General features: G+C 48.3%; 2 protein-coding genes across 5 annotated transcripts; one reads left to right on the top strand and one right to left on the bottom strand.

The window, feature by feature from the left end:
* Nucleotides 1-2,331: 2,331 nt before the first annotated feature.
* On the top strand, nucleotides 2,332-53,580 carry LOC141161279 (uncharacterized). 4 transcript variants are annotated; one of them, XM_073646081.1, is made up of 12 exons: nucleotides 2,332-2,631; nucleotides 42,695-42,962; nucleotides 43,708-43,899; nucleotides 44,093-44,115; nucleotides 44,899-44,931; nucleotides 50,365-50,418; nucleotides 50,898-50,978; nucleotides 51,458-51,535; nucleotides 51,615-51,698; nucleotides 51,806-51,868; nucleotides 53,066-53,152; nucleotides 53,304-53,580. In XM_073646081.1, the coding sequence occupies exons 2-12, from the start codon at nucleotides 42,704-42,706 to the stop codon at nucleotides 53,367-53,369; spliced, it is 1,020 nt and encodes a 339-aa protein (XP_073502182.1). In that variant the 5' UTR covers nucleotides 2,332-2,631; nucleotides 42,695-42,703; the 3' UTR covers nucleotides 53,370-53,580. The 4 variants fall into 4 exon arrangements, with proteins under 4 accessions (XP_073502182.1, XP_073502180.1, XP_073502178.1 ...); XM_073646079.1 differs by lacking the exon at nucleotides 2,332-2,631 and adding an exon at nucleotides 22,138-22,489; XM_073646077.1 differs by lacking the exon at nucleotides 2,332-2,631 and adding an exon at nucleotides 26,272-26,419.
* A 2,887-nt stretch (nucleotides 53,581-56,467) lies between these two features.
* On the bottom strand, nucleotides 56,468-71,638 carry LOC141161278 (uncharacterized). The gene is made up of 4 exons (XM_073646076.1): nucleotides 71,008-71,638; nucleotides 63,142-63,268; nucleotides 57,753-57,826; nucleotides 56,468-57,617 (listed from the first exon to the last, which is right to left on the bottom strand). Exons 1-4 carry the CDS (start codon nucleotides 71,330-71,332, stop codon nucleotides 57,292-57,294), a joined length of 852 nt encoding a protein of 283 aa, XP_073502177.1. The 5' UTR covers nucleotides 71,333-71,638; the 3' UTR covers nucleotides 56,468-57,291.
* Nucleotides 71,639-109,566: the final 37,928 nt, after the last annotated feature.

Genomic DNA, 109,566 nt, shown 5'->3' with positions numbered 1-109,566 from the left:
ACGGCGAGTGCGGGATGCCACCCGTGCGCCCGAGTTCACGCTGACCGTAGAGGGATCAAAGCCGCAGTAAGGGACCAGCCCCAGACTAGTGGAGGACTGCAAGACTCAGCTAGAAAACCGGAGGTGCGGTATCTTCATGTGCCCTAGCTACAATCCACACATAATCGCTGAAAAGGTGGCCATATAGGACCAAAGGGACAGACAGGACGTCGCCCAACAAGGCCCACGGCCACTGGCTCGGGACACTGTGTGTGAGGCGCAGGGCAGGAGGGCAAGAGACGACCTGGAGAGGTGCACAAAAGGGGTCCCGTTCAAGTGCACACAAATTATCTGAGAGTTGGCTGGATCACTTCCCCGGAGGACACAGGACGACGTGGGCTGTTATAATCCGGAAAGTGTAACCTGGAGCAGCTTGACAACTGAGTAAATATTTGAAGACTGCACCCCACTGTGTCCTTGCCTAATTGCTGCGCCACCTGCCTTGCACAACCCCAGCAACATCTACAACATCCATAAAATATCCTGCCCTGGGGCCTAGCTATGCCCGTTGAGAGCTGCACTATCTCAGCTGCGTCACCGTCAGCCCCAGAGGATCTGCACCGCAGCGGCGGCCCCCTATAGCAGCATACCACCGGTGGCATCAAGAACATTATCCCCAAATCTTTATTTCCCCAATTCTCTGTTCTTTATTTCACGGACCGGGTCACTGCCACCGTGACTACCCCAATACAGGACTGACCTGGCTACCGAGTACCCCACGGCCCAGGGGGCTCGTCATTTACCTCATGTACTGCTGTAGGGTCATCTTCCTCACATTCAGAGGGAAGTTTTACCGCAAACACTGGGATCCTCCATTATCTACCTCATGTAAAAGCTTCACTCACCGCCCCTGTATTCACACTGCAGACATTGCTGTGCGTAATAGGAGGAACAGAATGAGGACAGCCATGTAATTCTACTCAATATGGCGGAGCAGAGAGGACACATTTGAAACATACACTAAAGGGAGAGGAGCAACCAGATGATGACCCGTTGTTCCAGAAGGACGAGCCATACTCTGTTTTACTTTACTCTGGATCTAGAGTGGTACAGACCTAGCCAAAGAAACTGGAACACTGATGCCCAATCTCTCATCCTGGTGGGAGCTGCCTCTGCCTCACAGATGATGAATTGACGGGGACTGAAGACCCCGATGTTATGCTGTTAGAGTACTAAATCTAAATGGTAAAACAACAGACAAGCAGGTAGAGCTTGTAAGATGTTTCCTTTAATGGCCCTGTCTTCATGTAGTGAGATGGGATGACTGTACCAGCAGAGATCATTTAGCCCTTTTGAAAGGAGTGGTGTATTGGCTACCAGCCAAGCTAGACCTCCCTGCTCAGACCATGACACCAAACCCCTTAAATAACCAAAATGCCAACCTCAAAATAATAAGATGCTCCTGTAAGGTATCTGAACTCATGACTCTGCAGTCATGGACACCTTCCCTATTTGGCTTGGGGTCCTCAGAACTTTGCTACTGGTCATTGACCAAATGTATGTAAAAAAAGAAGGAGACAACGAAGACCATTGGGACAACGAAGACCATTGGGACAACGAAGGCCATTGGGACAACGAAGACCATTGGGACACTGAGAATCATTGTCTGGCTACAGCGGCTCTGTCATCATAGTTACCATTGGTAAGGAGCGTTAAAAGTAAATGGTAGAGTCTCTTCAAAGCTTCATCTTACCCAATGCTTCCCTGGCCCTACTGTATTCACAAAGCCAGGCCCTCACTCAACACTCATGGTGCCTACATATCCCCACTGCCATGCCACATGTAGGGTGCCTTAGGAAAATCCCGATCTGTAGGAGGCACTGTCTTACAGGTGTAACGAGGTGGCACGGGGTGGTTGTTGTGGGCGAGTCTACTGAGCAACCTTCAGCGAGCACCCCGGCACCTCGCACATGGACCCTTGATGTCTTGTGTACTGGCCTCTTCTCTGAGTGCATTTACACCATCACTGGTCCTTACTCATGGGCTTACAGCCCCACGGCTTCGACCTGTCCTCAGTCCCGACCAGGTCCTCACTCGTGGGCTTAGGGCCCCCACTGCCTCGACTCCTTCTTTGAGGGGACACCCCCCCGTCTTCACACAAGCTCCCTTCCTCTGGAGCTCTTCTCTGACACCTTGTCCTGGGCATGGCCGCCCGGACACTGCTCCTTGACTTCCTGTCTCCTGTCTCTAAGCTCAGGGAACAGGGATAATAGGTGTGATGCAGCGCCTTACTGCATTGCTAAAATGTCCAGGGGGTGTGTTCTGGCTGCCCATGTACCTCCCCTCAGGTGACTGATCACGTGACTGTGACATCATCACAGGTCCTATGTGCACAGACTGATATATAAACCTTGGTAGTTTTGAAACAGGGGTGAAAGGCGTGAGACCTGACCCCTTTGTGTGGGACACCATTAGCCTGGAGGGGCTGGAAGAGAGAGGCCTGGAGAGGCCTGGTGAGGCAAGAGGCTAAATCCTTGTGTTTGGGACGCAGTAGCCCTGGAAGGCACGTGGCCTGGAGACCACGACTGGGAAGCCTTAAAGCCACAGCTGTGGCAGAACAGAGCTGAGAGAAGCAGCTAAGACCCAGCAAAGGTAAAAATGGTTCTTTATATGGACATTGATGTTGTACCTTGCTGAAGTCTGTATCTAAAGCCAAGCGGGCATGTCTGCCATTGGAAAGGTCTCCTGGATGTTATGTGTATAACCGTGCCGGTGAGCCACTGAGATGGACTGTGTTATGTGCAGTTATGAAGTGTAATAAACTGCTGGATGTCGTGTTATCAGAAAACGTGGCTGGTGTGCTTTAATTAACCCCATGAAGCGAGTGTCCCCCAGCGTGATGAATAGCGCTACCTTACATGTGGTTCGAGAATGCGGGCAACTGCAGCCGGTTGCTAGGGGTAACGGCTAGGGGTAACAGGACAACGAGTGTGGATACAAGCATCTTGCTGTGACTCGGTGGGGTCACAAAGATTAAAGCATCTTGCAGTAACTCGGTGGGGTTACGAAAATTGTCGTCGCACTCAAACCTGGTTCGCTGTGACTCGGTGGGGCCACGAAAATTTTCCGGGGAGAGCGTGTGTGAGAATAGTGTACTGCGATGGCTGTGAACGGAGCAACAAAAGAAAATGAAGCTTTTGAGTGATTAAAGTGCCGGTTTAAACCGCAGCAGGAATGTCAGAAATGTCTACAGGACATGGTGGAGGAACCGCAGGAGCTGTGGGCACCGTATAGAATGGCGGCAGTGGACCATTCTGTGGACTCTCCGGGGGCACCAGTATTGTCCCAGAGTGCCCGGGGAGGTGGTAATGACGCGCCCCTGGGCCTGTGTCGCGCTGCGGTGCGCACGCGGGAGCTTACCCGGAGCCGGATCCGTGGAGGGTTGTAATCTCGTGGCGGTGACCCGGTCCGTGCCCAGGGAGTCAAACTAGACGGCAGTCTATTAGTAGTAAATAGTTGATGACTACGCCACCCGTTGGAGTGCAGCCAGGAAGCTGCTGCTGCAGGGCAGACCGCTGAGGCCGGTGGTAGGATTGTGCAGTGTGATAGTATAACCCCCAACGGGAGGGGTATGGCCTCAGGGCAGCCGACGTAGATGATGGGGGTAGCAGGAACCACTCAGAGACGGTACGGTGTAGTTCAGGGTCTTTACTGGTAACAACGACAGACCCTCCCGGAGTACTTGCTAGCAAACGGGGCCTGGTCAGTCTTTGAGCAGATGGGATCTCCCCTGGCCAGGCGGAGTTGTAGGCCTCCCAAACTGACTGTACTCTTCTGGCTACCTTGCTAGAAGCTGATGTAAGTAGCCCACGTCCCTGAGTGTACCGTGTGGTGCTCACCCGTATGGCCGGTGACTCGGGGCCTTCTAATGGCTTCCGCTCCACGATGGCGGTGCTGGTCCCACGCGTGTGACCGTGCCTTCGGGCTTCTGGGCCAGAGGACCTGAAATCCCCTGCCCGACGGATTCTGCTGCTGGGTAGGAGTTAGTCCCCACAGCCTCGGACTCCGGGTCCGGTAAAGAATCTTCTTAGTCAGGGCGAGCTCTGTAGCTGCCAGCCCCTGACTCCTTGTAACTCTGCTGTTTCCTATGCTGCTTCTCTTCTCCACTCTCCTTGTCTGACTCACCCTGCCTCAGCCCCGGGTTTATACAGGGGAAGTTCTTCCCCTCCCAAGACTGGGCAGGAGGTGTGGCATGCACAGGATCCCTGACCAAAGGACCTCCCACCTGCTCTCAGACATAAAATCTCTATCACTGTGGCAACCAGACCCCTGGGGTGTCACATTCCCCCCTAGTGAAATTTAGTACTCCGGGACTAAACACATTTAGAAAAACATAACAAAGTATAACAATAACAATACTATAAGAAAAACACATAAGATGGTTACGGCGTGTCCGCAACCGGATGCAGTCTTTGAAGAAAAGCAAAGGTGTCCATTTCACCAACACAGGGAGACGTAACCAGGTAGGGGTCTGTCCTACCCCGAGTCCTTAACAGTCTCTAGTCCATCCTGGGTTACGCTCCAACTATATACAAGGATTCCCGGTAAATCCACCAAGGTTTCCTAAAAATAACTAGAAACACAAAATTATACACAAGCAACAAGACACAGAAAAACATAAATAAAACAATTTATACACTTTAAATTCTCCAGCGTGCGGGTAACTGGCCTCTAGTGGCCCGAGTGGACCTACGGAGCTGACTGTCTGGCCCTGAACTACAGGGTGTAGGAGCTGTCAAGGGTAAACTGGGCAGCTGTCTACCGGCTCTTTGTCTCACTAGGGGTACGGCAGGCTCACTATAAGCAGAGGGTTGATTCTCCTGTTCTGCTTGTGTGGAGTCTTCTGCCTCCTGGACCGGCTGTTCTTCCAGCTCTACCCGTTGCTCCGTAGGTTCTTGGGATGATGGTTGGAGGAAGGTGAGTACGGGTACCACAACTGCACCATTGACTTGAGTCCAAGACTGAGGAAAGTCCCCGAGCACGGTACTAACCATATCTTCCCTTTCTTCCACGGGTCGATGGTCTTCTTGTTCCTCTTCAGGGTTCCTCAGTTGTTCGGGACACTTCTTCAGGTAGTCCCGGGATACAATGGCTGTGGTTTCCCCTCCGTCTTTACTGATGGTACAGACCTTCGGGTTCTCGTGGCTTGAGGGCAGTACGGTGTACGGGTCCTTCTCCCACTGGTCGTCCAACTTGTGGAGCCGTCTCTTCCTCTTCAAGACCTGCTCTCCGGGTACCAGGGGAACAGCGGGAGCATACTGGTTGTAAGTTTTCTCTTGTCTTTCCCTAGCCTGACAGAGACTTCGCTCCACGCTCTCCTGTACTCTCCGGTACTGCTGCTGCCTCTCTGTGTCCCAGTCTGTTTCTGGTGAAGTGTCCTCGGGGGTCAGGACTCCCATTTCCAGGTCAACAGGTAACTTACCAGGTCTTGCCCTCATTAGGTAAGCCGGGGTACAGTTGGTGGAACCTACCGGGATGTGGTTGTATAGGTCCACCAGATCGGGCAACTTTTCAGGCCACAGACTGCGTTCTTCCAGGGGCAACGTTTTTAGAAGATCCATTACCACCTGGTTCATTTTTTCACAAAGTCCATTAGTCTGCGGATGGTAGGGTGTCGTCCTTATCTTCCGGCAGCCATACAGATTGCAGAATTCCTGAAAGACCTCCGCTTCAAAGGCAGGTCCCTGGTCCGTCAGCACTTGGTCCGGGTACCCGTGTGGACGGCAGAAGTGCTGCTGGAAGGCTCTAGCTGCTGTTTGAGCCGTTAAGTCCTTGACGGGGACGACAACCAAGAACCGGGAGTAATGATCCACGATGGTTAACGCGTAGACGTAGCCACTTCTGCTTGGGGTCAGTTTTACATGATCCAAGGCTACCAGTTCCAACGGTTGCCGGGTGACGATGGACTGCAGGGGAGTCTTCTGGCTGGCTCGGTCCTTCCTTCTCAGGTTGCACGGGCCACAATCTCTGCACCACTTCTCGATGGTTCCCCTCATGCCTACCCAGTGGAACCGCTCGCGCAGCAGGAACTCCAGCTTTTTCCACCCAAAGTGTCCAGCTCCGTCGTGGTATGCCTCCATCACCATGGCTGCGTCTCTTCGTGGCACCACTACTTGCCAGAGTAATTCATGCGTCCGGGAGTTAACCATTCTGCGGCACAACTTCCCTTTGTAAAGGAACAGTCGACTCTTCTCTGCCCATAGTTGTTTGGCTTCCTCCGGAGCGTCTGGTTCAAGGCAAGCCTCCGGCCGAGTCAGTATCTCCTTCACCAGTCGGACGGCAGGGTCGCTGTCTTGCGTTTCCGCCCAGTTGTAGTGGGGTAAGGGGTTCAACGTAGCAGCCTGCTTACTCCTTACCCGGTGGGAATACTGAATAGTCCCATGACGGTGGAACGCAGGGAGTTCAACTTCTTCCAGTCCCTCCGGATCTTCTCCTCCGTCCGGCAGGTTGGGCATCCTGGACAGGGCGTCCGCGTTGGTATTGGAGCGTCCTGCCCGGTATTTAATTGTGAACTCGTAGTTGGACAGACGGGCCATCCACCTCTGCTCCAGGGCACCGAGTCTTGCCGTGTCCAGGTGTGTCAGCGGGTTGTTATCCGTGTACACGGTGAACCGGGAAGAAGCGAGGTAATGCTTAAAGCGCTCAGTGATTGCCCATACTACGGCCAGGAACTCTAACTTAAATGAGCTGTAATTCTCGGGGTTCCTTTCGGTGGGTCGCAGTTTTCGGCTGGCGTAGGCGATTACTCGTTCCTTCCCCTGCTGGATCTGGGACAGTACGGCTCCTAGCCCGATGTTACTGGCGTCGGTGTAGAGGATAAAGGGCTGGCTATAATCCGGGTACGCCAGGATTTCGTCCCCCGTGAGGGCCATCTTCAGCTGGCGGAAGGACTCTTCTTCCAGCTCTTCCCATTTGAAGGGCGGCTTCTGGTTCTTGGCCTTCCGGGACTGGCCTATCAGGAGGTCCTGCATAGGTGCTGCCTTTTTGGTGAAACCGGGAATAAACCTTCGGTAGTAGCCTACCAACCCGAGGAACTGCCGCACTTCTTTTACGCTGGAGGGGCTTGGCCATCCCTTAATTGCGGTGATCTTATCGGGGTCGGGAGCCACTCCGTCAGCGCTCACCACGTGTCCCAGGTACTGCACCTTTGGTTTCAGGAGGTGACACTTGGAGGGTTTCACCTTTAGGCCGTAACTCGCCAGAGCCTCGAACACTTCCGCCAGGTGTTTCAGGTGGTCCTCATACGTCTTGGAATATACGATGACATCGTCCAGGTACAACAGGACCGTCTCGAAGTTTCTGTGGCCCAGACAACACTCCATTAGGCGTTGGAAGGTTCCTGGTGCGTTGCAGAGTCCGAACGGCATGCAGGTGAACTCGCTAAGTCCCATCGGGGTGGTGAATGCGGTCTTCTCCCGGTCCGTCTCTGCTACAGGAACCTGCCAGTACCCGCTAGTGAGATCCAAGGTAGAGAAGAAGTTAGCAGATCTTAAAGCAGCCAATGACTCCTCTATCCTTGGTAAGGGGTACGCATCCTTGTGTGTGATACGGTTGATTTTCCGGTAATCTACACACATCCTCATGGTGTTGTCTTTCTTTTTGACTAAAACTAATGGGGCTGCCCAGGGGCTACAACTATCCCGGATTACCCCAGCCTCCTTCATATCTCTAAGCATCCCCTTGGCGTGTTGGTAATGTGCAGGGGGTACGGGTCGATACCTCTCTTTTATGGGAGGATGATCTCCCGTGGGGATGCGATGTTCTACCCCCTTGACTCGCCCGAAGTCTAACGGGTGTTTACTAAACACTCTCTCATACTCTTGAACCACCCGATAGACTCCTTGTTTCTGATGTGAGGGAGTGGAGTCAGTACCCAAATGTAGTTGCTGACACCAGTCCTCCATGTCTTTCTTAGAGCCGTTACCTTCCTCCGGGTGAGATGGAGGCAAGGGTTCCACAGATTGTATAGAACTTTGATTAGTGGTATATAATTTGGCTAGCGTGGCATACCGGGGCAGGTACACTTCCCTCTCCCCGATATTTATTATGCGAATGGGCACCCTCCCATGGCGTACATTGACCACCCCCCGTGCTGTCAAAATGGTGGGCCTACTGTCTGAGTAAACTGGTTCTACCATTGCCTGGTAATCTCTACCTCTCAGACCAATAGCTGCCCGGCACCAAATCATCATTTCACTTTTTGGGGGCATGGCAATAGGAAAAGGGTCACACATTCTTACGCTACCAATCTCACCGCCGGAGAGTTCCACTTGTTGCCGTTGCATCAGTGCCCGGATCTCTTTCTGGAGCACCCGCTGCTCGCCGGAGCTAGCATTCTTGGCAACCTGCTGTAAAAGGAAAATCACCTCTGCAAGACAATTTTCAATTACATTAGTTCCTAGAGTTATTTTTGGGTGACTCTCATGTTTATCAATATCTACAATGATCAGTCCCTGTGCGGCCAGTTCGACTCTACCAATTTTGATGGTCACCTCTTTAAATCCGATCTGTGGCACGGGCTGACCATTGCTGGCGATGATACTCAAGTCGTCGTCGGGGTAGCGGGTAATATCCGAGTCATTCCAGTACTGCTTGAAGAGCACGTACGGGATGGTGGTGACCTGTGACCCGGTGTCCAGTAGGGCACTCATGGGAATGCCATCCAGTACCACAGGCAAGACTGGACGTCCTCCCACATATCTGTCGCGCCAGTTCGATGGGCCTGGTGATCTTTTTCCTGGGGGTTGGCCCTCTACCCCAGGTTGTGCCCGTTTAAAGAGCAGTACCTTGCCATATGTCCGGGTTGATTGCAGCGGCGGCAGATGGGTCGTCCGTCCTCACTGTATCGGTCACTGGGTCTTCCTCTGGCCGGTGGGGTCCTCCTTGGTCGACGCCACGGGATGTCCTCCGGTCCGGATGCCAGCTGGATCTTCCCTGGGGTGGAAACCTGTAAAGACTGCACAGTTCGGGTTAGCGCAGCAACGCTCTTAGCTAGCTCTTGGACCTGATGGTGTAGGTCTGGAGCCGGGTCATTGTCCAAAGCCTGCGCATCAGCTCCCACAGGCCCTGCTGACAAGGGCGCCGCCTCCTGGTAGTAAGTGGTAGTGGGGCATCTGTGGGTCACAACGCCACCTGGTGCCGGTTCTCGGAGCACCCGGATGGCTCTGTCCTTGAACTGTGCAAAGTCCAGATGGGGATCCTGTAAGGCCATTGCCCGCAACTGGGTTCGGTGGGCATTGCAATATAAACCCTCTATAAATTGTTCAGTCAACAGCCTGTCCTCGTTTCCCACCCCATCAGGGTCGGTCTGCTTTATGGCCCTCAGGGCCTCTTGTAGGTTTAGTGCATAGTCCCTTATACTCTCATGCGCTCGCTGCTTGCACCCGTAGAATCTAAGCTTAATCTCGGCTGAGGTGCGGGTATCAAAGGTGTCCTTCAGCCGGGTTAATATCCCTGCGACAGTCTTCCTCCCAGGTGGCCAGGATTTTACTTCCCTTTTGGCTGCCCCTGTTAGTTGGGCCACCAGGATGCTCACTTTTTGCTCTTCTGTGAGGGGGTACACCTGGAAGAGGCTATCCAGCTTTTCTCTAAAGTCATGCAGGGTATGTGACTCCCCTGAGTACTGGGGTAGCCAAGCTGCTCCCGGGATATAGGGCATGGTGAAGGGCATAACTGCAGCAGCGGTAGCGCTGGCGGGGGTTGAGGCAGTGAAGCTCTCCTCCGTACCCGACATCTTCCTCCCCCCTAGTGGACCGTGGCCTACCTTGCGATGATCCTCTTCCGTAGGCCGCGGCTCCGCAGTGGATCGTCAGGGTTGAGGACCTTCCGTCGCGCTCCTGTGACGTCGGCGTCTGCTGGGCTCCTTCCAGGACCTTACGCAACGTCCGGACGTGAGGCGGGGCTTCAGTTCTCGCGCGCTTTCGGAGTCCACGCCCCTCTTCTTCCCGCGCGGCGTCATCAAGATGGCGTCCAATGGCGGGAAAACTCCATGGATGGCGGGAAGAAGGTCGAAGATGGCGCCGGATGGCGGGAAACTTCGCGGATGGCGGGAAGAAGGTAGAAGATGGCGCCGGATGGCGGGAAACCTCCACGGATAGCGGGAATCTTCACCACTGGTAAGTTTGAACAGTCTTTGCTTTTCAGGCACGCAGTACCCGGTGGTTGCGGGCACGAAATCCTGCCGACTACGCCAAAGTTGACGCGCCCCTGGGCCTGTGTCGCGCTGCGGTGCGCACGCGGGAGCTTACCCGGAGCCGGATCCGTGGAGGGTTGTAATCTCGTGGCGGTGACCCGGTCCGTGCCCAGGGAGTCAAACTAGACGGCAGTCTATTAGTAGTAAATAGTTGATGACTACGCCACCCGTTGGAGTGCAGCCAGGAAGCTGCTGCTGCAGGGCAGACCGCTGAGGCCGGTGGTAGGATTGTGCAGCGTGATAGTATAACCCCCAACGGGAGGGGTATGGCCTCAGGGCAGCCGACGTAGATGATGGGGGTAGCAGGAACCACTCAGAGACGGTACGGTGTAGTTCAGGGTCTTTACTGGTAACAACGACAGACCCTCCCGGAGTACTTGCTAGCAAACGGGGCCTGGTCAGTCTTTGAGCAGATGGGATCTCCCCTGGCCAGGCGGAGTTGTAGGCCTCCCAAACTGACTGTACTCTTCTGGCTACCTTGCTAGAAGCTGATGTAAGTAGCCCACGTCCCTGAGTGTACCGTGTGGTGCTCACCCGTATGGCCGGTGACTCGGGGCCTTCTAATGGCTTCCGCTCCACGATGGCGGTGCTGGTCCCACGCGTGTGACCGTGCCTTCGGGCTTCTGGGCCAGAGGACCTGAAATCCCCTGCCCGACGGATTCTGCTGCTGGGTAGGAGTTAGTCCCCACAGCCTCGGACTCCGGGTCCGGTAAAGAATCTTCTTAGTCAGGGCGAGCTCTGTAGCTGCCAGCCCCTGACTCCTTGTAACTCTGCTGTTTCCTATGCTGCTTCTCTTCTCCACTCTCCTTGTCTGACTCACCCTGCCTCAGCCCCGGGTTTATACAGGGGAAGTTCTTCCCCTCCCAAGACTGGGCAGGAGGTGTGGCATGCACAGGATCCCTGACCAAAGGACCTCCCACCTGCTCTCAGACATAATATCTCTATCACTGTGGCAACCAGACCCCTGGGGTGTCACAGTAAGAGATGTTGTGAACTGAGTCCCAAGTCTATTGTTGATTTTTTTTGTAAAAATTCTCCTACAGGTGTGGGTGTCCAAAAGGGGGCGGATTCTAAAAAGGGGGCGGATTTCCAAAAGAGCGTGGAGTATAGAAAACCAAAATTTGTTACTGGTTGTGGGTTGGTGCCGCCTAAAAATGACAATTTGACCGTTGATAACGGGGTAGCTCCAGTAGAAGGGGTTGACATCAAAGTGGGAGGTGACTTATTGGTCCACGACACCATGGGGAGTGACACAGACCCTGTAGCTGACGGTGACACTTTGAAAGTAGAAGGAGAGTTCAGTCAGGAGGAGCTAAACGAGGAGAGAAAGTCCCCCTCTCGTAGTCAACGGAGCAAGGGCCACAAAAAGGTTGCTCCTATAGTCTTTGCTGCAAGTGAAAATAAAGAAAATGTAGTACTGTGTGCCTTTGCTTCAAGTGTGGATCTTCCTTTAGAGGCAGAAGAGGAAGTGACATTGCCAGTAGCAACCTCCGATACAGTACTGAGACAGAAGAATCTGACAGCTATGAAAGAGGAGGCAGCCAGTCATGGCCAACAGCTGGAGCCTATCAGGCAGCAGTGTCAGAGTGACAAGTAGCAACTATGGGAAAACCTGGAGTCTGAACGGCAGAAAATATACCAGGTTGTGAGGAACTTACAGCAAGAACTGGAGGAAAGCAATGAGGAAGTTAACCAATGGAAGGAAATGTTCCAGGGAATTAAGGAGGACCGCCGCAAAACCAAGGAGGAGGTTTTGCAGTTGAAACTTGAGAAGGAGGCGCTGCAAGATGAAGTTTCTGGGCGTGAACAAAACCTAGAACGACTGTGCGAACAGTTCAACCGGGAGCTGTGTGACTCCAAGCAGGAATGTAGTGAACGCAGTGGGGAACTGCAACAAATTAAGAAAGACTATGAGGATCTCCTCAGGGTTAAAGGGAAACTAGAGGAGGATAAGGCGGATGCAGAGCACATGCGCCAAGTGGTTGAGACCACTCTGCAGGACACCCGTGATGAAAATGATGATCTCCGCAGAAAGACCCTAGGTCTGGAAACTCAGGTGAAGGAGATGCAGACATTCTGTGATGATCTCCAGAGGGCAGAGACGTGCCTTAAGGAAAGAATCAGCAAGATGGAAGCTGAGTGGAAAAAGATGGAAGAGTCTATCGGAGAAGCCACAGACCAGGGCCAGAAGTTGGCCACTGGAGATGGGAGGTATGAAACAAATACCTACTCGAATAATGCGAGCTCGGATGATTCAGTGGATGTAAGAACCGAGATCAAGGAGCTCAACGAGACGCTACAAGCCCATTTGAAGCAAGAGAAGCTTGAGAGACTGGCTGTCGAGAGCCAAGTGGGCGCATTGGAGACAGACAGGTCTGAGAGAACTCTACTGGTAAAGGAGCAGTTGAAGCAGGAAGAGCTTCAGAGATGGGCTGCTGAGAGGCGAGTAGCTGAGCTAGAGGAAGAAGTTGTTAAGCTCAAAGGTTGCCTGGCAAAGCACCACTCAGTGAACGAGGCCTCCTTGGAGAAGGAAAAGGGCAAACAAGTGGCACTTACTCCTTTATACCATGAGAAGGTGGACCTCAGGAGAGCTGAGAAAGTGTTAAAAGAAGATAAGTATGAAATAGAAGTAGTCAAGACGAGAATTCTTGAGGTCGTAGCTGTGAGTCAGCTCAGGGGAAGCATACAGGGTGAAGAAGCTGAGAGTCAGTTGTCCCTGCAACCTGAGCCGGATGACTGCTTGGAAACCTCTGGTGAGACAGAAATGTCTCGGTACAAGTGCCTCGTAGATGTACCCAAAGATTTGAGAGAAGAGTGCACCAGAGAGTCAGTGCATGAAGAGTTTAAGAAGGCCGTGGGAGCCTGTAAGGTGTACTCGACCTCAGAAGCTAAACAGCTGGTGGTCCTGTCCACAACCGAAGTCACAGTGAAGAGGGTGGCAATCCTAAGTGACATGCACTGGCGATGTATTCGCACAAAGCGGTTTGTCCGGTTGAAGACGGAACAAGCCGTTAGACAACTGGAGCTGATGAGGAAGGCTCTCAGTATGCGTGAAAAGGTCGTCCGGGTGCCTCATGTTCTGGTGAGAAAGCTCATTGGGAGAAATGGCCGAACCATGCAGATGATGGTAAAGAAGTCTGGTGTGACGAGAGTAAGTGACGCGCCCCTGGGCCTACTTAGTGTAGCGTTGCGCACGCGGGAGCCTACCCGGAGCCGGATCTGATAGGGGTAGTAGTCTCGTGGCGGTGACCCGGTCCGTGCCCAGGGAGTCAGACTAAGTGGCGGTATATTAGCAGTAGATGTAGGACGACTACGCCACCCGTTGAATGCAGCTATGGAGCTGCCGCTGCAGGGCAGACCTCTGAGGCCGGTGGTAGGATAGTGCAACGTAGATGGTATAACCCCCAACGGGAGGGGTATGGCCTCAGGGCAGCCGACGTGGATGATGGGGGTAGCAGGAACCACTCAGAGACGATGCGGTGAAGTTCAGGGTCTTTACTGGTGATAAAGATAGACCCTCCCGGAGTACTGGCTAGCGATCGGGGCCTGGTCAGTCTTTGAGCAGATGGGATCTCCCCTGGCCAGGCGGAGTTGTAGGCCTCCCCAACTAATTGTACTCTTCTGGCTACCTTGCTAGAGGCGGGTAAAAGTAGCCCACATCCCTGAGTGTACCGTGTGGTGCTCACCCGTATGGCCGGTGACTCGGGGCCTTCTAGTGGCTTCCGCTCCACGACGGCGGTGCTGGTCCCACGCGTGTGACCGTGCCTTCGGGTTTCTTGGCCAGAGGACCTGAAATCCCCTGCCGGGCGGTTTCTGCTGCTGGGTCTGGGTTAATCCCCACAGCCTCGGACTTCGGGTCCGGTGGTAACTCTTCAATCAGGGCGAGCTCTTCAGCTGCCAGCCCCTGATTCCTTTTAGCACGACTTCCCCAGAGCTCCTGATCTCTCTTTCCTATAGCTGCTTCTCTTCTTCTCTCTACTCTACTCTTCTCACTAACCCTGCCTCAGCCCCAGCTTTATATAGGGGAAGTTCTTCCCCTCCCAGGACTGGGCAGGAGGTGTGGCATGCATAGGATTCCTGACCAAGAGACCTCCCACCTGCTCTCAGACATAACATTGCTATTACTGTGGAGACCAGACCCCTGGGGTGCCACATTCCCCCCTAGTGAAAGTTAGTACTCCGGGACTAAACATATTTTTGTAACATAACAAATTACAAACAGAAACAACGCAATAAAGAAAAACATTAGGATGGTCACGGCGTGTCCGCAACCGGGTGTAACTTTTGAGGAAAACAAGGGTGTCCATTTCACCAACACAGGGAGACGTAACCAGGTAGGGGTCTGTCCTGCCCCGAGTCCTTAACAGTCTTTCAGTCCGTCCTGGATTACGCTCCATCTATATACACAAAGGATTCCCGGTAAATCCACCAAAGACTCCTATAAATAACTAGAAACACATAATTATACACAACCAACAATAAACAGGTAAACATTAATAAAATAGCTTGAACATTTTAGATCCTCCACCGTATGGGCAGCTGGCCTCTAGTGACCCTAGTGGACCTACGGAGCTGGTTGATTGGTCCTGAGCTACAGGGTATAGGAGCTGTCAAGGGTAAACTGGGCAGCCGTCTACGGACTCTTTGGCTCACTAGGGGTATGGCAGGCTCACTATAAGCAGAGGGTTGATTTTCCTGGTCTGCTTGTGTGGGGCCTTCTGCCTCCTGGACCGGCTGTTCTTCCAGTTCTACCTGTGTCTCCGTAGGCACTTGGGATGCTGGTTGGAGGAACGTGAGGACGGGTACCACAACAGCACCATTGACTTGAGTCCAACACCGAGGGAAGTCTCCGAGCACAGTACTAACCATATCTTCCCTTTCCTCTACGGGTCGAGGGTCCTCTTGTTCCTCTTCAGGGTTCCGTAGCTGTTCGGGACACTTCTTTAGGTGATCCCGGGATACAATGGCTGTGGTTTCCCCTCCGTCTTTACTGATTGTACAGATCTTCGGGTTGTCGTGGCTTGAGGGCAGTACGGTGTACGGGTCCTTCTCCCATTGGTCGTCCAACTTGTGGAGCCGTCTTTTCCTCTTCAAGACCTGCTCTCCGGGCACCAGGGGAACAGCGGGAGCATACTGGTTGTAAGTTTTCTCTTGTCTTTCCCTAGCTTGACAGAGACTACGCTCCACGCTCTCCTGTACTTTTCGGTATTGCTGCTGCCTCTCTGTGTCCCAGTTGGCTTCTGGTGAAGTGTCCTCGGGTGTCAGGACTCCCATCTCCAGATCAACAGGAAGCTTACCAGGTCTTGCCCTCATTAGGTAAGCCGGGGTACAGTTGGTGGAACCTACAGGGATGTGGTTGTATAGGTCCACCAGGTCGGGCAGCTTCTCAGGCCACAGACTGCGTTCCTCCAGGGGCAATGTTTTCAGGAGATCTATCACCACCTGGTTCATTTTCTCACAAAGTCCATTAGTTTGCGGGTGATAGGGTGTTGTTCTAATCTTCCGGCAGCCATACAGGGTGCAGAACTCCTGGAAGACCTCCGCTTCAAAGGCAGGCCCCTGGTCCGTCAGCACCTGCTCCGGGTATCCATGCGGACGGCAGAAGTGCTGCTGGAAGGCTCTAGCTGCTGTGTGAGCCGTTAAGTCCTTGACGGGGACGACAACCAAAAACCGGGAGTAGTGATCCACGATGGTTAACGCGTAGACGTAGCCACTTCTGCTGGGGGTCAGTTTTACATGATCCAAGGCTACCAGTTCCAACGACTGTCTGGTGATGATGGACCGCAGGGGAGTCTTCTGGCTGGCACGGTCCCTCCTTCTTAAGTTGCATGGGCCACAATCTCTGCACCACCTCTCGATGGTTCCTCTCATGCCTACCCAATGGAACCGCCCGCGCAGCAGAAACTCCAGCTTCTTCCATCCGAAATGCCCAGCTCCGTCGTGGTATGCCTCCATCACCATAGCTGCGTCTCTTCTTGGCACCACTACTTGCCAGATTAGTTCATGCGTCCGGGAGTTAACCATTCTGCGGCACAACTTTCCCTTGTAAAGGAACAGTCGACTCTTCTCAGCCCACAGTTGCTTGGCTTCCTCCGGAGTGTCTGGGTCAAGGCGTGCATCTGGCCGAGTCAGCATCTCCTTTACCAGACGGACGACAGGGTCACTGTCTTGCGTCTCCACCCAGTTGAAATGAGGTAAGGGGTTGAACGTAGCGGTTTGCTTACTTCTTACACGGTGGGAATACTGGATAGTCCCATGACGGTGGAACGCGGGGAGCTCAACTTCTTCCAGTTCCTCTGAATCTTCCCCTACGTCCGGTAGGTTTGGCATCCTGGACAGGGCGTCTGCGTTGGTATTGGAGCGTCCTGCCCGGTATTTGATTGTAAACTCATAGTTGGACAAGCGGGCCATCCATCTCTGCTCTAGGGCACCGAGTCTTGCAGTGTCCAGGTGTGTCAACGGGTTGTTATCCGTGTACACGGTGAACCGGGAAGAAGCGAGGTAGTGCTTAAAGCGTTCGGTGACTGCCCACACCACTGCCAGGAACTCTAGCTTAAATGAGCTGTAATTCTCAGGGTTTCTTTCGGTGGGTCGCAGTTTTCGGCTGGCGTAAGCAATTACCCGTTCTTTCCCCTGCTGGATCTGGGACAGTACGGCTCCTAGCCCGATGTTACTGGCGTCGGTGTAGAGGATAAAGGGCTGGCTATAATCAGGGTACGCCAGGATTTCATCCCCCGTGAGGGCCATCTTCAGCTGGCGGAAGGACTCTTCTTCCAGCTTCTCCCATCTGAAGGGTGGCTTCTGGTTCTTGGCCTTCCTGGACTGGCCTATCAGGAGGTCCTGCATAGGAGCTGCCTTTTTGGTGAAACCGGGAATGAACCTTCGGTACTAGCCTACCAACCCGAGGAACTGCCTCACTTCCTTTACGCTGGAGGGGCTTGGCCATTCCTTAATTGCGGTGATCTTATCAGGGTCGGGAGCCACTCCGTCAGCACTCACCACGTGTCCCAGGTACTGCACCTTTGGCTTCAGGAGGTGACACTTGGAAGGTTTCACCTTTAGGCCGTAACTTGCCAGAGCTTCAAACACTTCCGCCAGGTGCTTCAGGTGGTCCTCGTAGGTCTTGGAATAGACGATGACATCGTCCAGGTATAACAGGACCGTCTCAAAGTTTCGGTGTCCCAGACAGCATTCCATCAATCGCTGGAAGGTTCCTGGTGCATTGCAGAGTACGAACGGCATGCAGGTAAACTCGCTAAGTCCCATCGGGGTGGTGAATGCGGTCTTCTCCCGGTCCGCCTCTGCTACAGGAACCTGCCAGTACCCGCTAGTGAGATCCAAGGTGGAGAAGAAGTTAGCAGATTTTAAAGCAGCCAAAGACTCCTCTATTCTTGGTAAGGGGTACGCATCTTTGTGTGTGATACGGTTAATTTTCCGGTAATCTACACACATTCTCATGGTGTTGTCTTTCTTTTTGACCAAGACTAGTGGAGCTGCCCAGGGGCTACAGCTATCCCTGATTACCCCAGCCTCCTTCATGTCTCTAAGCATCCCCTTGGCATGTTGGTAGTGTGCAGGGGGTACGGGCCGATACCTCTCTTTTATGGGAGGATGGTCTCCCGTGGGGATGTGGTGTTCTACCCCCTTGACTCGCCCGAAGTCTAACGGGTGTTTACTAAACACTCTCTCGTACTCTTGAACCACCCGGTAGACTCCCTGTTTCTGGTGGGAGGGAGTGGAGTCAGTACCCAAATGTAGTTGCTGACACCAATCCTCCATTATTTTCTTAGAGCCGTTACCTTCCTCCGGATGAGATGGAGGCAAGGGTTCCACAGACTGTATAGAATTTTGGTTGATAGTATATAATTTGGCTAGCGTAGCATACCGGGGCAGGTATACTTCCCTTTTCCCGATATTTATTATGCGAACGGGTACCCTCCCATGGCGTACATCAACTACCCCCCGGGCTGTCAAAATGGTGGGCCTACTGTCTGAGTAGACTGGCTCTACCATGGCCTGGTAATCTCTACCTCTCAGACCAATAGCTGCCCGGCACCAAATCATCATTTCACTTTTCGGGGGTATGGCAATAGGGAAAGGGTCACACATTCTTACGCTACCAATCTCACCGCCGGAGAGTTCCACTTGTTGCCGTCGCATCAGTGCCCGGATCTCTTTCTGGAGCACTCGCTGCTGGCCGGAGCTGGCGTTCTTGGCAACCTGCTGTAAAATGAAAATCACCTCTGCAAGACAATTTTCAATCACATTAGTTCCTAGAGTTATCTTTGGGTGACTCTCGCGCTTGTCAATGTCCACAATGATCAGTCCCTGTGCTGCCAGTTCGACTCTACCGATTTTAATGGTCATTTCTTTAAATCCGATCTGCGGCACGGGTTGACCATTGCTGGCAATGATACTCAAGTCGTCGTCAGGGTAGCGGGTTATATCCGAGTCATTCCACTACTGCTTGAAGAGCACGTACGGGATGGTGGTGACCTGTGACCCGGTGTCCAGTAGGGCACTCATAGGAATGCCATCCAGTACCACAGGCAAGACTGGACGTCCTCCCACATATTTGTCGCGCCAGCTCGATGGGCCTGGTGATCTTTTTCCTGGGGGTTGGCCCTCTACCCCAGGTTGTGCCAGTTTAAAGGACAGTACCTTGCCATATGTCCGGGTTGATTGCAGCGGCGGCAGATGGGTTGTCCGTCCTCGTTGTATCGGTCGCTGGGTCTTCCTCTGGCCGGTGGGGTCCTCCTTGGTCGACGCCACGGGATGTCCTCCGGTCCGGATGCCAGCTGGATCTTCCCTGGAGTGGAAACCTGTAAAGACTGCACAGTTCGGGTTAGCGCAGCAACGCTTTTAGCTAGCTCTTGGACCTGATGGTGCAGGTCTGGAGCCGGGTCATTGTTCAAAGCCTGCGCATCAGCCCCCACAGGCCCTGCCGACAAGGGCGCCGCCTCCTGGTGGTAAGTGATAGCTGGGCGCCTGTGGGTCACAACGCCACCCGGTGCCGGTTCTCGGAGCACCCGGATGGCTCTGTCCTTGAACTGTGCAAAGTCCAGATGAGGATCCTGTAAGGCTATGGCCCGCAACTGGGTTCGGTGGACATTGCAATATAGTCCCTCTATAAATTGTTCGGTCAACAGCCTGTCCTCGTTTCCCACGCTGTCGGGGTCGGTCTGCTTAATGGCTCTCAGGGCCTCTTGTAGGTTTAGTGCATAGTCCCTTATACTCTCATGTGCTCGCTGCTTGCACCCATAGAATTTAAGCTTAATCTCGGCTGAGGTGCGGGTATCAAAGGTGTCCCTCAGCCGGGTTAGTATCCCCGCGACAGTCCTCCTCCCAGGTGGCCAGGACTTTACCTCCCTTTGGGCTGCCCCGGTTAGTTGGGCCACCAGGATGCTCACTTTTTGCTCTTCTGTGAGGGGGTACACCTGGAAGAGGCTATCCAGCTTTTCTCTAAAGTCATTCAGGGTATGTGACTCCCCTGAGTATTGGGGTAGCCAGGCTGCTCCCGGGATATAGGGCATGGTAAAAGGCATGACTGCAGCAGCGCTGGCGCTGGCGGGGGTTGAGGCAGTGAAGCTCTCCTCCGTATCCGACATCTTCCTCCCCCCTAGTGGACCGTGGCCTACCTTGCGATGATCCTCTTCCGTAGGCCGCGGCTCCGCAGTGGATCGTCAGGGTTGAGGACCTTCCGTCGCGCTCCTGTGACGTCGGCGTCTGCTGGGCTCCTTCCAGGACCTTACGCAACGTCCGGACGTGAGGCGGAGCTTCAGTTCTCGCGCGCTTTCGGAGTCCACGCCCCTCTTCTTCCCGCGCGGCGTCTTCAAGATGGCGTCCAACGGCGGGAAAACTCCACGGAAGGCGGGAAGAAGGCAGAAGATGGCGCCGGATGGCGGGAAAACTTCGCGGATGGCGGGAAGAAGGTTGAAGATGGCGCCGGATGGCGGGAATCTTCGCGGATGGCGGGAAGAAGGCTGAAGATGGCGCCGGATGGCGGGAATCTTCACCACAGGTTAGTTTAAAAGTCTCTTTTTCAGGCACGCAGTACCCGGTGGTTGCGGGCACGGTATCCTGCCGACTACGCCAAAAGCTGACGCGCCCCTGGGCCTACTTAGTGTAGCGTTGCGCACGCGGGAGCCTACCCGGAGCCGGATCTGATAGGGGTAGTAGTCTCGTGGCGGTGACCCGGTCCGTGCCCAGGGAGTCAGACTAAGTGGCGGTATATTAGCAGTAGATGTAGGACGACTATGCCACCCGTTGAATGCAGCTATGGAGCTGCCGCTGCAGGGCAGACCGCTGAGGCCGGTGGTAGGATAGTGCAGCGTAGATGGTATAACCCCCAACGGGAGGGGTATGGCCTCAGGGCAGCCGACGTGGATGATGGGGGTAGCAGGAACCACTCAGAGACGATGCGGTGTAGTTCAGGGTCTTTACTGGTGATAAAGATAGACCCTCCCGGAGTACTGGCTAGCGATCGGGGCCTGGTCAGTCTTTGAGCAGATGGGATCTCCCCTGGCCAGGCGGAGTTGTAGGCCTCCCCAACTAATTGTACTCTTCTGGCTACCTTGCTAGAGGCGGGTAAAAGTAGCCCACGTCCCTGAGTGTACCGTGTGGTGCTCACCCGTATGGCCGGTGACTCGGGGCCTTCTAGTGGCTTCCGCTCCACGACGGCGGTGCTGGTCCCACGCGTGTGACCGTGCCTTCGGGTTTCTTGGCCAGAGGACCTGAAATCCCCTGCCGGACGGTTTCTGCTGCTGGGTCTGGGTTAATCCCCACAGCCTCGGATTCCGGGTCCGGTGGTAACTCTTCAATCAGGGCGAGCTCTTCAGCTGCCAGCCCCTGATTCCTTTTAGCACGACTTCCCCAGAGCTCCTGATCTCTCTTTCCTATAGCTGCTTCTCTTCTTCTCTCTACTCTACTCTTCTCACTAACCCTGCCTCAGCCCCAGCTTTATATAGGGGAAGTTCTTCCCCTCCCAGGACTGGGCAGGAGGTGTGGCATGCATAGGATTCCTGACCAAGAGACCTCCCTCCTGCTCTCAGACATAACATTGCTATTACTGTGGAGACCAGACCCCTGGGGTGCCACATAAGCAGTCCACGTGATCGTCAGGACTGGATACCAGATGAAGACTGCATGGTGTCATTCTCCGCTGTAGGAACGGAAGAAAGTCTTGCATATATATGCATGCTGATGGAGTACCGAGTGACCTACCTGCGAGAGGTAGGACAGTTGAATCTCGCCAGACTGCGAGTGGAAAGACAGCATCATCTGAGTAGCAGAAGGTGGCAGCCGTGTAGAAATTGTGAGACCAGACAGAGAAAGGGCACTTCAAATAATAGGACGGCTACAGTAGAAGGTAGAAACCTTTCAAGATGTCCTGAGGATAGTGGGCATGGGTTTAGAGGTAGTGAGACCTCCAGTAACTCAGGTTTGAGAGGCCCATACAAACGACCCAATAGAGTACAGGACAGTACGGAGTCGAACCGGACCTTAGATACAAGGGCATGTGAGTCACACTGCTGTATTGACCGCTGGGACCAGGGAAGGTCTGACAAGGTGACGACTGACCGCTGGGAGCGGGGGAGGTCTGACAAGGTTACGACTGACCGCTGGGAGCGGGGGAGGTCTGACAAGATTACGACTGACCGCTGGGAGCGGGGGAGGTCTGACAGGGTTACGACCCAGAAATGTGACTTGACGAAGTCAGTGACAATGACAGATGGTAGGTCCCTAAGGAATGGGGTAATGCCGTTGACTAATGTTCCAGGGGCTGAGCAGTGCAATTGTCAAGTACATAGTCTCTGTGTGAACTGTGGGTTATAATGTGTATATTATGTGTTCAACCCCACAAGTTTGAACAGAGGGTGGAGGGGGGATATGTAATGCAGCGCCTAACTGCATTGCTAAAATGTCCAGGGGGTGTGTTCTGGCTGACCATGTACCTCCCCTCAGGTGACTGATCACATGACTGTGACATCATCACAGGTCCTATGTGCACAGACTGATATATAAACCTTGGTAGTTTAGAAACAGGGGTGAAAGGCGTGAGGCCTGATCCCTGTGTGTGTGACACCATTAGCCTGGAGGGGCTGGAAGAGAGAGGCCTGGAGAGGCAAGAGGCTAAATCCCTGTGTTTGGGACGCAGTAGCCCTGGAAGGCACGTGGCCTGGAGACCACGGCTGGGAAGCCTTAAAGCCACAGCTGTGGCAGAACAGAGCTGAGAGAAGCAGCTATGACCCGGCAGAGGTAAAAATGGTTCTTTATATGGACACTGATGTTGTTACCTTGCTGAAGTCTGTATCTAAAGCCAAGCGGGCATGTCTGCCATTGGAAAGGTCTCCTGGATGTTATGTTTATAACCGTGCCGGTGAGCCACTGAGATGGACTGTGTTATGTGCAGTTATGAAGTGTAATAAACTGCTGGATGTCGTGTTATCAAAAAATGTGGCTGGTGTGCTTTAATTAACCCCGTGAAGCGAGTGTCCCCCAGCGTAATGAATAGCGCTACCTTACACAGGGAAAAGTCCTTCTTAAAGGGGTGGTAGCACATGCCCAGATGGCTCCCAATCAGACCGACCACCTCTGCTGTTTAATGTTCTGCAGAAAGTCATGTGACTGGAAGGTCCAACTGAGTGTGCTGCAGCACGATTCATCATACAGATTTGCAACACTATGTGGAAAGGCTCTGCGAGGATTAGGGGTACACTAAGTGGCTGGAATCTGTGAAAGGCAGGGGACACACTAGGTGACAGGGTTCTGTGAGGGGCAGGAGGACACACTAGGTGGCAAGGCTCTGCCAGGATTAGGGATCCACTAGCTGGAAGGAATCTGTGAAAGGCAGGGGACACACTAGGCGGCAGGGCTCTGTGAGGGGCAGGAGGACACACTAGGTGGCAGGGCTCTGTGAGGGGCAGGAGGACACAATAGGTGGCAGGGCTCTGTGAGGGGCAGGAGGACACACTAGGTGGCAGGGCTCTGTGAGGGGCAGGAGGACACAATAGGTGGCAGGGCTCTGTGAGGAGCAGGAGGAAACACTAGGTGACAGGGCTCTGTGAGGGGCAGGAAGACACACTAGGTGACAGGGCTCTGTGAGGGGCAGGAGGACACACTAGGTGACAGGGCTCTGTGAGGGGCAGGAGGACACACTAGGTGACAGGGCTCTGTGAGGGGCAGGAGGACACACTAGGTGACAGGGCTCTGTGAGGGGCAGGAGGACACAATAGGTGGCAGGGCTCTGTGAGGGGCAGGAGGACACACTAGGTGACAGGGCTCTGTGAGGGGCAGGAAGACACACTAGGTGACAGGGCTCTGTGAGGGGCAGGAGGACACACTAGATGACAGGGCTCTGTGAGGGGCAGGATGACACTAGGTGGCATGGCTCTGTGAGGGGCAGGATGACACACTAGGTGGCAGGGCTCTGTGAGGGGCAGGGGGACGCACTAGGTGGCAGGGCTCTGTGAGGGGCAGGAGGACAATAGATGGCAGGGCTCTGTGAGAGGCAGGAGGACACACTATATGGCAGGGCTCTGTGTGGAGCAGAATGACACACTAGGTGGCAGGGCTCTGTGAGGGGCAGGGGGACACACTAGGTGGCAGGGCTCTGTGAAGAGCAGGATGACACACTAGGTGGCAGGGCTCTGTGAAGAGCAGGATGACACACTAGGTGGCAGGGCTCTGTGAAGAGCAGGATGACACACTAGGTGGTAGGGCTCTGTGAAGAGCAGGATGACACACTAGGTGGCAGGGCTCTGTGAAGAGCAGGATGACACACTAGGTGGCAGGGCTCTGTGAGGGGCAGGGGGACACACTAGGTGGCAGGGATCTGTGAGGCGCAGGAAGACATACTAGGTGGCAAGGCTCTGTGAAGGGCAGGGGGACACACTAGGTGGCAGGACTCTGTAATTGGCAGGGGGAGACACTAGGCGGCATGGCTTTGTGAGGGGCAGGGTGACACACTAGGTAGCTGGACTCTGTGAGGAGAAGAGAGCACACTAGGCTGCAGAGGTCTACAAGGGGCAGGGGACACACTAGATGGACGTGGTCTGTGAGGGGCAGGGGGAGACCTAGGCGGCAGGGATCTGTGAGGAACAGGAGAACACACTATGTGGAAGGGATCTGTGAGGAGCAGGAGGACACACTAGGTGACAGGGCTCTGTGAGGGGCAGGAGGACACACTAGGTGACAGGGTTCTGTGAGGAGCAGGAGGAAACACTAGGTGACAGGGTTCTGTGAGGGGCAGGAGGACACACTAGGTGACAGGGCTCTGTGAAGGGCAGGAGGACACACTAGGTGACAGGGCTCTGTGAGGGGCAGGAGGACACACTAGGTGGCAAGGCTCTGTGAGGGGCAGGAAGACACTAGGTGACAGGGCTCTGTGAGGGGCAGGAGGACACACTAGATGACAGGGCTCTGTGAGGGGCAGGAGGACACACTAGATGACAGGGCTCTGTGAGGGGCAGGATGACACACTAGGTGACAGGGCTCTGTGAGGGGCAGGATGACACACTAGGTGGCAGGGCTCTGTGAGGGGCAGGGGGACGCACTAGGTGGCAGGTCTCTGAGGGGCAGGAGGACAATAGATGGCAGGGCTCTGTGAGAGGCAGGAGGACACACTATATGGCAGGGCTCTGTGTGGAGCAGAATGACACACTAGGTGGCAGGGCTCTGTGAGGGGCAGGGGGACACACTAGGTGGCAGGGCTCTGTGAAGAGCAGGATGACACACTAGGTGGCAGGGCTCTGTGAAGAGCAGGATGACACACTAGGTGGCAGGGCTCTGTGACGAACAGGAGGACACACTATGTGGCAGGGATCTGTGAGGAGCAGGAAGACATACTAGGTGGCAAGGCTCTGTGAAGGGCAGGGGGATACACTAGGTGGCAGGACTCTGTGATTGGCAGGGGGAGACACTAGGCGGCATGGCTTTGTGAGGGGCAGGGTGACACACTAGGTAGCTGGACTCTGTGAGGAGAAGAGAGCACACTAGGCTGCAGAGGTCTACAAGGGGCAGGGGACACACTAGATGGACGTGGTCTGTGAGGGGCAGGGGGAGACCTAGGCGGCAGGGATCTGTGAGGAACAGGAGAACACACTATGTGGAAGGGATCTGTGAGGGTCAGGGGGACACACTAGATGGCAGGGCTGTTTGAGGGGCAGGGGGACACACTAGGCGACGGCTCTGTGAGGGGCAGGGGGACACGCTAGGCGACGGCTCTGTGAGGGGCAGGGGGACACGCTAGGCGACGGCTCTGTGAGGGGCACGGGGACACGCTAGGCGACGACTCTGTGAGGGGCAGGGGGACACGCTAGGCGACGACTCTGTGAGGGGCACGGGGACACGCTAGGCGACGACTCTGTGAGGGGCAGGGGGACACGCTAGGCGACGACTCTGTGAGGGGCAGGGGGACACGCTAGGCGACGACTCTGTGAGGGGCAGGGGGACACGCTAGGCGACGACTCTGTGAGGGGCAGGGGGACACGCTAGGCGACGGCTCTGTGAGGGGCAGGGGGACACGCTAGGCGACGACTCTGTGAGGGGCAGGGGGACACGCTAGGCGACGACTCTGTGAGGGGCAGGGGGACACGCTAGGCGACGGCTCTGTGAGGGGCAGGGGGACACACTAGGCGACGACTCTGTGAGGGGCAGGGGGACACGCTAGGCGACGGCTCTGTGAGGGGCAGGGGGACACGCTAGGCGACGGCTCTGTGAGGGGCAGGGGGACACACTAGGCGACGACTCTGTGAGGGGCAGGGGGACACGCTAGGCGACGGCTCTGTGAGGGGCAGGGGGACACGCTAGGCGACGGCTCTGTGAGGGGCAGGTGGACACACTAGGCAGCTGGGGTCTGTTATGGGCAGGAGGACACTAGAGGGAAGAATTCTGTGAGGAGCAGGGTGGAGAGTATGTGGAAGGATCTCATGGGTACTGAAGGCAGGAGGGGAAACATTAAAGAGAAAAATCTGTAGCATTTGATCAGTTTATTCCCCCTTTGTGCCTTGCTATCCTCTCCTCTGTGCCCCCTCCTCACTTTCCTGACATAACAAGGACAGTGAAAGTGAAAGTATGTGCCCCCCCCTCCCCCGCCCTGCAGCTGCAGGCTCCTGCTTTCACTTTCATCATGAGATGTTACATTCAGTTCCAGGAAGGACGAGGAGCAGAAAGGACGGCGAGAAACAGGTAACGGGGAAATAATAATAATAATAGTTTTTATTTTTATAGCGCCAACATATTCCGCAGCACTTTACAGATTTTAGGGGGGACTTATACAAACAATACAGAATAAGCAGATCTCATATCGAAAGGAGTGAGGGTCCGGCTGCTCGCAGGCTTACAGTCTATGAGGAAATGGGGGAGACACAAAAGGTAAAAAGTACATATATTGTATAATGCAGCCGTGATATACTATATAGGATAAATAATAATACATGGACTGGTCGCCTGCCAGTATGGGGGTTGTCAGGGGGTCGTGTGGGCTGTGTGTGATTTGTACAGTTTGAGCTGTATTATATATCCTGTGTGATGTCTGATCCGTACTATGTTATATGTGTTCTGGTTTATGTGCAGTGTTCACTGTGAGGTGAGTAATACAGCTGCATCTCACAAAATTAGAATATCATCAAAAAGTGAATTTATTTCAGTTCTTCAATACAAAAAGTGAAGCTCCTATATTATATAGAGTCATTACACACAGAGCGATCTATTATATAGAGTCATTACACACAGAGGGATCTATTATATAGAGTCATTACACACAGAGCGATCTATTATATAGAGTCATTACACACAGAGGGATCTATTATATAGAGTCATTACACACAGAGGGATCTATTACATAGAGTCATTACACACAGAGGGATCTATTACATAGAGTCATTACACACAGAGCGATCTATTATATAGAGTCATTACACACAGAGGGATCTATTATATAGAGTCATTACACACAGAGGGATCTATTATATAGAGTCATTACACATAGAAGGATCTATTATATAGAGACATTACACACAGAGGGATCTATTATATAGAGTCATTACACACAGAGGGATCTATTATATAGAGTCATTACGCACAGAGCGATCTATTATATAGAGTCATTACACACAGAGGGATCTATTATATAGAGTCATTACACACAGAGGGATCTATTATATAGAGTCATTACACACAGAGGGATCTATTATATAGAGACATTACACACAGAGGGATCTATTATATAGAGTCATTACACACAGAAGGATCTATTATATAGAGTCACTACACACAGAGGGATCTATTATATAGAGTCACTACACACAGAGGGATCTATTATATAGAGTCATTACACACAGAGGGATCTATAATATAGAGTCATTACACATAGAGCGATCTATTACATAGAGTCATTACACGCAGAGGGATCTATTATATAGAGTCATTACACACAGAGGGATCTATTATATAGAGTCATTACACGCAGAGGGATCTATTATACAGAGTCATTACACACAGAGGGATCTATTATATAGAGTCATTACACACAGAGCGATCTATTATATAGAGTCATTACACACAGAGGGATCTATTATATAGAGTCATTACACACAGAGGGATCTATTACATAGAGTCATTACACACAGAGGGATCTATTACATAGAGTCATTACACACAGAGCGATCTATTATATAGAGTCATTACACACAGAGGGATCTATTATATAGAGTCATTACACACAGAGGGATCTATTATATAGAGTCATTACACATAGAAGGATCTATTATATAGAGACATTACACACAGAGGGATCTATTATATAGAGTCATTACGCACAGAGGGATCTATTATATAGAGTCATTACGCACAGAGCGATCTATTATATAGAGTCATTACACACAGAGGGATCTATTATATAGAGTCATTACACACAGAGGGATCTATTATATAGAGTCATTACACACAGAGGGATCTATTATATAGAGACATTACACACAGAGGGATCTATTATATAGAGTCATTACACACAGAAGGATCTATTATATAGAGTCACTACACACAGAGGGATCTATTATATAGAGTCACTACACACAGAGGGATCTATTATATAGAGTCATTACACACAGAGGGATCTATAATATAGAGTCATTACACATAGAGCGATCTATTACATAGAGTCATTACACGCAGAGGGATCTATTATATAGAGTCATTACACACAGAGGGATCTATTATATAGAGTCATTACACGCAGAGGGATCTATTATACAGAGTCATTACACACAGAGGGATCTATTATATAGAGTCATTACACACAGAGCGATCTATTATATAGAGTCATTACACACAGAGGGATCTATTATATAGAGTCATTACACACAGAGGGATCTATTATATAGAGTCATTACACACAGAGGGATCTATTATATAGAGTCATTACACACAGAGGGATCTATTATATAGAGTCATTACACACAGAGGGATCTATTATATAGAGTCATTACACACAGAGCGATCTATTATATAGAGTCATTACACACAGAGGGATCTATTATATAGAGTCATTACACACAGAGGGATCTATTATATAGAGTCATTACACACAGAGGGATCTATTATATAGAGTCATTACACACAGAGGGATCTATTATATAGAGTCATTACACACAGATGGATCTATTATACAGAGTCATTACACACAGATGGATCTATTATATAGAGTCATTACACACAGAGGGATCTATTATATAGAGTCATTACACACAGAGGGATCTATTATATAGAGTCATTACACACAGAGGGATCTATTATATAAAGTCATTACACGCAGAGGGATCTATTATATAGAGTCATTACACGCAGAGGGATCTATTATATAGAGTCATTACACGCAGAGGGATCTATTATATAGAGTCATTACACGCAGAGGGATCTATTATATAGAGTCATTACACGCAGAGGGATCTATTATATAGAGTCATTACACGCAGAGGGATCTATTATATAGAGTCATTACACACAGAGGGATCTATTATATAGAGTCATTACACACAGAGGGATCTATTATATAGAGTCATTACACACAGAGGGATCTATTATATAGAGTCATTACACACAGATGGATCTATTATACAGAGTCATTACACACAGATGGATCTATTATATAGTCATTACACGCAGAGGGATCTATTATATAGAGTCATTACACGCAGAGGGATCTATTATATAGAGTCATTACACGCAGAGGGATCTATTATATAGAGTCATTACACGCAGAGGGATCTATTATATAGAGTCATTACACGCAGAGGGATCTATTATATAGAGTCATTACACGCAGAGGGATCTATTATATAGAGTCATTACACGCAGAGGGATCTATTATATAGAGTCATTACACGCAGAGGGATCTATTATATAGAGTCATTACACGCAGAGGGATCTATTATATAGAGTCATTACACGCAGAGGGATCTGTTATATAGAGTCATTACACGCAGAGGGATCTGTTATATAGAGTCATTACACGCAGAGGGATCTGTTATATAGAGTCATTACACGCAGAGGGATCTGTTATATAGTCATTACACGCAGAGGGATCTGTTATATAGAGTCATTACACGCAGAGGGATCTGTTATATAGAGTCATTACACGCAGAGCGATCTGTTATATAGACTCATTACACGCAGAGGGATCTGTTATATAGAGTCATTACACGCAGAGGGATCTGTTATATAGAGTCATTACACGCAGAGGGATCTGTTATATAGAGTCATTACACGCAGAGGGATCTGTTATATAGAGTCATTACACGCAGAGGGATCTATTATATAGAGTCATTACACGCAGAGGGATCTATTATATAGAGTCATTACACGCAGAGGGATCTATTATATAGAGTCATTACACGCAGAGGGATCTATTATATAGAGTCATTACACGCAGAGGGATCTATTATATAGAGTCATTACACGCAGAGGGATCTATTATATAGAGTCATTACACGCAGAGGGATCTATTATATAGAGTCATTACACGCAGAGGGATCTATTATATAGAGTCATTACACGCAGAGGGATCTATTATATAGAGTCATTACACGCAGAGGGATCTATTATATAGAGACATTACACGCAGAGGGATCTATTATATAGAGTCATTACACACAGAGGGATCTATTATATAGAGTCATTACACACAGAGGGATCTATTATATAGAGTCATTACACGCAGAGGTGACTCGCCCCCTCGGCCGTGGGGTACCCGGAACTGGGCTTCTGTACGAAGATGGGGGTAGTAGTGGCAACCCAATCCCGTGGCTCAGGTTGGTCAGACCAAATTGTGGCAGTCTATTTGTAGAGTTATGAATGTCCGACTACGCCACCCGTGGATTGCGGTCAGGGATGACCGCCGCTGCAGGGCAGACCGCTGAGGCTGGTGTTGGTGTGCAGCACAGGGGTAGGATAACTCCCCACGGGAAGAGTGTAGCCTCAGGGCAGTGTAAGTGGATGCTGGGGGTGATGGTGCCGGCGCAGCAGAAATCACACAGAGTCCAATAATGCAGTCCAGGGTCTTTTACTCACAGTTGTTATCCGAGTCAGTTCTGCAGGGAATGACTGCCCGAGCCGTGCTGCGTCCACCAGGTGAGGAGCTCGGTCAACCCCCAGGCAATTCAGGAGTATGGCACAGGACCCCCTTCTGTCCTTTCTCTGGCCTCTTATGCCCTACCAGTGTCCTGACTTCTGTCCGGCTACCGTGGACCGTGTCGGGTAAGCGTTGGCCTCCGCTTCCTGCTATCCTATATGGCGCCTTCCTAGCAGGTTTAGCGGGGGTTCGCACCAATAAATGGTCACAACCTCCGGTTCTTGGCTGAGGGTAGATTTTAGCCTCCACCAACTTAGAGATCCGGTACCTTTCCACAGCCTGACCCTTTCACCCGGTATAATGGGGTATGCAACTGTTACTGACCGTTCTGCACTCTTAAGGTCCCTTCTGCCTTCTTGTTTCTGGAGCCCTTCCACTCCTCTGTCTCTTCTCCTTCCTTCCTTCTCCTTCTTCTCTTCTCCTCTCTGGCCCCGGCCTTTTCTCTAGGCCTGCCTCATGGAGCTGAGCCTATCAGCGCTCTCTCCCTTCCGCTCTGACTCAACTTCTCTGAACTCTCTGACTTAAGATGGCTCCCACCTTTTATCTGCTTATCTGTGTCTGAGCTCAGGTGACCTGCACCCAATGAGCTCCTTCCTGTGCTCCAGAAACCGTCCCCTTCTGCTCCTACATCACTGGGTTCTCTTTCCCCTCCCCACTCCAGCCAGGGACATGGTCAGTTGTGCCTGCATAAATGGGAGCACCGTCAAGCTGTCCCCCGGAAATGGGGTGTGCAGCTAACTGAGCCCTGGTCCACACTCCATCCTTACCTGGGAGTGGAATATCACACCTGCGCTACAGAGGGATCTATTATATAGAGTTATTACACACAGAGGGATCTATTATATAGAGTTATTACACACAGAGGGATCTATTATATAGAGTCATTACACGCAGAGGGATCTATTATATAGAGTCATTACACACAGAGGGATCTATTATATAGAGTCATTACACGCAGAGGGATCTATTATATAGAGTCATTACACACAGAGGGATCTATTATATAGAGTCATTACACACAGAGGGATCTATTATATAGAGTCATTACACACAAAGCGATCTATTATATAGAGTCATTACACACAGAGGGATCTATTATATAGAGTCATTACACACAGAGGGATCTATTCTATAGAGTCATTACACACAAAGCGATCTATTATATAGAGTCATTACACACAGGGATCTATTATATAGAGTCATTACACACAGAGGGATCTATTATATAGAGTCATTACACACAGAGGGATCTATTATATAGAGTCATTACACACAGAGCGATCTATTATATAGAGTCATTACACACAGAGGGATCTATTATATAGAGTCATTACACACAGAGGGATCTATTATATAGAGTCATTACAGACAGAGGGATCTATTATATAGAGTCATTACAGACAGAGGGATCTATTATATAGAGTCATTACAGACAGAGGGATCTATTATATAGAGTCATTACACACAGAGGGATCTATTATATAGAGTCATTACACACAGAGGGATCTATTATATAGAGTCATTACACACAGAGGGATCTATTATATAGAGTCATTACACACAGAGGGATCTATTATATAGAGTCATTACACACAAAGCGATCTATTATATAGAGTCATTACGCACAGAGTGATCTATTATATAGTCATTACGCACAGAGTGATCTATTATATAGAGTCATTACGCACAGAGGGATCTGTTATATAGAGTCATTACGCACAGAGGGATCTATTATATAGAGTCATTACACACAGAGGGATCTATTATATAGAGTCATTACACACAGAGGGATCTATTATATAGAGTCATTACACGCAGAGGGATCTATTATATAGAGTCATTACACGCAGAGGGATCTATTTCACGTGTTTATTTCAGTTAATGTTGATGATTATGGCTTACAGCCAATGAAAACACAAAAGTCATTGTCTCAGTAAATTAGAATAATTAACAAAAAACACCTATAAAGGCTTCCTAAGCGTTTAAAAAGGTCCCTTAGTCTGTTTCAGTAGGCTCCACAATCAAGGGGAATACTGGTGACTTGACAGATGTCCAGAAGGCAGTCACTGACACGCTCCACAAGGTCCCAGAGTCTGGAGGAAGAGTGGAGAGGCCACAATCCAAGCTGCTGGGGGTCTAGTGTGAAGTCTCCACAATCAGTGATGGTTTGGGGGCCATGTCATCTGCTGGTGTAGGTCCACTGTGTTTTATCAAGACCAAAGTCAGCGCAGCCGTCTACCAGGACATTTTACAGCCCTTCATGCTTCCCTCTGCTGACAAGCTTTATGGAGATGGAAATGTCCTTCTCCAGCAGGACTTGGCCCCTGTCCACACGGCCAAAAGTACCAATACCTGATTTACACACAACAGTATCACTGTGCTCGATTGTCAGCAAACTCGCCTGACCTTAACCCCATAGAGAATCTATTATAGAGAATCTATGGCAGGGGTCCTCAAACTTTTTAAACAGGGGGCCAGTTCACGGTCCCTCAGACCATTGGAGGGCCGGAATATAGTTTTTAAAAAAAAACTATGAACAAATTCCTCTGCACACTGCACATATCTTATTTTGTAGTAAAAAAAAACAATACAGGAACAAATACAATATTTAAAATGAAGAACAAGTAAATTTAAATCAACCGGTATTTCAATAGGCAGGTAAATGTCCCCAATAGGCAGGTAAATGTCCCCAATAGGCAGGTAAATGTCCCCAATAGGCAGGTAAATGTCCCCAATAGGCAGGCTGTTTCCCCCTTATAATGCCCCGTGCAAGATATCACTCCCCTGTCTTTATAATGCCCCATTCAGGATGTCACCTCTCCCCCCCCCCCCATATAATGCCCCATTCAGGAGGTCACCCCCCCCCCCCCCCATATAATGACACATGCAGGATATCGCTCCCCTGTCTTTATAATGCCCCATTCAGGATGTCACCCCCCCCCCCCCATATAATGACACATGCAGGATATCGCTCCCCTGTCTTTATAATGCCCCATTCAGGATGTCACCCCCCCATATAATGCCCTGTGCAGCATGTCACCCCCCCATATAATGCCCCATTCAGGATGTCACCCCCCCATATAATGCCCCATTCAGGATGTCACCCCCCCATATAATGCCCCATTCAGGATGTCACCCCCCCATATAATGTCCCATGTAGGATGTCACCCCTAATATTATGTCCCATGCCTCCATACATTAAAAAAAAAAAATCCAATACTCACCTCCCTCCTCACCTGCTGCCACTGCTCAGGTCCGGACTCCAGCGTCTCCGGCGTTTTCCCGCCCTGCGCTCCCTGTGACGGCACTCGGGAGGGCGCGGTGTAAAGACGTCACCGCGCCCTCTGACCTGAGAAGTCACAGGGAGCGCAGACCAGGAAGACAGAGGATCTGCAGAGGCACGGGGAGAGGTAAGTATCCGCCTGCCGGGGCTCTGAGAAAGCGGGGGAGAAGTGCGGGCGCTGACACCGCTCTCATCTGCTCACAGCCCGGCGGGCCGGATCGAAGTCCTCCGCCGGCCACATGTGGCCCACGGGCCATAGTTTGAGGACCCCTGATCTATGGGGTATTGTCAAGAGGAAGATGATAGACCCCAGACCCAACAATGCGGACGAGCTGAAGGCTGCTATCAAAGCCACCTGGGCTTCCATAACCCCTCAGCAGCCACAGGCTGATCCCTCCATGCCACAGGCTGATGCCTCCATGCCACAGGCTGATCCCTCCATGCCACAGGATGATCGCCTCCATGCCACAGGCTGATCCCTCCATGCCACAGGCTGATCGCCTCCATGCCACAGGCTGATCGCCTCCATGCCACAGGCTGATCGCCACCATGCCACAGGCTGATCCCTCCATGCCACAGGCTTATCCCTCCATGCCACAGGCTGATCGCCTCCATGCCACAGGCTGATCGCCTCCATGCCACAGGCTGATCGCCTCCATGCCACAGGCTGATCGCCTCCATGCCACAGGCTGATCGCCACCATGCCACAGGCTGATCCCTCCATGCCACAGGCTGATCGCCTCCATGCCACAGGCTGATCGCCTCCATGCCACAGGCTGATCGCCTCCATGCCACAGGCTGATCCCTCCATGCCACAGGCTGATCGCCTCCATGCCACAGGCTGATCCCTCCATGCCACAGGCTGATCCCTCCATGCCACATTGCCGCATTGATGAAGTAATTGATGCACAAGGAGCCGCGACCAAGTATTGAGGCATTTACTGAACAGACATTTCATGAGGACATTTCTGATTTTAAAAAACATATTCAAGCTGTTATTATAAAGTATTCTAATTTACTGAGATAATGACTTCTGTGTTCTCATTGGCTGTAAGCCATAATCATCAACATTAACAGAAATAATCACATGAAATATATCCTTCTGTGTGTAATGACTCTATATAATAGATCCCTCTGTGTATAATGACTCTATATAATAGATCCCTCTGTGTGTAATGTCTCTATATAATAGATCACTCTGTGTGTAATGTCTCTATATAATAGATCCCTCTGCGTGTAATGACTCTATATAATAGATCCCTCTGTGTGTAATGACTCTATACAATAGATCCCTCTGTGTGTAATGTCTCTATATAATAGATCGCTCTGTGTGTAATGACTATATAATAGATCCCTCTGTGTGTAGTGACTCTATATAATACATCCCTCTGCGTGTCATGACTCTATAATAGATCCCTCTGCGTGTAATGACTCTATATAATAGATCCCTCTGTGTGGAATGACTCTATATAATAGATCACTCTGTGTGTAATGACTCTATATAATAGATCGCTCTGTGTGTAATGACTCTATATAATAGATCCCTCTGTGTATAATGACTCTATATAATAGATCCCTCTGTGTGTAATGTCTCTATATAATAGATCGCTCTGTGTGTAATGTCTCTATATAATAGATCCCTCTGTGTGTAATGACTCTATATAATAGATCCCTCTGTGTGTAATGACTCTATATAATAGATCCCTCTGTGTGTAATGTCTCTATATAATAGATCGCTCTGTGTGTAATGACTATATAATAGATCCCTCTGTGTGTAGTGACTCTATATAATACATCCCTCTGCGTGTCATGACTCTATAATAGATCCCTCTGCGTGTAATGACTCTATATAATAGATCCCTCTGTGTGGAATGACTCTATATAATAGATCACTCTGTGTGTAATGACTCTATATAATAGATCGCTCTGTGTGTAATGACTCTATATAATAGATCCCTCTGTGTGTAATGACTCTATATAATAGATCCCTCTGTGTGTAATGACTCTATATAATAGATCCCTCTGTGTGCAATGACTCTATATAATAGATCCCTCTGTGTGTAATGACTCTATATAATAGATCCCTCTGTGTGTAATGACTCTATATAATAGATCCCTCTGTGTGTAATGACTCTATATAATAGATCCCTCTGTGTGTAATGACTCTATATAATAGATCCCTCTGTGTGTAATGACTCTATATAATAGATCCCTCTGTGTGTAATGTCTCTATATAATAGATCCCTCTGTGTGTAATGACTCTATATAATGGATCCCTCTGCGTGTAATGACTCTATATAATAGATCCCTCTGTGTGTAATGACTCTATATTATAGATCCCTCTGTGTGTAATGTCTCTATAAAATAGATCCCTCTGTGTGTAATGACTCTATATAATAGATCCCTCTGCGTGTAATGACTCTATATAATAGATCCCTCTGTGTGTAATGACTCTATATAATAGATCCCTCTGTGTGTAATGACTCTATATAATAGATCCCTCTGTGTGTAATGTCTCTATATAATAGATCCCTCTGTGTGTAATGACTATATAATAGATCCCTTTGCGTGTAATGACTCTATATAATAGATCCCTCTGTGTGTAATGACTCTATATAATAGATCACTCTGTGTGTAATGACTCTATATAATAGATCACTCTGTGTGTAATGACTCTATATAATAGATCCCTCTGCGTGTAATGACTCTATATAATAGATCCCTCTGTGTGGAATGACTCTATGTAATAGATCCCTCTGTGTGGAATGACTCTATATAATAGATCCCTCTGTGTGTAATGACTCTATATAATAGATCACTCTGTGTGTAATGACTCTATATAATAGATCACTCTGTGTGTAATGACTCTATATAATAGATCACTCTGTGTGTAATGACTCTATATAATAGATCACTCTGTGTGTAATGACTCTATATAATAGATCACTCTGTGTGTAATGACTCTATATAATAGATCCCTCTGCGTGTAATGACTCTATATAATAGATCCCTCTGTGTGGAATGACTCTATATAATAGATCCCTCTGTGTGGAATGACTCTATATAATAGATCCCTCTGTGTGTAATGACTCTATATAATAGATCACTCTGTGTGTAATGACTATATAATAGATCACTCTGTGTGTAATGACTCTATATAATAGATCACTCTGTGTGTAATGACTCTATATAATAGATCCCTCTGTGTGTAATGACTCTATATAATAGATCCCCCTGTGTGGAATGACTATATAATAGATCCCTCTGTGTGTAATGACTCTATATAATAGATCCCTCTGTGTGTAATGACTCTATATAATAGATCACTCTGTGTGTAATGACTCTATATAATAGATCACTCTGTGTGTAATGACTCTATATAATAGATCCCTCTGCGTGTAATGACTCTATATAATAGATCCCTCTGTGTGGAATGACTCTATGTAATAGATCCCTCTGTGTGGAATGACTCTATATAATAGATCCCTCTGTGTGTAATGACTCTATATAATAGATCACTCTGTGTGTAATGACTCTATATAATAGATCACTCTGTGTGTAATGACTCTATATAATAGATCACTCTGTGTGTAATGACTCTATATAATAGATCACTCTGTGTGTAATGACTCTATATAATAGATCACTCTGTGTGTAATGACTCTATATAATAGATCCCTCTGCGTGTAATGACTCTATATAATAGATCCCTCTGTGTGGAATGACTCTATATAATAGATCCCTCTGTGTGGAATGACTCTATATAATAGATCCCTCTGTGTGTAATGACTCTATATAATAGATCACTCTGTGTGTAATGACTATATAATAGATCACTCTGTGTGTAATGACTCTATATAATAGATCACTCTGTGTGTAATGACTCTATATAATAGATCCCTCTGTGTGTAATGACTCTATATAAAGAAGAATTGAAATAAATTAACTTTTTGATGATATTCTAATTTACTGAGATGCACCTGTATGTCTTCCACTTGCTATGTGTTATGTGTCAGGTATAATGTATAATGTGTGACGTATGATGTGTGATCCTCGGGCCGATTACTGCTGATTATTTTGGCGCCCTGCTCTGCGCTGATTCGATTATTTCTTATCAGGATCAGATTGAGAATTGCACTTTGTAACATTGTTGTAGACATTGCCGGACAACTGAAAATTTGTATCAGCCTCATGTAACATGAATAGTGACAGCACCATCCGGAAGGGGCCTCTAGCTCTGCAGCGCTCCTCTATCTGGGAGGGGCCTCTAGCTCTGCAGCGCTCCTCTATCTGGGAGGGGCCTCTAGCTCTGCAGCGCTCCTCTGTCTGGGAGGGGCCTCTAGCTCTGCAGCGCTCCTCTATCTGGGAGGGGCCTCTAGCTCTGCAGCGCTCCTCTATGTGGGAGGGGCCTCTAGCTCTGCAGCGCTCCTCTGTCTGGGAGGGGCCTCTAGCTCTGCAGCGCTCCTCTATCTGGGAGGGGCCTCTAGCTCTGCAGCGCTCCTCTATCTGGGAAGGGTCTCTAGCACTGCAGCGCTCCTCTATCTGGGAAGGGTCTCTAGCTCTGCAGCGCTCCTCTGTCTGGGAGGGACCTCTAGCTCTGCAGCGCTCCTCTATCTGGGAAGGGTCTCTAGCACTGCAGCGCTCCTCTATCTGGGAGGGGCCTCTAGCTCTGCAGCGCTCCTCTATCTGGGAAGGGTCTCTAGCACTGCAGCGCTCCTCTATCTGGGAGGGGCCTCTAGCTCTGCAGCGCTCCTCTATCTGGGAAGGGTCTCTAGCTCTGCAGCGCTCCTCTATCTGGGAAGGGTCTCTAGCACTGCAGCGCTCCTCTATCTGGGAAGGGTCTCTAGCTCTGCAGCGCTCCTCTGTCTGGGAGGGACCTCTAGCTCTGCAGCGCTCCTCTATCTGGGAAGGGTCTCTAGCTCTGCAGCGCTCCTCTATCTGGGAGGGGCCTCTAGCTCTGCAGCGCTCCTCTATCTGGGAAGGGTCTCTAGCACTGCAGCGCTCCTCTATCTGGGAGGGGCCTCTAGCTCTGCAGCGCTCCTCTATCTGGGAGGGGCCTCTAGCTCTGCAGCGCTCCTCTATCTAGGAGGGGCTTCTAGCTCTGCAGCGCTCCTCTGTCTGTGAGGGGCCTCTAGCTCTGCAGCCCTCCTCTATCTGGGGGGGCCTCTAGCTCTGCAGCTCTCCTCTGTCTGGGAGGGGCCTCTAGCTCTGCAGTTCTCCTCTATCTGGGGGGGGCCTCTAGCTCTGCAGCGCTCCTCTGTCTGGGAGGGGCCTCTAGCTCTGCAGCGCTCCTCTGTCTGGGAGGGGCCTCTAGCTCTGCAGCGCTCCTCTGTCTGGGAGGGGCCTCTAGCTCTGCAGCGCTCCTCTGTCTGGGAGGGGCCTCTAGCTCTGCAGTTCTCCTCTGTCTGGGAGGGGCCACTAGCTCTGCAGCGCTCTTCTATCTGGGAGGGGCCTCTAGCTCTGCAGCTCTCCTCTGTCTGGGAGGGGCCTCTAGCTCTGCAGCGCTCCTCTGTCTGGGAGGGGCCTCTAGCTCTGCAGTGCTCCTCTGTCTGGGAGGGGCCTCTAGCTCTGCAGCGCTCCTCTGTCTGGGAGGGGCCTCTAGCTCTGCAGCGCTCCTGTCTGGGAGGAGCCTCTAGCTCTGTAGTGCTCTTCTATCTGGGAGAGGCCTCTAGCTCTGCAGCGCTCCTCTGTCTGGGAGGGGCCTCTAGCTCTGCAGCGCTCCTCTGTCTGGGAGGGGCCTCTAGCTCTGCAGTGCTCCTCTGTCTGGGAGGGGCCTCTAGCTCTGCAGCGCTCCTCTGTCTGGGAGGGGCCTCTAGCTCTGCAGCGCTCCTGTCTGGGAGGAGCCTCTAGCTCTGTAGTGCTCTTCTATCTGGGAGAGGCCTCTAGCTCTGCAGCGCTCCTTTGTCTGGGAGGGGCCTCTAGCTCTGCAGCGCTCCTCTGTCTGGGAGGGGCCTCTAGCTCTGCAGCGCTCCTCTGTCTGGGAGGGGCCTCTAGCTCTGCAGCGCTCCTCTGTCTGGGAGGGGCCTCTAGCTCTGCAGCGCTCCTCTGTCTGGGAGGGGCCTCTAGCTCTGCAGCGCTCCTCTGTCTGGGAGGGGCCTCTAGCTCTGCAGCGCTCCTCTGTCTGGGAGGGGCCTCTAGCTCTGCAGCGCTCCTCTGTCTGGGAGGGGCCTCTAGCTCTGCAGCTCTCCTCTGTCTGGGAGGGGCCTCTAGCTCTGCAGCGCTCCTCTGTCTGGGAGGGGCCTCTAGCTCTGCAGCGCTCCTCTATCTGGGAGGGGCCTCTAGCTCTGCAGCGCTCCTCTGTCTGGGAGGGGCCTCTAGCTCTGCAGTTCTCCTCTGTCTGGGAGGGGCCTCTAGCTCTGCAGCGCTCCTCTGTCTGGGAGGGGCCTCTAGCTCTGCAGCGCTCCTCTGTCTGGGAGGGGCCTCTAGCTCTGCAGCGCTCCTCTGTCTGGGAGGGGCCTCTAGCTCTGCAGCGCTCCTCTGTCTGGGAGGGGCCTCTAGCTCTGCAGCGCTCCTCTGTCTGGGAGGGGCCTCTAGCTCTGCAGCGCTCCTCTGTCTGGGAGGGGCCTCTAACTCTGCAGCTCTCCTCTGTCTGGGAGGGGCCTCTAGCTCTGCAGCGCTCCTCTGTCTGGGAGGGGCCTCTAGCTCTGCAGCTCTCCTCTGTCTGGGAGGGGCCTCTAGCTCTGCAGCGCTCCTCTGTCTGGGAGGGGCCTCTAGCTCTGCAGCGCTCCTCTGTCTGGGAGGGGCCTCTAGCTCTGCAGCGCTCCTCTGTCTGGGAGGGGCCTCTAGCTCTGCAGCTCTCCTCTGTCTGGGAGGGGCCTCTAGCTCTGCAGCGCTCCTCTGTCTGGGAGGGGCCTCTAGCTCTGCAGCGCTCCTCTATCTGGGAGGGGCCTCTAGCTCTGCAGCGCTCCTCTGTCTGGGAGGGGCCTCTAGCTCTGCAGTTCTCCTCTGTCTGGGAGGGGCCTCTAGCTCTGCAGCGCTCCTCTGTCTGGGAGGGGCCTCTAGCTCTGCAGCGCTCCTCTGTCTGGGAGGGGCCTCTAGCTCTGCAGCGCTCCTCTGTCTGGGAGGGGCCTCTAGCTCTGTAGTGCTCTTCTATCTGGGAGAGGCCTCTAGCTCTGCAGCGCTCCTTTGTCTGGGAGGGGCCTCTAGCTCTGCAGCGCTCCTCTGTCTGGGAGGGGCCTCTAGCTCTGCAGCGCTCCTCTGTCTGGGAGGGGCCTCTAGCTCTGCAGCGCTCCTCTGTCTGGGAGGGGCCTCTAGCTCTGCAGCGCTCCTCTGTCTGGGAGGGGCCTCTAGCTCTGCAGCGCTCCTCTGTCTGGGAGGGGCCTCTAGCTCTGCAGCGCTCCTCTGTCTGGGAGGGGCCTCTAGCTCTGCAGCGCTCCTCTGTCTGGGAGGGGCCTCTAGCTCTGCAGCTCTCCTCTGTCTGGGAGGGGCCTCTAGCTCTGCAGCGCTCCTCTGTCTGGGAGGGGCCTCTAGCTCTGCAGCGCTCCTCTATCTGGGAGGGGCCTCTAGCTCTGCAGCGCTCCTCTGTCTGGGAGGGGCCTCTAGCTCTGCAGTTCTCCTCTGTCTGGGAGGGGCCTCTAGCTCTGCAGCGCTCCTCTGTCTGGGAGGGGCCTCTAGCTCTGCAGCGCTCCTCTGTCTGGGAGGGGCCTCTAGCTCTGCAGCGCTCCTCTGTCTGGGAGGGGCCTCTAGCTCTGCAGCGCTCCTCTGTCTGGGAGGGGCCTCTAGCTCTGCAGCGCTCCTCTGTCTGGGAGGGGCCTCTAGCTCTGCAGCGCTCCTCTGTCTGGGAGGGGCCTCTAACTCTGCAGCTCTCCTCTGTCTGGGAGGGGCCTCTAGCTCTGCAGCGCTCCTCTGTCTGGGAGGGGCCTCTAGCTCTGCAGCTCTCCTCTGTCTGGGAGGGGCCTCTAGCTCTGCAGCGCTCCTCTGTCTGGGAGGGGCCTCTAGCTCTGCAGCGCTCCTCTGTCTGGGAGGGGCCTCTAGCTCTGCAGCGCTCCTCTGTCTGGGAGGGGCCTCTAGCTCTGCAGCTCTCCTCTGTCTGGGAGGGGCCTCTAGCTCTGCAGCGCTCCTCTGTCTGGGAGGGGCCTCTAGCTCTGCAGCGCTCCTCTATCTGGGAGGGGCCTCTAGCTCTGCAGCGCTCCTCTGTCTGGGAGGGGCCTCTAGCTCTGCAGTTCTCCTCTGTCTGGGAGGGGCCTCTAGCTCTGCAGCGCTCCTCTGTCTGGGAGGGGCCTCTAGCTCTGCAGCGCTCCTCTGTCTGGGAGGGGCCTCTAGCTCTGCAGCGCTCCTCTGTCTGGGAGGGGCCTCTAGCTCTGCAGCGCTCCTCTGTCTGGGAGGGGCCTCTAGCTCTGCAGCGCTCCTCTGTCTGGGAGGGGCCTCTAGCTCTGCAGCTCTCCTCTGTCTGGGAGGGGCCTCTAGCTCTGCAGCGCTCCTCTGTCTGGGAGGGGCCTCTAGCTCTGCAGCTCTCCTCTATCTGGGAGTTGCCTGTACCTGTGAATAAAATGCTAAATTTGCAGTAAAGACTGACACTTTCCTTGTATTTTTTTTTTGTTTTGATATTCAGCAAAACATCATGGTAGGCCGGCAGACTGTGCAGATATTTTCTCGATCTGGAGAGGTTGAATATAGATGGTTGCTGGACGGCCTGAGAGAAGAGTGGACGGTGTCTGCATTCACCATCACCAACAGTAACTCTGGCGCCTTCTGTGATCAGATCTACAGATGTTTTTTCGCAATCCTCTACCACTCCCGAAACCGCGGGAGAGTCAACATCACCGACGTCACTGACTCCTTGTATGATGATGAAGTGAAGTCCATATTCGAGGTGCTGGGTAAGAGCATGGCGACTTCCAGGGTAATGTCCAGTGTGCACAGAGGGGGGGGCTTCTTACCAGGTCACCCCTATGGTGGAGGAAGTCCAGAAATAATATTCTTCTGTGCTCCGGGGTCAGGATGAGTTTCAGAAAACTCCTCAACGGTTCTTGTTATAAGAGGAGAATAACATGGCTGCTTTCACCCTTACACAGTGCCTCAACTGTCTGCAGGCTGTGTGTGGTACTGCAGCACAGTCCTCTGCACTAACTGTCATACCAGAAATTAGATATAGACAGGAGACCACCCATCCACTCCCCCCACTGTACATGACGGACATCCCGAGCATCTATTATTGGGTCCAATATTGGGTCCATTTCTGGGTCCATTTCTGGGTCCATTATTGGGTCCATTTCTGGGTCCATTATTGGGTCCATTATTGGGTCCATTTCTGGGTCCAATATTGGGTCCATTTCTGGGTCCATTATTGGGTCCATTATTGGGTCCATTACTGGGTCCATTACTGGGTCTATTATTGGGTCCAATATTGGGTCCATTATAAGGTCCATTTCTGGGTCCATTATTGGGTCCATTATTAGGTCCATTATTGGGTCCATTATTAGGTCCATTACTGGGTCCATTATTGGGTCCATTATTGGGTCCATTATTGGGTCCATTATTGGGACCATTACTGGGTCCATTATTGGGACCATTACTGGGTCTATTCTGAAGCTGACTCCGACCCTCTGCCCCTGTATATTATAGGTAAAGAGCGGCTGATCGTCGTTATTGATGACCTGGATGACAGCAGCGACGTGGCGAAGGATCGGATCCTGACGCATCAGCACAGTCTGAGGATCCGGACCCAAGAGATCTTCCTGTTCACCACCGAAGAGAAGACGAATCATAGACTGCTCCGACGCAAAATGGGAAATATTAAAAGCGTCATCGCTAACAGTAGGTTACTGATCTAGCGGAAGGCGGGACTGACAACCTCTTACACATTATATATCAGTAAAGATAATGACCTGGTAATATACTATAGGTGCTTGTTATGGACCATGTACCCGGTGGTATCAGTGAGATGTGTGGGTGGTCTAATAGAGGGTTATCATGATACATGTATTGATCACGTCCTCTCTTATTACAGGTGTGAGGCCGTCGCCCATAGAGGTGAGTACTAATCACACATCACCCCTGTTATATTAGTATAAAGCTGTTTCTAGAACTAAACAGTGAATATAAGACATTGGGGAGGGAGGGGGGATGAAGCTGCAGCTTCTCTTTCTCAATCAGACTCCTGTACAGTGAGACACATTCTGTGGTGGGCGGGGCAGTACGAGGAGACATCATTGGCTCAGTGCAAACAGCACAGCTCTGACATCATGATGACCACGCCCACTCAGCAGGCACAGGAAGAGAGAGAGACTGTGCAGGAACAGGAAGAGAGAGAGACTGTGCAGGAACAGGAAGAGAGAGAGTCTGTGCAGGAACAGGAAGAGAGAGTCTGTGCAGGAACAGGAAGAGAGAGACTGTGCAGGAACAGGAAGAGAGAGACTGTGCAGGAACAGGAAGAGAGAGAGACTGTGCAGGAACAGGAAGAGAGAGAGACTGTGCAGGAACAGGAAGAGAGAGAGACTGTGCAGGAACAGGAAGAGAGAGGCTGTGCAGGAACAGGAAGAGAGAGAGAGACTGTGCAGGAACAGGAAGAGAGAGAGACTGTGCAGGAACAGGAAGAGAGAGGCTGTGCAGGAACAGGAAGAGAGAGACTGTGCAGGAACAGGAAGAGAGAGAGACTGTGCAGGAACAGGAAGAGAGAGAAACTGTGCAGGAACAGGAAGTGAAGGCCAGATCTGTAGGAGAAATGTCTGACCCAGATCTGCAGGAGCAGGAAGGAGATATTTCTTCTGTTATTATTGATGAGCTTTAAATCTTAATATTTTCTCCTATTTTCAGGATGATGCCTCCCCTGTCACTATCTCCTTGCCAGTGAGTGGTCTCTTATAAAATCTACACTTTCAACCATTCATTAAATTTGAAATATTGTAATATTGTGTGTAATGAATAAAGATGCGACAAAAGGATCATTGCACAAAGATAATGTTGAGAATTTGGAGGGGTCAATAGTTCTGCAGCGCTCCTCTATCTGGGAGGGGCCTCTAGCTCTGCAGCGCTCCTCTATCTGGGAGGGGCCTCTAGCTCTGCAGCGCTCCTCTATCTGGGAGGGGCCTCTAGCTCTGCAGCGCTCCTCTGTCTGGGAGGGGCCTCTAGCTCTGCAGCGCTCCTCTGTCTGGGAGGGGCCTCTAGCTCTGCAGCGCTCCTCTATCTGGGAGGGGCCTCTAGCTCTGCAGCGCTCCTCTATCTGGGAGGGGCCTCTAGCTCTGCAGCGCTCCTCTGTCTGGGAGGGGCCTCTAGCTCTGCAGCGCTCCTCTGTCTGGGAGGGGCCTCTAGCTCTGCAGCACTCCTCTATCTGGGAGGGGCCTCTAGCTCTGCAGCGCTCCTCTATCTGGGAGGGGCCTCTAGCTCTGCAGCTCTCCTCTGTCTGGGAGGGGCCTCTAGCTCTGCAGTTCTCCTCTATCTGGGAGGGGCCTCTAGCTCTGCAGTTCTCCTCTATCTGGGAGGGGCCTCTAGCTCTGCAGCGCTCCTCTATCTGGGAGGGGCCTCTAGGTCTGCAGCGCTCCTCTATCTGGGAGGGGCCTCTAGCTCTGCAGCGCTCCTCTGTCTGGGAGGGGCCTCTAGCTCTGCAGTTCTCCTCTATCTGGGAGGGGCCTCTAGCTCTGCAGTTCTCCTCTATCTGGGAGGGGCCTCTAGCTCTGCAGTTCTCCTCTGTCTGGGAGGGGCCTCTAGCTCTGCAGCGCTCCTCTATCTGGGAGGGGCCTCTAGCTCTGCAGCTCTCCTCTATCTGGGAGGTGCCTCTAGCTCTGCAGTTCTCCTCTATCTGGGAGGGGCCTCTAGCTCTGCAGTTCTCCTCTATCTGGGAGGTGCCTCTAGCTCTGCAGCGCTCCTCTATCTGGGAGGGGCCTCTAGCTCTGCAGCGCTCCTCTATCTGGGAGGGGCCTCTAGCTCTGCAGCTCTCCTCTATCTGGGAGGGGCCTCTAGCTCTGCAGCGCTCCTCTGTCTGGGAGGGGCCTCTAGCTCTGCAGCGCTCCTCTATCTGGGAGGGGCCTCTAGCTCTGCAGCGCTCCTCTATCTGGGAGGGGCCTCTAGCTCTGCAGCGCTCCTCTGTCTGGGAGGGGCCTCTAGCTCTGCAGCGCTCCTCTATGTGGAAGGAGCCTCTAGTTCTGCAGCGCTCCTCTGTCTGGGAGGGGCCACTAGCTCTGCAGCGCTCCTCTATCTGGGAGGGGCCTCTAGCTCTGCAGCGCTCCTCTATCTGGGAGAGGCCTCTAGCTCTGCAGCGCTCCTCTGTCTGGGAGGGGCCTCTAGCTCTGCAGCGCTCCTCTGTCTGGGAGGGGCCTCTAGCTCTGCAGCGCTCCTCTATCTGGGAGGGGCCTCTAGCTCTGCAGCTCTCCTCTATCTGGGAGGGGCCTCTAGCTCTGCAGCTCTCCTCTATCTGGGAGGTGCCTCTAGCTCTGCAGTTCTCCTCTATCTGGCAGGGGCCTCTAGCTCTGCAGTTCTCCTCTATCTGGGAGGTGCCTCTAGCTCTGCAGTGCTCCTCTATCTGGGAGGGGCCTCTAGCTCTGCAGCGCTCCTCTATCTGGGAGGGGCCTCTAGCTCTGCAGCTCTCCTCTATCTGGGAGGGGCCTCTAGCTCTGCAGCGCTCCTCTGTCTGGGAGGGGCCTCTAGCTCTGCAGCGCTCCTCTGTCTGGGAGGGGCCTCTAGCTCTGCAGCGCTCCTCTGTCTGGGAGGGGCCTCTAGCTCTGCAGTTCTCCTCTATCTGGGAGGGGCCTCTAGCTCTGCAGCGCTCCTCTATCTGGGAGGGGCCTCTAGCTCTGCAGCTCTCCTCTATCTGGGAGGTGCCTCTAGCTCTGCAGTTCTCCTCTATCTGGGAGGGGCCTCTAGCTCTGCAGTTCTCCTCTATCTGGGAGGTGCCTCTAGCTCTGCAGCGCTCCTCTATCTGGGAGGGGCCTCTAGCTCTGCAGCGCTCCTCTATCTGGGAGGGGCCTCTAGCTCTGCAGCGCTCCTCTATCTGGGAGGGGCCTCTAGCTCTGCAGCGCTCCTCTGTCTGGGAGGGGCCTCTAGCTCTGCAGCGCTCCTCTATCTGGGAGGGGCCTCTAGCTCTGCAGCGCTCCTCTATCTGGGAGGGGCCTCTAGCTCTGCAGCGCTCCTCTGTCTGGGAGGGGCCTCTAGCTCTGCAGCGCTCCTCTATGTGGAAGGAGCCTCTAGTTCTGCAGCGCTCCTCTGTCTGGGAGGGGCCACTAGCTCTGCAGCGCTCCTCTATCTGGGAGGGGCCTCTAGCTCTGCAGCGCTCCTCTATCTGGGAGAGGCCTCTAGCTCTGCAGCGCTCCTCTGTCTGGGAGGGGCCTCTAGCTCTGCAGCGCTCCTCTGTCTGGGAGGGGCCTCTAGCTCTGCAGCGCTCCTCTATCTGGGAGGGGCCTCTAGCTCTGCAGCTCTCCTCTATCTGGGAGGGGCCTCTAGCTCTGCAGCTCTCCTCTATCTGGGAGGTGCCTCTAGCTCTGCAGTTCTCCTCTATCTGGGAGGGGCCTCTAGCTCTGCAGTTCTCCTCTATCTGGGAGGTGCCTCTAGCTCTGCAGCGCTCCTCTATCTGGGAGGGGCCTCTAGCTCTGCAGCGCTCCTCTATCTGGGAGGGGCCTCTAGCTCTGCAGCTCTCCTCTATCTGGGAGGGGCCTCTAGCTCTGCAGCGCTCCTCTGTCTGGGAGGGGCCTCTAGCTCTGCAGCGCTCCTCTGTCTGGGAGGGGCCTCTAGCTCTGCAGCGCTCCTCTATCTGGGAGGGGCCTCTAGCTCTGCAGCGCTCCTCTGTCTGGGAGGGGCCACTAGCTCTGCAGCGCTCCTCTATCTGGAAGGAACCTCTAGCTCTGCAGCACTCCTCTGTCTGTGAGGGGCCTCTAGCTCTGCAGCGCTCCTCTGTCTGGGAGGGGCCTCTAGCTCTGCAGCGCTCCTCTATGTGGAAGGAGCCTCTAGTTCTGCAGCGCTCCTCTGTCTGGGAGGGGCCACTAGCTCTGCAGCGCTCCTCTATGTGGAAGGAGCCTCTAGTTCTGCAGCGCTCCTCTGTCTGGGAGGGGCCACTAGCTCTGCAGCGCTCCTCTATGTGGAAGGAGCCTCTAGTTCTGCAGCGCTCCTCTGTCTGGGAGGGGCCACTAGCTCTGCAGCGCTCCTCTATCTGGAAGGAGCCTCTAGTTCTGCAGCGCTCCTCTGTCTGGGAGGGGCCACTAGCTGTGCAGTGGTCCTGATGATGATGGTGATGAATGATGTTGCTTACATTATTATAGTCTCTGCTAATGACTCTACATTGACCCCAACTGATGATTTTCTCTCCTCGTTTGGTGGACCCCTGGGACCAGATGTTGGTCCTCTGAACTCTTTGTCCCGTTTACCTTCAGAATGAGAGATCATTAGAGTAGAAGCTTATATCTGGACCATATAGTTACAGCCACATTCTGCTGTGGTGGTCCTCCGTCACTTCTGCCCCGCAGTGTGCACAGACCCTTCCCCCGCACTTTCTTTCCCTTTCTGCTCTCCTTGTCTGCCTGCTCGTGTCTCATATATATATATATATATATATATATATATATATATATATATATACAGTACAGACCAAAAGTTTGGACACACCTTCTCATTTAAAGATTTTTCTGTATTTTCATGACTATGAAAATTGTACATTCACACTGAAGGCATCAAAACTATGAATTACCACATGTGGAATTATATACTTAACAAAAAAGTGTGAAACAACTGAAAATATGTCTTATATTCTAGGGTCTTCAAAGTAGCCACCTTTTGCTTTGATGACTGCTTTGCGCACTCTTGGCATTCTCTTGATGAGCTTCAAGAGGTAGTCACCGGAAATGGTTTTCACTTCACAGGTGTGCCCTGTCAGGTTTAATAAGTGGGATTTCTTGCCTTATAAATGGGGTTGGGACCATCAGTTGTGTTGTGCAGAAGTCTGGTGGATACACAGCTGATAGTCCTACTGAATAGACTGTTAGAATTTGTATTATGGCAAGAAAAAAGCAGCTAAGTAAAGAAAAACGAGTGCCCATCATTACTTTAAGAAATGACGGCCAGTCAGTGCAAAATTGGGAAAACTTTGCAAGTTTCCCCAAGTGCAGTTGCAAAAACCATCAAGCGCTACAAAGAAACTGGCTCACATGAGGACCGCCCCAGGAAAGGAAGACCAAGAGTCACCTCTGCTTCTGAGGACAAGTTTATCTGAGTCACCAGCCTCAGAAATCGCAGGTTAACAGCAGCTCAGATTAGAGACCAGGTCAATGCCACACAGAGTTCTAGCAGCAGACACATCTCTTTAGCAACTGTTAAGAGGAGACTTTGTGCAGCAGGCCTTCATGGTAAAATAGCTGCTAGGAAACCACTGCTAAGGACAGGCAACAAGCAGAAGAGACTTGTTTGGGCTATAGAACACAAGGAATGGACATTAGACCAGTGGAAATCTGTGCTTTGGTCTGATGAGTCCAAATTTGAGATCTTTGGTTCCAACCACCGTGTCTTTGTGCGACGCAGAAAAGGTGAACGGATGGACTCTACATGCCTGGTTCCCACCGTGAAGCATGGAGGAGGAGGTGTGATGGTGTGGGGGTGCTTTGCTGGTGACACTGTTGGGGATTTATTCAAAATTGAAGGCATACTGAACCAGCATGGCTACCACAGCATCTTGCAGCGGCATGCTATACCATCCGTTTTGCGTTTAGTTGGACCATCATTTATTTTTCAACAGGGCAATGACCCCAAACACACCTCCAGGCTGTGTAAGGGCTATTTGACCAAGACGGAGAGTGATGGGGTGCTACGCCAGATGACCTGGCCTCCACAGTCACCAGACCTGAACCCAATCGAGATGGTTTGGGGTGAGCTGGACCGCAGAGTGAAGGCAAAAGGGCCAACAAGTGCTAAGCATCTCTGGGAACTCCTTCAAGATTGTTGGAAGACCATTTCCGGTGACTACCTCTTGAAGCTCATCAAGAGAATGCCAAGTGTGCAAAGCAGTCATCAAAGCAAAAGGTGGCTACTGTGAAGAACCTAGAATATAAGACATATTTTCAGTTGTTTCACACTTTTTTGTTAAGTATATCATTCCACATGTGTTAATTCATAGTTTTGATGCCTTCAGTGTGAATGTACAATTTTCATAGTCATGAAAATACAGAAAAATCTTTAAATGAGAAGGTGTGTCCAAACTTTTGGTCTGTACTGTATATATATATATATATATATATATATATATATATATATATATATATATATATTCTTAGTACTAAATCTCCTTCTTCTTTTGATAACATGCAGGGTCCAGAAGAAGAAGGTCGTCCTAGGAATACGGGCCCGTTCGGTACTCATGAGGTCACTGCTTATTGCTTATTGGGATCCCTTTTCCTTAATCCTGAATATTAGATCTGACTGAGTCTCAGAGTTATGACAGTATGTAAGGTTTGATGCGGAGGCGCAGGGGTGGTGGTTCTTCCATGGTGTTGTGGATGATCCATGTCCATGCACCTCTCTGGCCAGTGACCTAGCACACCATCTTCCCTCATTTCTCACATGTATTAATGGTCCCCAATAAATGACACATCCATCAGGCCTCCTTATAACGAGGAGACCCCATGAAATGACGGAAAGTCATGGTGACATTGGACCCTCAATATCTGCACCAAGGGTCTAATATTGGCTGATCTCCTGGCTGTGGGGTTGGGGGTTAACTGTGTTCTCCCTCTAGGACACACATCTCCAGGATGGAGCAGAATTGGGGCTGTAACCTGAGCGCTCAGTCTACACACCACCCCTAGTATATACTGTATGTAACGTGACTGCTCTGTTTTCAGGGGCCAGCGAGGATGTTTGTGATATCGGCACTATCCTTCCTCACTCTCTATAACACATACCACGACCTGAACCCCAGAAATGTAAGTTATCATAAGAAGAAGCTGAAATTATGTTTAATTCAGGAAATGTGGAGAAATTAGGGGGAAAAGTGAGAATTTTCAGTGGGTGTCACATGTCTCCTCCTCCTCGCTCTCAATCATCAGCAGAACGGAAATACATAAATCATGGTCCCTCCATCACTGTGCGGACACCACAGGAAGGAGGCTGCCCCTCATATATGATGGGGATGGTAGCCCACCCAGGACCATGATAGCTCCTCCACTGGTCCCCATGGTGGATCTGTAGGTGCATGAACCCCGAATCTATCGAGCCCCCGCAATCACCAGGGCCACGTGTTACTGAAACCTCACCATCCCCTATATCTACGTCCCAGGGTCCCGGGCACCAAATATAGTAAGTTCCTGCAGCATCTTATGGGGTACAAGCCAGGGAGGGACATTATTATGACTGGCTGTAATTCTCTGCCTTCCACCATCACACTGGGTTGTTCTTCTGGCAGGGTCTTCTCCTGGTGCTCTGGACGGCAGTGACATTGAGGGTGCTCAGTATCCCCGTATCTAAGCCCGTGATACCACTGGTGAGTACTGGTGACCGTCCTGCAGTAACAATGGTGATAATATGATATCACGTGCTGGTAATGACTTGTTCTGCTGCAGGGCTCCCGAGCATGCTTCCTCCTGTCCTCCGCCATGGCTGGGATCTCCATCTATGACACGTGCCGCCGACCCAGCGCTCCCAATGTGAGTGACGCCATTATACTGTGCACACGTCAGCGTCGTCCTCTGTCACTATCTGCTGCAGTGTTTCTCTGTATCTGACATGACGGGGACCTTACATTGACTCCTAGGTGACCGGCAGCGTGCTGTGGATTATATCCTGCTACAGATATTTCCTGCCCAGGAGACAGTCAGTAAGTAGACTTCTATATATCTATCTATACATCATGTCCACCATTGTGCCCGGGGTCATGTCTACCATTGTGCCAGGGCTGTTTCCACCATCGTACCCGGGCCATGTCCACCATTGTGCCAGGGCAGTGTCTACCATTGTGCCAGGGCTGTTTCCACCATCGTACCCGGGCCATGTCCACCATTGTGCCAGGGGTCGTGTCTACCATTGTGCCAGGGCTATTTCCACCATCGTTCCCGGGCCATGTCCACCATTGTGCCAGGGCAGTGTCTACCATTGTGCCCGGGGTCGTGTCTACCATTGTGCCAGGGCTGTTTCCACCATCTTAGCCGGGCTAGGTCCACCATTGTGCCTGTGCCATGTCCAGCCTCGTTGAGCATTCCCTCCTCTTTGCTGTAAACGTTGGGGAGGTGAGGAGACAATCGCTGGAGTTTTGGGAGAGGCATATTGTCCCCTTCTTTTCGTATGTTGGATTCTCGTTGATCCACAGTCCGGAGTCTTTGCCAAATCTTTCATAATGCACCAAATGTCTCTATTGGTGGAAGGTCTGGACTGCCGTTTGCCGGTTCATCACCCGAACTCTTCTCCTGTGGAACCTGGAGATCACAAGTATCCAATATCGACCTTGTGCTCATGGATTTCTCTGAATCTTTCAATGATTTTATTTTCTGTGGATATTCAAAGCCTTTGCAATTTTTACGGAACATTTTTTTGCACAATTTTTAGATTGCCTGAGTGGTGACCTCTGACCATCTTTGCTTCTGGGAGACTCTGCCTTTCTCACATGCTCTTTTTTATACACAGTCGTGCGATTTAATAGAAAACTGACCTTCCAGCTGTTATTCAGTAGAACCTCTTACCTTTCCAGCCTTTTTGCTATCCTTGTCCCAACATTTTTTGAGACTCGTCGCTGCTTTCAATTTCTAAATGTATTAAGTTGATCAGATGATAAGGAGAAATGTCCAACGTCTGATCTGTGTGATAAAAGATGGTGAGAAGAGATTTCCAGATCACCACATTCTGGTTTTCTTTACTTTCTACACACCTAATTGTGGTTTTATAACATTTTGGGGGTTCTATAACATTTAGGTAGTTTTGTAGATGGGGAGTAACCATTGAAGAGTCTCTATTGCATATCCTTGTGGTCACGTAGTCATCTCTGTGTCTGCTCGTCTACATTGTCTCCGTCTTCTCGTAGAGTGGACTGATCTGGAGACTGATACCATACGGGCCGATGATGGTGACATTCTGGAAGATGTGGTGGTGGCCGTCACATGTGGAAACTGTGAGTATAGGAAATGTATACAGATATACTGGATGTATAGGGGTGCTCATTTCTCAGTCCCCCCGATCCCCCGATCCTGGTGACCGTCTCCTCTCGGTCAATGTTTCCGTGATTTCGTTACATTGTCCTGATGGTGAATCTCTTATTCCAGACTTTACAGGAGATTTCTTCCTTTGCCGTCCGCTCCCCGGCGATCCTGGCAGCTGAAGGCATTTAATATCCGATAAGACGAGCAGGCGATGGGCGGCAGCACTGCCGATCGCGTGATGATAGTGCCGCTCTTCGCTGACGCCTCCTCCACCTCCGGAAGTTCCCGTCTGAGCTCAGAGCCGCCGTTTGTTATTATTACATTTCAGCTTTTATTTTGTAGCCCAGAAACTTCTCCTCCCTGTAATTCCACAAAATCAATAAATTCAGAAATGATGTCAGAGGATCTCCTGGAGGCGTCGTGTGGATACGCGGAGCGTTGTGTAAGAAAGATTACGCAATCACTGACAGACAGGAAATGACCCGCCACAATCACTGACAAACAGGAAGTAACCCCCCACAATCACTGACAGACAGGAAGTAACCCTCCACAATCACTGGCAGACAGGAAGTGACCCACCACAATCACTGACAGACAGGAAGTGACCCACCACAATCACTGACAGACAGGAAGTGACCCACCACAATCACTGACAGACAGGAAGTGACCCACCACAATCACTGACAGACAGGAAGTGACCCATCGCAATCACTGACAGACAGGAAGTGACCCATCGCAATCACTGACAGACAGGAAGTGACCCATCGCAATCACTGACAGACAGGAAGTGACCCATCGCAATCACTGACAGACAGGAAGTGACCCATCGCAATCACTGACAGACAGGAAGTGACCCACCGCAATCACTGACAGACAGGAAGTGACCCACCGCAATCACTGACAGACAGGAAGTGACCCACCACAATCACTGACAGACAGGAAGTGACCCACCGCAATCACTGACAGACAGGAAGTGACCCACCACAATCACTGACAGACAGGAAGTGACCCACCACAATCACTGACAGACAGGAAGTGACCCTCCACAATCACTGACAGACAGGAAGTGACCCATCGCAATCACTGACAGACAGGAAGTGACCCGCTGCTATCACTGGCAAGAAATGACCCTCCACAATCACTGACACGCAGGAAGTGACCCGCCGCAATCACTGACAGAAAGGAAGTGACCCATCGCAATCACTGACAGACAGGAAGTGACCCACCACAATCACTGACAGACAGGAAGTGACCCGCCACAATCACTGACAGACAGGAAGTGACCTGCCGCAATCACTGACACACAAGAAGTGACCCATCGCAATCAGTGACAGACAGGAAGTGACCCATCGCAATCAGTGACAGACAGGAAGTGACCCATTGCAATCAGTGACAGACAGGAAGTGACCCATTGCAATCAGTGACAGACAGGAAGTGACCCATTGCAATCGGTGACAGACAGGAAGTGACCCATTGCAATCACTGACACAGGAAGTGACCCACCGCAATCACTGACACAGTAAGTGACCCATCGCAATCACTGACACGCAAGAAGTGACCCATCGCAATCAGTGACAGACAGGAAGTGACTTACCGCAATCACTGACAGACAGGAAGCGACCCGCCGCAATCACTGACAGACAGGAAGTGACCCACCGCAATCAATGACAGACAGGAAGTGACCCACCGCAATCACTGACAGACAGGAAGTGACCCTCCACAATCACTGACAGACAGGAAGTGACCCTCCACAATCACTGACAGACAGGAAGTGACCCATCGCAATCACTGACAGACAGGAAGTGACCCACCACAATCACTGACAGACAGGAAGTGACCTGCCGCAATCACTGACACACAAGAAGTGACCCATCGCAATCAGTGACAGACAGGAAGTGACCCATCGCAATCAGTGACAGACAGGAAGTGACCCACCACAATCACTGACAGACAGGAAGTGACCCACCACAATCACTGACAGACAGGAAGTGACCCACCACAATCACTGACAGACAGGAAGTGACCCACCACAATCACTGACAGACAGGAAGTGACCCACCACAATCACTGACAGACAGGAAGTGACCCACCACAATCACTGACAGACAGGAAGTGACCCTCCACAATCACTGACAGACAGGAAGTGACCCATCGCAATCACTGACAGACAGGAAGTGACCCGCTGCTATCACTGGCAAGAAATGACCCTCCAGAATCACTGACACGCAGGAAGTGACCCGCCGCAATCACTGACAGAAAGGAAGTGACCCATCGCAATCACTGACAGACAGGAAGCGACCCGCCGCAATCACTGACAGACAGGAAGTGACCCACCACAATCACTGACAGACAGGAAGTGACCCACCACAATCACTGACAGACAGGAAGTGACCCACTGCTATCACTGGCAAGAAATGACCCTCCACAATCACTGAGAGACAGGACGTGACCTGCCGCAATCACTGACAGAAAGGAAGTGAGTCACCACAGTCACTGATATACAGGAAATGACCCCACACAATTACTGACAGACAGAAAGTGAACCCCTATTAATCACTGACTTACAGGAAGTGACCCACCGCAATCACTGACCGAAAGGAAGTGGCCCATCACAATCACTGACAGAGAGTAAGTGACCCATGGCAATCAGTGACAGACAGGAAGCGACCCGCCGCAATCACTGACAGACAGGAAGTGACCCACCACAATCACTGACAGACAGGAAGTGACCCAACGCAATTACTGACACGCAAGAAGTGACCCGCCGCAATCACTGACACACAAGAAGTAACCCATCGCAATCACTGACATACAGGAAGTGACCCATCGCAATCACTGACAGACAGGAAGTGACCCGCCGCAATCACTGACAGACAGCAAGTGACTCACCGCAATCACTGACAGACAGCAAGTGACCTTCCACAATCACTGACAGACAGGAAGTGACTTGCCGCAATCACTGACAGACAGGAAGTGACTCGCCGCAATCACTGACACAGGAAGTGACCCACCACAATCACTGACAGACAGGAAGTGACCCTCCGCAATCAATGGCCAACAGGAAGTGACCCGCCGTAGTCACTGACAAACAGGAAGTGACCCACCGCAATCACTGACAGACAGGAAGTGACCCATTGCAATCACTGACACACAGGAAGTGACCACTGCAATCACCAGTAGAAACTCTGTGGAGGGGAATGGAGCAGCCTGTGTTTTTGTACCTAAAAATCCTCAGAAGTAATGACTCTTGTAGTGTGACAAGCGGCTCACCATGTGCTAAAAGCTAATAGTTTTCAAGTCAAAGAATGACTTTTATTGTCAACCCTTCATTCTGGATAATTTCCAAGATACAATAGAGGCAATGATGGGAAACGTCCGCGTACAAAGGAACAAATACAGCACAAAGTAAACACATGAGGTTGGGGTGATCTGTGCTCTGCAGCCGGTACTGCGGGGAGCTGCGCACAATGAAGTCTGCACAGATGGGAGTGCTTCCCTTTAGGACTCATGCGCACAACCATAAAAATTGGACAAGTGCCATCCGTTGTTTTGAGTTGGATCCGATATTTGGATGGCACTCGCCATTCATGTCTATTAGCTGGTGGAAAACAACGGACTGCACTCAGATGACATCCGAGACTGAATGGAGAAATTTCTTTTATTTTAATTTTCCACATCTGAGAAAATCGGTCAGGAGGGTCTCCAATGCTATTCACAGAGTTGTGCCCTTCTCTCTACAACTAGCTCAAACTATCCTTTATTATATAATTTTCAATAAAAACTTTTTGTAGGTGGAATTCCACCCAGCGGAGGATTAGTAACACGTAAGAACAATAGGAGTCCCCCCCTAAAAAAAAATGTGAATGCGGCCATAGGCAGACCCTATAAACTCAGAGACGCCTCCCCCATTAGCGATAGACACAGCCTCCAAATTCAGATAAAGACACAACCTATTATAAAGATAAGTTTAGAAAAAGCCGCTGAAGTAACAATGAGATGTGACGGCGGAGTCTTCGAGGATATTAACCAACTGTGATAAAGTTGGTCTTTGATTTAGCGCCACGAAGAAAACCTCTTTCCTGGACTCCTGGCGTTGGGTAATGGCTCCTCGTCACTTTTTTCTTCTTAGCCTCGTTTCCTCCTCCTTTTTTCTGGCGTCCAGCACGGACTGGTGGATGTATCTAAGCAGGAATTTCCTGTGCTCCACTCTTTCTCTCCTGGGGTCCATATACTGCTCCATTCGGAAGGTGACGTTCTGAAGGACGAGTCTCATGAAGTTTAGAAAGTCCACGGTTCTTTGTCGTGTCTTTATATGGTCCGCTCTTGTGTAGTTCTCCAATATGACGATATTATCTGCTCCCAGAAGCTGGAATTGCTTCTCGACCTCAAAGTAATTCCCCCCGGATCTGTGTGTGAGGACGATGATGGGGGACAACCCTGCAAAACATGAGATTAGGGGCGGATGAGAATAACGACACCGGCATTGAGGTGGTGATTGAGTTCTCACATGGTCCTGACTGTGACCAGTGAGCCCGCGCCACGTGTCCGGGTGCTGAATATCATCATAATCACCTGTCAACTGCGTGCAGTTCCTGAAGAACGTCGGCAGGCTGCCCTTCATGTCCTCGGTCATGATGGTTTTGACACTAGGAAAGAGAAGGAAAATTAGTAATAGAGAAAGCAAATGAAGAAAATCATCTCATATGTCAGAAGCACAGACCTGCAGGACCAATATATGAACGAAGTAAGGATCAGTCATCTGCCTCATCCTCCGTGTACCCGGATAACACCTTCCTCCCCATCGTCGCTGTACCCAGATATTACCATTAGTGATGAGCGAACCTGTTCGCCACTACTTGGTACTTGCCTGACCATCACGGTGATCGCCAAGCTTGGCAAATAATTCCGGGTTGCTCTGGTGGCCGCCCTGCATGTTTGGCGCTCTTTAGAGAGCCAATGAACATGCAGGGATTGTCTGCCATGCACTGTAATGCTGCAGCCATGTTGGTTGTAGCATTACAGTGATTGGCTGGCCGCACAGCGTCATCAGGTCTATATCAGACCTGGCGCCGCCATGCTCGTCACAGTCACTCTGGAATCAGGCAGTGTAGGGAGAGGTGCTGCTGAGCTATCGAGAGATTTGCTTGTTTATTAGTTAGTAAAAGTATTCCACAACATATATATTGTCAGGAACGACACCTGAGGGGGGATCATACAATATCCCACCGCTGTCAGGATCATTAGGGATTCGCGCACACACGATCCTGATTACTCCCTACGCAGCTATCGGCAAGTGAGCAGAGAGCGTGTGGCGTACACACCTCCGGATTCCAATGCATGAATATGTGTATACGCCCCCGTACGGTCACTGCCAGCTTCACGATAGCCCAATTACGATTATTCGCTGCCACCACCGATCAAATTTGAAGCACAATACATGCCTGATCGGACGCCTGCTTTCTGGTAGCGTATGGCTTCGGAGCAGGAACGATTACAGAGCAAAAGAAACAGGACTATTACATTTTATATTTATTTCTAAAAGGGAGGCAGTGTTTATGAAAAATATACAAAAGGCTTTACAAAAGGAGACAATACAGTACAGAATATACAGTTACACAAAATAAATGGAATTAAAAAAGAACTTACTATACAGAACGCAGAGACGATTGTCTAGACATGACGTGACGTGACTGCGATTGGTTATCTGTGTACTTTTGCATTATAGCTCACGAGAAGGGCTCACAGATTCGGAAAATTATGCGTATTGCCCCTTAGCTTACCCTGCCGCTAAAAATGTGTCCCATTATTATCGGAAGTATAGAGCTTCCAATATTCCAGATTTTGTGTTGGTGCCGGCGAGACTGCAGATTTCTGTTCACCAAATGGGGATGCCCTGGGTGGTGAGAGACAATTCTTTTGAAGCTAGGAACTGCATCCTCCTCACCTAGGTGTATATTTATCAGGGTCCTGTGCCACTAGGAAACACATTCGTATGTTAATTAGGATGGACTATTGAGCTTACCACCTCTCCTGTGTACAGTGATTTGCATGGAGAGCTTCTTTTACTTATATGGCCTATAAGGGAGGGGGGAAGAGCGGTTTGGGAGAAATTTTTAATATATTCTATGACATCTCCCCCTCTTTGAGGTAGCGCAGGAGCGATTTACAGATCGCCCCTTAAGCCTACCTCATGGCCCACCCTTCCTGCTTACCCACCATTTCTTTTACCTTGCCTGTTTGTGAGACCTACCTTCCTACCCCTCATTGTTACCTTGGGAGCCAGGCTAACTATGGATGATATAGTAACTGACCCAACCTGGCAGGGGGACATGCAGAGCGAGGAGAGCAGCACACAGGGGGAGGGAGGCAGAGCACCCCAACAGGCAGGAAGAAGCAGTGTGGCGGCCGCAGACAGAAGGCAGGCAACCATTCCCCGTAACACCAACACGACGGAAGTTGCCAGTACAACTGTTAGGTCTTCCTGAGTCTGGTTGTTTTTTAAAGACTGCAGATAACCCCACAAAGGCCATTTGCACCACCTGCCAGGCCAGCATCAGCAGGGGTAGAAAAACTACCAGCCTGACCACCACCTGATCACCTGACCACCATTTCATATGCATGATCAGGCATATGAAAGCAAAGCACCTGACTAGGTAGGGCGAAAGCCAGGGTCCAGAAATAGTGTCTGCGGGTGACACCACTGCTTGTTCCGCTGTTGTGCGTGCAAGCCAATCCCCTGTCCATGGCGCATGTGAAGATGCCTCCCGCTCTGCACCTGTTGTTGCACACTCTCATCTAGCACCATCAGCAACCACGTCCATGTCCTTGTCCCAGCAAAGCGTTCATTTGTCCCTACCCCAGTCCTTGGAATGCAAGCGCAAATACGCAGCCAACGCCCCACAGGCCACACTACTAAATTCACACATCTCGCGAATGCTTGCGCTCGAAATGTTGCCTTTTAGGCTCGTGGAGATGGAAGCTTTCTGCAACCTGATGGCGGTGGCTGTCCCTCAGTACTTGGTCCCCAGCCGACGCTATTTTTCCTGGTGTGCCGTCCCTGCATTACACAAGCACGTGTCCCAGAACATTAGCCGTGCCCTCAACAACTCAGTTACTGTGGAAGTCCACCTAACCATGGACACGTGGACAAGTGCTTGTGGGCAGGGACAGTACATCTCGCTGATGGCACACTGGGTTAATATAGTGGAATCCGGGACCCAGTCGGACCTTGGGACGGAACACGTGCCCCAGACTCCAAGGATTGCGGGTCCTGGGTCAATCAGGGTTGCCCCCACATTCTACAGCACCTCATCCTCCTCAGCCTCCATCTCCGAAATGACCACATCATCACAAGCTGAAAGCACTGCAGCACTGCCTCGGCCAAGCGGAAACAGGCTGTGCTGAAGCTAATATGCTTAGGGGCAAACCGCGCACTGCTGAAGAGTAGTGGACAGTTCTGAAAGAGCAGGCAGATCTGTGGCTCACACCGCTGAACCTACATCCCGGCATGGTCATGTGTGACAATGGCCGGAACCTGGTGGCGGCTTTGAAGCGAGGCGAGCTCACACACGTACCATGCCTGGCCCATGTGCTTAACCTCGTGGTTCAGTGGTTTCTCGAAATCTACTCATATCTGCCAGATCTACTTGTCAAAGTACGCTGCGTGTGTGCCCATTTTAGAAAGTCAGCTACAGCTTCCGCCACCCTTGCCGTGCTTCAGCAGCGTTTGCAGCTTCCAGCTCACTGGTGTGCGATGTCCCCACGCATTGCAACTCAATGTTGCAGATGTTGGGAATGATTTGTGAGCAGCAGAGGGCAGTTGTTGACTACCAGCATCAACATGGTCGTCGGTATCCAGGTCAGCCTCCACACATAAGACCTCAGGAGTGGGTATGGATGGCAGACATCTGTGCCATCCTCCAAAACTTTGAGGACTCCACCAAGATGGTGAGCGGCGATGACGCCATAATTAGTATCACCATCCCGCTTCTCTGTCTTCTGAAATGCTCGCTGCTCACAATAAAAGAGGAGGCAATGCAGGTGGAGCACGATAAGATGGAGCAAGGAACCATAGAGTGTGATTACACACAGCCCAGCCTCATCTCATCCCAATGTGGATTGGGTGACAATGAGGAAGAGGAGGAGGAGGAAGAAGAACAGGAGCTAGTTTCCTGAGCCATATATATATACTACCCACACAACTGTCATACCATCTGTTCAGCGTGGATGACCTGAGGAGACGGAGGAGGAAGAGGAGGATGAGGAGAAGAGCATGGTCAGTCGTCCTCTTGGTGAGGACATGGAAGTCTTACCTGTTAGTCTGGCACACATGGCTGACTTAATGTTCCTCTGCCTTTCCCGTGACCCTCGTGTTGTACACCTTTTGGGTGACAGTCATTACTGGTTGGTGACACTTTTAGACCCATGCTACAAGAACTTTCTATCTCTTATTCTTGCGGCGGACATGTCTGCTAAAACGGGGCTGTACCAGAAGGCCCTTGTTGCAGAATTATTAAAAAAATTCCCATCTGAAAACGCTGGCGGCAGAGGGCACAGTTCGCTGGACAACCAAGGACTACAGGCGAGAGAGACACAACTTCAATCCAGCAGAGGCAGGGGAACACTGTCAAAGTTCTAGGAGAGTTTTCTCAGCCCCTCCCATCGGACATGCCCTGAGACGCGGGGTACTCTCACAAGGAGTGCAAAGTTTTGGAAGATGCTGCTGAAGGAGTACCTTGCTGACCGTACCAACATCCTACGTGATTCCGCTGTGCCTTATAATTATTGGGTATCCAAGCTGGACACGTGGAATGAACTGGCTCTCTACGCCTTGGAGGTCCTGGCCTGCCCTGCTGCCAGCGTTTTATCAGAGCGGGTTTTTAGTGCCGCTGGTGGAATTATAACTGATAAGCGCATCCGCCTGTCAACTGAAAATGCTGACAGGCTGACTCTTATAAAAATGAACAAGGGCTGGATTGGGCCAGACTTCTCAACACCACCGAATGACAGCAGCGTAACATAAACTCAAATCCAGTGTCTTTTTTTGGGAGGTGTATTCCCATGCACCTCTTCACACCAACACATGGGTATACGCTTCCTGATTTTGCCTATTTGCTCTTGTCCTCCTCCTTCTCCTCATCTTCCACCACCATATCTACGTCTCTTGCAAGGGGCATTGGAGTTCCTATAAAAATTTTGCCAGCCATTGCATTCACTGCATATGCAAGAACAGTATGGGAGACTCGCTCCTTTCTAACGGGAACACGTCGTTATTGAGGCCCACTTCTATGTGTCTTTAAATTGGTATTGGTGTTCTTCCCAAATTTTGGCAGCCGTTGTACTCACTGCATGCCCTATAACTGCTTAGCAGAACCGCTCCTTTCTAATGGGAACATTTTTAAACTGAGGCCCACCTCTATGTGTCTTCAAAGGGGTATTGGGGTGCGTCCAAATTTTTGGCAGCCCTTGCAGTCACTGCATATGCAATTACAGTATAGGAGACCAACTTGTTAATAATGGGAAAAACAAAGCATAGACAGCTGATGGCTCTCTAACAATAGTGAGGGCCGACTGCTGGCCGCCTGAAAAATGCTCGAGTTTCCCATAGACTTACATTGGGCTCGTTGCTCGGGTCGAGCACCCGAGTATTCCAATTTGTGCCATCCGAGCAACGAGCACCCGAGCTTGTTCATCACTAATTACCATCCTCCGTGTACCTGGATATTACTTACCATCCTCTTATCCTACATGTACCCAGATATGTCCTTCCTCCTCATCCTCCATGTACCCGGATATTACAATTCCTCTTAATCCTCCGTGTACCTAAATATTACCATCCACCTCATCCTCCGTGTACCCGAATACTCATCCTCCTCATACCTGGATATCTAATACCTTATTCCCAGTTTATTTATTTTTCGCTGTGAATTATACAGAATATGTGAGAACTGAGAACATTTACCTGTAAACAAAGACGGGAACGAGTAAATCGGTGACGTTGGTGTCGATGTGCATGTCCTCCACTCTATCAACAAGAAACTCGAAGTTCTTGTGCCACTCCACGGGCTCATCCAGAGGGAGGAAGTTTCCTGGAAAAGCAACCGGAGACGAAGTGTATTATGTGACCGCATTGTATCTGTGCGTCAGTGATCTTCACATGTCTATTATAGATCCAACATATTTATCTTCCAACGCGTTTCACCCTATAGTCTGGCTTCATCAGGGGACCTTCAGGGACAATTATGGAACCAGTCCTTCAGGAGACTCAGTGGATGTGCGAGTAGCACACAGGAGGAAACGCGTTGGAAGGATAAGTATGGTAGTTCTCGCATACTGTGCGTCATGCTCCTGGATTCTGTAAGGGGGTCTTATCCTGGTTAACAGGTGGATGATTCCAGATGCAGCATCTTCCATAGATTTATCAGATTAAAGTATCAGGATTGGAAGTGTTTCTGCGATCTCTGGAGTCACGACAGAAGGTAAAGATGTAGGTTTATTGTCGACGCGTTTCAGAGTCCACTGACTCCTTCTTCAGGACAATTATACATAAATAGCGAGGAAATCCAGACATTCATAGTTTAAAGAGAGACATTTTTTTTTAAAAAGGCGCCAAGTTCAGGAGTATGTACAATCACATATCAAAACACCGCATACGAGGTTGTATAAGTACGTATATTTGTGCTGAAAAATGACATAATAAAAATAAAAGATAGAATAAAGTGAATTCTTCAAAAATCATTGTCAGTATGATGCGATGCGCTCAAAGAGACACGATCCTAGTGATTAGTGGGGGAGAGAAAAGAGGGAAGCACCAATTGATTTGCTACACCAATCTGATTCATCAGAAATTGTAGTATAGTTCTTCTGATTAGCTATGTCTCTTTTACTCATGTGCAGGCATTGCAGGACCTTAGGTATACATGGCTATGACTACTGTTATAGTGACAGTTAGCTAGTTGCTAGTGGTCATAACCATGGAGACCTAAGGTCCTCCAATGCCCTGCACATGAGGAAAGAGGCATAGCTAATCAGAATAACTATACTACAATTCTAATTAGAGGTATTTGCTAATATTATTATCATCACACCTACTACATATTGGGATAGGATCTTGGAGATGGGAGTACGCCTTTAATTCTCCACTCTTCTCATCCTTGTATGCCACTTATAAAACTCAACCTGTGGGTGAGTGGTAATAAAGATCATACCTTTATTCATCGAGATGGAGTTTTTTTTTTTATTTAAACCGCTGTTTTTCTAATAACCATTAATAATTTCAGAGAGCGATATATAACAAATGTATTGTTCTGTGTTTTTCCACCATATAGTCAGTAACGCTGCCGCCTGTGGTTCTAACGATGGTATTTATGTTTTGGCTCTGGCTGCAGTCTGTCTAGCTTAACATAGGCGTTTTCATTTCTCTGTTTATCACCTTTTGGGTGCATCTTTATATTCTGTCCCTCCAGCGGGCGTTTCCTGCTGGTGATAGATTCATTTAGATGTCCTGACATTGTATTGATGTTTGGAGCCAGTCTGAGAGTTTCCAGCAAAGAGTTTTCACTTTGCTGTTTCTTTACTTCACTTTGCACCTTTCTTCTGTTTGTCTTTAGAAAGTAGGCAGAGTATTTGTCATCAGTATTTGCCTTATTATTTGTTTGGTACTTTGTTATTTACTTTCCTCACTCTGGGATCTTTCCTTTGCTCAGCACTTCTCTTGCCTTATTATTTGTTTGGTATTTTGTTATTTACTTTCCTCACTCTGGGATCTTTCCTTCGCTCAGCACTTCTCTTGCCTTATTATTTGTTTGGTATTTTGTTATTTACTTTCCTCACTCCGGGATCTTTCCTTCACTCAGCACTTCTCTTGCCTTATTATTTGTTTGGTATTTTGTTATTCACTTTCCTTACTCCGGAATCTTTCCTTTGCTCAGCACTTCTCTTGCCTTATTATTTGTTTGGTATTTTGTTATTTACTTTCCTTACTCTGGGATCTTTCCTTTGCTTAGCACTTCTCTTTCCTTATTATTTGTTTGGTATTTTGTTATTTACTTTCCTTACTCTGGGATCATTCCTTTGCTCAGCACTTCTCTTGCCTTATTATTTGTTTGGTATTTTGTTATTTACTTTCCTCACTCCGGGATCATTCCTTTGCTCAGCACTTCTCTTGCCTTATTATTTGTTTGGTATTTTGTTATTTACTTTCCTTACTCTGGGATCTTTCCTTCACTCAGCACTTCTCTTGCCTTATTATTTGTTTGGTATTTTGTTATTTACTTTCCTTACTCTGAGATCTTTCCTTCACTCAGCACTTCTCTTGCCTTATTATTTGTTTGGTATTTTGTTATTTACTTTCCTTACTCTGGGATCTTTCCTTCACTCAGCACTTCTCTTGCCTTATTATTTGTTTGGTATTTTGTTATTTACTTTCCTTACTCTGAGATCTTTCCTTCACTCAGCACTTCTCTTGCCTTATTATTTGTTTGGTATTTTGTTATTTACTTTCCTTACTCTGAGATCTTTCCTTCACTCAGCACTTCTCTTGCCTTATTATTTGTTTGGTATTTTGTTATTTACTTTCCTCACTCTGGGATCTTTCCTTCACTCAGCACTTCTCTTGCCTTATTATTTGTTTGGTATTTTGTTATTTACTTTCCTCACTCTGGGATCTTTCCTTTGTTCAGCACTTCTCTTGCCTTATTATTTGTTTGGTATTTTGTTATTTACTTTCCTTACTCTGGGATCTTTCCTTCGCTCAGCACTTCTCTTGCCTTATTATTTGTTTGGTATTTTGTTATTTACTTTCCTTACTCTGGGATCTTTCCTTTGCTTAGCACTTCTCTTGCCTTATTATTTGTTTGGTATTTTGTTATTTACTTTCCTTACTCTGGGATCTTTCCTTCACTCAGCACTTCTCTTGCCTTATTATTTGTTTGGTATTTTGTTATTTACTTTCCTTACTCTGGGATCTTTCCTTTGCTCAGCACTTCTCTTGCCTTATTATTTGTTTGGTATTTTGTTATTTACTTTCCTTACTCTGGGATCTTTCCTTTGCTCAGCACTTCTCTTGCCTTATTATTTGTTTGGTATTTTGTTATTTACTTTCCTTACTCTGGGATCATTCCTTTGCTCAGCACTTCTCTTGCCTTATTATTTGTTTGGTATTTTGTTATTTACTTTCCTTACTCTGGGATCTTTCCTTTGCTTAGCACTTCTCTTGCCTTATTATTTGTTTGGTATTTTGTTATTCACTTTCCTTACTCCGGAATCTTTCCTTTGCTCAGCACTTCTCTTGCCTTATTATTTGGTTGGTATTTTGTTATTTACTTTCCTCACTCTGGGATCATTCCTTTGCTCAGCACTTCTCTTGCCTTATTATTTGTTTGGTATTTTGTTATTTACTTTATTCACTCTGGGTTCTTTCCTTTGCTCAGCACTTCTCTTGCCTTATTATTTGTTTGGTATTTTGTTATTTACTTTCCTCACTCTGGGATCTTTCCTTTGCTCAGCACTTCTCTTGCCTTATTATTTGTTTGGTATTTTGTTATTTACTTTCCTTACTCTGGGATCTTTCCTTTGCTCAGCACTTCTGTTGCCTTATTATTTGTTTGGTATTTTGTTATTTACTTTCCTTACTCTGGGATCTTTCCTTCGCTCAGCACTTCTCTTGCCTTATTATTTGTTTGGTATTTTGTTATTTACTTTCCTTACTCTGGGATCTTTCCTTTGCTCAGCACTTCTCTTGCCTTATTATTTGTTTGGTATTTACTTTCCTTACTCTGGGATCTTTCCTTCACTCAGCACTTCTCTTGCCTTATTATTTGTTTGGTATTTTGTTATTTACTTTCCTTACTCTGGGATCTTTCCTTTGCTCAGCACTTCTCTTGCTTTATTATTTGTTTGGTATTTTGTTATTTACTTTCCTCACTCTGGGATCTTTCCTTTGCTCAGCACTTCTCTTGCCTTATTATTTGTTTGGTATTTTGTTATTTACTTTCCTTACTCTGGGTTCTTTCCTTTGCTCAGCACTTCTCTTGCCTTATTATTTGTTTGGTATTTTGTTATTTACTTTCCTTACTCCGGAATCTTTCATTTGCTCAGCACTTCTCTTGCCTTATTATTTGTTTGGTATTTTGTTATTTACTTTCCTCACTCTGGGATCATTCCTTTGCTCAGCACTTCTCTTGCCTTATTATTTGTTTGGTATTTTGTTATTTACTTTCCTCACTCTGGGATCTTTCCTTCACTCAGCACTTCTCTTGCCTTATTATTTGTTTGGTATTTTGTTATTTACTTTCCTCACTCTGGGATCTTTCCTTTGTTCAGCACTTCTCTTGCCTTATTATTTGTTTGGTATTTTGTTATTTACTTTCCTTACTCTGGGATCTTTCCTTCGCTCAGCACTTCTCTTGCCTTATTATTTGTTTGGTATTTTGTTATTTACTTTCCTTACTCTGGGATCTTTCCTTTGCTTAGCACTTCTCTTGCCTTATTATTTGTTTGGTATTTTGTTATTTACTTTCCTTACTCTGGGATCTTTCCTTCACTCAGCACTTCTCTTGCCTTATTATTTGTTTGGTATTTTGTTATTTACTTTCCTTACTCTGGGATCTTTCCTTTGCTCAGCACTTCTCTTGCTTTATTATTTGTTTGGTATTTTGTTATTTACTTTCCTCACTCTGGGATCTTTCCTTTGCTCAGCACTTCTCTTGCCTTATTATTTGTTTGGTATTTTGTTATTTACTTTCCTTACTCTGGGTTCTTTCCTTTGCTCAGCACTTCTCTTGCCTTATTATTTGTTTGGTATTTTGTTATTTACTTTCCTTACTCCGGAATCTTTCATTTGCTCAGCACTTCTCTTGCCTTATTATTTGTTTGGTATTTTGTTATTTACTTTCCTCACTCTGGGATCATTCCTTTGCTCAGCACTTCTCTTGCCTTATTATTTGTTTGGTATTTTGTTATTTACTTTATTCACTCTGGGATCTTTCCTTTGCTCAGCACTTCTCTTGCCTTATTATTTGTTTGGTATTTTGTTATTTACTTTATTCACTCTGGGATCTTTCCTTTGCTCAGCACTTCTCTTGCCTTATTATTTGTTTGGTATTTTGTTATTTACTCTATTCACTCTGGGATCTTTCCTTTGCTCAGCACTTCTCTTGCCTTATTATTTGTTTGGTATTTTGTTATTTACTTTCCTTACTCTGGGATCTTTCCTTCACTCAGCACTTCTCTTGCCTTATTATTTGTTTGGTATTTTGTTATTTACTTTCCTTACTCTGGGATCTTTCCTTTGCTCAGCACTTCTCTTGCTTTATTATTTGTTTGGTATTTTGTTATTTACTTTCCTCACTCTGGGATCTTTCCTTTGCTCAGCACTTCTCTTGCTTTATTATTTGTTTGGTATTTTGTTATTTACTTTCCTTACTCTGGGATCATTCCTTTGCTCAGCACTTCTCTTGCCTTATTATTTGTTTGGTATTTTGTTATTTACTTTCCTTACTCCGGAATCTTTCATTTGCTCAGCACTTCTCTTGCCTTATTATTTGTTTGGTATTTTGTTATTTACTTTCCTCACTCTGGGATCATTCCTTTGCTCAGCACTTCTCTTGCCTTATTATTTGTTTGGTATTTTGTTATTTACTTTATTCACTCTGGGATCTTTCCTTTGCTCAGCACTTCTCTTGCCTTATTATTTGTTTGGTATTTTGTTATTTACTTTATTCACTCTGGGATCTTTCCTTTGCTCAGCACTTCTCTTGCCTTATTATTTGTTTGGTATTTTGTTATTTACTTTCCTCACTCTGGGATCTTTCCTTTGCTCAGCACTTCTCTTGCCTTATTATTTGTTTGGTATTTTGTTATTTACTTTCCTTACTCTGGGATCTTTCCTTCGCTCAGCACTTCTCTTGCCTTATTATTTGTTTGGTATTTTGTTATTTACTTTCCTTACTCTGGGATCTTTCCTTTGCTCAGCACTTCTCTTGCCTTATTATTTGTTTGGTATTTTGTTATTTACTTTCCTTACTCTGGGATCTTTCCTTTGCTCAGCACTTCTCTTGCCTTATTATTTGTTTGGTATTTTGTTATTTACTTTCCTTACTCTGGGATCTTTCCTTTGCTCAGCACTTCTCTTGCCTTATTATTTGTTTGGTATTTTGTTATTTACTTTCCTTACTCCAGAATCTTTCCTTTGCTCAGCACTTCTCTTGCCTTATTATTTGTTTGGTATTTTGTTATTTACTTTCCTTACTCTGGGATCATTCCTTTGCTCAGCACTTCTCTTGCCTTATTATTTGTTTGGTATTTTGTCATTTACTTTCCTCACTCCAGAATCTTTCCTTTGCTCAGCACTTCTCTTGCCTTATTATTTGTTTGGTATTTTGTTATTTACTTTCCTTACTCTGGGATCTTTCCTTTGCTTAGCACTTCTCTTGCCTTATTATTTGTTTGGTATTTTGTTATTTACTTTCCTTACTCCAGAATCTTTCCTTTGCTCAGCACTTCTCTTGCCTTATTATTTGTTTGGTATTTTGTTATTTACTTTCCTCACTCTGGGATCTTTCCTTTGCTCAGCACTTCTCTTCTTGTAGGTAATTCGCACTCTGCTCTGCTCTCAGAAACATGAAGCTCTCAACGACCATTTAGGCAGTTTAGGCAAGGAGTAAACATCTCCTAGTCTGTGGTCAGGGCTATCTCTGCACCTGCAGGCTCCACTAGGGACTGAGGAGTCAGGATATCTAGTCTGTACAGCAACTGGCAGGTTCTATGGAAGTTTTTAGTGTATAAACTATTACTTCCAAGTGTATAGCACCGTGAAAAGGACCACGTTTAAATTCTGTTATAATACTATATGTATTTTCTCAGGAAACATTGATTTTCTCGAACTTACATTTATCATGGGCAGACAAAGTTATGATGCTTCTTTTTATACAGTATAATGTCAGGAGATATTTTTTTCTACAAGAGTCGCCATACTGTATTTATCTTACGTTTGCTGGTTGTACTCAGGTTATGGACGTCGCCTCTTTCTAACCAATTATGGATGATGCTGGGTTAACAGTTGTCATCGTATTTAATATATATTTCTATTGAAAAGAGCAATTTTTGTCAGATTGAGATTGTCTATAGAGATTGTCCAAGAAGTTGAGGGACTTATTAGTGATCTCCAGGGAGAGCCGCGGTGGAGCAGGGGCGCCATTATCCTTCTTATGAAGTTTCTGGCCGGAGTTTTGTACATATAACAATGGAAAGTAACATCAATACCCGAGTCATCCCGATCCCCTGTTCCCTCTACTAGATACCATTGTTGGGATTTTCTAACATATTTCGGCATTGGTCCATGTCCAGTCTGTACTATGCACTTTTTTGTCCTGATTTGGATATTATTGGATGTTAAGATTCTAAATAATTAATTATCCATTGTCTACTTTTTAAACTATTTGGAACTATGTTTAATAAAGAAATGATACAATGTGTTGATGCGATGTATACCAATGAGACAGGGAAGAGAACCCCTATCTCCTCTTACCTATCTCATCAGAACAGTACAGTACAGTACAAGATTTTATTTAGCATTGATTTTTTTGGGTCCAGCTGTTGTAACATGTATCGAAGTGATGATATAACCAGATATGTGACACAAGACCCATTGAAATGGAGAAGTGACCATGTAATACCGGGCAGAACCGGGGACATTCTGAGTTGGGCACCTCTCTAGGATTTACAGATGCCCTAATAATGGGACAACCCTTTCATCGTTGATCCACCCAATCGTTCAGTCATTCACACGTTGTAGACATTGGGATAATAATGAAGATTCCCCACTCACCCAGCTGAGTATAGACCTCCACTGTCTCGAAGTTCTCCATTTTGCCATATCCTCTGTTGTCCACTATGGTGATGTTCTCGGTCAGGTTATAGGACCTTCGTGACAACGTCACCGCGCCATCTGTAATCTCCTTCCCCCCAGACCTTGCCGGCTCTGTAAACTCTCCATCATCCAGGACGTACTTACAAGAGTTCACAAGGGCCGATTTACCGTGTCCCATGTGACCAATGAGCTGCAGGAGAACCCGCGAGTACCCCTGGCTCCCCCGAGGACCACTGTCCAGACTGAAGGTCTGGATGTATCTTCTCAGCTGGTGGTGATCCATGCCGGACGTCCTCGTTCACTTTCGTGTGATGTTATATTCACTTTTGTTTCCTCTTTCTTCACTTTCTACTTTCATTTTGTCGTAATATTAATGGTCGGTCAGGACTCTCATATTGTCAGATCTTGGGGTTGGACTTTGGTCTCATTTGGGTTTCATAAATGTTCCAGCTGATGGGACCCCGTGTACAAATATAGGACCCCGCACCTTCATTCTCCCCAAGTCACCGGCTCACAAGGGCGCAACACGCGAGTACACACCCTCACATACCGGACTGGCAGCATTCTGAGGAAGGATTAACCATCTGTGGTCACAATCTACTAGTGACGGAAACGTCTCCGATAAGCAGAAAGGTATAAAGACTCCTACTAAGACTGAACGTGGCTGAAAAAAAGCTGCGGAGACCTCTCAAGCCCAAAGTAATGCCAAAAATGTACTCCGTTCTGTGAAAACGTTACTAGCAATAGGATTATTTTCATACTAGTCTAATACACATACATATATAGGAGAACAACGAGTTAATTGGCATAAAACATATAAATTTTTATTACATCAAATATTTAAAAACATACATAATAGAAGACAAGATGACATAATTCGGATAGTATGGAAACACTAGTTGGACTGCCAATGTGGTAAGATATGTAACAAAAAATATATACATATATGATCACGCATAGGGTCGAAGTGGGTCATGAGCAACATAAGTAATGAAACATCAGGTTAGTATATCAAAAATAGTGCAATGAATATAATAATATATATTGGGAAATAGTCCATAGATATTCCACAGTCATTGGATTTTACAATTACCCTATATATCAGATGTCCATCTAAATGATGCTCCCGCCCACAAATAGTCAACACGTGTCACAAAAAATGTCCAAAAAATTGTATCCCACCACATAGCAGTCCCTAGTGTAGAGACACTAATTAGATTGCCACTGTGGCAAGTGTATAGCAGAAAATACATATATAATCATGCGAATGGCTACAGTGGGACATAACTGAACCTAGATGATATAACATAAGGCAAGTACATCAAGACAATCCTGATAGACATAGTAATGGATCAGGAAGTATTCCATCAAAATCCCGTAGTCATTGAATTGACACTAGCCATATGCATCAAGTATCCATCTAGGTAATGTACCCACACACCAGTAATCGAATATATATCGCATAAAGCATAAAAAAGTAATCCCATACCACAGAGAGTGTCAGGAGGAGAGTGAGGTGCATGAAAGAACGCACAATGGCAGCCCCAACGCGCGTTTCGCGGTCCGCAACGACCGCTTCCTCAAGGGGAAGTGATGTATAAAAAGGAAACCGGCCTAAATATACCCCATGATGTCGGTCACGTGTGGCCCCACGTGACCGATCACCTGATAATTATGGGCGGTGCCTATAGACGGCGCACGCGCTGTCATGATCCGCCCGTAGAGACGCGACCAAGCCGTCAGGAGCAGGCACGCAAAGCACGGGCGCGCAGCACAAAATTGTGCACGAGCGCCCGCGCGCGCACCCACACCACAGAGACAGCTGATCGCATGTCCACGGGCAGAGGAGACAACACGCGCGCACAGCACCTGCAAAGTAAGTCCGGCTGGAAAATCAAATACACAATAAACACATAGTGTGAGGAGAGTGTCAAAAGCAATAGTGTTCGTCCCCACAGAGTTCCAAATAGATAGTGAATCAGAAACATACTGCCAGGGATTCATCCCAGGCCCAAGATACAAATAAATACATAGATCCAGCCATGGTGACGTCCCAATAGATTTTAAAGCATTGACAACTCGATCCTTGAGTCCACTGTATATTATTTAATATCCTCCAGCCCAGGCTATATATCTCTGCTGGGGAATATCCGGTCTGAGTGAAGAAAATTTAAAAGAACTGAAATAAAGAAAACAGAATATAAAAAAAGAAAAAATAATGATAAGAACAACCATTGATAAAAACTAAGTCAGAACGTTCATATCCATATGTGTCTTGCTCGTTCGTACGAACGAGCAAGACACACCTCAAGAAATTATCTACTTTATCCAAACACACAACGCCATAATCGTGACGGACAGAGCAAAATTAGATATGTATCCACCTACAATCACGAGTGGGAGAATATGAGGGGCATTATGATGAAACATTGGAGTATATTGGCGACCGATTCCTCTCTGGGATCTATTCTTGGTGACTATCCTCTAATGACCCCTAGGCGATCCAGTAATCTTAGAGACATTTTGGTATCTAGCCACTATGTTCCCGCTAGACCAAGTCTCTTTGGCTCCCGTGGCCCTGTTGTGGGAAACTATCCGTGCGGTCGCTGTCGTGCCTGCGCCAATGTCCTGCGATGCACCACGTTCGCGTCCTCGGATGGCTCAAGACAATTTAAGATTAAGCAGTACGTTTCTTGTGGTACTAGTAATGTAATTTACTATGCGACTTGCGACTGCTCATTGATCTACATTGGTCTAACGTCCAGAGAGCTCCGAGTACGTGTGCGGGAGCATGTGCGGGACATTGGCGCGGCCAGGACGGCGAGCGATATCACGGAACTTAAAACCATCCCTAAGCATTTTAAGATGGCTCACAATTGCGACCCCGGATGCCTTAAAGTTCGTGGCATTGATGTTATACATATGGGCACCCGGGGTGGCAATGTGAAAAAGATGCTGGCCCAGGCTGAAGCACGATGGATCACCATTCTAAATACCCTTTCCCCTCATGGCCTTAATGAATCCCTCTCTTTCTCATCCTTCTTATAAATCCATGGTCACACCTGATTATTTATTTTATTTTATTGTGTTATCGTCCTGCCCCTATCTTATGGATATGAACGTTCTGACTTAGTTTTTATCAATGGTTGTTCTTATCATTATTTTTTCTTTTTTTATATTCTGTTTTCTTTATTTCAGTTTTTTTAAATTTTCTTCACTCAGACCGGATATTCCCCAGCAGAGATATATAGCCTGGGCTGGAGGATATTAAATAATATACAGTGGACTCAAGGATCGAGTTGTCAATGCTTTAAAATCTATTGGGACGTCACCATGGCTGGATCTATGTATTTATTTGTATCTTGGGCCTGGGATGAATCCCTGGCAGTATGTTTCTGATTCACTATCTATTTGGAACTCTGTGGGGACGAACACTATTGCTTTTGACACTCTCCTCACACTATGTGTTTATTGTGTATTTGATTTTCCAGCCGGACTTACTTTGCAGGTGCTGTGCGCGCGTGTTGTCTCCTCTGCCCGTGGACATGCGATCAGCTGTCTCTGTGGTGTGGGTGCGCGCGCGGGCGCTCGTGCACAATTTTGTGCTGCGCGCCCGTGCTTTGCGTGCCTGCTCCTGACGGCTTGGTCGCGTCTCTACGGGCGGATCATGACAGCGCGTGCGCCGTCTATAGGCACCGCCCATAATTATCAGGTGATCGGTCACGTGGGGCCACACGTGACCGACATCATGGGGTATATTTAGGCCGGTTTCCTTTTTATACATCACTTCCCCTTGAGGAAGCGGTCGTTGCGGACCGCGAAACGCGCGTTGGGGCTGCCATTGTGCGTTCTTTCATGCACCTCACTCTCCTCCTGACACTCTCTGTGGTATGGGATTACTTTTTTATGCTTTATGCGATATATATTCGATTACTGGTGTGTGGGTACATTACCTAGATGGATACTTGATGCATATGGCTAGTGTCAATTCAATGACTACGGGATTTTGATGGAATACTTCCTGATCCATTACTATGTCTATCAGGATTGTCTTGATGTACTTGCCTTATGTTATATCATCTAGGTTCAGTTATGTCCCACTGTAGCCATTCGCATGATTATATATGTATTTTCTGCTATACACTTGCCACAGTGGCAATCTAATTAGTGTCTCTACACTAGGGACTGCTATGTGGTGGGATACAATTTTTTGGACATTTTTTGTGACACGTGTTGACTATTTGTGGGCGGGAGCATCATTTAGATGGACATCTGATATATAGGGTAATTGTAAAATCCAATGACTGTGGAATATCTATGGACTATTTCCCGATATATATTATTATATTCATTGCACTATTTTTGATATACTAACCTGATGTTTCATTACTTATGTTGCTCATGACCCACTTCGACCCTATGCGTGATCATATATGTATATATTTTTTGTTACATATCTTACCACATTGGCAGTCCAACTAGTGTTTCCATACTATCCGAATTATGTCATCTTGTCTTCTATTATGTATGTTTTTAAATATTTGATGTAATAAAAATTTATATGTTTTATGCCAATTAACTCGTTGTTCTCCTATATATGTATGTGCCTCATGAGTTGGCTTGGGTTAGCAAATCGGGGGTATATTTCTTCCCGGATTTGCCAACATTACCCCTATAGGGTCTATTTAGTTGCATTACTTATTTCTGTGTTTTTCACAGTTTTTTTCAGACCCGAGATGGACTTTAGAGCCCAGGATGGGACCTGGCTCTCACAATTGGATAGTATTTGTAGTGAGGATAGTTCTAATGGTGCATATATGGGGGGGGGACATACACTTATACAGATTAATGAAATTAAAGAATTAATCAGGAAAAGAACAAAATTGTGGTGGAACATCGTATTTTTGAAAAAATATATCGAAAAGGGACTTATACCTCGTGGATTGAGGGTACAAATCTTCCCCTCTTTCAATATAGATGACGAGGTTATAAAGGGTAAATGGGAACAGTACTCTAATACTTGCTCGAATGGATTCATGAAATTGATTATTGAGATGAATCAGGTATCTCTATCTGGTATCGAAACTCAAATCGAGAAATTACAGACTTCCATAAAAAATGAGATGCCTTTGGATTCTGTAAAAAAATTGAATGAAGAGATAGAAGCCCTATCTCAAAAGTGGGCAAAAGAAACTCAAACAGTAAAATCAAAAAAATTTTTGAGGGACACACAGGATAGACAGTTGCAGAGAATATACAGGTGGGGTAATTTAGGAGGACGTTCCCGCCCCTATCAGAGAAATAGATTTCAATCTCGATCTCGATCTACCTCTGCATCCTCTGCTGCTTCGAATGAAGACTCACACAGTGGATCTCTAGGGATGGATAACCCCGGTACATCGCTGCAGACGACTAAGAGGATACAAACGAGACTGACAAGTAAAAACAAAGATCTTACAATACAGCGGGTAAGTCACCCCCAGGGGGGATTACGGATCGTCAATTTATCCACCCATACTCTTTCTGATGATCAACTGGAGGTCCTAAGTATGGGTCTAACCTTTTCACCTACTAATAATTTTAATTATTTTACAGCCCTAAAGGACCTCCAGCTTTTCTCTAGGAAGCTTATTCTACACAAGCTTCACTCTAAGAAAAATGCCCCCATTGTAACCTGGAGCCCGGCCGAGTGGGAGGCGGTCCGAAATCTGGAGGAATTATCACATGAGCACAACCCCTCACAATCAGGTGGGTTGCCTAAATGTGCTATTCCCAGATCGACTAGTTTCCCCCCCTTGTCCCTATGTCCAGCTGTAGAAATTTTCTCTAGGCTGGTTGCCGAGGATTTCAAAAAACTCTCTACTAAGAGAAAATACGATAATTTGACAGCAAGACAACGTGTAGCAATTAAAGAATTAAAAACCTACACTGACATTGTCATTAAACCGGCGGACAAGGGGGGTAACATCGTGATCTGGCCATGTGGTAAATATGAAAAAGAGGCCTTTCGGCAGCTACGAGATATAGATACATATTGTAGGCTGAGTTATAACCCGACCGCCTCGTACTCCGCCGAGCTCCAGGGTATTCTCGCTCGTGCTTGTGAGGTGGGTATAGTGTCAAAAAAAACAGTGGAGGCACTTACAGTACGCTTTCCAAAAACGTCAACTTTCTACCTTCTACCTAAAATCCATAAGGATGCCGCCGACCCGCCGGGACGTCCGATCGTGTCCAGCATTGATGGATTGTGCGAACCGATCTGTAAATTTATTGATTTTTACCTTAAACCTATCGTGGGCACACTTCCCTCATATGTTCGTGACACGACGGATGTCCTTACGCGGGTCGACGGCATCTCTTTGGATGAGGATGTCTTGCTCGTTACAGCGGATGTTGAATCATTGTACACCTGTATTGATCATACTATTGGACTTGATGCGGTACGCCTCTTCCTTGGGGCTTCGAACCTGGGCGGCCCTATGTGTGGGTTAATTCTCGAGCTGCTGCACTTTATACTCACGCACAATTATTTTTTATTTAAGGACCATATCTATTTGCAGAAACGCGGCACAGCCATGGGGGCGGCCTGCGCGCCTTCATACGCCAATCTCTTCCTGGGAGCTTGGGAGAGACAAATTTTTGGCGATGGAGGTGCTGCGGTCGTGGACCATGTGCTGTGCTGGTTACGCTATATAGACGATATTTTATTTTTTTGGCGTGGGTCGGTGCGGCAGCTCGAGTGTTTTATGTCACAATTGAATTCAAATTTTTGGGGAATTCGGTTGACTTATAAGTATGACAGACATAGTGTGGAATTCCTGGACGTCAGCCTGGAGGTTGATCACGATCGACGCCTCCAGACTGACGTCCATAGAAAGCCCACATCAACCAATTCCCTCATTCATGCTAGTAGTGCCCACCATCCGTCCACCATTAGGGCCGTCCCGGTGGGTCAGTTCCTGAGGGCGAGGCGGATCTGCTCCTCGGACTCCAAATTTGAAGAGCAAGCTGTTGCTCTAAAGTCTAGATTTACATCCCGAGGATATAGCAATAGATGTATCAAGAAGGGGTACGAACGAGCAAGACACACCTCAAGAAATTATCTACTTTATCCAAACACACAACGCCATAATCGTGACGGACAGAGCAAAATTAGATATGTATCCACCTACAATCACGAGTGGGAGAATATGAGGGGCATTATGATGAAACATTGGAGTATATTGGCGACCGATTCCTCTCTGGGATCTATTCTTGGTGACTATCCTCTAATGACCCCTAGGCGATCCAGTAATCTTAGAGACATTTTGGTATCTAGCCACTATGTTCCCGCTAGACCAAGTCTCTTTGGCTCCCGTGGCCCTGTTGTGGGAAACTATCCGTGCGGTCGCTGTCGTGCCTGCGCCAATGTCCTGCGATGCACCACGTTCGCGTCCTCGGATGGCTCAAGACAATTTAAGATTAAGCAGTACGTTTCTTGTGGTACTAGTAATGTAATTTACTATGCGACTTGCGACTGCTCATTGATCTACATTGGTCTAACGTCCAGAGAGCTCCGAGTACGTGTGCGGGAGCATGTGCGGGACATTGGCGCGGCCAGGACGGCGAGCGATATCACGGAACTTAAAACCATCCCTAAGCATTTTAAGATGGCTCACAATTGCGACCCCGGATGCCTTAAAGTTCGTGGCATTGATGTTATACATATGGGCACCCGGGGTGGCAATGTGAAAAAGATGCTGGCCCAGGCTGAAGCACGATGGATCACCATTCTAAATACCCTTTCCCCTCATGGCCTTAATGAATCCCTCTCTTTCTCATCCTTCTTATAAATCCATGGTCACACCTGATTATTTATTTTATTTTATTGTGTTATCGTCCTGCCCCTATCTTATGGATATGAACGTTCTGACTTAGTTTTTATCAATGGTTGTTCTTATCATTATTTTTTCTTTTTTTATATTCTGTTTTCTTTATTTCAGTTCTTTTAAATTTTCTTCACTCAGACCGGATATTCCCCAGCAGAGATATATAGCCTGGGCTGGAGGATATTAAATAATATACAGTGGACTCAAGGATCGAGTTGTCAATGCTTTAAAATCTATTGGGACGTCACCATGGCTGGATCTATGTATTTATTTGTATCTTGGGCCTGGGATGAATCCCTGGCAGTATGTTTCTGATTCACTATCTATTTGGAACTCTGTGGGGACGAACACTATTGCTTTTGACACTCTCCTCACACTATGTGTTTATTGTGTATTTGATTTTCCAGCCGGACTTACTTTGCAGGTGCTGTGCGCGCGTGTTGTCTCCTCTGCCCGTGGACATGCGATCAGCTGTCTCTGTGGTGTGGGTGCGCGCGCGGGCGCTCGTGCACAATTTTGTGCTGCGCGCCCGTGCTTTGCGTGCCTGCTCCTGACGGCTTGGTCGCGTCTCTACGGGCGGATCATGACAGCGCGTGCGCCGTCTATAGGCACCGCCCATAATTATCAGGTGATCGGTCACGTGGGGCCACACGTGACCGACATCATGGGGTATATTTAGGCCGGTTTCCTTTTTATACATCACTTCCCCTTGAGGAAGCGGTCGTTGCGGACCGCGAAACGCGCGTTGGGGCTGCCATTGTGCGTTCTTTCATGCACCTCACTCTCCTCCTGACACTCTCTGTGGTATGGGATTACTTTTTTATGCTTTATGCGATATATATTCGATTACTGGTGTGTGGGTACATTACCTAGATGGATACTTGATGCATATGGCTAGTGTCAATTCAATGACTACGGGATTTTGATGGAATACTTCCTGATCCATTACTATGTCTATCAGGATTGTCTTGATGTACTTGCCTTATGTTATATCATCTAGGTTCAGTTATGTCCCACTGTAGCCATTCGCATGATTATATATGTATTTTCTGCTATACACTTGCCACAGTGGCAATCTAATTAGTGTCTCTACACTAGGGACTGCTATGTGGTGGGATACAATTTTTTGGACATTTTTTGTGACACGTGTTGACTATTTGTGGGCGGGAGCATCATTTAGATGGACATCTGATATATAGGGTAATTGTAAAATCCAATGACTGTGGAATATCTATGGACTATTTCCCGATATATATTATTATATTCATTGCACTATTTTTGATATACTAACCTGATGTTTCATTACTTATGTTGCTCATGACCCACTTCGACCCTATGCGTGATCATATATGTATATATTTTTTGTTACATATCTTACCACATTGGCAGTCCAACTAGTGTTTCCATACTATCCGAATTATGTCATCTTGTCTTCTATTATGTATGTTTTTAAATATTTGATGTAATAAAAATTTATATGTTTTATGCCAATTAACTCGTTGTTCTCCTATATATGTATGTGCCTCATGAGTTGGCTTGGGTTAGCAAATCGGGGGTATATTTCTTCCCGGATTTGCCAACATTACCCCTATAGGGTCTATTTAGTTGCATTACTCTAATACACAGCAAACTACTATAATACCGCCCCTATGTACAAGAATATAACTACTAGAATACTGCTCCTATGTACAAGAATATAACTACTATAATACTGCCCCCTATGTACAGGAATAAAACTACTATAATACTGCTCCCTATGTACAAGAATATAACTACTATAATGCTGCCCCCTATGTACAAGAATATAACTACTATAATACTGCTCCCTATGTACAAGAATATAACTACTAGAATACTGCTCCCTATGTACAAGAATATAACTACTAGAATACTGCTCCTATGTACAAGAATATAACTACTAGAATACTGCTCCTATGTACAAGAATATAACTACTATAATACTGCTCCTATGTACAAGAATATAACTACTATAATACTGCCCCCTATGTACAAGAATATAACTACTAGAATACTACTCCTATGTACAAGAATATAACTACTATAATACTGCCCCCTATGTACAAGAATATAACTACTATAATACTGCTCCCTATGTACAAGAATATAACTACTAGAATACTGCTCCTATGTACAAGAATATAACTACTAGAATACTGCTCCTATGTACAAGAATATAACTACTATAATACTGCCCCCTATGTACAAGAATATAACTACTATAATACTGCTCCTATGTACAAGAATATAACTACTAGAATACTGCTCCTATGTACAAGAATATAACTACTAGAATACTGCTCCTATGTACAAGAATATAACTACTATAATACTGCCCCCTATGTACAAGAATATAACTACTAGAATACTACTCCTATGTACAAGAATATAACTACTATAATACTGCCCCCTATGTACAAGAATATAACTACTATAATACTGCTCCCTATGTACAAGAATATAACTACTAGAATACTGCTCCTATGTACAAGAATATAACTACTATAATACTACTCCTATGTACAAGAATATAACTACTATAATACTGCTCCTATGTACAAGAATATAACTACTATAATACTACTCCTATGTACAAGAATATAACTACTATAATACTGCCCCCTATGTACAAGAATATAACTACTATAATACTGCCCCCTATGTACAAGAATATAACTACTATAATACTGCTCCCTATGTACAAGAATATAACTACTATAATACTGCTCCTATGTACAAGAATATAACTGCTATAATACTGCTCCTATGTACAAGAATATAACTACTATAATACTGCCCCTATATACAAGAATATAACTACTATAATACTGCTCCTATGTACAAGAATATAACTACTATAATACTGCTCCCTATGTACAAGAATATAACTACTATAACACTGCTCCTATGTACAAGAATATAACTACTATAATACTGCCCCTATGTACAAGAATATAACTACTATAATACTGCTCCCTATGTACAAGAATATAACTACTATAATACTGCTCCCTATGTACAAGAATATAACTACTAGAATACTGCTCCTATGTACAAGAATATAACTACTATAATACTGCTCCTATGTACAAGAATATAACTACTATAATACTGCCCCCTATGTACAAGAATACAACTACTATAATACTGCTCCTATATACAGGAATATAACTGCTATAATACTGCTCCTATGTACAAGAATATAACTACTATAATACTGCTCCTATGTACAAGAATATAACTACTATAATACTGCTCCTATGTACAAGAATATAACTACTATAATACTGCCCCCTATGTACAAGAATATAACTACTATAATACTGCTCCTATGTACAAGAATATAACTACTATAATACTGCTCCTATGTACAAGAATATAACTACTATAATACTGCTCCTATGTACAAGAATATAACTACTATAATACTGCTCCTATGTACAAGAATATAACTACTATAATACTGCTCCTATGTACAAGAATATAACTACTATAATACTGCTCCTATATACAGGAATATAACTACTATAATACTGCTCCCTATGTACAGGAATATAACTACTATAATACTGCTCCCTATGTACAAGAATATAACTACTATAATACTGCCCCTATGTACAAGAATATAACTACTATAATACTGCCCCCTATGTACAAGAATACAACTACTATAATACTGCTCCTATGTACAAGAATATAACTACTATAATACTGCTCCTATATACAGGAATATAACTACTATAATACTGCTACTATGTATAAGAATCTAACTACTATAATACTGCTCCTATGTACAAGAATATAACTACTATAATACTGCCCCTATGTACAAGAATATAACTACTATAATACTGCTCCTATGTACAAGAATATAACTACTATAATACTGCTCCTATGTACAAGAATCTAACTACTATAATACTGCTCCTATGTACAAGAATATAACTACTATAATACTGCCCCCTATGTACAAGAATACAACTACTATAATACTGCTCCTATGTACAAGAATATAACTACTATAATACTGCTCCTATATACAGGAATATAACTACTATAATACTGCTCCTATGTACAAGAATCTAACTACTATAATACTGCTCCTATGTACAAGAATATAACTACTATAATACTGCCCCCTATGTACAAGAATACAACTACTATAATACTGCTCCTATGTACAAGAATATAACTACTATAATACTGCCCCCTATGTACAAGAATACAACTACTATAATACTGCTCCTATGTACAAGAATCTAACTACTATAATACTGCCCCTATGTACAAGAATATAACTACTATAATACTGCCCCCTATGTACAAGAATATAACTACTATAATACTGCTACTATGTATAAGAATATAACTACTATAATACTGCTACTATGTATAAGAATATAACTACTATAATACTGCTCCTATGTACAAGAATATAACTACTATAATACTGCCCCTATGTACAAGAATATAACTACTATAATACTGCCCCCTATGTACAAGAATATAACTACTATAATACTGCCCCCTATGTACAAGACTATAACTACTATAATACTGCCCCCTATGTACAAGAATATAACTACTATAATACTGCCCCCTATGTACAAGAATATAACTACTATAATACTGCCCCCTATGTACAAGAATATAACTACTATAATACTGCTCCTATGTACAAGAATATAACTACTATAATACTGCCTCCTATGTACAAGAATATAACTACTATAATACTGCCCCCTATGTACAAGAATACAACTACTATAATACTGCCCCTATGTACAAGAATATAACTACTATAATACTGCCCCCTAGGTACAAGAATATAACTACTATAATACTGCCCCCTATGTACAAGAATATAACTACTATAATACTGCCCCCTATGTACAAGAATATAACTACTATAATACTGCCCCCTAGGTACAAGAATATAACTACTATAATACTGCTCCTATGTACAAGAATATAACTACTATAATACTGCTCCTATGTACAAGAATATAACTACTATAATACTGCCCTATGTACAAGAATATAACTACTATAATACTGCCCCTATGTACAAGAATATAACTACTATAATACTGCTCCTATGTACAAGAATATAACTACTATAATACTGCCCCCTATGTACAAGAATATAACTACTATAATACTGCCTCCTATGTACAAGAATATAACTACTATAATACTGCCCCCTATGTACAAGAATATAACTACTATTATACTGCTCCTATGTGCAAGAATATAACTACTATAATACTGCCCCCTATGTACAAGAATATAACTACTATAATACTGCCTCCTATGTACAAGAATATAACTACTATAATACTGCCCCCTATGTACAAGAATATAACTATTATACTGCTCCTATGTACAAGAATATAACTACTATAATACTGCCTCCTATGTACAAGAATATAACTACTATAATACTGCCCCCTAGGTACAAGAATATAACTACTATAATACTGCCCCCTATGTACAAGAATATAACTACTATAATACTGCCCCCTATGTACAAGAATATAACTACTATAATACTGCCCCCTATGTACAAGAATATAACTACTATAATACTGCTCCTATGTACAAGAATATAACTACTATAATACTGCCCCTATGTACAAGAATATAACTACTATAATACTGCCCCCTATGTACAAGAATATAACTACTATAATACTGCTCCTATGTACAAGAATATAACTACTATAATACTGCCTCTATGTACAAGAATATAACTACTATAATACTGCCACTATGTACAAGAATATAACTACTATAATACTGCCCCTATATACAAGAATATAACTACTATAATACTGCTCCCTATGTACAAGAATATAACTACTATAATACTGCCCCCTATGTACAAGAATATAACTACTATAATACTGCTCCTATTAACGAGCCCAATGTAAGTCTACGGGAAATCCGAGCATTTTTCAGGCGGCTCCCCCCGGAGGTCTGCAGAGGGCCTAAAAATTATCCAAAAAGATGGGAACAGCATGGGGAAGACCCCTGAGACATCTCTAACTCCCAGATCACTGCTGTCAACAACGTTGTCAAAGTATTACGCCACTTTTACGGACTCACAATAAAACATACAAAAACTAAATCAAAATGGATTTTCCTGGGAGACATCCTTTCCAGGGTAATGACTTGTATATAAGGCAAAACAAATAACCAAAAACAAAAATACTCCTCCACACCTTGGGCTATGTTCACATGTAGCGTTTTTGATGCGTTTTTGCACTTTTGTATTGCTTTCAACCAAGGCAAATGCATTCACTGGGAAATGTCATTTTAACATTTTACAATCTTATCTGGCAATGTGGTGTGTGACACATTATCAGACACATGCATACAGTGCTGAAAAGACATGGGAACAGCATGGGGAAGACCCCTGGAAGCATCTCTGACTCCCAGGTCACTGCCTAAAAGTGTGCCCATCACAAGTGATCCTTGGCGCATGCAAAGATGCCTCCCGCCATGCACCTGTCATTGCAGACTTGCAACAATCACCGTCCACGTCCTTGTCCCAGTGCAGCGTTCAGTTGTCCCTACCCCATTCCTTGGAATGCAAGCGCAAGTATGCAGCCAGCCACCCACCCACCCCCAGGCTGCAATACTATACTGACAAATTTTTGACAGCTGCTTGCACTTGAAATATGGCCTTTTAAGCCCGTGGAGGTGGAAGCTTTTCACAACCTCATGCCGGCGGTGCCGGGTGTCCATACTCGGTCCCCAGCTGCCACTATTTCTCCCGGTATCGTCTCCGCCTTCCACAAGCACGGGTCCCACAACATTACCCGTGCCCTCCCCAGTGCACTTACTGAGAAGGACCGCCTAACCCCAAACACTTGGACAATGACGGTACGGAGCAGGTCCACAACTGTTTTTTTGCTAAGAGTTGTATTTAGCTCGGTGAAAGGACTGGCATAGAGGGAAGCCGTATCTACCCTGCGTGTCATTTCTCCCAGGAAGTCCTGTAATGCAGCTTGTTGCAGAAGCAATGACAGCCCATCCAACATCAACTCGCCCTTGTCGGTGGTGCTTTGACACACACACATCTTTCTTTGCGCATTTAATTTAATGACTACAGAGTTGGGCAATGGCCTGATCTGTAATGCGGTTTGGTAAATAACATGCATAAGCATGGCCGATCCACATTAAAAAAGCAGACATAGAGTGTCCGGGAACCTTCCCCAACACTTTTCTTAGCCAGGACTGCTTCTCGGCAGGGTTGGACGTTCCCACCAGAGAATCCTCGCATGGGCCCTGGCTTCTACCTCAGGAGAGTTCATGATAGCGCTAGCTTTGCAGCTGCTATGGTGCTCTTGAGCGGGGGAGAAAGGTTCGCCCTCAGAATCAAATCCTCTGGTGGGCACAATGTTTTTCAATCTGAAACAGCTTCTCAGTGGGAGTTGTATTTCACCACAGCCATATTCTTTAGCTTGGTGAAAGGACTGGCATAGAGGGAAACCGTATCTACCCCGGCTGTCATTTCTCCGTCACCAGGTTCCACCCATTGTCACACACGACCATGCCTGGCTGTATGTTCAGCGGTGAGACCCACAGATCAGGCTGCTGTGTTACAGCTTTCAACAACTCTGCAGCGCTGGGCGGTTTGTCAATTAAGCATTAAGCATGTTATCTTCAGCACAGCCTGTTGCCGCTTGGCCAAGGCAGTGCTGCAGTGCTGTCAGCTTGTGACTGATGTGGTCATTTTGGAGATGGAGGAGGAGGTGCATGAGCTGAACAATGTGATTACATTGAGGTTAAATTGGTGACGCTGTTTTTTATATTAAAGAAAGATCCTATTGTTTTGGGTTTTTTTACGTTATTTTTTAAGACAAATGCATTCACCGGGAAATGTCATTTTAACATTTTACAACCTTATCTGGCAATGTGGTGTGTGACACATCATCAGACACATCCTGTTTTATTTATGATGGAGGGACTCTGAAAGTCATAAAGCCTATTTTTATAGGGACATCAGACAGCCCTTACTATTCTTAAAAGGCCAGCAGTTGGCCCTCACTATTCTTAGAGAGCCATCAGCCGGCTATGCTTTGTTGTTCCCATTATTAACAAGTGGGTCTCCTATATTGTTATTGCGTATCCAGTGACTGCAAGGGCTGTCAAAAATTTGGACGCAACCCAATACCCCTATGAAGAGACATATAGGAGGGTCTCAGTAAAAAAAATGTTCCCATTATAAAGGAGCGGGTCTCCTATAGTGGTAATTAGTGTTGAGCCACCCCCGTAGTGTTCGAGTTCGGTTCGGTTCGTCGAACACCCGTGTGTTCGCCGAACTGTTCGTCGAACTGTTCGTCGAACACCTTCGAACACCGTTAAAACCAATGGCAGGCAAACAAAAACACATAGAAACACATAGAAAACACCTTCAAAGGTGTCCAAAAGCTGACAAACTGCTCAGAAGACATAACTAACACATGGAAAAGTGACAAGTACATATAGTCATGCGAAAATAAAAGAGGTGGAGGAGTAAAAGGAGGGGGAGACACAGATATAGGCATGTCATGCCCTTCTAAAATCCAAAAAGTGAGAAGCCGACACGGCCAGTCCGCTCCTGCCCGTGCCACCTCCGTGTCGCCGGGTTTGTGCCAGAGCCGCGGTGAACCCTGACGGCCAGCCCCCCTCTCCCAATACTGGTGCCTGTCCGCTGGTGGGTCGAGCGAGCCCCCCTGTGGTGGAGGCAGCTCTAAGCTTTTTAATTTAAATTGTCTCTCTAATTTGAATGAATACACTTTAAATCCATTTACAAGGATCTATTGGAGGGCAAGTCTCATGCCAGCAGCCGCGGTAATTCCAGCTCCAGTAGCGTCCACTAAAGCTGCTGCAGTTAAAAAGCTTTTATAAGGATCGAGCTCGGCTGTCCACCGCAAGGCATCCTACTGCCAGTCCGAGCCCCTATGCCTTGGGGTGCCTCCTGATGCTCTTCACTAAGTATCCCGTGGTCCCGAAGCATTTCCTTTGAAAAAATTAAGTGTCTAAACTACAGGTGGTGCAGCTTGCTTAACAGCCGGGATAATCCGCTGACTAGCAGACACTGCTACTAGGCACAAAGTATTTCCTGGGCTAGATGCAGTTAAAAATTTGTAACTAGATACTCTCGTTGGATGCTGAGAAAGCATTCCATAGAGTCTCCTGGCACGCCATATATGATTCTCTTAAAAAGCTTGGGGTAGGGGTCTAGGGGACCCTTTTATAGCCAAAATCACGGCCCTGTATCGCAATACGTCACCTAGGCTGAAGATAAATGGAACTGTAGCACCCTGAGGGCTCGGTTGCTACAGACGTATTGCACCTCACCCAGAGGTGTGATATCTCACTCTCAGGTAAGGATGGAGTGTGGATCAGGACCCGACACCTGCATGCATTACACCACATTGCCGTGGGGCAGGGCGACAAATATGCCCCTGAGATGGGCACGACAGTCCCTGTCCCTGGCTGGAGTGGGGGGAGGGAACACTGAGGAAGGGGAACCCTGTAGTGCAGGAGCAGGGAGGAAGCAGTTCCTGGGTGCATTGAGAAGGGAGTATAAAAGGTGGGCACCATCTTAGTTCAGTGCAGAGAAGTCTGAGCAGAAGTGGCAGGGAGCAGGGGCTCTGCATGAGCTCTGCTCCGGAGGCGGGCCTAGTAACAGAGGCCCAGGCCTGGAAGAGGGAGAAGGAAGGAAGAGGAGCGGAGAAGGCTCCAGGAACGAGGAACGAAGGGATCCCAGGGGTGCGGACGGGCGAGTCGCCACCGCACGCCCGAATCCACCTGCGTGGAGGGGTCAGGCCAAAGGGGGAGACCGGTCCCCGAACTAGTGGAGGCAGGAAACGACCCTCAGCTAGAAACCGGAGGCTCTGACATTTTATGTGGCGCAGCCCCTTGCTACACCCGCTAGGAAGGCACCACATAGGGTCAGGGAAACTGGCGCCAAGTTTACCAAGAGGAGGCCCGAGGCAGCCGGACAGAAGTGTTGGTAAGAAAGGCCAGACAAAGGACACACAAAGGGGGTCCTGTGAAGTGCTCCAAAGTTATCTGGGAGTTGTCTGAGCCCCTCACCTGGTGAGCACAGTACGACGTGGGCAGCCGTTACCTGCAGACGTGGTCTGGATAATAAGAACTGTGAGTAAAGGCCCTGAACTGCATCACTGACTCCGTGTCATTACTGCTGCTGCCCTGCACCATCACCCCCATCCTCCGCATACACTGCCCTGAGGCTATACTCCTCCCGTGGGGAGTTATGCTACGCTCTGCTGCACCCACAACACCAGCCTTAGCGGTCTGCCCTGTAGCGGCGGTTCACTCTGACCGCAATCCACGGGTGGCGTAGTCGGACATTTAAACATCAAAACCACATAAATAGTTCCGCCACTGGTTTGACCGCCCTGAGCCACGGAACCGGATCGCCGCCACGAAGACTACAACCACCAGCATCCACCAAAAAGGGTCCGGCTCCGGGTGTCCCAAGGCCCAGGGGGTGCGTCAGAACATTTTCATCACCTTTCACAATCACCAATGGGACAAGGCAGGGATGTCCTCTGTCCCCTCTCTTATACATCCTAGTGACGGAGCACCTGCTCTCATCAATTCGCCATAACCCCAATATTAGGTGGATTGAGGTGGGAGGCACCGAGTACAAGTGCTCTCTATTTGCTGATGATGTCCTAGTATATATCACTCAATCACATATATCCATCCCTGCTGTTATGGCTGAAATAGATCACTTTGTTACATGGTAAAATTTTAAAATCAATGCAGCGAAGTCTGAGGCCCTCGATGTCTCCCTCCCCAAATCCATATAGGATTCCATCCAGTCCAACTTTCCCTTTGCCTGGCCCTCACAGGGTATCAAATACTTAGGAATTCCTATTCATAGAGACCTCTCCCATCTATGTTATCTTAATTTTGGGCCCTTTATTGAACAACTCCATACAGACCACGGTTGGCAAGTTAGAACTGTAAGATTCACTACGTGAACCACTGGTGTTTTGTGGAAAAGCACATGTACACCGCGTTCCAAATTATTATGCAAAAAGTGTTTAGGAGTGATAAGGGAAGAATTTGTTTGTTTGTCAGTTAAACTCATTGATGGTGATGTGTGTCAGGGCTCTTTATATCACTGTAAGCAATTGCAGACACCTGTGCTAATTAGTTTGGCAGGTGTGTCCAATGAAAGGCAAGACTACTTAAGAAGGCTGTCTCACATTATTAAGCAGCCTACATTTTCTGCCAAAATGGGAAAGAAAAAGGATGTGTCGGCTGCTGAGAAGCAACAAATTGTGGAGTGTTTAGGTCAAGGCATGACTACAATCAACATTGTGCGATGATCAGGATGAAGTGTCTTGGCAATCAAGAAGTATGTAGCTGATTCACAGTACACACGTGTGCGTGCTGATAAGGGCAAATTGAGGACTCTTTCCTACAGGCAATTACGTCAGGTTGAAAGAGCAGCGGCAAGAAAGCCTTGTCATAGCAGCAGACAAGTTTTTGAAGCTGCTTGTGCCTCCAACGTCCCCCGAACAACAAGATGCAGGGTCCTTCAGAGGTTTGCAGCTGTGCATACGCCATCCTGTCGACCTCCTCTATCCACTTCACACAAGCAGAAACGGCTCCAGTGGGCCAAACATTACATGAAGACTGATTTCAAAACTGTTTTGTTCACGGATGAGTGCCGTGCAGCGCTCGATGGTCCAGATGGATGGAGTGGAGGATGGCTGGTTGATGGACACTAGAGATGAGCGTTGTTCTACTCGAACTGTTCGCCAATCTCAAATTCGAGCTGTTTTGGGCGGTGTTCGAGCCGGTCGGCGAACACGAACAATTTGAGAAAAATTCGGCTGTTCGAGGTTATGTTCGATAACTGTTCGTGCACCAAAATCATAACTGGATTTTTTCTCAGTAATGATGAAAATTAATGTTAATACGCAGTTTGAGTGTACAGCGGGGCGGGGGGAGGGGCAGGGGATGGATCTCTGCAGGAACAATGAAGATCTCCATTTTTTTTTCTCTTTCCCGCATTTGCAGTGGGGAGGTGCAATCTGTCAGCCTATCAGCAGCGCACACACGGAGCGAAGTGCTTTTTTTCACACAAGCAAGGGCATGTGTGATTGGCAGTGTATGTCACATGTCCTTGCCCTATAAGATCAAGCCATTTTCCCCGTCGCCACCATTTTCTCACTGCTGCAGCTGCGTGTTAGACGGCACCGCTGTTGCTGTGTGCGCTATACCTTGTTAATTTCAAGCCAATTTTCGCACAAATCTACAGATAGCTTGGGAGTAGGGAATAGTTGTGATTGCAGTCCTTTTAAGGACTAGGTTACAGCATTTCCTACGACTTTTATCAGGCAGGTCTGTGCTCTTAAATAGATAGATTGTGGGAGTAAAGACTAATTGTAATTGGAGTCCTTTTCAGGACTAGGTTACATCAGTTCCTATCAGTTTTTGCCAGGCAGGTCTGTGCCAGTGCTGTGCAAGTTTTTTTCACAGCATTTGGCTGAATCTAGCAAAGCTAATCCTTTTTGGCCTATTGCAGAGTGTGTTAGTCAGTGGAGTAGCCTATCTGTGTTGCAAGATATACCACCTGTGTATAGAATACCAATTTTTTTACTGCACCTAGTGAAGTAAAATCTTTTGGGCATAGCATCATTCTATTAGTCCATCTATACTGACCTCCATCAGGTTGCAAATTAAAAATAATTTTTTTCTGCATCTAACCCAGCCAATAGTTTTGGCCTAATACCACAGTTTGGCCACTCAGCTCTGCTCGGTTACCATCCATTGTTTTTTTGTGCAAACAACTCCAGAGTTGTGAATTAGTTAACCACCAAAATGAGTGGAAAAAGGCCTGCTGCTGGTGGAAAGGGGAATAGGCGTGTTGGGAAGGGGAAAAAAGGTTGTGTCCGTGGGGTAGGTGCAGAAGAAAGACCATCTTCCAGCCAAACTAAAATGTCTACTTCTTTTAGCGGACAATGTGATAAGATCCCTTTCTTACGGCCACGCCAATCGCTACAAATTCCAGATGAGGCACAAAAACAGCAGGTGCTTCAACGGATATCAAGTGCTCCTTTAAGTGGGCTCTCCTCCACATCAACTTCAACATCACAAATACTCCAGTCCTCAAAGGTGTCACCCCAATCGCACTTGCTTCCTCACAGCTCCCAAATCTCCAGCTGCCCGTCTGAGTATGAGGTAGAACAGATGGTTGAGTCTGCAGAGCTGTTTACTCATACTATAGCCTGGGAATCAGAGGTCGACTCCAGCGCTTCTGTGAATCCAGACGAGGAAATGATCTGCACTGATGCCCAGAATCTTTATGAGTCGGATCCAGGACCAGACGCAGAAGGTTCTGACCATAATGTAGACCCTCATTCCCAAACTGTAACTCCTGTTGGTGGAGACAATGAGGAAGACGATGATAAGACTCAAATACCTGATTGGAGCGACAACTTTAGTTTTTTGTCAGGGCAGGAACAGGTTGGCTCTGAGGACGACGGGTGTGATAACGCACAGGGTGATGATGATGAGGTCGGAGATCCCACTTACTGTCAACCCACAGTCAGCCAAGAGATGAGGTCAGCAGAGGAGGTGGAGGAAGATGCTAGTGACGACGAGGTCAGGTTGCGCCTTCCTGGACAGAGACGTAGTACTGGAAGCACGTCAACAACTGCATCCTCAAACACAACTCTGCCTCTCACCACAAGTCGTGGTGGCTCTTCAGGTCGCATGGGTGCTAAGCCTTGCATAGCCTGGGCATTTTTTCAGATCGATAAAGATGACCCAACTCGTGTTATCTGTAACATTTGTCAGCAAAAGCTAAGTAGAGGCCAAAAAATACATAGTTTGAGTACTTCATGCATGAACCGGCACATGGACATGAAGCATAAGTTGCAGTGGGAAGCTCAGTGTGCTACAATGCAGTCTAGCCGGCCGGGCCAACCACCGTCTGCCATATCTTGTGCATCCGCGGCCTCTTCATCCTCTGTGACTGGGGGGACAGCAGTCACACCTGTTTTGGGGCGCAGACCTGCCACCTCTTTACCCGCAACAGCCAGCGTGATTGGCAGGTCATCATTTTCTTTGGAGGTGGTAACACCAGCTGGTCTTGAGCGCTGTCCGACATCGATAGCACCACCTTTGGATCAAGGCAACCTAACATGTCCGCCTGCATCTTCCTCACAGACCGGCAGTTTGCCGGGGACACCCTTATCAACCCCGTCTAAGCACAATAGCCAGCCCTCGGTCCCTCAAATGTGGACAAGTAAAAGACCATTTCCTCCTAGCCATGAGAAAGCTAAGAGGTTGAATTTCACCATCTGCAAGCTCTTGGCTACAGAAATGCTGCCTTTCCGCCTGGTGGACACAGAGGATTTTCGAGACCTTATGTCCGTCGCAGTGCCCCAGTACCAGATGCCCAGTCGGCACTACTTCTCAAAGAAAGGTGTGCCTGCGCTCCACCAGCATGTCGCACACAACATCACCGCTTCTTTGAGAAACTCTGTGTGTGACAGGGTGCATTTCACCACAGACACTTGGACGAGTAGGCATGGACAGGGGCGTTACATGTCGCTGACTGGGCACTGGGTAACTATGGTGACAGCAGGACAAGGGGCTGCTGTCCAAGTCTTGCCGTCCCCACGAGTTGTGCGTCAATCCTCTTTATGTCAAAGTTCCTCCACTGCTTCTGCCTCCTCAACCTCCTCTCGGTCTTCCACCTGCACCCAAAGCCTGTCTGGTCATGCCACAAGCTTTCTAACTGCGCAGAAGGGATCCTGCACACCTCCTTACTATGCTGGCAGTAGGGCTCAACGTCATCAGGCGGTTTTTACATTGAAATGTCTGGGAAATGTGAGTCACACAGCTCAGGAGTTGTGGTCAGCTCTGGAGAACCAATTTCATGAATGGTTGTCTCCACTGGACCTGAAACCAGGGAAGGCCGTGTGCGACAATGCTGCAAACCTGGGTGCGGCCCTTCGCCGGGGCAATGTCACACACGTGCCTTGTATGGCTCACGTGTTGAACCTGGTTGTCCAGCAATTTTTAGCCCACTATCCCAGACTAGATGGCCTTCTGCAGAGGGCACGGTCGCTGTGTGCTCACTTCCGCCGTTCGCATCCCGCAGCTCAGCGACTTACATCTCTACAGAAGTCGTTGGGCCTGCCACTTCACCGGCTAAAATGCGATGTGCCTACCCGGTGGAATTCAACTCTGCACATGTTGCAGCGACTGTGGCAGCACCGACAAGCCCTGGTGCAATACGTTCTGACGTATAGCCTGGGCCAACGAGATTCAGAGGTGGGGCAAATCACGCTGGAGGAGTGGTCTCAGATCAGGGACCTATGCACCCTTCTGCACAGTTTTGAAATGGCGACGAAGATGTTTAGTGCTGACGATGCCATTATCAGCATGACTATTCCGGTGATTTACATGCTGGAGCACATGTTAAACAGAATTCGGAGTCAGGTGGTGGCACAAGAGGAGGTGGAGGAAGTAGAGGAGGAGGAGTTGTATGCGGAAGGGCTAACATCTGCAAGGTCCAGACGGTCGGCAGCACCAAGGCGGCAGGCATGTGAGGGTGGGGGAGATGGTTTAACCAGGGCGCATGGTAGCAGCCAAACTAGTGAGGAAGGTGCAGGAGCCCAGGAAGAAGTGGAGGACGAACTGATGGAAGACTCATCAGATGAGGGAGACCTTGATCACATTTCTGTTGTGCGAGGTTGGGGGGAGAGGACAGAGGAAGGAAGCATGATTGTTACCTCGCCACCAACACAACAGGGACTTGGTGCTCCTGGATGCGCAACACACATGAGTGCCTTCTTGCTGCACTACCTGCAACATGACCCTCGAATTGTGAGAATTAGAAATAATCCTGACTACTGGGTTGCCACACTGTTAGATCCCCGGTACAAAAGTAAATTTGCAGAAATTATTCCTGCCATAGAAAGGGATGCACGCATGCAGGAGTATCAGCAGAGACTGTTGCAGAATCTTACATGTGCTTTTCCACAAAATACCAGTGGTGCACGTAGTGAATCTCACAGTTCCAACTTGCCAACCGTGGGACCGTCAAGTGTTCAGCACTCAAACCGTAACAGAACCACAGTATCTGCTGGTAACATCAATTTTGCGGAATCATTTCACCACTTTTTTAGCCCATCCTTTGCAAGGCCACAGGAGACAAGAAGTCTGACACATAGTCAACGCCTAGAGACGATGGTACAGGAGTATCTCCAAGTAAACATTGAAGCCACGACTGTGTCACTGGACCCTTGCTCTTTTTGGGCTTCCAATCTGGATAAATGGCCGGAGCTAGCCACTTACGCCTTGGAGATCTTGTCATGCCCCTCAGCCAGCGTTCTGTCTGAACGTGTGTTCAGCGCTGCTGGTGGTGTGCTGACAGATAAGCGCACGCGGCTCTCCACTGATAATGTAGACAGACTCACGTTCATAAAGATGAACAAATCATGGATCCGAAACGACTTTTCTACCCCTGTGTCATCCTGGGGAGAGTAAAAGCTTGATGATTGGTTAAAATCACCCTACCAACCGTTTTAAGCTTTCAAATTACTAATCATGTTTATCTGTATCTTGGCTGGAAAATAATTTGGGCTTTGTAGCAGTGTGCAGCACTGATCCTATTAGGCCATCTATACTAAGCTCCACAAGATTTAAAATTAATAATAATTTTTAGCTGCATCTAGCCCGGAAAATAATTTTGGGGCTCCGAGATGCGCAAGACACATAAGTGCCTTCTTGCTGCACTACCTGCAGCATGACCCTCATATTGTCAGAATTCGAAGTAATCATGACTACTGGGTTGCCACACTCTTAGATCCCCCAAACTTTTCGATCAACCTTTTCATTTTAATAAAGACCAAAAAAATGGTCATTTGTGAAATTATAAGCATTAGCAGGTTGTTAGAAACTGAAATCAAACAGTTTTCAACTCAAAACTTTATTCTAGGTGATGTTACATTTTCACATAGGACCCCTTGTTCGAAAGGAGCTTCTGAACTCTCTCGTCCATTGAATTTGTCAGGTTTTGGATGGTTTCTGCTTCAATTGTTTTGCATGAGGACAGAATACCCTCCCAGAGCTGTTGCTTAGATGTGAACTACCTCCCGCCATCATAGACATTCCTTTTAATGATGCTCCAAAGGTTCTGAATGGGGTAGAGGTCAGGGGAGCATGGGGGTCACACCATAAGTTTGTCCCCTTTTATGCCCATATCAGCCAGAGATGCAGATGTTTTATGTGCAGCATGAGATGGTGCATTATCATGCAGAAAAATGATCTTGCTGTGAAATACACGGTTCTTCTTCTTGAACCATGGCAGGAAGTGCTGTTTGAGAAAATCCACATACATTATGGAGTTCATCTTTAGCGCCTTCAGGGATCCTAAAGGGGCCGACAATCTCTCTCCCCATGATTCCAGCCCAAAACATTACTCCACCTCCTCCTTGTTGGCGCTGTAGCCGTGTTTGCGTGGGGTGTCCATCAACCAGCCATCCTCCACTCCATCCATCTGGACCATCGAGCGCTGCACGGCACTTATCCGTGAACAAAACAGTTTTGAAATCAGTCTTCATGTAATGTTTGGCCCACTGGAGCCGTTTCTGCTTGTGTGAAGTGGATAGAGGAGGTCGACAGGATGGCGTATGCACAGCTGCAAACCTCTGAAGGACCCTGCATCTTGTTGTTCGGGGGACGTTGGAGGCACAAGCAGCTTCAAAAACTTGTCTGCTGCTATGACAAGGCTTTTTTGCCGCTGCTCTTTCAACCTGACGTAATTGCCTGTAGGAAAGAGTCCTCAATTTGCCCTTATCAGCACGCACACGTGTGTACTGTGAATCAGCTACATACTTCTTGATTGCCAAGACACTTCATCCTGATCATCGCACAATGTTGATTGTAGTCATGCCTTGACCTAAACACTCCACAATTTGTTGTTTCTCAGCAGCCGACACATCCTTTTTCTTTCCCATTTTGGCAGAAAATGTAGGCTGCTTAATAATGTGAGACAGCCTTCTTAAGTAGTCTTGCCTTTCATTGGACACACCTGCCAAACTAATTAGCACAGGTGTCTGCAATTGCTTACAGTGATATAAAGAGCCCTGACACACATCACCATCAATGAGTTTAACTGACAAACAAACAAATTCTTCCCTTATCACTCCTAAACACTTTTTGCATAATAATTTGGAACGCGGTGTACATGTGCTTTTCCACAAAACACCAGTGGTTCACGTAGTGAATCTTACAGTTCTAACTTGCCAACCGTGGTCTGTATGGAATTGTTCAATAAAGGGCCCAAAATTAAGATAACATAGATGGGAGAGGTCTCTATGAATAGGAATTCCTAAGTATTTGATACCCTGTGAGGGCCAGGCAAAGGGAAAGTTGGACTGGATGGAATCCTATATGGATTTAGGGAGGGAGACATCGAGGGCCTCAGACTTCGCTGCATTGATTTTAAAATTTGACCATGTAACAAAGTGATCTATTTCAGCCATAACAGCATGGATGGATATATGTGATTGAGTGATATATACTAGGACATCATCAGCAAATAGAGAGCACTTGTACTCGGTGCCTCCCACCTCAATCCACCTAATATTGGGGTTATGGCGAATTGATGAGAGCAGGTGCTCCGTCACTAGGATGTATAAGAGAGGGGACAGAGGACATCCCTGCCTTGTCCCATTGGTGATTGTGAAAGGTGATGAAAATGTTCTGACGCGCCCCCTGGGCCTTGGGACACCCGGAGCCGGACCCTTTTTGGTGGATGCTGGTGGTTGTAGTCTTCGTGGCGGCGATCCGGTTCCGTGGCTCAGGGCGGTCAAACCAGTGGAGGAACTATTTATGTGGTTTTGATGTTTAAATGTCCGACTACGCCACCCGTGGATTGCGGTCAGAGTGAACCGCCGCTACAGGGCAGACCGCTGAGGCTGGTGTTGTGGGTGCAGCAGAGCGTAGCATAACTCCCCACGGGAGGAGTATAGCCTCAGGGCAGTGTATGCGGAGGATGGGGGTGATGGTGCAGGGCAGCAGCAGTAACGACACGGAGTCAGTGATGCAGTCCAGGGCCTTTACTCACAGTTCTTATTATCCAGACCACGTCTGCAGGTAACGGCTGCCCACGTCGTACTGTGCTCACCAGGTGAGGGGCTCAGACAACTCCCAGATAACTTTGGAGCGCTTCACAGGACCCCCTTTGTGTGTCCTTTGTCTGGCCTTTCTTACCAACACTTCTGTCCGGCTGCCTCGGGCCTCCTCTTGGTAAACTTGGCGCCAGTTTCCCTGACCCTATGTGGTGCCTTCCTAGCGGGTGGAGCAAGGGGCTGCGCCACATAAAATGTCAGAGCCTCCGGTTTCTAGCTGAGGATCGTTTCCTGCCTCCACTAGTTCGGGGACCGGTCTCCCCCTTTGGCCTGACCCCTCCACGCAGGTGGATTCGGGCGTGCGGTGGCGACTCGCCCGTCCGCACCCCTGGGATCCCTTCATTCCTCGTTCCTGGAGCCTTCTCCGCTCCTCTTCCTTCCTTCTCCCTCTTGCAGGCCTGGGCCTCTGTTACTAGGCCCGCCTCCGGAGCAGAGCTCATGCAGAGCCCCTGCTCCCTGCCACTTCTGCTCAGACTTCTCTGCACTGAACTAAGATGGTGCCCACCTTTTATACTCCCTTCTCAATGCACCCAGGAACTGCTTCCTCCCTGCTCCTGCACTGCAGGGTTCCCCTTCCTCAGTGTTCCCTCCCCCCACTCCAGCCAGGGACAGGGACTGTCGTGCCCATCTCAGGGGCATATTGGTCGCCCTGCCCCACGGCAATGTGGTGTAATGCATGCAGGTGTCGGGTCCTGATCCACACTCCATCCTTATCTGAGAGTGAGATATCACACCTCTGGGTGAGGTGCAATACCTCTGTAGCAACCGAGCCCTCGGTGCTACAGTTCCATTTATCTTCAGCCTAGGTGACGTATTGTGATACAGGGCCGTGATTTTGGCTATAAAAGGGTCCCCTAGACCCCTACCCCAAGCTTTTTAAGAGAATCATATATGGCGTGCCAGGAGACTCTATGGAATGCTTTCTCAGCATCCAACGAGAGTATCTACTTACAAATTTTTAACTGCATCTAGCCCAGGAAATACTTTGTGCCTAGTAGCAGTGTCTGCTAGTCAGCGGATTATCCCGGCTGTTAAGCAAGCTACACCACCTGTAGTTTGGACACTTAATTTTTTCAAAGGAAATGCTTCGGGACCACGGGATACTTAGTGAAGAGCATCAGGAGGCACCCCAAGGCATAGGGGCTGGGACTGGCAGTAGGATGCCTTGCGGTGGACAGCCGAGCTCGATCCTTATAAAAGCTTTTTAACTGCAGCAGCTTTAGTGGACGCTACTGGAGCTGGAATTACGCGGCTGCTGGCATGAGACTTGCCCTCCAATAGATCCTTGTAAATGGATTTAAAGTGTATTCATTCAAATTAGAGGGACAATTTAAATTAAAAAGCTTAGAGCTGCCTCCACCACAGGGGGGCTCTCTCGACCCACCAGCGGACAGGCACCAGTATTGGGAGAGGGGGGCTGGCCGTCAGGGTTCACCGCGGCTCTGGCACAAACCCGGCGACACGGAGGTGGCACGGGCAGGAGCGGACTGGCCGTCTCGGCTTCTCACTTTTTGGATTTTAGAAGGGCATGACATGCCTATATCTGTGTCTCCCCCTCCTTTTACTCCTCCACCTCTTTTCTTTTCGCATGACTATATGTACTTGTCACTTTTCCATGTGTTAGTTGTGTCTTCTGAGCAGTTTGTCAGCTTTTGGACACCTTTGAAGGTGTTTTCTATGTGTTTCTATGTGTTTTTGTTTGCCTGCCATTGGTTTTAACGGTGTTCGAAGGTGTTCGACGAACAGTTCGACGAACAGTTCGGCGAACACACGGGTGTTCGACGAACCGAACCGAACTCGAACACTACGGGGGTGGCTCAACACTAATGGACACCCCACGCAAACACGGCTACAGCGCCAACAAGGAGGAGGTGGAGTAATGTTTTGGGCTGGAATCATGGGGAGAGAGATTGTCGGCCCCTTTAGGATCCCTGAAGGCGCTAAAGATGAACTCCATAATGTATGTGGATTTTCTCAAACAGCACTTCCTGCCATGGTTCAAGAAGAAGAACCGTGTATTTCACAGCAAGATCATTTTTCTGCATGATAATGCACCGTCTCATGCTGCACATAACACATCTGCATCTCTGGCTGATATGGGCATAAAAGGGGACAAACTTATGGTGTGACCCCCATGCTCCCCTGACCTCTACCCCATTCAGAACCTTTGGAGCATCATTAAAAGGAGTGTCTATGATGGCGGGAGGCAGTTCACATCTAAGCAACAGCTCTGGGAGGGTATTCTGTCCTCATGCAAAACAATTGAAGCAGAAACCATCCAAAACCTGACAAATTCAATGGACGAGAGAGTTCAGAAGCTCCTTTCGAACAAGGGGTCCTATGTGAAAATGTAACATCACCTAGAATAAAGTTTTGAGTTGAAAACTGTTTGATTTCAGTTTCTAACAACCTGCTAATGCTTATAATTTCAAAAATGACCATTTTTTTGGTCTTTATTAAAATGAAAAGGTTGATCGAAAAGTTTGGGGGATCTAAGAGTGTGGCAACCCAGTAGTCATGATTACTTCGAATTCTGACAATATGAGGGTCATGCTGCAGGTAGTGCAGCAAGAAGGCACTTATGTGTCTTGCGCATCTCGGAGCCCCAAAATTATTTTCCGGGCTAGATGCAGCTAAAAATTATTTTTAATTTTAAATCTGGTGAAGCTTTAGTATAGATGGCCTAATAGGATCAGTGCTGCACACTGCTACAAAGCCCAAATTATTTTCCAGTCAAGATACAGATAAACATGATTAGTAATTTGAAAGCTTAAAACGGTTGGTAGGGTGATTTTAACCAATCATCAAGCTTTTACTCTCCCCAGGATGACACAGGGGTAGAAAAGTCGTTTCGGATCCATGATTTGTTCATCTTTATGAACGTGAGTCTGTCTACATTATCAGTGGAGAGCCGCGTGCGCTTATCTGTCAGCACACCACCAGCAGCGCTGAACACACGTTCAGACAGAACGCTGGCTGCGGGGCATGACAAGATCTCCAAGGCGTAAGTGGCTAGCTCCGGCCATTTATCCAGATTGGAAGCCCAAAAAGAGCAAGGGTCCAGTGACACAGTCGTGGCTTCAATGTTTACTTGGAGATACTCCTGTACCATCGTCTCTAGGCGTTGACTATGTGTCAGACTTCTTGTCTCCTGTGGCCTTGCAAAGGATGGGCTAAAAAAGTGGTGAAATGATTCCGCAAAATTGATGTTACCAGCAGATACTGTGGTTCTGTTACGGTTTGAGTGCTGAACACTTGACGGTCCCACGGTTGGCAAGTTGGAACTGTGAGATTCACTACGTGCACCACTGGTATTTTGTGGAAAAGCACATGTAAGATTCTGCAACAGTCTCTGCTGATACTCCTGCATGCGTGCATCCCTTTCTATGGCAGGAATAATTTCTGCAAATTTACTTTTGTACCGGGGATCTAACAGTGTGGCAACCCAGTAGTCAGGATTATTTCTAATTCTCACAATTCGAGGGTCATGTTGCAGGTAGTGCAGCAAGAAGGCACTCATGTGTGTTGCGCATCCAGGAGCACCAAGTCCCTGTTGTGTTGGTGGCGAGGTAACAATCATGCTTCCTTCCTCTGTCCTCTCCCCCCAACCTCGCACAACAGAAATGTGATCAAGGTCTCCCTCATCTGATGAGTCTTCCATCAGTTCGTCCTCCACTTCTTCCTGGGCTCCTGCACCTTCCTCACTAGTTTGGCTGCTACCATGCGCCCTGGTAAAATCATCTCCCCCACCCTCACATGCCTGCCGCCTTGGTGCTGCCGACCGTCTGGACCTTGCAGATGTTAGCCCTTCCGCATACAACTCCTCCTCCTCTACTTCCTCCACCTCCTCTTGTGCCACCACCTGACTCCGAATTCTGTTTAACATGTGCTCCAGCATGTAAATCACCGGAATAGTCATGCTGATAATGGCATCGTCAGCACTAAACATCTTCGTCGCCATTTCAAAACTGTGCAGAAGGGTGCATAGGTCCCTGATCTGAGACCACTCCTCCAGCGTGATTTGCCCCACCTCTGAATCTCGTTGGCCCAGGCTATACGTCAGAACGTATTGCACCAGGGCTTGTCGGTGCTGCCACAGTCGCTGCAACATGTGCAGAGTTGAATTCCACCGGGTAGGCACATCGCATTTTAGCCGGTGAAGTGGCAGGCCCAACGACTTCTGTAGAGATGTAAGTCGCTGAGCTGCAGGATGCGAACGGCGGAAGTGAGCACACAGCGACCGTGCCCCCTGCAGAAGGCCATCTAGTCTGGGATAGTGGGCTAAAACTTGCTGGACAACCAGGTTCAACACGTGAGCCATACAAGGCACGTGTGTGACATTGCCCCGGCGAAGGGCCGCACCCAGGTTTGCAGCATTGTCGCACACGGCCTTCCCTGGTTTCAGGTCCAGTGGAGACAACCATTCATGAAATTGGTTCTCCAGAGCTGACCACAACTCCTCAGCTGTGTGACTCACATTTCCCAGACATTTCAATGTAAAAACCGCCTGATGACGTTGAGCCCTACTGCCAGCATAGTAAGGAGGTGTGCAGGATCCCTTCTGCGCAGTTAGAAAGCTTGTGGCATGACCAGACAGGCTTTGGCTGCAGGTGGAAGACCGAGAGGAGGTTGAGGAGGCAGAAGCAGTGGAGGAACTTTGACATAAAGAGGATTGACGCACAACTCGTGGGGACGGCAAGACTTGGACAGCAGCCCCTTGTCCTGCTGTCACCATAGTTACCCAGTGCCCAGTCAGCGACATGTAACGCCCCTGTCCATGCCTACTCGTCCAAGTGTCTGTGGTGAAATGCACCCTGTCACACACAGAGTTTCTCAAAGAAGCGGTGATGTTGTGTGCGACATGCTGGTGGAGCGCAGGCACACCTTTCTTTGAGAAGTAGTGCCGACTGGGCATCTGGTACTGGGGCACTGCGACGGACATAAGGTCTCGAAAATCCTCTGTGTCCACCAGGCGGAAAGGCAGCATTTCTGTAGCCAAGAGCTTGCAGATGGTGAAATTCAACCTCTTAGCTTTCTCATGGCTAGGAGGAAATGGTCTTTTACTTGTCCACATCTGAGGGACCGAGGGCTGGCTATTGTGCTTAGACGGGGTTGATAAGGGTGTCCCCGGCAAACTGCCGGTCTGTGAGGAAGATGCAGGCGGACATGTTAGGTTGCCTTGATCCAAAGGTGGTGCTATCGATGTCGGACAGCGCTCAAGACCAGCTGGTGTTACCACCTCCAAAGAAAATGATGACCTGCCAATCACGCTGGCTGTTGCGGGTAAAGAGGTGGCAGGTCTGCGCCCCAAAACAGGTGTGACTGCTGTCCCCCCAGTCACAGAGGATGAAGAGGCCGCGGATGCACAAGATATGGCAGACGGTGGTTGGCCCGGCCGGCTAGACCGCATTGTAGCACACTGAGCTTCCCACTGCAACTTATGCTTCATGTCCATGTGCCGGTTCATGCATGAAGTACTCAAACTATGTATTTTTTGGCCTCTACTTAGCTTTTGCTGACAAATGTTACAGATAACATGAGTTGGGTCATCTTTATCGATCTGAAAAAATGCCCAGGCTATGCAAGGCTTAGCACCCATGCGACCTGAAGAGCCACCACGACTTGTGGTGAGAGGCAGAGTTGTGTTTGAGGATGCAGTTGTTGACGTGCTTCCAGTACTACGTCTCTGTCCAGGAAGGCGCAACCTGACCTCGTCGTCACTAGCATCTTCCTCCACCTCCTCTGCTGACCTCATCTCTTGGCTGACTGTGGGTTGACAGTAAGTGGGATCTCCGACCTCATCATCATCACCCTGTGCGTTATCACACCCGTCGTCCTCAGAGCCAACCTGTTCCTGCCCTGACAAAAAACTAAAGTTGTCGCTCCAATCAGGTATTTGAGTCTTATCATCGTCTTCCTCATTGTCTCCACCAACAGGAGTTACAGTTTGGGAATGAGGGTCTACATTATGGTCAGAACCTTCTGCGTCTGGTCCTGGATCCGACTCATAAAGATTCTGGGCGTCAGTGCAGATCATTTCCTCGTCTGGATTCACAGAAGCGCTGGAGTCGACCTCTGATTCCCAGGCTATAGTATGAGTAAACAGCTCTGCAGACTCAACCATCTGTTCTACCTCATACTCAGACGGGCAGCTGGAGATTTGGGAGCTGTGAGGAAGCAAGTGCGATTTGGGTGACACCTTTGAGGACTGGAGTATTTGTGATGTTGAAGTTGATGTGGAGGAGAGCCCACTTAAAGGAGCACTTGATATCCGTTGAAGCACCTGCTGTTTTTGTGCCTCATCTGGAATTTGTAGCGATTGGCGTGGCCGTAAGAAAGGGATCTTATCACATTGTCCGCTAAAAGAAGTAGACATTTTAGTTTGGCTGGAAGATGGTCTTTCTTCTGCACCTACCCCACGGACACAACCTTTTTTCCCCTTCCCAACACGCCTATTCCCCTTTCCACCAGCAGCAGGCCTTTTTCCACTCATTTTGGTGGTTAACTAATTCACAACTCTGGAGTTGTTTGCACAAAAAAACAATGGATGGGAACCGAGCAGAGCTGAGTGGCCAAACTGTGGTATTAGGCCAAAACTATTGGCTGGGTTAGATGCAGAAAAAAAATATTTTTAATTTGCAACCTGATGGAGGTCAGTATAGATGGACTAATAGAACAAGTCCCACACACTGCTAGACGCCCAAATATTTTTTCAGAGCTAGATGCAGAAAAAAATTATATTCAGTTTGCAACCTGATGGAGGTCAGTATAGATGGACTAATAGAATGATGCTATGCCCAAAAGATTTTACTTCACTAGGTGCAGTAAAAAAATTGGTATTCTATACACAGGTGGTATATCTTGCAACACAGATAGGCTACTCCACTGACTAACACACTCTGCAATAGGCCAAAAAGGATTAGCTTTGCTAGATTCAGCCAAATGCTGTGAAAAAAACTTGCACAGCACTGGCACAGACCTGCCTGGCAAAAACTGATAGGAACTGATGTAACCTAGTCCTGAAAAGGACTGCAATTACAATTAGTCTTTACTCCCACAATCTATCTATTTAAGAGCACAGACCTGCCTGATAAAAGTCGTAGGAAATGCTGTAACCTAGTCCTTAAAAGGACTGCAATCACAACTATTCCCTACTCCCAAGCTATCTGTAGATTTGTGCGAAAATTGGCTTGAAATTAACAAGGTATAGCGCACACAGCAACAGCGGTGCCGTCTAACACGCAGCTGCAGCAGTGAGAAAATGGTGGCGACGGGGAAAATGGCTTGGTCTTATAGGGCAAGGACATGTGACATACACTGCCAATCACACATGCCCTTGCTTGTGTGAAAAAAAGCACTTCGCTCCGTGTGTGCGCTGCTGATAGGCTGACAGATTGCACCTCCCCACTGCAAATGCGGGAAAGAGAAAAAAAAATGGAGATCTTCATTGTTCCTGCAGAGATCCATCCCCTGCCCCTCCCCCCGCCCCGCTGTACACTCAAACTGCGGATTAACATTAATTTTCATCATTACTGAGAAAAAATCCAGTTATGATTTTGGTGCACGAACAGTTATCGAACATAACCTCGAACAGCCGAATTTTTCTCAAATTGTTCGTGTTCGCCGAACGGCTCGAACACCGCCCAAAACAGCTCGAATTTGAGATTGGCGAACAGTTCGAGTAGAACAACGCTCATCTCTAGTGGTAATGCCCATGCTGTGACTGCAAGGGCTGCCAAAATTTGGGAAAAACCCCACTAAGAATTTAAAGACACATAGAGCAGGGCCACAGTAACGACAAATTCCCATTAGAAAGGAGAGAGTCTCCCATAGTGTTGGTCTATGCAGTGAATGCAAGGGCTGCCAAAAATTTGGAGGCACTTCAATGCCCCTTGCAAGAGACTTGGAGGGCCTCATAAAAAAATGTTTCCATTAGAAAGGAGCTGGCCTCCTATACTTGTAATGCCCATGCATTAAGTGTATGGGCTGACAAACATTTACCCCTGGGGGGTATACATGAACATACTGTATAAAACATTTTTTTACGGGCATCACAAACACCCTTTAAAAAAATTAGGTGGGTGTTGCATCACGGACCACGGTCACCCTGGTGATATGGTGGTGGAGAATGAGGAGAAGGAGGAGGACAAGAGCAAATAGCCAAAATCAGGAAGCGAATACCCATGTGTGGGTGTGAAAAGGTGCATGGGAATACACCTTCCAAAAAAGACACTGGATTGGAGTTTATGTTACGCTGCTGTCATTCGGTGGTGTTGAGAAGTCTGGCCCAATCCAGCCCTTGTTCATTTTTATGAGAGTCAGCCTGTCAGTATTTTCAGTTGACAGGCGGATGCGCTTATCAGTTATAATTCCACCGGCGGCACTAAAAACCCGCTCTGATAAAACGCTGGCGGCAGAGCAGGCCAGGACCTCCAAGGCATAGAGAGCCAGTTCATTCCACGTATCCAGCTTGGATACCCAATAATTATAAGGCACAGCGGAATCACGGAGGACATTGGTACGGTTGACAAGGTACTCCCTCAGCATCTTCCAAAACTTTGCACTCCTTGTGAGAGTACCCCGCGCCTCAGGGCTTGTGCGATGGGAGGGTTTGAGAAAACTCTCCCAGAACTTTGACAGTGTTCCCCTGCCTCTGCTGGATTGAAGTTGTGTCTCTCTCACCTGTACTCCTTGGTTGTCCAACAAAGTGTGCCCTCTGCCGCCAGCGTTTTCAGATGGGAATTTTTTTAATAGTTCCGCAACAAGGGCCTTCTGGTACAGCCCCATTTTTGTAGACCTGTCCTCCTCAGGAATAAGAGATATAAAGTTCTCCTTGTAGCGTGGGTCTAGAAGTGTTACCAACCAGTAATGACTGTCACACAAAATTTTGAGAACGCGAGGGTCATGGGAAAGGCAGCATAACAAACTCAGCCATGTGTGCCAGACTACTAACAGGCAAGACTTCCGTGTCCTCACCAAGAGGACGAGTGACCATGCTCTCCTCTTCCTCCTCCTCTCTGTCCTCTGGCCATCCACACTGAACAGACGGTATTACAGCTGTGCAGGTAGTACCGTCTATAGTGCATGAAACTAGCTCCTGTCCCTCCTCCTCCTCCTCCTCTTCCTCATTGTCACCCAATCCACGTTGGGATGAGATGAGGCTTGGATGTGTGTAATCACCCTGTATGGTTCCTTGCTCCATCTCATCGTGCTCCGCCTGCAATGCATCCTCTTTGATTGTGAGCAGAGAGCGTTTCAGAAGACAGAGAAGCGGGATGGTGACCCTAATTATGGCGTCATCGCCGCTCACCATCTTGGTGGAGTCCTCAAAGTTTTGGAGGATGGTACACATGTCTGACATCCATGTCCACTCCTGAGGTCTTATGTGTGGAGTCTGAACTGAATACAGACGGCCTTGTTGATGCTGGTACTCAACAACTGCTCTCTTCTGCTCACAAATCCTTCCCAACATCTGCAGTGCAGAGTTCCAACGCGTGGGGGCATCACACACCAGTCTGTGAGCCGGAAGCTGCAAACGCTGCTGAAGCACGGCAAGGGCGGTGGAAGCTGTAGCTGACTTTCTAAAATGGGCACACAGGCGGCGTACTTTAACAAGCAGATCCGGCAGCTCCGGGTAGGATTTGAGAAACCGCTGAACCACGAGGTTAAGCACATGGGCCATGCATGGTACGTGTGTGAGCTCGCCTCGCCTCAGAGCCGCCACCAGCTTCCGGCCATTGTCACACACGACCATGCCTGGCTGTAGGTTCAGCGGTGTGAGCCACAGATCTGCCTGCTCTTTCAGAGCTGTCCACAACTCTTCAGCATTGTGCAGTTTGTCACCTAAGCATATTAGCTTCAGCACAGCCTGTTGCGGCTTGGCCGAGGCAGTGCTTCCAGCTTCTGACTGATGTGGTCATTTCGGAGATGGAGGCTGAAGAGGAGGAGGAGGCTGAGGTGCAGGAGCTGTAGACTGTGGGGGCAACCCTGATTGACCTAGGGCTGGCAATCCTTGGCGTCGGGAGGCCATGTTCCATCCCAAGGTCCGACTGGGTCCCGGCTTCCACTATGTTAACCTAGTGTGCCGTCAGCGAGATGTACCATCCCCGCCCACAAGCACTTGTCCACGTGTCCGTGGTTAGGTGGACTTTCCCCGTAACTGCGTTGTTGAGGGCACGGCTAATGTTTTGGGACACTTGCTTGTGTAATGTGGGGACGGCACACCGGGAGAAATAGCGGCGGCTGGGGACCGAGTACCGAGGTGGTGGTCAGGCTGGTCGTTTTGTCACCCCTGCTGATGCTGGCCTGGCAGGTGGTGCAAATGGGCTTTTTGGAGTTATCAGCAGAGTCTTTAAAAAACAACTAGACTCGGGAAGACCTAACAGTTGTACTGGCAACTTCCTTCGTGTTGGTGTTACGGGGAACGGTTGCCTGCCTTCTATCTGTGGCCACCACACTGCTTCTTCCTGCCTGTTGGGGAGCTCTGCCTCCCTCACCCTGTGTGCTGCTGGCCTCGCTCTGCATGTCCTCCTGCCAGGCTGGGTCAGTTACTATATCATCCACCACCTCGTCTTCCACTTCCGCACCCTGGTCCTCCTCCTGACTTTCTGGCAATTGTGTCTCATCATCGTCCACCTCTTGTGACACTTTCCCACCGTCGCCTTCGTGTGATTGTGGCTGCTCAAATATTTGGGCATCTCTACATGCGATCTCCTCTTGCTCCGCTTCAAGTGGACGGGGCGAGAGGCCCGAATCTATAAATGGAAAAGTGAACAGCTCTTCAGAGTGTCCAAGTGTGGGATCAGTTTTCTCCGGGCACTCGGCATGGTGGAGGAAGGAGGATCAGAGTGAGGAATATGCGGTCCAGACTCATGGCTACTGAGACTTGACTGTGTGGAAGACAGGGTGGTGGTGGTGGTGGCAAAGTGACTGTAAGCATTATCCGCTATGCAACCAACAACCTTTTGACACTGCTCTGGGTTCAATAGTGGTGCGCTGCGGTCCCCTAGAAATTGGGACAGGAAGGTCAGGCGAGAAGATCTGGGAGTTTGTTGTGGCACAATTTCGGCTTGCCCACGGCCTTGTCCTCGGCCTCTGCATGCACCATCACCATCACGTCCAGTTCCCCGTCCCTTGCCACGTGCCTTGCCCATTTTAAATGGAGGACAGTATCTTCCACGCTCACTACAAATGACTGAGTTTGGAGCGAACTTATATGTGATCCGTGTGACGGAGAAAGCAGAGTTTTAAATACCTGGCCTGTAGGTAAGTAGTTTGACCAGTAAACTGCTGTGAATTGCTTCACTGACACACTGAAAGAAATTTTTAATGGAGGCCAGAAATGGCAGTATTTTCTGACAACGTATATGTGATCCGTGTGACGGAGAAAACACAGTTTTCAATAGCGGGATTTCTAGCGCTGTAATATGGAAAGGACCTGG

This window comes from Phyllobates terribilis, unplaced genomic scaffold (assembly GCF_046119375.1).
Source record: "Phyllobates terribilis strain yellow unplaced genomic scaffold, ASM4611937v1 Scaffold_9__5_contigs__length_417890890, whole genome shotgun sequence".
Taxonomy (NCBI): domain Eukaryota; kingdom Metazoa; phylum Chordata; class Amphibia; order Anura; family Dendrobatidae; genus Phyllobates; species Phyllobates terribilis.
Note: the sequence above shows the minus strand (reverse complement) of the source record. Positions and strands in the feature narration are given on the sequence as shown.

What these genes read in the sequence shown, in the direction of transcription:
- LOC141161279 (XM_073646077.1), top strand. Translation starts at nt 26,306, where the DNA reads ATGTGCCCCCCCCTCCCCCGCCCTGCAGCTGCAGGCTCCTGCTTTCAC. An exon ending in TGAGGCCGTCGCCCATAGAG is followed by an intron (nt 44,116 to 44,898) that starts GTGAGTACTAAT and finishes TCCTATTTTCAG; the next exon opens with GATGATGCCTCCCCTGTCAC. An exon ending in GCCCGTTCGGTACTCATGAG is followed by an intron (nt 50,419 to 50,897) that starts GTCACTGCTTAT and finishes CTCTGTTTTCAG; the next exon opens with GGGCCAGCGAGGATGTTTGT.
- LOC141161278 (XM_073646076.1), bottom strand. Translation starts at nt 71,332, where the DNA reads ATGGATCACCACCAGCTGAGAAGATACATCCAGACCTTCAGTCTGGAC. An exon ending in GGAGGTCTATACTCAGCTGG is followed by an intron (nt 63,269 to 71,007) that starts GTGAGTGGGGAA and finishes TTGCTTTTCCAG; the next exon opens with GAAACTTCCTCCCTCTGGAT. An exon ending in GTTCCCGTCTTTGTTTACAG is followed by an intron (nt 57,827 to 63,141) that starts GTAAATGTTCTC and finishes TCTCTTTCCTAG; the next exon opens with TGTCAAAACCATCATGACCG.